Below are 142,210 nucleotides of genomic sequence, written 5' to 3'. Positions count from 1 at the left end.
TCAACTGCTACTCCTTAATATATTTTGCACATTGAATTGGAAAAAAATAATTGCTATAGCAGTCTTAAACATTGAGTGGGATTTGGCTGTGATCCAAAGACTGCTGTCCTTATAGAGAATTTGATCTGCTCAGTGTGAGCAGTTTGCTGTTAGCCAGAGCTATTTATGGCGAACACATGCTTTTGTATCTTGTCATAGTTATCCACAAATGGCAAAACTGGATTTGATTCTACTGGTATGCAAAACAGGCATGCTAGTAAGCAGTCAGTCATGGCTCAGAATTTAACCCCATAGCTCTGAAGAATTTTATCAAAAGCAGAAAATGAAAATAACCTTTTAAGAAAACTTTTTAATGTGTGGAAGTAATTTGAGCATAATTAGATTTTTTTTCCATATTTTTAAGTTATTTTTCAGGTGAAAGAGGTTAAATATTTAAGCTTTCCTTTTAAATTATATGAACGGCTTAGGATCTTTTGTGCTGAGCAATTTTATTTCAGGCTTTCAGCTGTCCCTGTGAGTTGTCCTGGACATTTCAATGGCTTTTTGGTAAGGCCAAACTCCAGTAAGCAAAGCATGAGAATACTAACATATACTAAATTATATGTGTAACATACTTGCACCGTGAAATTTTTCATTGAGGTATTTCCTCATTTTTCTGAAAAATAGACTATAAATTAGCTATGTAGTATCTTTTGTTTTTATAACTTGATTCCTCAACTTCCATATATGCCTTTTTAATTATATAATTTCCGAGATAAAATATGGCTTTATACTGTAATACTTTGATTTGTTAGATTGACAAATTAAAACTGATACATATAATTGATAGTTAAATTCATCTCTGAATTCTTTGTGCATAAAGCCAAAAGTAATGGTAAAAATTAATGGTTCGCATGTTATTTAAGCCAAATTTGGCATTTGAAATGATGATTTTACTTTACAATCATTTATAATGAAACAGTGTTCCAGTTAGCTTTAAAAGGTATACGGTGCTAATTAATAAAATATTGAGGACAATATTTTACTGCTAGCTTGCAAAAATTATAAGTGTTTAAAATAAAATATATGGAAATATATAAAGCTGTTGAGATGTGTTTACTTAAGCTTTGGAACATTAAAAATTTTTTAAATGGCAGATTAAAGAAACACCATTATATTTAGTCTGTTTTTCAGGATATTCATTGATATATTTTCTTATTTAGAGATAACAGTTATCTTTGAAAACTGAGTGTCATAGCATTTACTTTTAGCATTTTCAGACAAATGGGACCTTTTGGCATTTGTCCCACACCGGCTATCAGCTGTTGTTTTCCGTCATTATCTAAAATAGTGAGGCCAGCATCGTGTATTTAATGTGCTTTTTTAATAGGAAGAGAAACTTATTAGGTTTTAGTTTCTCTGAAATATATCCTTTATAGCAACTAATTTATGGAATCTAGCAGATGAGTTTTGGGAGAAAATTATTTAAAAAGTGTTGTTAAAAAATAATGTCAGCAATGGTAAGTCAGAAGGGTTGGGAACTGGGAACGCTTTTCATCAGGTTTGCCACTCTGAAAAAACAATTTTGTTCTATTCATAGTTTTGCTCTATTTTTGCTTGCAGATTTAATAGTTCAAGATCCAAAACAACATGAATATTTATTTTTCTGTAAATACTAAAGCTACTAGAAATGTGCTGGTAGGCTCCAGTGGATATTTTTAAAACAGCATGAGTTTAATAGATGTTTTGTGTCTCGTCTCGGTCAGTGGGTCTGAAGCTTCTCCTTTGCTATGGAGGATCCAAATAATTGGTTACTTTCTGTGTAGACTTAGGAGTCATCTCTTCATGTCCATTTCCTGTCATAAAGCAGTTGGACAGGTTAATCTTCCTGAGCCTCAGTTTCTTGATCTATAATATGGGAGTGATAATATTGATCTATGATGTCTGGTTTCTTAATATCAAATATGAAATGCTTTTTGAAGTTAACATTTTGTTTAAACCACTTATTCAGAACAAGTGTAGTTAAGTAAAGAACCATTTTAAAAATAAGGTTTATAGTAAGTCATTGAACCTCTTTGTTTTTGTTACTATTCCACTTAATCTCATAGTTTGTTTTAAGGACTAATTAGCTGCTATATAGAGTCTGGTTTCCAGAATGATGTATAAAGTATATATGTAGCTTTCACAGTTGTTGTTCATGGCTGCTTTTAATCTTCTTAGAGTAGTTTTCTTTTTCATGTCAGATGCTAGTTTTTTCCCCCAATAATTTTGAGGTAAAAATTAAAAGAGGAAATAAAGTTATAGAACTATTACTGCTTTAGAATACTGAAAGGCAGTTTTTTTTATTGTAAAAATTTATATGACATTAGCCAATTCAACCTTTTCAGGTTTACAATTTAGTGATAATAATTACATTAATCATTTTATGCAACCCTAACCAACAATCAGCCAAATTTTCACTTACCATAATCAGTGACTCACTGCTTCCTAACCAGCGACTCTCCCTTTCCTCTTTCTCCTGCCCCTGGTAACCACTTAACAAACTTTGGTCTGTATATATTTGCCTATTCTAGATACTTCCTGTTAAGTGACATCATACAATATGTCTTTTTGTGATTGACTTACTTCACTCAGCATAATGTTTTTAGGGTTCATGTTGTAACATCTGTCCGGACTTCATTTCTTTTTTATGGTTGAATAATATTTCATTGTATGTGTATACCACATTCTGTTTTTCCATTCATCTGTTGATGGTCATTTAGGTTATTTCCACCCTTTGGCTGTTGTGAATAGTGCTGCAGTGAACACTGGTGTACATGTGTCTGTCTGAGTTGGTGCTTTCAGGTCTCTTGGATATATACCTAGGAGTAAAATTGCTGGGTCATATGGTAGTTCTGTGTTGAACTTTTTGAGGAATTGCCAAACTCTGTTCCATAGCAGCTGAACCATTTTGCATTCCCATCCGTAGTGGATAAGGGTTCCAATTTCTCTATGTCCTTAAAAGCACTTTAAATCCATCTACTGTTAGGCTGTTTTAAACAGCTAATGGTATTTCTTTCCTACATATAAGAAAAGTTTGGGGAGGTTAAGGACCATCCCAAGATATTGAGTAGCAAAGCTGAACCCAGTCCAGTATACTTCACTCTGCATTTACATTGTAACATACAAGTGTTTTTTTTTTTTTTTTTTCTTTTTAAAAAGATGAAATAATCTGGTATTTTGAGTAGTACATACTAACTTACTCAGTATATTTTTAAAGTAACATCTTTAAAGAATATGTTTGAAAAACAGTTCTGGAATTTTTTCTAAGAAGGCCCATAGCCATAAAATTCTGAAATATTTTCAGATGTACAAAGATTTTCTTAGATGTTTCAGTAGTTTAAAATTATGGGATTGTGAAATGTTAGTTGTTGGAAAACAAGGATCATATAGATAGTTTTTTCAGGAAGCTGATACCTCTTAATCTTTTTCTAAAAACACACTTATTTTAACTGTATGGAGTACATAGTTCTCTTGCTCCCATCTGTCTTTCTAGAAAGTACTGCTGTATATTATAATGCTTATGTACTAGGACTTTAGTATCAGACTGCCCGGATTGTTCAGATACATACTGGCCTTTACCATTTACTAATTGAATGGTCTTAGGCAAATCACTTAACCTCTCAAAGCCTTAGTTACTTCAGCTATAAAATGGGGATAATTATACCCCATCTCATAGGATTGTGAGGATAAATGGGAGTACTTGTAATAGTTCCTGGCACATAGTAAGCACTCAGTAGGATGACCTTAAGATTTACAGTCCAAAGCAGGACACTTTTTGAGAGTGAAAGAAAGCTATTGATAATTATTCCAGGACAACAGGCTTAAGCTGGGACAATTCCAAACAAATCAGGAGGTGTGGTCACCCTATCAAGAAGTATAGGGTGTTATTAAAATGTAATACTTAAATAGGATGTACTGTATTGAAGATTCATGGCCATCTTTATTAACTTCAATTATAATGTGTTAGCATGATGACCGGAGCCCTGGGGGCACAGTGGTTAAGTGTTCAGCTGCTAACTGAAGTATATGATTGTTTCTAAGTTACCTCAGAAGGCTAACCTTCGAATGTTTATGCTTACTCAAAAATAAACCTCTTCCCTTGACTTTCGTATTGGGAAGCTGTCATGTTACATTTTGTTATCAGTGTGCTTTGCCTATAGGAAAAAAAAAAATGCTTGCCATCAAGTCGGTTCTGATTCATAGCGACGCTATAGGATAGAGTAGACCTGCCCCACGGGGTTTCCAAGGAGCAGTTGGTGGACTCGAACTGCTGACCTTTTGGTTAGCAGCCATAGCTCTTAACCACTACGTGTCTCCAGGGCTCCTATAGCACCTTAAAATGATTGCTTCTCGTTTGTGGATCTGGAAGACCAAGTTTGTTAGAAGTTGTATCTAAGAAAAGTAAGATAGCTGAGCAGTAGGTAAAGGGGGTGGGTGGATTGACTTGTGCCCCCCACCCCCAAAATGTGTGTCAACTTGGCTAGGCCATGATTCCCAGTGTTGTGTGATTGTCCACCATTTTGCCATCTGATATGATTTCCCTATGTGTTATAAATTCTACCTGTATGATGTTGAGGCAGTTAATGAGGCAGGACTCAATCTACAAGATTAGGTTGTGTCTTAAATCCATCGCTTTTGAGATATAAAAGAGAGAAGCAAGCAGAGTGGCGAGGGGGACCTCGTACCATCAAGAAAAAAGAGCCAGGAGAAGAGTGTGTCCTTTGGACCTGGGGTCCCTGCGGTGAGAAGCCTCTTGACCAAGGAAGATTGATGACAAGGACCTTCCTCCAGAGTTGACAGAGTAAGCCTTCTCGTGGAGCTGACACCCTGAATTTGGGCTTCTAGCCTTCTAGACTGAGAGAATAAATTTCTCTTTGTTAAAGCCATCCACTTGTATTTCTGTTATAGCAGCACTAGATAAGACAGAAGGCATTACCCTTTACCCAGTGAGAAGTCTAAAAGATTTAAGAAAACCATATCTGCCTTTGACTGTACCTGTGTCTTTAAAGGCACACATGGGTATTTGTTCCCATTATTAAGGAAAGAAAGGTTTATTCTTCACTGAACTTTTGTAGATAATTGAAACAAGTACATAATAGGATATGGGACAAGTGTTTGATGATAAAAGTAATTTTAAATACAAAATGCCAGTTGACTTTTTTAGTTTATTGAACATTTTTACCTGCACCCTATACATTGAAAACCCTGGTGGCGTAGTGGTTAAGAGTTCAGCTGCTAACCAAAAGGTAAGCAGCTCGAATCCACCAGGAACTCACTCCTTGGAAACCTATGGGGCAGTTCCACTCTGTCTTGCAGGGTTGCTATGAGTCAAATCGATCCCACGGCAGCGGGTCTTAACCATGTTGAGTAGAAAGTAGCTTTGCTTACTCTTCTCCTAGATAGATACTTTTCATGTACTCTGCTCACAGCTAACTTGATTATGCACATATATGCATGTACAACAGTTAAGCTGTTTATTTGGCATAAAAATTTGGAACAGGTTTTTGTTCAAATGAATGATCATTTTCCCACAGAAATGAAAAAGCACTTATGGTAACGGTATACTATTTTTTGGTAGCACTTTTTTTTCTTCCTCTTTTTATATATTCTCGAATAGTGGAATTTCAAGCATTTTCCTTGGGAGGTTGCTAGTTACTGAGTGAATCACAAAATTCCTGGGCATATGGCCCGAAGCCTCTTAATACATGTTCCTGTGAGCTGGTGGGACCTTTCTTTGATTAACTGCAAACTAAATCACCAGATGATAAAGGCAGTTCCCAAATTGGCATAATTAGACAATTTAATAAAAGGTAAAAGTGCCAGTGTTTTTCTAGAAGTCATAAAACTTTGCTGTACAACATAAAAAAATGAGTGAAAGAGATACAGACCATGAAATAAGTGAAAAAGTTTTATGTGAGGATGAAAGTAATGTTTATGTAAACCCTTTTGTGTATAAGATAGGAATAGTCGAAAGACAAGATTGAGAAAAAAATGACATTCCCCTTGCGAACCACTGCTTTATTGGCAGTTGTTATTAAGGAATGTGTAGAATTTTAAATTTATAGATTCCATTTTAAAAAGTCTTTTTTTATAAGGGGGAAGGGAATTAGTAGCGAACTTTTTTTTTATTGTTACCCATTTTCCTAATGTGAAATATATTTAGATTTAAAAATTCACCTAGGTTTTTTTTTAGGCTTAACTGATTTTGACGAGTAAAGGGAAATGAAAGTTCACAATTTGTAGTACTATTACATATTGAGTAGTGTGTATACTTTGAATAAGTGCAGCATTAGAACCAGATTTGTTCTTAGGAAGTTGATTTAGCAGGATTTTGCTCCTTATTTTTGTTATCTTTTTATCTACCTACTGAAGAAAAATACTTTACTATAGTATAGCAGTCCTTAAGAAATTACTTGGTGACTGAATTAGACTGATATTTGTGCCCTGGCTATAGAAAATGCTTTTAGAATTAATTGAAGTGTCATTGCCACTGCAACAAAAACGTTTCCTTCTCAGAGCTGGATGTTTATTTCCAGTTCTCTTAGCAAAATGAGAAAGGAATGAATATGATTCTAGGAAATGAGCCCCCAGGTTTAAAAAAAAAAAAAATTCTCATAGGAAAACCCTAAAAAATGGGCTAAGCTAATATGGTTGAGGATATGCAGAGTACCAAAACCCAATGCCGTCGAGTCACAGAGTAACTCTTAAGAAATGATTTATTTCAAAAATAATACATGTTGAGCGTGAAAACTCTGTGAGATACAGAAAAGAACAATTAAGAAAATTATGAAATAATTTCAAATGCTATAGACAAATTGTGCTAAACTATTAAGACTACTAGGGAAATTCCTGTGGTTACAGCTAGTTTTATCTGTATGTGCTGGTGTAGGGTGAAAGGGGAGACTTTATCCTTAAATACTATTCTTTATTATTTCTCCCCCCAGAAGGAGAACCCTAGTTGCAGAGGAACAGATCTGGATCTTGAAAAATGGGCTTTGCATCTGGATGTTTGCTACATGACTTAGCGCTGCCTACCATAAATACTTGAAGCCACACATTTTTTCTGTATTTCTTTTGCCACCTACTTTTGTTCCACTGGGATTTGATAATAGGCACCCCTTGCATAATTTTTACTATTCCCAAAGGAATTGTTTTATAAAATAAGCTTTTGATATGTTGGGACTCTACTTTCCTCCTAGGATTTGTATGACCATTTTTAATAGGTGCTAGTTCCTGGTGCACATTATAAATAACCTACCCACTAATCTACTTTGCACCCTGCTAAAATATTTAAGATAAAATATAATGTATATGTTTTGCACTGAACTGGAAGCACTCAATCTATATTTGATGAAAAAGTGATACCTACTAATTTCAGCTCAAATTATGCAGACCAAACATTGGCTAATTACCTCCCAGACACTTAGCTTTCATTTAACCTAATTTAGGAGAGTTTTCATTTTGTGTGCTATTAAGAGAGGGTCTGGTAATCCCCATGATTAAAAAAACATAAGATTTATGTTTGCTTTGGAGAAAGATCATCATGGACACCATGAATCATTCTGGAAAGATCCCATCTCTGTTTCCCAATTATTCAGATTATTAAGGCAAATTCAGTTCAACAAACATGAAGCACCCTTCTTGGTCTCAAGAAGATTACTGTTACATAAGCAAGCCAAACAAGCAATTACAATAGAGTGTGATAAGTATAATAGCATATTACAAGGTTTCAAAGAGAAGGTGATTGTCTTTGAACTTGAGATGGATTTTGAGAAGGCCTTGTAGAGGAGGTAGTGTTTGAGCTGGGTTGTGAAGGATGATAGAGTTCACCAGAAATGTATGAAAGGATGGTCCTGGAGAAAGGAGAGCCTGTGAAAAAGCCCTGCCAATAGTTCATTACAGCAGGTTAGTCAAGTGCGAAGTAATGTGATGGGAAAAGAGGGTATAAGCCAGATCATTGAGGGCAATGGATATGCCAAGAAGGTGGAACATGACAAGGAGCCAGTGCAGAGTTTTAAGCAGAGGAGTGGCGTGATATTTCTGAAACAAATCTGATCATTTTATTACCATGTGAAGGATGTATGGAAGGGGAAGAACTTGGAGGCAGTTAAAACAAAAAACTCATTTCCTTCAAGGCGGTTAACCCGTTGCCGTTGAGTCGACTCCAACTCATAGCGACGCTGAAAGACAGAGTAGAACTGCCTCATAGGGTTTCCAAGGCTATAAGTCTTTATGGAATAGGACTGCTACATCTTTCTCCCTTGGAGTGACAAGTGGGTTCAAACCATCAACCTTTCAGTGAGCAGCTGAGTGCTCAACCACTGTGCCACCAGGGCTCCTAGTTGAGACAGTTAGGAAGCCCAGATTAAGGCAATGGCAAGTGCATTTGAGATAGCTGTATTTGAGAGGTATGTAGGAGCAGTGACAGAACTTGATGATTAATTTCTTTAATCAAATGAAAAGGTACGAGGCTTTAATCATCTGGAAAATGTTATATTCTCGGTATTGTTGACATTTAAGGTCTTTTAAGCATCAGATTGGCTCAGAAAAGAAGACTAAACAGTAAATTTGTAAGTTCATAGAAAGAATATTAAGCACATTTTCAACGGAGGTAGCACTTAGCATAAAGTAAATGATTGGCTAAAAAGACAGGCCTGTATTTGCAATTTAGATTTACGAGCTTAAGTTGCAGCAATTTTTATGTAACAACATTGCAATAAATAAATTTTAAAACTACCATAGCGACACAGGGAATACAGGGTGGAGAGGAGTGTGCTATCTCATTAAGGGGAGAGCAGCTAGGAGTACATAACAAGGTGTGTGTAAGTTTTGTATGTGAGACTGACTTGATTTGTAAACTTAAAGTACAATAAATTAAAAACAAAAAACAACTACCATACAACCCGGGAATCCCAATACCAGAAGAAGGGAAGGCAGGAACACAAATAGAAATTTGTACACCAGTGTTCACTGCAGTGCTTTCCACAGTAGCCGGAAAGTGGAGACAACCAAAATGTCCATCAACAGATGAATGGATAAACAAAATGTGGTCTATACACACAATGGAATATTACTCAGCCATAAAGAGAAATGAAGTCCTGATGCGTGCCACAACACGGATGAACCTTGAAAACATGTAAGTTGATTGCAAAAGGACAAATAGTATATGATCCTGCTTACATGAAATAACCAAATATATGGAAACCAAAGATTATTAGTGGTTACCAGGGGCAGGAGAGAGGGGGACGGGGGTATTTTTGTTTAGGGGGCATTGAGGTTATGTTAATGGCAGTGGGATAATTTGGAAAAGGATAGCAAGAATGGTTGCATAACTTGAAGAATGTCATCAATGTCACTGAATTGTAGAAATTGTTGAATTGGTATATGCTTTGTTGTGTATATTTTCACCACATTAAAAAAAATACCATAGCTATGGCATCTTTGAAATGGAATATCCTGTAGTTTTAAAAATTATGTTCTATTTTCTAAACTCTTGCTTGTCACATAGGATTAGATACTTCTTGGCTATGGTTGAATGCTTGCATCAAAGATTTTAGAAATGACTTAATTTAGCATTATTATTATCACCTAATCTACTCATTAGAGAAAGCCTGGCCAACCCTTTGTAGTTGACAGAAAACAGAATATTGAATTGAATTAAAAGATTACTTTCAACTAAAGAAAATTTTAAATCGCTGTTCTTGTCAGGTGCCATTGAGTCAGTTCTGACTCATAGCGACCTTTTGTACCCCAGAACGAAACACTGCCTGGCCCTGCACCATCCTTACAATCGTTATGCTTGAGCCCTTGGTTGCAGCCACCGTGTCAATCCATCTCGTTGAGGGTCTTCGTCTCTTCCGCTGACCCTGTACTTTACCAAGCATGATGTCCTTCTCGAGGGACTGATCCCTTCTGACAACATGTCCAGAGTATGGAAGGCGCAGTCTCGCCATCCTTGCTTCTAAGGAGTATTATGGTTGTATTTCTTTCAAGACAGATTTGTTCGTTCTTTTGGCAGTCCGTGGTATACTCAGTATTCTTCACCAGCACCACAATTCAAAGGCATCAATTCTCCTTGCATCTTCCTTATTCACTGTCCAGCTTTCACATGCATATGATGCAATTGAAAATACCATGGCTTGGGTTAGGTGTACCTTAGTCTTCAAGGAGGCATCTTTGCTTTTCAATACTTTAAAGAGGTCTTTTGCAGCGTATTTGCCCAATGCAATGCGTCTTTTGATTTCTTGACTGCTGCTTGCATGGCTGTTGACTGTGGATCCAAGTAAAATGAAATCCTTGACAACTTCAATCTTTTCTCCGTTTATCATGAGGTGGCTTATTAGTCCCATTGTGAGGATTTTTGTTTTCTTTATGTTGAGGTGTAATCCAGACTGAAGGCTGTGGTCTTTAATCTTCATCAGTAAGTGCTTCAAGTCCTGTTCACTTTCAGCAAGCAAGGTTGTGCCATTTGCATGACCCAGGTTGTTAATGACTCTTCCAATCCTGATGCCCCATTTGTCTTCATTCTTCAGCATACAAATTGAATAGGTATGGTGAAAGGATACAACCCTGACGTACACTTTTCTGGACTTTAAACCACTCAGTATCCCCTTGTTCTGTCTGAACAACTCCCTCTTGATCTATATACAGTTTCCTCATGAGCAATATTAAGTGCTCTGGAATTCCCATTCTTCGCAATATTATCCATAATTTGTTATGATCCACACAGTTGAATGTCTTTGCATAGTCAATAAAACACAGGTAAACATCCTTCTGGTATTCTCTGCTTTCAGCCAGGATCCACCTGCCATCAGCAATGATATCCTTGGTTCCACGTCCTCTTCTGAATCCTGCCTGAATTTCTGGCAGTCCCCTGTCAATATACTGCTGCAGCCACTTTTGAACGATCTTCAGCAAAATTTTGCTTTTGTGTGATATTAATGATATTGTTTGATAATTTCCACATTTGGTTGGATCCTTTCTTGGAAATAGGCATAAATATTTGTTTTAGTCATCTAGTGTTCTGGGTTAGTGCTGCTATAACAAATACCACAAGTGGATGACTTTAACAAAGAGAAATTTATTCTCTTGCAGTCTAGTAGGCTACAAGTCCAAATTCAGAGTATCAGCTCCAGGTGAAGGCTTTCTCTGTCAGCTCTGGAGGAAGATTCCTTGTCATCAATCTTTCCCTGGTTGAGGAGCTCCTCAGTCACAGGGACCCCAGGTCCAAAGGATGTGCTCTGCCCCTGGTGCTGCTATCTTGGTGGTATGAGGTCTCCAACTCTCTGCTTGCTTCCCTTTTATCTCTTCAGAGATGAAAGGTGGTGCAGGCCACACCCCAGGAAAACTCTCTTTACATTGGGTCAGGGAGGAGGTGACCTGAGTAAGGCTGGTGTTAGGATCCCACGCTAATCCTTTTAACATAAAATTACAATCACAAAATGGAGGACAACCACACAATACAGGGAATCATGACCTAACGAATACACACATTTTTGGGGGGACATAATTAAATCCATGACAATATGGATCTCTTCTAGCTGGTTTGCCAGGTAGCTCTCTTCCAAATTTCTTGGCATAGACAAGTGAGCATTTCCAGTCTGCATCCATTTGTTGAAACATCTCAGTTGATACTCCGTCAATTCCTGGAGTCTTGTTTTTCACCAAGGCCTTCACTGCAGCTTGGACTTCTTCCTTCAGTACCATCGGTTCCTGATCATATACTACCTCTTGAAATGGTTGAACATCAACTAATTCTCTTTGGTATGACTCTATGTATTCCTTCCATCTTTTGATGCTTCCTGAATAGTTAATATTTTCCCTATAGAATCTTTCACTATTGCAACTCGAGCTTGAATTTTTCTTCAGTTCTTTCAGCTTGAGAAACACCAAGCGTGTTCTTCCCTTTTGGTTTTCTATCTCTAGCTCTTTGCACATGTCGTTATAATACTTTACTTTGTCTTCTCTAGCCGCCCTTTGAAATCTTCAGTTCTTTTACTTTGTCATTTCTTCCTTTTGCTTTAGCTGCTGGATGTTCGAGAGCAAATTTCAGAGTCTCCTCTAACATCCATCCTGGTCTTTTCTTTCTTTCCCGTCTTTTTAATGACCTCTTACTTCATGTATGATGTCCTTGATGTCATTCCACAGCTCATCTGGTCTTCGGTCATTAGTGTTCATGCATCAAATTTATTCTTGAGATGGTCTGTAAATTCAGGTGGGATATACTCAAGGTAGTACTTTGGCTCTCGTGAACTTGCTCTGATTTTCTTCACTTTCAACTTGAACTTGCATATGAGCAATTGATGGTCTGTTCCACAGTTGCCCCCTGGCCTTGTTCTAACTGATGATATTGAGCTTTTCTACAGAGGTAGTCGATTTGATTCCTGTGTATTCCATGTGGCAAGGTCTATGTGTGTAGTCGCCGTTTATGTTGAATCAGACAATCATATAGTTTACTATGCTGGGAATGACAACTTGAAGAGGAATGGCATCGTATTCATCATCGTCAAAAAGAACATTTCAAGATCGATCCTGAAGTGTGATGCTGTCAGTGATAGGTAATAGCCATACGCCTACAAGGAAGACCAGTTAATCCGGCTGTTATTCAAATTTATGCACCAACCACTAAGGCCAAAGATGAAGAAGTTGAAGATTTTTATCAGCTTCTGCAGTCTGAAATTGATACAACATGCAGTCAGGATGCATTGATAATTACTGGTGATTGGAATGTGAGTGTTGAAAACAAAGAAGGATTGGTAGTTGGAAAATACAGCCTTGTAAATCCTTACTAGTAAGTAAAAAAACCAAAAACCCAGTGCCGTCGAGTCAATTCCGACTCACAGCGACCCTATAGGACAGAGTAGAACTGCCCCATAGAGTTTCCAAGGAGCGCCTGGCCGATTCGAACTGCCTTTGGTTAGCAGCCGTAGCACTTAACCACTATGCCACCAGGGCTTCCTAGTAAATAAAAGGTATTTATAAATATACTGTCTAAAATTTGTTTCACAAGTACTATCCAGAATCAAAGGCTCCTCTTTTGTCATTAGTTTTTAATCTTGCTTTTTATGGTAAATATTTTCATCGTTCTGAAGGGCCTTACACTGATCTTTTATTGAGCGTCTATTTGTAGAACACTATTCTGGTCCTCCTGAGAAATAAACTTCTCAAGGACACTTTTAAAATCCACTTAGACAAAATAGACCTGTGAACTAGTAAGTGTTCAGTGATAAGAAACTGAATTAGCATTGAGGGAATGAAGATAAAAAAGAAAAGATTTCCTAGAAATGAGTTTTAAACAGCATTTAGAAAAAAAAAAAATCAAGGCATCTTTCCCATCAAATATAGAATTCTTTGCAATGAAATTCCAACAGACTATTTTGTCACTGAAAATACCTCCTTAATATCAAGAACAAAAAGGGGCTTTTTATCATCACCTCAATTAAATCATTTTGGAGAGACACAAGGGCCAAAGTAGATACTAGGCCCATGTTTCACGTGGCTAATTTTTATGGAGTCCTGCATTTCCATATATGTTCTTAAGCCTTTTTTTGTGCACTGGAACCCTTTGGGAGTCTGGTAAAGCATACACAATTCCCAGAATAATGTTTTATAATTAATATATTAAGGAAAGTATATATAGAATAATAAAAATTTGTGATACCATAATACGTATGCTTCTTTATTAACACATTGCATAACAATATCTAGTGGAGTCTAATAACTGCATGAGCTGGAATCAATTCAACAGCAATGGGTTTAATATGAAGTAGTGATGAATGTAAATAATAGTTTAAGATATATGTAACAGTGTAACATGACATGAATATGTCTGATTTCTATTAGTAACAAAGCCTTAAATAGGTATAAAAAAAAAATAGGTACTGCTAATGCTACTGTATTTGTATGTGCTAAGCTGGGTTCTCCAGAGAAGCAAAACCAGTGAAGCATGTATATGCATACACACACACACACACATATATATATGTATTTATAGGGAGAGAGATTTATCTCAAGGAAATGGCTCGCATGGTTGTAGAGCCTGGCAAGTCCCAAGTCCATAGATCAGATGTCAGGCTGCAGGCTTCTTCTGACTCATAACTGCAGGGGCTGATGAATCCAGGATAGGCAAGTAAGAAGACAGGCTGCTGGCTCACAGCTGTGGAGGCTGATGAATCCCAAGATCGGCTGGCAATATGGCAGGCTGATGGCTCATGCCCCAAGAATTGGAGGTTAGATGATGACAAGCCAGATGCAGGATCCAGAGCAAACTGGAAGAACTAAAGAAAAAACTCAAGCTGCAAGTTGCAGTATTGAAGGATTCTATGGGCAAAATATTGAACCATGCAGGAAACATCAAAAGAATATGGAAGGTATACACAAAGTCACCGTACCAAAAAGATTTGTTTGACATTCAACCATTTCAGGAGGTATCATATGATCAAGAACCAGTGGTACTGTAGGAAGAAGTCCAAGCTGCATTGAAGGCATTGGCGAAAAACAAGGCTCCAGGAAATTGACAGAACACCAATTGATAAGTTTCAACAAATGGAAACAGCGCTGGAAGTGCTAACTTATTTATGCCAAGAAATTTGGAAGATAGCTACCTGGCCAACCGAATGGAAGAGATCTATCCATATTTATGCCTATTCCCCAAAAAGATGGTCCAACAGAATGTGGAAATTATCAAACAATATCATTAATATCACACACAAGTAAAATTCTGCTACAGATCATTCAAAAGTGGCTGCAGCAGTACATCATCAGGGAGCTGCTAGAAATTCAAGCCAGATTCAGAAGAGGGTGTGGAACCAGGGATATCATTGCTGATGTCAGATGAATCCTGGCTTAAAGGAGAGAATACCAGGAAGATGTTTACCTGTGTTTTATTGACTATGCAAAGGCATTCGACTGTGTGGATCATAACAAATTATGGATAACATTTTGAAGAATGGGAATTCCAGAACACTTAATTGTGCTCATGAGGAACCTGTACATAGACCAAGAGGCACTTGTTCAGACAGAACAAGGGGATTCTGTGTGGTTTAAAATGAGGAAAAGTGTGCACCAGGGTTGTATTTTTCACCATACTTATTCAATTTGTATCCTGAGCAAATAATTTGAAAACCTGGACTATATGAAAAAGAATGCAGTATCAGGATTGGAGGAAGACTCATTAACAACATGCAATAGGCAGATGACACAACCTTCCTTTCAGAAAGCAAAGAGGACTTGAAGCACTTACTGATGAAGATCAAAGATCACAGCCTTCAGTATGGATTATACCTCAACATAAAGAAAGCAAAAATCTTCACAACTGGATCAATATCCAACATCATTATAAATGGAGAAAAGATTGAAGTTGTCAAGGATTTCATTTTACTGGATCCGTAATCAACACCCATGGAAGCAGCAGTCAAGAAAACAAAAGACGCGTTGCATTGGGTAAATCTGCTGCAAAAGACCTGTTTGAAGTGTTAAAAAACAAAGATGTCACTTCAAGGACTAGGGTGTGCCTGACCCAATTTTAAATTGCCTCATAGCATGTGAAAGCTGAACAATGAATAAGGGAGACAAAAGAACTGATGGCACTAAGCTATGATATTGGTGAAGAATATTGAATATACCATGGACTGCCAGAAGAACGAACAAACCCTTCTTGGAAGAAGCACAGCCAGAATGCACCTTTGAAGCGAGGATGATGAGACTTTGTCTCCCGTATTTTGGACATGTTATCAGAAAGGACCAGTCTCTGGAGAAGGACATCATGCTTGGTAAAGGAGAGGGTCAGTGAAAAAGAGGAAGACCCTCAATGAGATGGACTGACACAGAGGCTGCAACAATGGGCTCAAACATACCAACGATTGTGAGGATGGTACAAGACCAGGCAGTGTTTCATTCTGTTGTACATAGGGTCGCTACAACTCAGAACTGACTCGACGGCACTACCAACAGCAACAGTGCTACTGTGGTTTATTGCCTGCATTGACAATTGAAAAAAAAAAAAAACCAAACTCATTGCTGTCAAGCTGATTCCTACTCATAGCAACCCTATAGGACAGAGTAGAACTGCCTCATAGGGTTTCGAATAAGCACCTGATGAATTCAAACTGCTGACCTTTTGGTTAGCAGCGGTAGCTTTTAACTACTATGCCACCAGTGTTTCCATTGAAAAGGGAAAGAAGTGCTAAGTTTCAGTTAATGGTTAATTAAAATAAATACGAAATTTTTCATGGATCCCCTGAATTCTTTCCATGGATTCCTTGGGGTCCAATGTCCCAGGTTAAGAAACCTGTGGCTTAGCTATTACCTGAGAAGCCCCAGGAATTAAAGCAAAGAGCGAGTGAACAGGGCTCTGGACCCCTCACATCCATTTCAATCAAAGAAACTCTGCTTTTATTTTATGTATTAGAATTCCATATGAGATTTCATTTGGGTAACAACAACAAAAAAAAGTTTCTGGGGTTAAGTATTGTATAACTTTGAGAACAATTTGTATCAGTTTTCTAGGGCTGCCATAACTGGGTGGCTTAAAACAACATAAATTTATTCTCTCACAGTTCTGGAAACTAAAAGTTCGAAATCAAGGTATCAGGAGAGCCATGCGTCCTTGGAAAGCTCTAAGGAAGAATCCTTGTCTATTCCTAGTTTCTGGTGATTGCTGGCAATCTTTGGCTTTCCTTGGCTTGTAGCTGGATCACTCCAATTTCTGGCTCCATCTTCACATGGCCATCTTCCCTCTGTGTGTATCTGTGTCTATGTCCAAATCTCCCTCTCCTTATAAGGACACTAGTCATTGGATTTAAGGCCCACCCTAATCCAGTATGACCTCATTCTTACCTGATTGCACCTACAAAGATCCTATTTATGAATATGGTCACATTCATAGGTTCTAGGTAGACATGAATTTGGGGGGGACACTATTCAACCCAGTACATAGTTGCAAACGAATAAAGAATTTTTTTTCTTGCTTTTTTAACTTTAAACTGAGTTTTTTGGTAAATGTTGTAAGCAAATTTATAACCGTGGAAATAGGGTTTGGAAGTCAACCACATGTAACTGAAGCCATGGAGTGTCAATAAGATTGCCTCGCAAAAGTTAGTAAGTGTAACAAGAGAAGAGAAAAGGGCCAAAGAGTGGGCAGAGGAAGAGAAGCCTACAGAAGATAGGTACTGAGATGGGATTATCAGAGGTAGGAGGAAAACCAACAGTGTGATGACACAGAAACAAAGGCTGTCAAACGCTGCAGAAATGTAATGATAGGGATAGAAGAAAATTTGCTGGACTTGACCCTAAGGAGGTCAGTGACCTCTTCCTTTGGAGTTTTCAGCAGACTTGGGAGGGCAAATGCCAGAATTAAGGGCTTGAAGACTGAACAAGAGCCGGAAGTGGGGACAGTGAGTTTGGTGTAGACCAGAGCTTTTCAGACATCTGTGGTGAAGCATCAGTTTCTTTATTTCCAATCTGTCGTGGGCTGACAACATGATCCTACTGTGCATGACTAGTATGCAGCTGATGCCAGCTGTGATGTACCCTGAGAGTTGGACAAAAACCGAGCTGGTTTGTACTCTTCAACAAGACAAGTGGCTTTCAGCCACTGCTTGGGCTTGTCTTGGACATCATGGCCATGTCAAATCGCTATGAAAGTTCCTACATGCTTATTCTCAATTCTGTATAGTAGCAGAGGCATAGACAATTCTTTCAAGAAGCTTATCTGTTGAGGAAGAGAGAGAGTAGTCAGTACTTAAGGGGATCTGGTAGGGCTGAGGGGAGGTTTCTACCAATAAGATTTCTTGCGACTTTCTCCTCTATCTTCTAAAGTTACTCATGCTGCACAATCTCCAGCCCCTGAATTGGATCTCTTAAATCAAATAAACATAGTTAGAAAGCATTTAAATTAAAAGGTTGTTGAATGAATGAATGAACTTTCATGTGAACTGTGGAGGATCAAAGAGGTCCTGTGTCCCTAGATTTTACGGTAGAATACCCTGCCTTATTTAGTCTCTGGATATTTATGTGTCTGTAGTCAAGAAATTATAAGGAAGGCCCCTAATCTTTTCATGGTCTTTGAATGTACTAAAGTGTTGCCATCTCTTTTCAAAGACAACATTACTGATCTTTACTCAGTAGGATATGCTGTTTTTTTTTTTTTTAAATATTTTATTCTGTTTTTGGTGAAAATTTACACAGGAAATTAGGTTCTCATTTAACAATTTATATACATACTGTGGGTTTTGGGTTGGTTATACATATTGTTCAGTGACATTGGTTACATTCTTCACAATGTATCAGCACTCTCATTATTTCCATTTTGGTTGTACTATTTCCATTAATCTAGCTTCCCTGTCCCCCCTAGCCTTTTCATCTTTGGTCTAGGGTAAATGTCTGGATGATTATTTTGAGGAGCACAGTACTCACAGGTGATATTATTTATTTTACTGGCCAATCCATAATTTGGCTGAAAGGTAACCTCTGGGAGTGGTTTGAGTTCCAAGTTTAGTGTATCTCAGGGCAATAGTTTCCGGGGTTCATCTAGTCTCTACCTCTTTGGTAAATGTAGCCTTTTTTTTCTTTAGGTATTTGTGTTCTGTTCTACATTTTTCTCTCATTCTGTCTGGAATAGTCAGTAATAGTAGCCAGGTACCATCTAGTACTTCTGATTTCAGGGTAGGTGATGTTATCTTTTGTGTAGACTGTTGGTTCTGTAGACTAGTTTCTTCTTTGAGTCTTTGGTTTCCTTCTCTCTCTTTAGCTCCAGATGAGTAGAGACCAATAGTTGTATCTTAGATGGCCGCTTGTAAGCTTTTCAGACCCCAGATGCTACTCATCAAACTAGGAGGTAGAACATTGTCTTTATGGACTATATGAGACAAATTGCTACACTTCCTCACCAGACTATGATCCTAAGCCCTCAAACTCAGTAGACCAATCCCTTGAGGTGTTTGGCTGTCCTGGATATGTCCATGACTATGCCCCCTATGTGCTTTATTTTACACTTGAAAATATATGCAGCACACATAAACATGTATATAACATGAGTAGGACATGTGTTCTGAGTTTTTTTTTTCAAAAGTGATAATTATTTGCCTCTTGCTTTGCCTTCCCTTTGCTCTTCAAGGGCATGCATTAACAAAAGACTAGATAGGTTTGGGACCATGCCATGGCTACAAAAGAAAGAAAAATGAATTGACCTGCACAGAGCTCAAACATCAAGATGATATTTAGCATAAAAGGACTCTGATTATCGATAAGTTTCTTCATGGTCTTGTTTCTGTGTTGAACTGATTTTTAAACATCCCTCATATTTTCTCATCTAAAGCATCACTCCTAGCCCACTCAATGAAACTCACTCACATCTACCTTAAAAAATGAGAATTCTAATATAAAATGTGGGCAACATGAACAGGAACCAAAGAGAAGTGGACAATTTCGGTCATTCCTTTAGCAGACTCTTACTGAGTGCTTAGTGTGTGCTAGACACAGCACTGGTGCCATGTATGAAACTTCCCTCTAGGTAGGTGTGAAACTCAAGTCCAGTGGATAAAGCAGGCAGTCTTCCGTGTTTAAGTATTCAGCGAGGCTTTTTTCCTGCGGCAGCTGGAAGGCTTTTCACAGTGCATACCACTTATGGAGCTAAAGTACATCCTATATTACGTTGGGAGATTTTTAGCCCTAAGCAGACATTGTCTAATAGGTTTAATGAAGCAGGAAAATTCCATCTGTATATATGTGTGTGGTTGTGGGGGTGGGGTAGAAAGAGAGGTAATTAAATGAGAACTTTCAGTACTTTTTGAAAATAAGTAAGTAGTAGTTGAATTTATAGCTTCATCATTAAAAGTTACTATGGCTTTTTCCAAATCCTAGGGTAAGGAGGACCTTAACTCTTTTTTATTTTTTAACAGCAATATATATACAACAAAGCATACATTTCATCAACTTCAGTGTCATTGATTACATTCTTCAAGTTGTGCAACCATTCTCGCTATCTTTTTCCAAATTATCCCACCACCATTAACATACACTCAACGCATTTTAAGCAAAAACTTCCCCTTTCCCCCTCTCTCCTGCCCCTAGTAACTGTTACTTATGATTTCTATGTATTTCATATAAGTGATATCATATAGTACATTCCCTTTGGTAACTGACTTATTTAGCTCAGTATAATTTCCTCTAGGTTCATCCAATGTTGTGGCAGGCACCAGGACTTCATTCTTCTTTATGACTGAGTAATATTCCATGGTGTACTTATACCACATTTTTTTGGTCCATTCATTGGTTGATGGATATTTCAGTTGTCTCCACCTTTTGGCATTATGAATACCATTGCAATGAACATTGAAGACTGTCATGGATTGAATTGTGTCCCCCCAAAATATTTGTCAACTTGGTTAGACCATGATCCTGAGTATTGTGTGGTTGTCCTCCATTTTGTGATTTTCCTAAGTGATATAAATCATAATCTCTGCCTGTGGTTAAAGAGGGCTAGGGTGGGATGTAACACCCTCGCTCAGGTCACATCCCTGATCCAATGTGAAGGGAGTTTCCCTGGGGTGTGACCTGCACCACATTTTATCTTACAAGAGATAAAAGGAAGGGGAAATAAGCAGAGAGTGGGGACCTCATGCCACCAAGAAAGCAGTGCCGAGAGCAAAGTGCATCCTTTGGACCCAGGGTTCCGGGGCAGAGAAGTTCCCAGACCAAGAGAAGACTGATGACAAGGACCTTCCTCCAGAGCCGATAGAAAAAGTCTTTGCCTGAAGTTGACACCCTGAGGTTGGGCTTGTAGCCTACCAGACTGTGGGAGAATAAATTTCTCTTTGTTAAAGCCATTCGCTTGTGGTATTTCTGTTAATAGCAGCACTAGATGACTGAGACAAAGACCATAATTCTTCAGTCATAAGTCTGATTCTCTATATGATCCTTGGCAGCTTGGCATAAAATATATAATCTGTAGGAAAATTTGTTTCCACATTAGAGGTAGTGACTGTTGAATTCTGTGGCATGTATTTGTTCGATCACTCATTCATACATTTATTCATCCATTTAAAAATAATTTAGTAAGTTCTACGTACAGCATCCTCAACTGCCCTAAAGGAGCATGACCTAGAAGCGAATACATAGTATCCATAACACAAAATGGAAAGTGTTCAGTGTTATACTTTAGAGAGCACTTTATTAATTCCATTAACCTGACTGTAAATAGTCCAGGGTCATTCAGAAATAGGTGGCACATGAGTAGAAGAAAAGATCCACTGATTTCTCACAATGACTTATTGTGATCTTATATGTCAAGTGGTCAAGCTAGAGAAGTTTGCAGAGTATTAAATTAATAATGTCACTTTGGCATAAAAGGCTATATTCAAAGTAAAAGTATTTTTTTAAACATGTTGACTGCTCACATGCAGTTACAGAATCTTAAAGCACCTTCCATAAGTGTGTATTATATTACAAAAGATACCATGCACACGGGCAGGCAAAATTACATGGGAGAGCCTGGCTTTTGGGGCAAATGTGTCATTAGAATGTCTGCTCCTGCTGTATACTAGTTGCATGAACTTGTGCAAGTTACAAGCTTTTTCTGAGCCTCAGGGTTCTCATCTGTAAGATGGAGTAATACCTACTTTGTAGGATTATCAACAATAATAATAGCTAACATTTATCAAGTACTTACTATGGGCACTGAACGTGGACTCTCATTTTATCCCCCTACTACTGTTTCTCTGTTTACATATTAGAAAACCATGCCTTAGAGGTTAAGAAATTGCCCAAGATCACATGACTAAGAAAGTGGTAGAGACAGGATCCAAACTCAGGTAGTCTGACTCCAGAGTCATTCCCACAATGTGGCAGCATGCTTTCCCCTAAAGCACAATAAAAAAATAAAAGATTTTGTGTGGACTTATATTTTCATTTCTCTTGGGTATATACATGGGAGTGTAATTGCTGGGTCACATGGTAAATATGGAGCCCTGGTGGTGCAATGGTTAAGAGCTATGGCTTCTAATCAAAAGGTCGGCAGTTTAAATCCACCAGCGGCTCCTTAGAAACCCTATGGGGCAGTTCCACACTGTCCTATAAGGTTGCTATGAGTCAGAATCCACTCAATGGCAACTGGTTATGTTAACTACGTTTAACTTTTTGAGGAGATTCTTTCTTTTTAATTTTATTGTGGTAAAATATATATAATGAAATTTTGCCATTTTAACTATTTTTAAGTATACAATTCAGTGACATTAATTATATTTACCATGTTGTGCAATCATTACCACTATTTCCAAAGTTTTTTTTAATCACTTCAAACATAAAGTCAGTATCCATTAAGCAATAAATCCCCTCTCTCTCCTTAGCCCCTGATAACCACTGATAAACTTTTGTCTCTATGCATTTAGCTACTCTAAATTTTTCATATACATGATTATGCAATATTTGTCCTTTTGTATCTGACTTATTTCACTCAGCATAATGTTTTCAAGGCTCATCTATGTTGTAGCATGCATCAGAACTTCATTTTTCCTTATAACTGAATAATAGTCCATTTTGTCTATCCATTCATCCGTTGATGGACACTTGAGCTGTTTCTACCTTTTGGCTATTGTGAATAGTGCTGCAATGAACATTGGTGTACGTGTATCTGTTTGGGTTACTTCTTTCAAGCTTCTTGGGTGTGTACCTAGGAGTGGAATTGCTGAGTCATATGGTAATTCGAAGACCTGGTGGTGCAATGGTTAAGGGCTCAGCTGCTAACCGAAAGGTGGGTGATTTGAACCTACCAGTTGCTCTGTGGGAGAAAAGACCTGCTAATATGCTCCAAACCCACCAGCCACTCCGTGGGAGAAAAGACTTGGTGATCTGTTCCTGTAAAGATTACAGCCTAGGAAACCCTATGGGGCAGTTCTACTCTGTTATATGAGGTCACTATGAATTGGAATTGACTCCACAGCACAAAAAAACAACATGGTAATTTTATTTATTTATTTATTTATAATTGTGAACGTTTTCAAAGAAAAGTAAAAAAACAAGTACAGAGTAGAGTACTGGTATATCCTCCATCTAGATTGATCGTTACCATTTTGCCAGATATGTTTTCTCTCTTTCTTTCTCTGATTTCATTTGTTAAAGTCAGCCCTCTTAACCACTACTTTATGTTGATCCTCAATTAAATCAGAGAACATAGATAAAATAGTATAATGCCTGGCCATTAATAGCTATACATGTAAATTCCTTCCTTTCCTTTTCCCCCCAAATACTTAGAAATGTTATGTAGGATCTGGGGCTGCAAGCTGTACATCAAGAGATGTGAGATCTAAACAAAGTTTCGTGGACCTCACTTTCTGCAGTGGGTTCCCGGACCATGGTCATTGGAACTAGGTAGGTGGCCATGCAAACTGTGGTGACCCAGCTGTCCAACTTCTGGTTGATTTTACTATAAAGATGAAGAACAAACTGTCACAACTTTTTTTTTTTTTTTTAATGGTAGCAGGGACTTTGGCTCTTAAAATATGCAAACAAGCCTATTCTAAAGCAAAATAAGAAATCCCATACACTAATACGGGCTTTTTGATATCCCCAGACTTAGTGTGTGGAGAGAGACCTTGATGGTATGAGTGGTATGAGGAGGAGCTGTGAAAGAAAACTGAGGAAAGCTGAAGTTTTACCAAAAATGCCAACAGAAAGGGTCAGTTTCTTCCTAGACAGTGATCTAGAATGGGTGAAAAGTAGGATGGCACATGACCCTACCTACTATTGAGTTATTTAGAAGACTCAATCTTCATGTTGGGTCTTTGGGTGCTCCAGAATAATTTTCACCCCAGTGGAATTAGCATGCTTCCCAAGAAGCTATTGGATTTACTGGAGTGTTTATGAATTCCAGACCTACCAACCATGATTTTCAGCCAGCCAATCCTTAGCAGCCACTGCTTATTCAGAGATGATCCTCAGAGGTTTTCTCCCCCATTGCTCAGATAAATCCAGGGAGACTATGACGACTCTTGGTCTTGCAGACCCCCAGGTCTGCTGCCTGAATCCCACTGGGCCCAGGTCAGAGATTCTGAGCCCTGGCTATGCATCAGAGGGAGCTTAAAGCTTTGCAAAAAATACTGACTTGATCTCTTGTATTTGGATCCAGTCACCAGTGTTTCTAAAAGCTTAATAACTATGTAATATATGAATGTTCAGTAAATGCACAGCCAGAGTTGAGAACAACCAGAATTATTCAGTGTAGGTTTGTTTTCTACTTTTTACTTAACGTTGCATGCAAATATATGAATTGTATTTAGGCAAAAGATATACATGCAGAGAAAAAGGTTGAAAGACTATGTTACTGATAATTTCTTTGGTAGAAGGGATTTCAGGGGAATATTATTTTCTTCAGACTTTCCATATTTTCCAATTTTTAGATAATGAACATGTATGTTTTTATAATTAGGAGGCAGCTGTAATTAAGAACATAAACTTTAGTTTTAACTAAATCTAAGTTCCAATCCTAGTTCTGCTTTTGCTGCTTATTAGCTGAGTGACCCAGGCAAGTTACTTAACTTTCCCTAAGGCTCAGACAGAGCCCTGGTGGTACAGTGGTTAAGAGCTACAGCAAGCTACAGCTGCTAACCAAAAGATCGGGCAGTTTGAATCCACCAGTGCTCCCTGGAAACCCTACGGTGGCACTTCTACTCGGCCCTATACAGTCAATATGAGTCAGAATTGACTCGATGGCAATGGGTTTGGTTTTGGTTTAAGGCTCAGAATAGTAATACCTACCCACAACATTGTTCAAGAAACAAATGATATAATGCACCTAAACACTTAGCACATGTCTGGCATATCAGATCTTAAGAGTTCTTGTTACAGATTTTGATCTGATGAAAATATTACTGTAAGAAAAAATTTTTAAAGTTTTTTTCTTGGGAAAAAGAAAATAAAATCCATGATTAGTTTCAGTTATATTGTCAAAAAAAAAAAAAAAGCATTTAAAGTCATACTTAGAATGTTGTAAAAGTAAAGAACTAGTGGACCTGGAGGATCAGCAAGACAATTTAAGTTCAGGAAATTAATTCCTGAGTCACTTTCCAAAAAAAAGTCCCCTAAGCTTCTAAGTCAATTCGCATAATAAACTCTATTATGATAACATTCTGCATCCCACTTAGAAGTGTGGTGTCTGGGGTCTTAAATGCTAACAAGTGGCCATCTAAGATGCAACAATTGGACTCAACCCATCTGGATCAAAGGAGAATGAAGAACACCAAGGTCACACGATAACTATGAGCCCAAGAGACAGAAAGGGCCACATGAACCAGAGACTTACATCATCCTGAGACCAGAAGAACTAGATGGTGCCTGGCCACAACCGATGACTGCCCTGACAGGGAACACAACAGAGAACTCCTGAGGGAGCAGGAGAACGGTGGGATACAGACCCCAAATTCTCATAAAAAGACCAGACTTAATGGTCTGACTGAGACTAGAAGAATCCCGGCGGTCATGGTCCCCAAACCTTCTGTTGGCCCAGGACAGGAACCATTCCCGAAGACTACTCATCAGCCATGGAAGGGACTGGACAATGGGCTGGAGAGAGATGCTGATGAAGAGTGAGCTACTTGTATCAGGTGAACACTTGAGACTGTATTGGCATCTCCTGTCTGGAGGGGAGATGGGAGGGTAGAGAGGGTTAGAAACCGGCAAAACGGTCACAAAAGGAGAGACTGGGAGAAGGGAGCGGGCTGACTCATTAGGGGGAGAGTAAATGGGAGTATGTAGTAAGGTGTATATAAGCTTACATGTGACAGACTGACTTTATTTGTAAACTTTCACTTAAAGCACAATGAAAATTATTTAAAAAAAAAAAAAAGTCCCCTAAGGTTGTCACTTTAAAGACCGGTGAGAAAGCAAGCCCTGAACTGATTGACACTCACACTGAAGTGCAGCTGCTTCAGGAGTGCCCCTCAATAGCATTTAATACTGTGAATGGGAGCAGGAAATAATTTAGTCAAACTGTTTGACTCGACTTGTGTAAGAAAAGCAGTGGCCAGCGTTAGAATCTCAGATAACCCTCTACTTGATGGACACAGACTTAGAGGACCTCAACTTCTCCACAACAGCTCAGTTGCTAATTTTGTAAACCATCCAGGATTTTCATACCATGTTCCAGTCAGGGCAGTGAGGAGTCAGGAATCAATTATAAAATTTTCTCCAGTGGAAAGACCTGAGTTGAATCCCAGCTCCATCACTTACCAGCTTTGTGACTTCAATTAAAACTTAACCACTCCAGGCGTCTGGGATCTTCAATGCTAGCAAGCAGCCATCTGAGATACGTCAGTTGGTCTCAACCCACCTGGACCAAAGGAGAATGAAGAATACCAAAGATACAAGGTAATTATGAGCCCAGGAGACAGAAAGGGCCACATAAATCAGAGAATACATCAGCCTGAGGCCAGAAGAACTACACGGTGCCCGGCTACAACTGATGACTGCCCTGACAGGGAACATAAGAGAGAATCCCTGAAGGAGTAGGAGAGCAGTGGAATGCAGACCTCGAATTCTCATAAAAAGACCAGACTTAATGGTCTGACTGAGACTAGAAGGACCCCAGAGGTCATGGTCCTCAGACCTTCTATTAGCCCAAGACAGGAACTATTCCCAAAGCCAACTCTTCAGAGATTGGATTGGACTATAAGATAGAAAATGATACTAGTGAGGAGTGAGCTTCTTGGATCAAGTAGACACATGAGACTATGTGGGCATCTTCTGTCTGGAGGGGAAATGAGAAGGCCGAGGGGAACAGAAGCTGGCTGAATGGACACGGAAATAGAGGGTGGAGAGAAAGAGTGTGCTGTCCCATTAGGGGGAGAGCAATTAGGAGTATATAGTAAGATGTGTATAAATTTTTGTATGAGAGACTGACTTGATTTGTAAACTTTCACTTGAAGCACAAAAAAAAAAAAAAAAAACCCAATCTTAGTAGATACCTCCATACTCCCTGAAGGACCAAATTGCTGGGCTGAAGGCTATGGGGACCATGATCTCGGGAACATCTAGCTCAATTGGCATAATATAATTTATAAAGAAAAAGTTCTACATTCTACTTTGGTGAGTTGCGTCTCAGGTCTTAAAAGCCTATGAGCAGCCATCTAATATGCTCCACTGGTCTCATCCCTTTGAGAGCAAGGGAGAATGAAGAAAACTAAAGATACAAGGGAAAGATTAGTCCAAAGGACTAATGGACCACAACTACCACAGCCTCCACCAGACCGAGTCCAGTACAACCAGATGGTGCCCGGCTACCACTATCGACTGCTATGACAGGGATCACAATAGAGGGTCCCAGGCAGAGTTGGGGAAAAATGTAGAACAAAACTCTAACTCACGAAAAAAAGACCAGACATACTGGTCTGACAGAGACTGGAGAAACCCCAAGAGTATGGCCCCCCGGACAACCATTTAGCTCAGTTCTGAGGTTCACCCTTCAGCCAAAGTTTAGACAGGCCCATAAAACAAAACAAGACTAAAGGGGCACACCAGCCTAGGGGCAAGGACTAGAAGGCAGGAGGGGACAGGAAAGCTGGTAATAAGGAGCCCAAGGTTGAGAAGGGAGAGTGTTGACATGTTGTGGGGTTGTCAACCAATGTCATAAAACAATATGTTTACTAACTGTTTAATGAGATGCTAGTTCGTTTTGTAAACCTTCATCTAAAGTACAATAAAAAATAATTAACCACTTTTAGGTGTTGTTTTCTTATCTGTAAATGGGGATGATAATTCCTACCTCATCAAGAGGGTATACAGATGGGATGAGATGATGTATGTGATAGCCTAGAACAGAGCCTGACAGCTGGCAGGATCGATGTCTTATTTTCCCCTCTCAGGGCAGCCTACTTCAAGAGACAAAACCAAGCAAACCATGCCTATATCTGAGCATAGTTACTTCAGTGAGACCTGCCAGCCCACTTCCATCATGGGGTGTATGTCCAGTGAATAGAGCTCTGTAACGAGTGGTGGAGGCATTCAAAGATGGGACTGAGGCATCCCCTCCCTTCAGAAAGCAGCACTGCTAACCAGCCCTTCATCCATTGGAACAATTTAAACTGTTAATGGAAGTTTTAAATAGACAATGATCACATCTGCTTTCTTGAATGACTGTACCTCTGAAGTTTCTAAATATTAAACTTAAACCATAATGCTCACTGCATACACATAGACACACATAGGCCTTTAATCAGAAGAGTGGTTTTCTCCACCTGTCACAGTGTTTGCTTTTTGAAAAATTTCAAATATAGAGAATCGTTGCAAGCGGTACAACGAATACCCCTATACCATTCACTTAGATTTATCATTACATCTTGCCACATTTGCTTTCTCTGTCTCTCATTTCTTGCTGAACCATTTAAGAGTTAATTATAAACATTTTGACACTTTACTCCTAAATACTTCAGCGTGTATCTTCTAAGAACAAGGCCATTCCTCCTATATCATCATAAAATAATTCTCACTCAGGAAACTTATCATTAATATCATACAGGCCAAGAAAACCAAACCCATTGCCGTCGAGTTGATTCTGACTCATAGCAACCCTATAGTATTATCTAATATGCAGTACGTATTAAAATGTTCCTGATTGTCCAAGTAATAGTCATAGTTTTTTTAAAAAAAATCCAGGATCCAAAAAGAAAAGAACTACACGTTGCATTTAATTGTCATGTCTCTTCCAGTCACCTCTGAAATCCAGCCCTTCCACCTTACGAGCGAGAGCTTTTGTTCCCTTATTGATTTTTACTTACATACAACAGGTCTTATAACTAAATATAGGTCCCCAGCAATTTTTCATATTCATTTTTGATATATTTCCTTTTTTTTTTAAAAGGTGGCTTGTACTGAATATAATCCCACTGTTTTTCAGTTTTTAGCTTTAAACAAGATTTAAATAGAATAATAAATGTTAACATCATATACACAGTGACAGATCTGGGCAGGGAAGGGATGGAACATTCATCTTGGGGCACCTTCAATTCAAATGCTGTGAGAGGGCCAAGTCTGAACCCTGGGAGACTTCCAGGCCAGAGGAGAAGCAGCGGGGCTTGCTTGAGACCCAGCAGAACCAGGGGAGGGGGTGTCCTAGGACGTAAGGAAGGAGCAGAGGGTACAGGTAATGAGAAAGAAACAATGACTCTGAGCTGCTTATACTTTTAGCTCAAGATGCAAATTAGTTCTCAAAGACTGGGCCTGGAGAGGGGCCCTGGGGCCCAGAGCTCTGACAGCTGGAGTCAGATCAGATAACCTCCTGGAGGGGTAGGGTGGAGGGCAGACTGGAGGTGCAAAGCCCCAGGGCTCGGATCTCCTGAGGAAAGACTCCTTTAGGTAAAGAAACTGGAGCAGGCCCTGAGACCTGGGGCGGGGGGGGGGGGGGGGGGGGGCGGGGAGGTAAAAAAATCTAAGAATAATCATCAGGAAGAGAAGTTGCTGAGGAGACCATAAAGGGACAAGCCGAGGGACAAAAGCCAATTCATTTGGGATGACCAGGGAACAAGTGGAAAGAATCTGTGTCCTTGACAATACCCAGCAACTGAAGAGCAACTGAATTAGCCAACTCTGAAACTGCCCCACTTCTGGACTTCTTGTTACGTGAAATAATAAACTTCCTTACTATTGGGGAAAAAAAGCAAGAAGTAGCCTAAATCAATGAATTAAGAGACTCCTGAAAAAGAAAAAATTAACAGGATGCTTAAGAGCCATGAGAATGAAGTAAAAATATCAAATGGATGATCATAACATAGTCACAAAATGACTGCAGCAAATCCGCTGAAACTATTAAACAGATCTTAGACATATCATTACGTTTAAAAGTTTGTGAAAAACAAGCATATCAACCAGTAACCCAGTGATTAAAAGGATCAGAGAGAAAAGCAGGCAAAAGGAAAATTTGCTGTATAGGCCCTCAGTTTCTTAAGGAAAGACAAGACACATTTTATATGCATGTGTGTGTTGTTTGTGTATGTATATGTATGTTGTTAGGTGTCCTTGAGTTGATTCTGACTCATAGCAACCCTATGTGACAGAGTGGAACTGCCCCATGGTGGTTTCTATGCTATTATGTTTATGGGAACAGATTGCCAAGTCTTTTTCCCTCGGAGCTGCTGGGTAGTCTCTAACTGCGAACCTTTCAGTTAGCAGCCAAGTGTGGAACCATTGTACCACCAGGGCTCCTGTGTATATGTATACATACATATACACATGCATACACATAATCTGTGCATATATTGTATATATATACGTGAAAAAAAAACAAGAACATTGCCATCAAATCAATTCCAACTCATAGCAACCCTACAGAACAGAGTAGAACTGCCCCATAGGATTTCCAAGGAGCACCTGGTGGATTCGAACTGCTGACCTTTTGGTTAGCAGCCATAGCTCTTAACCACTACACCACCAGGGTTTCCATATATATCATTCACAGACACAATATGCCCCACTGAGGAAGCACTGAGGAATATGCGGACATTCCTGATTATTTCAGTTGTGTGAGCAAAGTAGGGTACCAACTGCTGAAGTTTCAAAAGAGGTTTGAGGTACTCTTGCCACCTAAAAAAGGGAGTTTTTGCCAGCATAACTGGAATAAGTGGAGATTTCACAACGTACCAGTTTTATTAAGGTTTCAAAGCAGCGTGAGTAAGAAGAGGGGGAAGTGTTGTGACATTGTTCCTACTGTTGTGCTTCTCTGTGGTACAGTCTCCTCACCAGACACTGAATCATCAGCGTGAGATGATTAAACCGTTATTCCCATCTAAGAAAGTCACCCCACAGACTTCAGTTCACCAGTACAAATCTTATTTTAGAGTTGTTCACAGGACCAGGAATGAATTTAACAGGCTCTAGTTTGCAAATGGAACCCTGAAATCCTTATTTCCTTCAATTTATTATCAAAATGGTCTGTGCTGGAGTTATGGAGAAGGAAAGGAAAGCATATTTCACCCTGAATAACTGTATAAATGAAACACCCGTGTTTCAGTTAGTGATCGGCTACTTCTTTCCTGTTCCTCAAATTCCCAAATTCTTCTTGGATAGTGGGGGAGGGGATTCCAACAGCTGCAAATTTCCAACATAGTATTCCCTAAATGGTGTCAAATGACTAAGAATGAAGTTTTGGTGGCTCTAGATGATTTATTCAGTCAGTCATAGTTCCGTTGGGGGAAACAACAAGAGGCTTTTGTTTGTGTTTCTGTGTGTAGGGCGTGAGGGACAAAGAGGAGAAAATAGCCATATAATAAAACCTTAGTCCTCTTTTTTTCCCACTCAAAAGAGGTCTTTATCTTCAAATTATTATAAATATAACATAAAAATAGAATATATACTATATTGTGGCTCTTTCTACATTGTTTTTTCATATTTTTCTGGAAGGTTCTGTTTCCTCCTTTAGTAAAAAAAAATGAGTAATGCACAAGTACATTCTACTCATAAGATATTCAAACAATTACAGAAGTATACAGATTAAAAAACCAAAGTCTCCCTTTCCTGTCTTTGCTAAAACTGCCCCTCCCCTTCCCAGCCCCTACAGAAAAGTTCAGTGTTTTCTTTTTAAAACCTCTATTACCTGGGTTTGGGGCAGTTTCATAACTACAGAAGGCATAATGCAAGCAATAGGCAAATTCCAAAATACAGAAAATAAAAAAGTAGGTATCACTGAAAATGAACCCAACGGTGTAGTGCAGTCCCAGAAAGTGGCACGGAAAATTATGGCAGAGTGTCTGAATACATACAGATCAGGGTTGCTGTTGTGTGCCATTGAGTCGATTCCGACTCATAGTGACCCTATATGACAGAGTAGAACTGTTTCATAAGGTTTCCAAGGAGTGGCTGGTGGACTTGAACCACTGACCTTTTGATTAGCAGCCTGAGCTCTTAACCACTATGCCACCAGGGCTCCAGATCAGGGTAGTTCCCCTGAAAAAAAAAGGCACAAGAGCCAAAAATATCTGGGTTTGTGTCTATCACTGCCTCTAGCTAGCTGGGTGTCTTTGGGCAATTTTAGTTTTTCCAGCCACAACATAGCCATGATAATAAAAAAAGCCAAACCTGATTCCGACTCATAGTGACCCTATAGGGCAGAGTAGAACTACCCCATAGAGTTTCCAAGGAGCGCCTGGTGGATTTGAACTGCCAACCTTTTGGTTAGCAGCCGTAGCTCTTAACCACTACACCACCAGGGTTTCCAGGCATGATAATAGCAGCATGAAATGAGACTATGTACACAAAGCACCTAGCAAGTGCTTTATGGGCAGCATACTAGGTCTTCAATAAATATTAGTTTTCTTCCCCCCTCCAAAGGAACTTTTCTGCATCTAAAGCTAGTAGTATCAGTTTACTCCTGGTGAACATTCTCGTCATGTCTGAATGTTTACAGGGAGAATGATTCATAAAAGGAGAAAAAGAACATGCATTGTTTTCTCCTGCCAGGCTGCTCAGAGCACGAGTGTGATTCAGAGCTGATCATTAAAGGCTGACGCAGAAACAGGTCTGCATTGCATTTGGGTTCAGGCAACAGTGCTTAGGATTGAGAGATTCTGACAATGGTGGGTATATTATCTCCTGAAATCCCATACCGCTAAGTGACTGATTCAAAGGACAAGTTGAATAATTGGGTACCCCGTTGCAAGAACACTGGATTCTTTTTAAATTATGTGTGTTGTATTTGTTAAAACGGCTATTTGGAAGTTCAGAAGATTCAGTGCAATGACTCATCCATTTTTGCCACAAAGAAAACTATTCTGCAATCATCCAACAGTCAAGCTCGTAATAAGGTGAAAGCATCTTGTGGGACCACCACCCATCTTTCTGTGTGTCATACTGTGGTGACTTGTGTGCTGTTATGATGTTGGAAGCTATGCCACCAGTATTTCAAATACCAGCAGGGTCACCGTGGTGGACTGGTTACAGCAGAGCTTCCAGACAAAGTCACACTGGGGAGAAAGGCCTGGTGATCTACTTCTAAAAATTAGCCAGTGAAGACCCTATGGGTCACAGAATATTGTTCGAGACTTTGACTCTCTTACTTTGGATAAGTCATCAGGAGAGACTGCTGAAGAAGAAAGCCATGTGTGATAAGGCGGAGGGCCAGCAAAAGCAAGGGAAACCCTCAGTGAGATGGATTGACAAATAGCCACAACAATGGACTCAAACATACTGACAATCATGAGATGACACAGGACCAGGCAACACTTCATTCTGTTATAAATAGGGTCACATGAGTCAGAGCCAACTCGATGGCACTAACAACAAATCACGTGGGAGGTAGAAGAATCAAGATGAAGGCAGAGACCAGTGACTTCTAGAGGGATCCGCTGCGTTTTCTGCAGTCTGTAAGGCCTCGAGTGCCCTCTACTGGTTACCTTCCAGAAGCCATGCAGCAAATTATTTCAGCAAACAAAAAACCAAACCCGTTGCCTGTTGAGTCGATTGATTCCGACTCATAGTGACCCTATAGGACAGAGTAGAACTGCCCCATTGAGTTTCCAAGCAGTGCGTGGTGGATTTGAACTGCCAACCTTTTGGTTAGCAGCTGTAGCACTTAACCACTATGCCACCAGGGCTTCCAATGATTTCACAGAGAACTCAAATTTTTGAAATAACACCATAGATAATAATACTTTGTCTCCCGTAATTATTACCCTATCAAGCGACCGTCTTCTAAAGACTTGTCGTCTGAAAGAGCAATGACCGTTTTTTGTGAGGAGGAGAGGTGTACAACTTGATTCCTTACATGTCTGTCCAAGATACCGTTCTAAATGTGATCAGTTATGTCTGTTGAATCCCAAGTTCTAAAGTAATCAGGATTTGAACAGAATAATTAAATAGAATAAAGTGAGCCCCCCAAAATATTTAAGTTTTACATTTTAAAAATACATCTTGTTGAAGGGTACACAGGACTTCTCTGTGCTAGTTTTGCAGCTTCCTATGTCTATAATTGTTTCAAAATAAAAACTTAAAAAAAAAAACTTATGACTTTATTTTGTGCCTTTAACTTGCTTAAATCTTTCTTTCAGCTTTTTATAACATAAATAAAAGAAAATGTCCCCTGAGGGAGCAGGAGAACAGTGGGATGCAGGCCTCAAATTCTCGTAATAAGACCAGACTTAATGGTCTGACTGAGACTGGAAGAACCCGGGAGGTCATGTTCCCAGACCTTCTGTTAGCCCAGGACTGGAACCATTCCCAAAGCCTACTCTTCAGACAGGGGATTGAACTGGGCTATAAGACAGAAAATTATACTGGTGAGGAGTGAGCTTCTTGGCTCATGTAGACATGTGAGATTATGTGGACAGCTCCTGTCTGGAGGGGAGATGAGAAGGCCGAGGGGGACAGCAGCTGGCTGAATGGACACAGGGAATACAAGGTGGAGAGAAGGAGTGTGCTGACTCATTAGGGGTAGAGCAATTAGGAGTACATAGCAAGGTGTGTATAACTTTTTGTATGAGATACTGATTTGATTTGTCAATAAAATAAGAACAAGAAAATGCCAAAGACAAACAGAAAATTTGAATCATTTGAAATTTGTATTTTGTATTATTTTTCCCCCTCTGCTTCTCTTTCTGGCGGCTAGTAGCCCTTCCTGCTAGTCCTCCAAAGATCTGCAAGAATCCACCAAGAACAAGTATCCACACTGGTCTACCATCACAGTTAACAGAGACTTCTACCGTGAAATACCTCAGTGTTTTTCATACACACGTTTTAACACCAGAATCTTTAATTTCTAATGAAATATCACCCAGAATCCATTTACATTTTCATCCATTCATTTTTTTATTCCACAGTTATCAAGCACCTATTAAGTGCTACATTCTGTCTATATACCATGAATATGTGTCACCTCTACCAGATAGGGTGTCCAAAATATGGTTTCATTCCTTTTAACATTAAAATTAAACAATTCTGAACCCCCCCCCCCACCCATCCAGGAGCATATCTCTTTTTTCCTCCCCAGAATTCCTCCCTGTAATAAACACATGAACCGGAGGGCAGACCCAGGCAGGGACTCAGTCCTCTTCTTGACTTGTCTACTGACCCCTGCCGGGAGTGCAGGAACTCAGATTTGGACTGGTTTCCATCCATTCCTCCTCCCACCTGTTGTAGGTTGAATTATATCCCCCAAAGATGTTTGTCAGCTTGAGTAGGTCATGATTCCCAGTATTGTGTGGCTGTCCACCATTTTGTGATCTGATGTAATTATCCTACGTGTTGTAAATCCTGAACTCTATGATGTTAATGAGGCAGGATTAGAAGCAGTTATGTTAATGAGGCAGGACTTAATCTACAGGATTAGGTTGTATCTTGAGTCAATCTCTTTTGAGATATAAAAGAGAGAAGTGAGTAGAGAGGAGAGGGACCTCCTACAACCACAAAAAAAGTGTCAGGAGTGGAACACGTCCTTTGGACCTGGGGTCCCTGTGCTGAGAAGCTCCTAGACCAGGGGAATATTGATGATGACGTTCCCCCAGAGCTGACACAGACAGAAACCCTTCCCCTGGACCTGGCACCCTGAATTTGGACTTCTAGCCTCCTAGAATGTGAGAGAATAAACTTCTGTTTGTCAAAGCCATCCACTTGTGGTATTTCTGTTTAAGCAGCACTAGGTAGCTAAGACACCACCCTACCCCCCATTTTCCTGGATTGTCCCACCACCACCACCACAGATACCTGCAGTGGGTCCTGAAGGATGTTCTGCCACTCTCCACCTCAGTGTTATCCACACAAAATGCAAAAAGTCCCAAACTGCTCTTTTGTAATATATATATACATATACATATTTGGTGAAAGCATACATCAATTCAACAATTTCTACATGTACAATTTGGTGACATTGATTACACTCTTCGAGTTGTACAATCATTCTCGCTATCCTTTTCCAAATAATCCCACCATGGTTGACATAAACTCACTGCCCCATGAGCTTCTCATCTAACCTTTCAAGCTGCTGTTGTCAATTTGATCACATATAGATAATTGTTTAAAAGAGTACAGTGCTCAAGCCAGACATTCTTTACCAATTAAGCTAAACTATTGCTTTTTTTTTGCTTAGGTTAAAGATGACTTCGGGGTTTCAAGTTTTAGGTTTAAAAATTATGTTAGGGCAATAGTTTTGGGGGTTTATCCAGGAAGTCTAGATTCCATGAAAATTTGAAATTCTGTTCCACTTTTTACCCTCTTTTGATCAGGATTCTTCTGGAGAATCTTTGATCAAAATGTTCAGTAATGGTAGCTGGGCATCATCCAGTTCTGGTCCAAACTGTTCTTTAAACACACACACATACATGACCCCACAACCCATCTCCCCCCTAGAGAACTGGCAGTTGGAATACCTAGTCTTGCATCCATGCCTCAGAAATCTCCAAAACAAAAGTCTGGGCTGTTTAGTTAAAACTACTGTTATCTTGTTACTGGCAGTTCCCAGGTTACAAATGAGATCCGACCCTAAGTCTGTCTTTAAGTCCAATTTGTGGGTAAGTCAGAACAGTTACATGCGGTTCTTATTTAGCATCAGTCAAATATTTGTCTTAGTATAGAGGACATATGTTACGTTTCTATGCATATAAAACACTTAAGAAACACTTCCAAACCGTGCAATGTTATCATGAGCATCACAAAGTATATGTGCCTTTGGTTTTATGAACCTTTGTATTTAACTCAAATTTTTAATACAGTAGGCTTTATAGCAGTCTGTTCTTAAGTATGAGTTATCCATTAGTCCTATATTTGTAACCCGAGGGCTGCCTGTATCTATAAAACAGATACCCACAGAGCCATCCTAGTTGAAGTAGCATTGGGGATCCACCTCTTCCCTCCTATCTTTTCTCAGCATTTCTCCCCCCCCACCAGGCTGGTGGGCAATAAGGTACCTCCATGAAACTGTAGGGTTTTATGGAATATAGACTGAAAGCCACTGGTCTACTTAAAAACCCTCATTTTGTAGATGAAAAAGAATGAGGCCCAGAGATGTAAACACTTGATCTGGGACTCAAACTGAGATTTCCTGGTTTCAAACCCTTTGTTCTTTCTGTCCATTGTGTTTTTCCTCTTTTATGTCAATGAAGGTTTATTGCCCTCTGTTCCATTCCCTCTGAGCCCAACCTTAGGTAGTTATACCTTGAAAAGCAATCTCATATACGAATTTATAATTGGATGGCTATGACTAATAATAGCTTGATAAATATCTTCTATCAAGGAGTATCTGTCAAGGGTCCCAGGGGGAAACAGATGGCACACTCAAATTAGGGTAATTCAAGGAGGGTTTAATAAAGAGACTATTTACACAAGTGCATGCAGTGTGTAGGGAGAGCACGAGGAATAGCTGTATAGGGCTATCACCACCCAGGCCTACCTGAAAGAATGATGGAAGGAAGCCGTTTATCCAGAGAGTCATGAAGAGTCTTACCTTGAGGGGAGCTGTGACCTTCAAAGAATCCAGCCAGCCCATGGCAACCACCACCACTGTCCTCCCTTCCTCTGTTCTCTGCCAACAGGAAGCCAAAGTATTGAACTAACCCACAAAGATCAGTCCCCTGGGATGCAGAGCAGGGTGAAGAAGGGTAAAGAGGGGATCTGAAGGGCAAATGGAATATATCCATTACAGAAGGGTATATATAATTTAGTAAAGGACTCCTGGAGTCAGAATGCATTGATAAAATGAGTTACCTAATGGTGGTACATCAGGTTCTATGGAAAAGCAAGGAGAAAGCTGTCTTTGGGAGGGAGTTTCCCAAGTGCCCTCAACTCATACCACACGCCTATACTGGGTGAGAGGGTATGTTACTGAGACCTGTGCTCTATATTTCTTGGACCTCACAACTTTACATTTAGGGATTTTTAAATTGAAGTGGCATAGTTTCCCAGGTCCACATGCGTAGCTGGCAAATCCTTCAGAGTATTGCCCATGCAAACGGGGAGAGCCATGCTGAGAGGAGTCGAAGCCATAATAGGGACTGGAGGCGTGCGTGGGTTCCGAGGCAAGAGTCTGGAGGCCTATGAGAAGAAGCACCAGTGGCCCAGAGGCTCATGAAAGACAAGACATGGTGAGATGTACAGATCAGCACAGGTCTGCAGAGAAAATGGGAGTGGAGAGTTAGGCAAGGTATAAGTCAAATGCCCCCTTTTTATGGCAATTCACAATGGTATCTTTGGTTCCAGCTTCCTATTCTGGTCCTGTTTCCCACCATTCTTGTGCCCCATACTTTAATCAGGGTGCTGTACAGCCCATTCTCAGCCCTCAGCTTCTTTCTCCCCTGTTTTTGATAACCTGTTTTATCAGCCTGTAATGTACTATCAGGACAACTCCATATGTTCATATTTTACTTATCTTTATAGAACTGAACTCAACTGCTTTCTCTTCCAGACCGCTTTTTCTGTTCTCCATAATGGAGCAGGTACCTTTAAGGAAAGGGTGGAAGAAATAGAGGATAATAATCAGCAGGCAATGAGAAGTAATAGGGTATCCTAAGTAATAGGGTGTCCTTTTGCACTGTGAAAGGACCATGAATATCCTTCTAGACTGCCACCCATTGTGTGAAAAGCAGCTGGAAGAAATGCTACATGGCCTGAGGCATGCTTTGGTCCATCATGGATATTGGATGTAGAGAAACATCACCTCAGAATTTTGTAGGGATTGTTCACAGCTTTCAGGTTCCAGTGTTGATGGTGAGGGGTTCTTCGCTACTTGGTTCCTGGTCCTTTGTATGTGACCTGTTTTTCCATTCTGGAAAATTTTAGGATTTTCTCTTTATCCTGGTGTTCTGAAATTTCATAACAATGCGCCTAGTAAGAGTCACTTTTCATTTATTATGTTAGATACTCAGTAGGTCCACATCCTTAGTTAGGTGTCACACCTTACTGGACCAGTGGCAGGAGTGGCTCTGAGGGGCACGGTTTGGATTCTGAAAAAAGAGGCAGAAAAAGCCAGATTGATGAGATCTAGCTTTTATCAAGGAACTTACAAACAGAGGTTGATGCCAAGATTCTAGTGATGGACAGCAAAGCACCCGCTGTCACCCAAGTAGAGGTCTATATACAATAGTAACAGGTGGATGTTTACACACCAAGTGCTTAGGTGCAAGGATACGTGCAGGGGAGCCAGGAAGAAAACATGTCTAATCTATGACAGATGGGGTTGTTTTTATACTAGTTAAATGGGTTCCAACTGACGTTACTGTGAAGTCAGGCATTTAGTGTGTTTTTTTCCTGGTCCAGGTCACTGCTCAGTAAGGTACTCTGGTTCTTTCCCACAGCTTTTCACGGACAGGATCCATCTGGTATTGTTCAGGGCCCTCTAATTAGGGAAATCTTGTCTCGTTTCCTAGAAAACAAATCTCATTTTTCTCTAGTTTCTCTATGTGGATCTAATATAAGTTGAATTCAGAACTTCTGATAAATGTTTCTTTAAAGTGAAAGTTGTTCCTGTTAGATTTCTTTAAAGTTAAAGAAAATTGTTATGGATTGAGTTGTGCCCCCCAAGATACCTGTCAATTTCGCAAGTGTCAGTGGAATGGGTCCAGATGCGCTGCTCAAAGCTGAGGGAGCAGGGCTGCCATGCCCAAGATGGAGAAGAACGGGGCCCGTTGGGGCCGAGGGGATGGAGTTGCCATTCAGATGGACTAGGAGAATGGGGCCGCCCAAATGTGAGGGAGCAGAGTTGCCATTCCAGTGGGCCTAGAAGGCGGAGCTTCCCAGGGCCAAGGGAACTCCACCCAGAATCCAGACAGCATGGCCAATACCCAGAGTCTGGAGGGCAGGGTCACTGCCTAAATAGTACCAGAAAACAAAAGATTATTTCCAAGCCTTGAGAGATGCTGCTTGGTGTAGCTTCTTCTCAATAAAGACAAACTGAGGTGAGAAGGGAGGAAGAGCATTTATTACAAGCACACAGGCAAGGGGCAAGGAGGTATATACCTCAAAATCGAGCTCTCTGAACAAAGGGAGGCAGAACTTTCTGTACCATCTCTCACGAAGAAGTACAAACATTAAATTACATCTTTTTCCTTTGGCATGTAGGCTAGTAAACTGGGTTTGACCGGCTTGAGCTATACCCAGAGCTTTGAGGACAATGGACAGGAGAGGGCAGGTTCTGCTTGGTCCCAGCAACTCCCAGTTGAGCCACACCCATTGCCATCACCTAAAGTTTTGTTTGCTAATGAACAGGAGGTAAAGAGTGACAGCTGTGTTGGCTATCACCTGTTGTCCTTCCTTTCCCTCCAATTTCTCCTATTTGCAATGGAAATGTCTACCTTGTGCCTGTTCCACAATTGTACTTTGGAAGCAGATAATTTGATTCTGGATTTCACAAAAGAAGAGGAATTTTGTCCCAGGAAATTTTGAACTTGGAGTCGATTTAAGATTTTTGCTACGATATGATGGGGTGAATGTGTTTTATATGTGGCAAGAGCATGAATTTTGGGGGGCCAAGGGTGGAACATTATAGATTGAATTGTGTCCCCCCAAAAAGGGTGTCAATTTGGCTAGGCCATGATTCCTAGTATTGTATGGCTGTCCACTATTTTGTGATCTGATGTGATTATCCTATGTGTTGTTAATCCTAACCTCTATGATGTTAATGAGTCAGGGTTAGAGGCAGTTATGTCAATGAGGCGGGACACAATCTATAGGATTAGGTTGAATCTTGAGTCAATCTTTTTTTTTTTTTTTTAATAATTTTTATTGTGCTTTAAGTGAAAGTTTACAAGTCAGTCTCTCACATATAAACTTATATACACCTTACTACATATTCCCATTTACTCTCCCCCTAATAAGTCAGCCTACTCCCTCCTTCCACTCTCTCCTTTCGTGACCATTTTGCCAGTTTCTAACTCCATCTACCCTCCCATCTCCCCTCCAGACAGGAGATGCCAACATAGTCTCAAGAGTCCACCTGGTACAAGTAGCTCACTCATCAGCATCTCTCTCCAACCCATTGTCCAGTCCAATCCATGTCTCTGATGAGTTGGCTTCAGGAATGGTTCCTGTCCTGGGCCAATAGAAGGTTTGGGGACCGTGACTGCTGGGGTCCTTCTAGTCTCAGTCAGACCATTAAGTCTGGTCTGTTTATGAGAATTTGGGGTCTGCATCCCACTGTTCTGCTCCCTCAGGGTTTCTCTGTTGTGTTCCCTGTCAGGGCAGTCATTGGTTGTGGCCGGGCACCATCTAGTTCTTCTGGTCTCAGGATGAGGTAGTCTCTAGTTCATGTAGCCCGTTCTGTCTCTTGGACTCATAATTACCTTGTGAGCTTGGTGTTCTTCATCCTCCTTTGATCCAGGTGTGTTGAGATTCATTGATGCATCTTAGATGGCCGCTTGCTAGCGTTTAAGACCCCAGATGCCACACTTCAAAGTGGGAAGCAGAATGTTTTCTTAATAGAATTTATTTTGCCAATTTACTTAGATGTCCCCTGAAGCCATAGTCCCCAAACCCCTGCCCCTGCTTTGCTGACCTTTGAAGCACTCAGTTTATTCAGGAAACTTCTTTGCTTTTGGTTTAGTCCGGTTGTGTTGACCTCCCCTGTATTGAGTGTTGTCCTTCCCTTCACCTAAAGTAGGTCTTATCTACTATCTAATCAGTAAATAACCCTCTCCCACCCTCCCTCCCTCCCCCCTCTCATAACCACAAAAGAATGTGCTCTTTCCAGTTTAAACTATTTCTCAAGATCTTACAATAGTGGTCTTATACAATATTTGTCCTTTTGCAACTGACTAATTTCACTCAGCATAATGCCTTCCAGGTTCCTCTATGTTATGAAATGTTTCACAGATTCATCACTGTTCTTTATCGATGCGTAGTATTCCACTGTGTGAATATACCATAATTTATTTACCCATTCATCCGTTGATGAACACCTTCGTTGCTTCCATCTTTTTGCTACTGTAAACAGTGCTGCAATAAACATGGGTGTGCATATATCTGTTCATGTAAAGGCTCTTATTTCTCTAGGATATATCCCGAGGAGTGGGATTGCTGGGTTGTACGGTAGTTTTATTTATAGCTTTTTAAGGAAACGCCAAATAGATTTCCAAAGTGGTTGTACCATTTCACATTCCCACCAGCAGCGTGCAAGTGTTCCAATCTCTCCACATCCTCTCCAACATGTATTAATTTTGTGTTTTTTGGATTAATGCCAGGCTCATTGGAGTGAGATGGAATCTTATTGTAGTTTTAATTTGCATTTCTCTAATGGCTAACGATTGAGAGCATTTCCTCATGTATCTGTTAGCCGCCTGCATGTCTTCTTTAGTGAAGTGCCTGTTCATATCCTTTGCCCAATTTTTAATTGGGTTGTTTGTCTTTTTGTGGTTGAGTTTTAGCAGAACCATGTAGATTTTAGAGATCTGGCGCTGGTTGGAGATGTTGTGGCTGAAAATTTTTTCCCAGTCTGTGGGTGGTCTTTTTACTCTTTTGGTGAAGTCTTTAGATGAGCATAGGTGTTTGATTTTTAGGAGCTCCCAGTTATCTGGTTTCTCTTTGTCATTTTTAGTAATGTTTTGTATTCTGTTTATGCCATGTATTAGCGCTCCTAGAGTTGTCCCTATTTTTTCTTCCATGATCTTTATCGTTTTAGGCTTTATGTTTAGATCTTTGATCCATTTGGAGTTAGTTTTTGTGCATGGTGTGAGGTATGGGTCCTGTTTTATTTTTTTGCAGATGGATATCCAGTTATGCCAGCACCATTTGTTAAAAAGACTATCTTTTCCCCAAGTAACTGACACTGGGCTTTTGTCAAATATTAGCTGCTCATATGTGGATGGATTTATATCTGAGTTCTCAATTCTGTTCCATTGATCTATGTGTCTGTTGTTGTACCAGTACCAGGCTGTTTTGACTACTGTGGCTGTATAATAGGTTCTAAAATCAGGTAGAGTGAGGCCTCCCACTTTGTTCTTCTTTTTAATAATGCTTTACTTATCCGGGGCTTCTTTCCCTTCCATATGAAGTTGGTGATTTTTTTTCTCCATCACATTAAAAAATGTAGTTGGAAAGAGAGAGTGGAGGGAGAGAGTGGGCTGTCTCATTAGGGAGAGAGTAATTGGGAGTATGTAGCAAGGTGTATTTAAGTTTTTATGTGAGAGACTAACTTAATTTGTAAACTTTCACTTAAAAAATTATTTAAAAAATGTAGTTGGAATTTGGATCGAAGGTGCATTGTAAATATAGATGGCTTTTGGTAGAATAGACATTTTTATTGTGTTAAGTCTTCCTATCCATGAGCAAGGTATGTTTTTCCACTTACATAGCTCCCTTTTAGTTTCTTGCAGTAGTACCTTGTAGTTTTCTTTGTATAGGTCTTTTACAACTTTGGTAAGATTTATTCCTAAGTATTTTATCTTCTTGGGGGCTACTGCGAATGGTATTGATTTGGTGATTTCCTGAGTCAATCTCTTTTGAGATATAAAAGAAAGAAGTAAGCAGAGAGGAGGGGACCTGCTACCACCAAGAAAGCAGAACCAGGAGCAGAGTGTGTCCTTCTCAGGTCCCTGTGCCGAGAAGCTCCTAGACCAGGGGAAGATTTGGTGACAAGGACCTTCCCCAGAGTTGACAGAGAAAGAATGTCAGCTGGTGCCCTGAATTTGAACTTCTAGCTTCCTAAACTGTGAAGGAATAAATTTCTCTTTGTTAAAGCCACCCACTTGTGTGGTATTTCTGTTATAGCAACAGTAGATAACTAAGACAAAAACTTAAAAAAAAAAAAAAGAACTTTAGGAGCCTGAGGTTACTGTTTTTTCTTAGCTTACTTCTTAATGAGCCTATGTTTAAGTTTAAAGTTAGTGAAAGTAAGTCGACTGACTCTTAAAAATCAGATTACATCACTGATGTCTTAAATGTATTGTTTAAAAAGTTTAAAAGACCATTTAAAACACAAACAACATTTTTAGTAATTCTTTAATATAAGTTAATAAATAAAGAGAAAAATATCTTAAAGAATAATAAAACATCTTAAAGAACAATCTCTTTAAAGAAAACACACACCCACCCATTCCCAAATTATGGGAAGACAGTTTTAGCTAGTACCTATTATAAAGCCACAAAATCCAACTAGATAAAAACAGGTTTATCTTGAAAAGGAATGAGACCTTCAAATGGAGATATATGAGCTGGATAGAAAAGTAAGATGAGAATTAGATTGAAATTTTTTTCAGAAAGTAGTCAGACCAGGGAAATTTATACATAGATTCTAGAAAAAAAAAGAACATGAAAATCATTTTAGTCCTTTCCTTTCCTGCCAGAGCCAATCAATTCACCCAATAGGGGCACTCCTATCTTCTATAAACATCTCTTGATCCATTTCTCTAACCTCCAGCCTACCTGCCACTCAATCTGTTTTGGTCCCTATCACATCTTACCTGTGTGCTGCAATAACGTTGCAGTCGCTTGCCTTTAGTCTCCCTGACTCCTACCTCTTTTATCCAACTTACACATTTCAGACAGAATTATTTCTAAAATACAAGTCTGACCATTTACTCCTCTGCTTAAAACTCTTCGATGATTTAACATGACCTCCATACTTTTTGTATTAGTAATAAATTATCCCAAAATTCAGAATCTTAAAATAGCAACAGTCATTTGTTATCTCTCACAGTTTCCATGGGTCAGGAATTTGGGGAGGACATGGCCAGGAAGTTCTTGTTTGGGGTTTCTGATGAAAATACAATCAGATTTTTGCTGTGGCTGCAGGCATCTGAAAGCTTGACTGGGGCTCAAGGATTCATATTCTAGATGATTCACTCATGCAACTGGCAAATTGGTGTTGGCTGTTGATTGGGTACCTCAGTTTGTCTCCACATGGGTCTTTCTACAAGGCTACTTTCCCCAGAGCAAGCAACCCAAGAGGCCAAACCAAATGCCTTTTATGACCTAGCCTTGGAAAGCCCACATAATCATTTCTCCTATATTCTATTGGTCACATATGCCAGCCCTGATGAATATGGTCATAATGTCAGCCCTAATTCAATGTGGGTGGAACTGCACTAGGACATGAATACCAGGAGGCAAGGATCACTGGGGCCATTTTGGAGACCTGCTATCACACACATCACGGGTTAAGTCAAATTTTCTTAAAGTGTCCTTCATGGCCATTCATACTTTGTCATCAGAATTAAGGGCCTGCTATATCTTAGAGGAAACCCTGGTGACTTAGTGCTTAGGAGCTATGCCAGCTAACCAAACAGTCATCAGTTCAAATCTACCAGGTGCTCCTTGGAAACCCTGTGGGGCAATTCTACTCTCATCTCCAAGTTTGCTATTTCAGAAGTAAAGAATAATTCTTAATGGATTCATTTGCTCAGGAGGCACAGAATTGGAGGTGAGGGCTCTATTCCAGTTAGCACATTTATTTAAATTGCCTTGGGGGAGCCAGGGTTGGTGCCACTTAAAACTAAAACATCCCTGTGGTTGGCTATATTAACAAATACAAAATTACTTATATAAAATTATCTATATGTCATCTATATAAAACAGAACATTTTACACTAAATAAATTTTTATATATATTAAGAGCAGCATAATATACTTAATATTTAAAGTTTAATATATTCAGTAACTTGAGTATAATATACTCAATGTCTAAATCCAAAATTCATTTTCTAAAATTAAATCTACCCAATATCACATCTGCTCTCTCTACTGCAAGATAATTTCAACACTCTTCTTTATTTCCTCCTATACTGACTATGCAAAGGCATTTGACTGTGTGGATCATAACAAATTATGGATAACATTACGAAGAATGGGAATCCCAGAACACTTAATTGTACTCATGAGGAACCTTTACATAGATCAAGGGGCAGTTGTTCAGACAGAACAAGGGGATACTGACTGGTTTAAAGTCAGGAAAGGTGTGCGTCAGGGTTGTGTTACTTCACCATACCTATTCAATCTGTATGCTGAGCAAATAGTACAAGAACCTAGACTATATGAAGAAGAAGGGGGCATCAGGATTGGAGGAGGACTGCGTTTTGCAGATGGCACAACTTTCCTTGCTGAAAGTGAAGAGGCCTTGAAGCACTTACTGATGAAGATTAAAGACCACAGCCTTCAGTCTGGATTGCATCTCAACATAAAGAAAACAAAAATCCTCACAACTGGACCAATGAGCAACATTGTGATAAATGGAGAAAAGATTGAAGTTGTCAAGGATTTCATTTTACTTGGATCCACAATCAACAGCCATGGAAGCAGCAGTCAAGAAATCAAAAGGCGCATTGCATTGGGTAAATCTGCTGCAAAGGACCTCTTGAAAGTGTTGAAGAGCAAAGATGTCACCTTGAAGACTAAGGTGCGCCTGACCCAAGCCATGGTATTTTCAATCGCATCATACGCATGTGAAAGCTGGACAATGAATAAGGAAGATTGAAGAAGAATTGACACCTTTGAATTGTGGTGTTGGCGAAGAATATTGAATATACCATGGACTGCCAAAAGAATGAACAAATCTGCCTTAGAAGAAGTACAACCAGAATGCTCCTTAGAAGCAAGGATGGGGACACTGTGTCTTACGTACTTTGGACATGTTGTCAGGAGGGATCAGTCCCTGGAGAAGGACAGCATGCTTGGCAGAGTACAGCGTCAGTGGAAAAGAGGAAGACCTTCAACAAGGTGGATTGACACAGCGTCTGGAACAATGAGCTCAAGCATAACAATGATTGTAAGGATGGCTCAGGACCGGGCAGTGTTTCGTTCTGTTGTGTATAGGGTCACCATGAGTCAGAATCGACTCGACGGCACCTAACAACAACAATATTGGCTCTTAACACAATTCTTAGCACAAAGTAGAGGGTCATTGAATATTTGCTGAAATTGAATTGAAAAGTACCAGCAATAAATAAACCCCCATTCTTCTCTTTGCAGTTCTCTCTGAATTTCTGCACAGTAGCGGACAGTATTACGTTCTAGGCACTTTCCTAAGCACCTTGCACATATTATCCCACTTAATCTTTATACCAACCTCTCATCCATTGTATAGTTGAGGAAACTGAGAGAGATTGGTCTCTATTATTCATATCCTGTCCAAAATCTTTGTATCTCCTAGTTTATGACATACAGAAACAGACTATTTAATTAACCTATATCTAATTTGGAAACCGTGGGGTAGTGGTTAAGATCTACGGCTGCTAACCAAAAGGTTGGCAGATCAAGTCCACCAGGTGCTCCTTGGAAACCGTATGGGGCAGTTCTACTCTGTCCTATAGGGTTGCTATGAGTCGGAACCGACTTGACGGCAATGGGTTTTTTTTGGTATACCTAATTTATACAGATTCTCTGGTTTCTATGTAAAAGATTATTGTGCATTTATTTAGCAACATTATTGAAATGACACTTTCTTCGGGATATAGACGAATATGCTGTACAAGACCCACACAGAAAGTGCTATACTTGCTACTTCTATATTTCCTACTTCTCAGACACACTTTTATTTTTCTCATTTTTAAAATTTTGAAATCAGGATGTAGGTTATAGTTGCTGCAAACATTTAAGGCACTGCCTTTTTTGTTTCTCCCAAATGCTGTCAATGCAATTTAGAATTGCAGAAATATATTATGTCAAAGGCATGCCCCATGTCTCTTGCTTCCCCGTGGTCTGTTAGAGAATGTGATGACTCCGGTAATATATATGCTTCATAAAGCTGGGCTGATATCCTGTTGTCTTCCAAGAATATACTGGCTTTCTGCCAAACATAAACACTTACAAAATATGTCTGCAGAGCTAAGCATTTTTTATTTCAAGAGCTTAAAGCACTTTAGAGACTGTAGTTTCTATTCTGTAGTGAATAGGGGTATAATATGCAATTGCTTACATGTGGAAGAAAAGAAGACCATTTATTTTCCTGGAAAAGGCCACTTTTCTTTTTATATAATAACTTAAGCATATTTACTTAAGGACTGTTATTATCTTTATCATCATTATCACCATGACCATCATTATGATATGCATATAGGAGAGAGAAAAAATCCAAAGCTAACTGCAGTGTTCCTTCCTGAAATAGAACTATTAAAGTTTAGAAGCACATTGTAAAATTAATTATGAAGATAAGGCCCTTTGAGAGTAACTTGGATAGCCTGGAGCCAGTAAAGAGCGAGCTAAACTGTTCTTCAGGAAATGAATGAAAATTTGAGCGGTTAAGGGCAAGTAAGCTAAGGAAGGGGGCTGAAACAGGGTTGGACACTGGAGCTGAAACCTGACCCAAACTTTGTGAATAGCGAGGCCTCCAAAGCAGGGATGCCTTTCTCTAAATGTCTACAAAGGCACCATATGGGCCAGTGACGAGGCTGAAAGAGGTCTGGCACAATGCTAAAAGGCCTGAATGGAAGAGGTATGGGATGATTTCTCTATAACAGAATGGATCAGGTTTTTTAAGTTCAGAAACGTTAAAATTCAATTTTACGTTGTTGGTCATGCTGTCCCAGGTTGTTATTCCCTCCATGTTTCTATTCCTTTAAAAATATATGCTCATGTACAGTAAGGTGCTTTGGCAAGAAGAAATTGAGGTAGTCTCCAGTGAGGAAACAAAGTGGGGAAAAGAGAGGAGAAACACTGAACAGTGGAATTGGAGAGTTGCTGGAAATAAGACCTCAGAACCAGAGGACACCAAGAAAAAGCTAAGCTCCAGAGTATGCCCAGAAACACTAGAGGTGGGTGTTTGAAGCAAATGTAATTTGAATTTAAGAGGACTTTGGGACATCATGCAGCTGACATTTGTACTATGCACATATAAATATCATTCAAAATCATTTCAGAAACTGAGACCTGAGAGGTATATTAACTTGCTCAGGGAAAATAGCGCACCTGTAATTGGAATGTGGCTCCTGGGGCTTCCGCTTTCTGATAGAGTAACAGGAATTGGATTTGCTCTCCTGCCTTAACTGAAAAACTAGACAAAATAACTGAACCAAGAGTTTTTAGACACTGGAAAATAGGCAGCACAGGAGAGTGATTTCTGGAGGAAAGCAAAAGAGATAAGTCCCACAACTGCCCCAGCAGAAACCCAGATCGAGCCCTGATGTCTCCATGAGTTGAGAAGACAGAATTTGAGAAGACCAATGTGGTTAGAATTGGCAGGGCAAAGTACCAGAGAGAGGGCTGCACAGAGTGAGACAGAGAGTGCCAAAGACCTTACAGGGTTCCCCTCAAGTCTTTAGCTGAGTACTGATCGGCACATGTATGTGAAGAAACTACCAAGGCTGGGGGAAGAACCATCAAAAAAAACTAGATAGATTGCTGAAGCTCACACATGACTGAGAATAGCTTACATCCTCAAAAACCAGAGTGGAGAAACCTAATACACAGGGCATCCGGTTGAGTCTTGAGAAGGATATTGCCTCAGTAATGGAATCAAACTAACCCTAAAGGCTGCACTGATCCTACCTGAAAAAAGCAGTTGTTAGCTGCCGTTGAATCAGCTTCCGATTCATGGTGACCCCATCCACAATGGAAAGAAACACTCCAGTCCTGCATCATCCCCGATTGGTTTGCGGATCAGATTGTTGTGATCTGTAGGGTTTTCACTGGCTGATTTTTGGGAATAGATACTATCAGGCCTTTCTTTCTAATCTGTCTTAGTCTGGAAGTTCTGCTGAAACGATCACACCAACACATAAGCCACCACTGATAGATGGGTGGTGACTGCATACGAGGTGCACTGGCTGAGAATCAAACCCAGGTCTCCTGTATGGAAGGTGAGAATTCTACCACTGAACCACCACTGCCCTGATACATTATTAATAGAGGAACAAAGATTAGAATGACTGTAGACTTCCCTTCAAAAACAATACAACCCAGAAGTTAACGGAGTAACATCTTTAAAGTAATAAAAGAAAAAAACCGTCGACCTAGAATCCCACAACCAGCAGCAATATCTTTTAAAAACAAAGGTAAAATACTTTTCCAGACATACAAAAAGTGATTTTCCACCAGAGCCTCCAGAAGGAACCATCCCTGCTGACGCTTTGACTTCAGCCAGTGAAACTGATTTCAGACTCGAAAGAAGTAAGTGTTGTGGTTAGGTGCTGTCTTAGTCATCTAGTGCGGCTGTAACAGAAATACCACAAGTGGATGGCTTTAACAAAAAGAAATGTATTTCAGAAGTCCAAATTCAGGGTGTCACCTCCAGAGGAAGGCTTTCTCTCTCTGTCAGCTCTGGAGAAAAGTCCTTGTCATCAATCTTCCCCTTGACTAGGAGCTTCTCTGAGCTGGAATCCCGAGTCCAAAGGATGCACTCTGCTCCCAGCACTGCTTTCTTGGTGGTATGAGGTCCCCAACTCTCTGCTTGCTTCCCGTTCCTTTTATCTCCTATAAGATAAAAGGTGGTACACGCCACACCCCAGGGAAACTCCCTTTACATTGGATCAGGGATGTGACCTGAGCAAGGGTGTTATATCCCACCCTAATCCTCTTTAACCACAGGCAGAGATTGTAACACAGGAAAATCACAAAATGGAGGACGACCACACAATACTGAGAATCATGGCCTAACCAAGTTCACACATATTTTGGGGGGACACAATTCAATCCGTCACAGGTGTTTTTGAGTCAATTTTGATTCATAGTGACCCCATGTGACAGAGTAGAACTGCCCCATAGAGTTTTTTAGGCTGTAATCTCTACAGGAGCAGATCCCCAGGTTGCTTTCTCATGGAGCCTCCGGGTGGTTTCAAACTGCTTAACCATTGTACCACGAGAACTCCCTTCCAGAAGCGTAGGAAGATAAATTTATGTTGTTTTAAACCACTGAGTTTATGGTAGTTTGTTACAGGATTAGGAAACTAACTCAATCACGTGGCGGGGGGGAGGGCCTTCAGTGGCACACATGTGTCTATTATTTTCACTTACATTCCATTGAATTCAGTCAAATGGCTACCATCTTAGGCTGGGTTCTCAGAGAAGCAAAATCAGCAAAGTATATATACACATATACACACACACACACATATGTATGTATAATAATATACATATACATATATTATACGTGTGTGTATATATATATATATATATATATATATGTACACACGTATACCAAAAACCAAACCAAATCCTTTGCTGTCGAGTCAATACTGACTCATAGTGACCCTATAGGACAGAGTAGAACTACCCCATAGGGCTTCCAAGGAGCAGTTGGGGGACCTTTTGGTTAGCTGCTGAGTTATTAACCACTGTGCCACCAGGACTCTCTCTCTCTATATATATATGTAGAGAGGGAGAGATAGAGATTTATCTCAAGGAAATGACTCACATGGTTGTAGAGGCTAGCAAGTCCCTAATCTGTGAGTCAAGCATCAGGCTAGAGGCTTCTCCTAATTCATGTAGCTGCAGGGGCTCATGAACCCAAGATCCACAGGCTGCTAGCTGTGAAAGCTGATGAATCCAAGATCAACAGGTAAGGTGGCAGTCTGCTGGCACAAGTCCCAAAAACTGGAGTTCAGATGCTGACCAGCTGAATGCAGGATCCAGAGCAGAGCAAAAGTCAGGGAACTTTGCCAGTAAGTTCACATATATGGGATGCAGGCCACACCCCCAAGGAAATGCCCTTTCAGTATTGGCTGCTCACAGCAGATCCCATCATGGAGGGGATCACATTATATCAGATCTCATCATGGAGGTGATTTACATTATTACGTGACTGTCAAGCTACATAACTGCCAAACCACTGAGAATCATAGCCCAGCCAAGTTGACACACAACTATAAGGGTCACAGCCACTCATCAGTAAGGGGACTAGAGAATGTTGTCTCCCTGTGTGACCAGGAGGAAAAAGAAAGAGGATTTGGTGAATATTTGTCCAGTATCCTCCACAGCCCCCCACGGAGAAGAGCACAGCACTCCTGAGCTCTCTACCCCACACCAAGCCTTTTTAATTGTTGCAGGCTTAGCCTCGCAGTGCATCCTGCAGCAGAGAATGGCAGTTTGCACCCGTTTTCCTGAGACCCTCCCATACCAAACTTATACAAGATCCTCATTGAGTTAAATGCAAGAGGGGGAAAGAAATATCACTAATAATTTAGAATATAATGTATGCCATCAATATGCCTCTGAAGTCAGTATACATATGTTCTTTGTGTTTTAGAAACTGCTAGGCTAAGAAAATTGTGTAAACAGGTACATCGGGGAAGTGACTGAAAAATGTGGTTGTAGGATATAAAAGAGTAAATAACTCAGTATATTTTCTGAATCCTAAAGCAGAAGGGAACTTCAGAGATCATTCAGCCCAACTCTGTTTCTGAGAAGGCCCAGACTGAAATCATACCAGGTGGGGTGAGGGTGAGTGGAGAGAGTGAGTTGGAGGGAAGTGAGGAAGAGTGGAGACAGGAAGAGGGGTGGAGGGGGGAGAGGAGGGGAGGGTGATCTGTTCTAATATCTCTATGCATGGATAAAGTTGTATAGGACCATTTCAAAGTTTTGTCTGAATTTTCCAGATATCTCCACATAGCTGAAATACTCGATACTGGTATTTGAAACCCTAGTGGCATAATGGTTAAGAGTTCAGTGGCTAATCAAAGACAGCCGTTCAAATCCACCAGGCACTCCTTGGAAACCCTATGAGGCAGTTCTACTTTGTCCTATAGGGTCACTATGAGTCAGAATTGATTCACAGCACAGGTTTGGTTTTTGGTTTTTCACCCATGGCAGACTTGCTGGCTCCCAGATCAGCTGTCTTTTGACTTTGAGGAAGGTGAGGGTTGGAGAAACTTCTAGGCCTCAATCATAGCCCAGAGAAAGCTAAGCTTTAAGACCTTCCTCTGCTGACTAGGCTGAACTGCCAGGTTAGAAAAATTTGGGGCAGCCCTCCAGACAACTCATCTCAGAGCTCTAAACTGGGGAACAGGGCGTGAACTCCCCTTGTCATCAGTGCTTCCTTCAATGTATCTGATGCCCCAATCCCAGCCAGACTCAAAATGTGAAGAGAGGAAATCAAGATCCTTGTGACTGTAAGCGCTTTACTCCTCTCTCACTCCTTCTTCCTACAACCTGTCAGGGCCGGAAGAAGCTGGTGCTACAGACTCCTTCCCCACTCCAGGCTCATAGCAAGGTTTTAGGGGCAGGCAGGAATATCTTCATTGTTTGTTTGGGGGTGGGGTCTATGTTCTAACTAGTCCACCAGCCAAATGTACTGCTAAAGACGGTTAAGTGCCTGCTCTTCCTTGCCCTGGGGCAGTAAACCTCTAGGCTAGGCCCAGAGATTGAAAGCTTGAGAACAAAATTTAGGGTAGCATTTAAATTCATTGTTTCAATGTTTACAAAAATAAGTCATATTTCACTAATAACCAGCAAGGCCAGGACTCAAATATAGTTCTGCCTGACTCAAGTCTTCCTGCTTGTAGAAGTCATTCTTTAACTTTTCTACTCAAGACTAGCCTGCTTTATAATATATTCCCGAATTTTTAAATTCCATTTCATTGCAATCCAATTCAAACTACTTGATGAGGATCCATTAAGGATTATTTACTATGCTACTGCTGTGGTGGACTTATTCCCTGCCCTCAAGGTGATTTAAATCCTTTGAGATTTCTACTAGCCCTGGTTTCCTGCATTATCCCAGCCTCGACTTTGAACTTTTCTCTTTTGTAAATGAACCTCCTTGAGTCATCTCAATTTGTATGTGACATCTGTTTCCTGTTAGACTGTTGACAGATCTATGTGACTCCAGCACTGGAATTCATATGGCAGACAGCTGAGTCCTGTTGTCCTTCCATAGTGGAGAGTTGTGGCAGCCCAGCCCAGGAGTTACATTTCCCAGACCCCCTTGTACCAGGAAGTGCCATGTGACTAAACGTGTGGAGCAGTGATGTTCCTGCTGCCAAGCCTGGCCCACAAAAGCTCCCTACTTGATCCTCAGTGCTCTCTCTGCCCCTGTCTGACAGCAACTGAGGCCCTAGGGGAGATGTTCTTAATAATTTTTGTGCCGTTCGTGCCTGAACCTCTTCCCAGAATAATGATTTTTAAGTAAATAAATTTACGAATATGTGTAAAAATGGCGTGAGGGTGGTGTCTGACCTCTTCTAACTTCACAAGGGGGAAGGAGAGTCAAAATCAACAGCCCAAGGCTGATTCCCAAGAAGCAGAGGTGAGATATGCCTCCTGTCCACCATCGTTACCAATTCTGACACCAATCATCCCTCCCGTGGCACTCTCTACTTTTCTGCTGAGTTTGATAATTCATTGCAGTGGCTACACAGAACTCACAGACCATACTCATGATTATGGAGTTTACTAGGGAAGTAATAGTTCAGTCTCAGGAACACTCAAGGGTACAGTTCTTCCATCCAGGACAGCCTCTTCCCAGCCCTGCTCGCAGGCACACCTCTCCCTGGCTCTCAGCCTCTGCCCAAAGGCACTCAGCTTTCTCTCTCTGTGGGCCAGGAAGCCTACCATGCCATCTCTTGCTGCCAGGTCTCTGTTGCCGTGTCTCCCTCTCTTTTTCTGTCTCCTGGTTTTAGGAGTTTCCAAGCACAGGGATCCCAGGTACAAAGGACGCTGGCTCTTCTTCCTTGGTGGTGGTGAGATTCTCTCTTTCCTGCCCCTGGGGTGCCCAGCAGGATGGCAAAACTGACCAATTCCTTTGGTTGGGCAAAATTACTGTATCACATCATCCCACCCAATGACTTGGGTGAGAGTTACAAGACCATGGCTAGAAAGGCCACACACAAAAGTGACCAATTGTACCCTTGTGCCAAAGATTAGACAGGCCCATAAAAGAAAACAAGACTAAAGGGGCATATCAGTCCAGCGGCAAGGACTAGAAGACATGAGGGCACAGGAAAGCTGGTAATAGGAAACCCAAGGTCGAGAAGGGGCGAGTGTTGACATGTCGTGGGGTTGGTAACCAATGTCGCAAAACAATATGTATACTAATTGTTTAATGAGAAGCTAGTTTGTTTTGTAAACCTTCATCTAAAGTACAATAATAAAATAGTATATATAAAAAGAAAGTGATCCATCATACCACAATACATGTACACACACACACACACACACATACATATATAAAACCAAAAAAACCAAACCCATTGATTGCCATTGAGCCGATTCCGACTTATAGCGACCCTGTAGGACAGAGCAGAACTGCCCCTAGAGTTTCCAAGGAGCATCTGGTGCAATAGAACTGACAATCTTTTGGTTAGCAGCCGTAGCACTTAACCATTACACCACCAGGGTTATACAAATAATTTTAGATTTATAGAAAAGCTGCAAAGAAAGTACAGAGAATTTTCATATACCCCTCCTTCAGTTTTGGTTTTCTTTATGTTATCATCCTACATTACTATAATACATTTGTCAAAATTAAGAAACCAACATAGGTACATTATTACTAACCAAACGCCGGACTTTATTCAGATTTCGCCAGCTTTTCCATTAATGTCCTTTCTCTGATCCAGGACCTAATAAATACCACATTGCATTCAGGTGTCATGTTTCCCCAGTCTCCTCTGGTCTATGACAATTTCTGTCTTTCCTTTTATTTCCATGATTTTGACAATTTTAAGGAATACTGGTAAAAAAAAAAAAAAAAATTTTTTTTTTATTATGTAGAATTCCAGAATAATGTTTTAAATGCATAAAATAGATTGTAAAGGAAACCAATCATACTGAAACATAAAACCAAAAAACCCAAACCTGTTCCCTCAAATTGATTCCGACTCATAGTGACTCTATAGGACAGAGTAGAACTGCCCTATATGGTTTCCAAGGAGCAGCGGGTGGATTCGAACTGCTGACCTTTTGGTCAGCAGCTGTAACTCTTAACCACTGTGCTACCAGGTCTCTCCATTGAAATACAGAAATTAAAAATTAAAAAAAATTTTTTGGTACAATAATATAAGTACTTTTTAATTAACACATTAAATAACTAGACCTATAGGTAGCAATAGGTCTAAAAAAGGTCCCTGGGTGGCAGAAACAGTTTGTGTTCAAGGTTCTAAGCCAGCCGGTAGTTCCTCAGAGGGAAGGCCCAGTGATCTGCTTCCATAAGATTACTGTCATTAAAAACCATATGGAGCCAGTTCTTCTCTGAAACACAGGGAATTGCCACACGTTGGAACAGACTCATCCGCAATGGATTTGTTTTTCCGGATTTAGTGATGTGTCTAATAATTACCTTAATTTTGAAATAGTGGCAAGTGTAAACATTATTTTGAGATTCCGCAACTATAATGTGAAAATATCTGTGATTTCTCCAAAAGTCATGGGTACTGATAATACTACTGTGGTTTATTACTTACAGTAAAAAGTAGAGAAAATAAAGATGCAAATTGTTTTTTCACATTGAAGTTCACGGATTCCCTGAATTCTGTGGCTTCTGTGGCTGTCTTAAAAGAGATGGCAGAGCCACAAGATGAGAAGTCTGCATGAAGCAGTGACTCTATTCTTAAACTCTCTTCCCTTGCTAAATTCATTTTGCATGAGCAAGAAATAAATCATCGAGGTTTTGGGTTTATCTATTGTAGCAGCTAGCATTATTTTAACTAATATGGCTCCTAATTATTAAAATTTATAGATAGGTTGACAGATAGATAGATAGGAGCCCTGGCGGCACAATGGTTAAGTGCTTGGCTACCAACAGAAAGGGTCAATGATTTGAACCCACCGAGCAGCCACAAAGGAGAAAGACCTGGTGATTTGCTTTCATAAAAATTACAGTTCTACTTTGTCACATGAGGTCCCTATGAGTTGAAAATCAACTCGATGGCATACAACAACATATATATATATATATATATACATACATAGCTAAGAGGAGTTTTTTTGTTTTTTTTTTTTACAAGAGGAGTACCTGAGTGCTGCAAAAGGTTAACGTGCTTAGCTACTAACCAAAAGGAGGTTCGAGTCCACCCAGAGGTGCCTTGGAAGAAAGACCTGGTGATCCTACTTCCGAAAAAATCAGCACCTGAAAACCCTGTAGAGCACAGTTCCCCTCTGACACACATGGGGTCACCATGAGTAGGAATGGGCAGCTGGTTTGTTTTTATGTGTGTGTGTGAGGGGGAAATCTTCAATTTACTTTCTGACCTTTCTCTTTAAAAAGATATATAAATTAATATCTGGCAGAGTACTTTGTAATAAATGCTTTAGGAAACACGTATAGAAAAAATCTGTTCAAAGACCCACGGAACTTCATTTTTTGAAAGGTGCAGTGCCTCATTTGGTGTTACCCATACCCATTACCATCGAGTTGGCTCTGACTCATGGCAACCCTATACGACAGAGTACAACTGCCCCATAGAATTTCCAGGGACAGGTAGGTGGATTCGAACTGCCAACCTTTTGGTTAGCAGCCAAGAGCTCAATTTAACTACCAAATTGAAAATTTTATCCAGAAGAATTCATCTGGTATTGAAAAATTATAAAAGCCATATGTCAGCATAGTGACTATAACTGCCATAATTAAGTTTAATTCTCTATTAATTCACCAAAAGAATAAAAGACCTAACTCTAAAGGTTAATATGATATGATTATGAGAAGATAAGAGATTTTTCAACTCCCGAATTCATTTTTCAGAAGATGAAAAAAACATAGTATTGATGACAGTACATTGTGAGTAGAGGGTGTATCTAAAAATTATTTGAAGTTGCTGAGTTTTTTTAGTTATCTTTTCCTGAGACATCTTGTGTCATCAAAATTCTTTAAGGCAAAGACTTCAAAAAATATTCTGGATTCCAAAATACAGGCAAAGGTGGAAGTGAGAAAGCTTCAAAGAGAAAGAGAGAAAAGACAGAGGAGGAGGAAAGAGGAGAAAAACCTAGAGAAGTACCATAATGTCTTATTTGGTGGAAGTGTATTTTTTATTCCGAAGGCAGAAACTGAACTAGAGAGACAATGGGTTAGGTGCTGCATAGCCAATAATCCTGTAAAATCTTTCAAAATCGTTTTTTTCTATCATTTTAAAAAACACAGCTCCATCCAATGTTGTACAATAAGTATGTTTCTGAAAATCTGACTGTAAGTGGAATTTTAGGAAACTAAATATTTTAGATGTTTAAAAGTTTGCTACTTTTTTTTTTTGTTTAAATCGTAATGATCTTTGGGTGGAATTCTTTGACAAGTAATAGAGGGCAGGGTTCTTAGTTGTCCCCATTGTACCCAGACTGCAAATAGTCATTACACCAGATATTTTATTTCAAATAACTGTTCTAAACATTTGTTGTTGCTTTTTATGTAGGGCCTGAATACTAAAGTGGGATAATGGAATATGATAAAAGATGAAAGAAAACAGATCTAACACACAGCCAGATTTTTCTTCTCCTAAAGCACTTAACATTTAACCTCTGGGGGACCGAGTTGTTGAGGGACCTTGAATTTTACCTCTTATATTAATTTTACTGACCACTTATGATTGTCATGTTTTAGGCAGTTTCTCTTCCATATTTTCCCCAGGCTCTTTGACTTGAGCTTCCACTGAAGTTCTGTGACGGAGGAAGGGAGTTATCAAATCATTAATATAAAAATGCAATTTAGAAATAATTTAAAATAATATATGTGCTGCTATTGTTCTAGGCATGGAGCCCTGGTGGTGCAGTGGTTAAGAGCTATGGCTGCTAACCAAAATGTTGCCAGTTTGAATCCACCAGCCTCTCCTTGGAAACCCTATGGGGCAGTTCAACTCTGTCCTGTAGGGTTGCTATGATTGGCAATAGGTTTGGCTTTTGTTTTTGTTTTTTTATTGTTCTAGGCATGGAGCAAAATTAAACTGTCTTTTACATCTCTCCTTTTAAGAACTCATGTTAAAAACAGAACAAAAACAACCAAAAATCACGTTAGATATATCTGTTCAATAATCTTTGGCTTCCTATATTCTTCCAAATAGAATTAGATATACTGACTTAGTCAATAAATCCACATGTACTACAGAGGTCTGATTTCTGCAGAGATTACATCACTTCAACTCTTCAGCCCCAGTCATCACAGTCAAAATCAACTGGTTCACTAGTTTGTTCACCAGCGCAAATTCTCAAGTCTGAATCCCAAGGAAATGGGAATTGATTGCTTCTTCAAGAATAGTTTTCCATTTCAAAGAATGGGAATTCCAGAACACTTAATTTTGCTCATGAGGAACGTGTACATAGATCAAGAGGCAGTCATTTGAACAGAATAATGGGATACTGCGTGGTTTAAAGTCAGGAAAGGTGTGAGTCAGGGTTGTATCCTTTCACCATACTTATTAAATCTGTGTGCTGAGCAAATAATCTGACAAACTGGACTATATGAAGAAAACGGAGCATCAGTATTGGAGGAAGACTCATTAACAACCTGCATTATGCAGATGACACAACCCTGCTTGCTGAAAGTGAAGAGGACTTGAAGCACTTACTGATGAAGATCAAAGACCATAGCCTTCAGTATGGATTACACCTCAACATAAAAAAAAAATCCTCACAACTGGATCAATAAGCAACATCATGATAATTGGGAAAAAGATTGACATTGTCAAGGATTTCATTTTACCTGGATCCACAATCAACACCATGGAAGGAGCAGTCAAGAAATCAAAAGGCAAAGGGGACATCTAGGTTGGTTGGCATTACACAGTAAATCAAGAAAACATTCTTCATACCTCTTTGGTGAGTGGTATCTGGGGTCTTAAAAACTAGCAAGAGGCCATCTAAGATGCATCAGTTGGTCTCAACCCACATGGAGCAAAGGAGAAGGAAGAACACCAAAGACATTTGGAAAATATGAGCCCAAGAGAAAGAAATGGCCACATAAACCAGAGACTCCATCAGACTGAGATCAGAGGAACTAGATGGTGCCCGGCCCGGCTACCATCAAAGACTGCTTAGACAGGGAACACAACAGAGAATCCCTGGTGGATCAGACGAAAAGTGGGATACAGACCTCAAATTCTAGTGAAAAGATCAGACTTAATGGTCTGACTGAGGTCACGGCCCCTAGACTCCCTCTTAGCCCCAAACTAAAACCATTCTCGAAGCCAACTCTTCAGACAAAGATTAGACTGGACTATAAGACATAAAATGATACTGCTGAGGACTGTGCTTCTTAGCTCAAGTAGACCCATGAGACTATGAGGGCAGCTCCTGTCTGAAGGCGAGATAAGAAGGCAGAGGGGAACAGGAGCTGGTTGAGTGGACACAGGAAATACAGGGTGGAGAGAAGGAGTGTGCTGTCACATTGTAGGAAGAGCAACTAGGGTCACATAACAGTGTGTGTATAAGTTTTTGTATGAAAAACTGACTTGACTTGTAAACTTTCACTTAAAGCACAATTAAAAAAAATAGTTTTCATCTCTGCTAGATAATAGATAAGTGGTGACTTTGCTGAAAGGTAAGACAGCACAGAGTACTGGGGAAGCCAGCATAACTTGACGAAGGCAAAATCATAGACGCTCCATAGACACATCCAAACTCCTCAAGGGTCTGAATTAATGGGTTGAGGGTTGTGGAGACCATGGTCTTGGGGAACATCTAGTTCTACTGGCATAACATAATTTATAAAGAAAATGTTCTACATTCTACTTTGGTGAGTAATGTCTGGGGTCTTAAAAGCTTGTGAGTGGCCATCTAAGATACTCCACTGGTGTCACCCCATCTAGAGCATGGGAGAAAGAAGAAAACCAAAGACACACGACAAAGATTGATCCAAAGGATTAATGGACCAAAACCACCACAGCCTCCACCAGACTGAGTCCAGTATAACTAGATGGTGCTGGCTGCCACCACCAACTATTCTTACAGAGATTACAATAGAGGGTGCCAGATAGAGCTGGAAAAAAATGTAGAACAAAATTCTAACTCACAAAAAAAGACCAGCCTTACTGGTCTGACAGAGATTAGAGAAACCCCAAGAGTATGGCCCCCAGACACCCTTTTAGTTCAGTTTTGAAGTCATTCCTGAGGTTCACCCTTCAGCCAAAGACTACAGGCCCATAAAACAAAACCAGACTAAATGGGTGCACCAGCCCAGAGGCAAGGACAAGAAGGCAGGAATGGACAGGAAAGCTGGTAATGGGGCACCTAAGGTGGAGAAGGGGAGAGTGTTGACATGTCATGGGTTGGCAACCAATGTCACAAAACAATACGTGTTTTAATTGTTTAATGAGAAGCTGGTTTGTTCTGTAAACCTTCATCTAAAGTACAATTAAAAAAAAAAAAAACAACTATTTTTAAAAAAGAATAGTTTTCATGTCTAGAATACTAGCCGTTCTGCCCTCATTCTGCTGGGACATGACTTTTATTTTCGACCATCCAGATATGGTGCCTGGGTTGCTTGCTTATTTATTTATTTAAATAAAGTATGATTTGCTTCTATTTTTTTAACTCCTAAGTTCCTGGGGGAAACCTTGGTGGCATAATGGTTGGGTGCCACGGCTGCTAACCTAAAGGTCAGCAGTTCAAACCCACCAGGTACTTCTTGGAAAGCCTATGGGACAGTTCTACTCCGTCCTATAGGGTAGCTATGAGTCAGAAATGACTCAACGACGATTTTTTTTTTTGGAAAATTCCTGGGGACAGGATCAAGGACCAATGAGTTTAACAAATCCTTATTGTTGTTATTCATCTGATTCGATCCATTAACCAGTCAATAACTTCCAATTCAAAGAGTTACTAGAAAAAAAAAATATTAGTAGGTATTTATGTAATCTTGGGATAGACAAGATCTTTCTTGCCATTATCACTAATAAGAAACCTGAAAGAGAAGATTGATGTATCTAACTACATTCAACTGAAAAACTTGTGCATGTCAAAAACATCATATACTAAAATTAAATGGCAAAGTTAATTTTAAGATATATTTTCATCATACCTTAAAAAGGGCTTTTAACTCATGAAAAAGTTTATACACAGAAAGAAACAATCTTTCATGGCTACTAGGGAGAGGAGAGGTGGGGAAGGAAAAGTACTAACTAGATAATAGATAAGCAGCAACTTTCATGAGAGATAAGACAGCACACAATTCTGTGGAAGTCAGCACATCTTGACCAAGGCAAGGTCATGGAAGCTTCATAGACACACCCAAACTCCCTGAGGGACCAAATTACTGAGTTGAGGGCTAGGGACCATGGTCTTCTGGTACATCTAGCTCAACTGACATAACATCCTTTATAAAGAAAATGTTCTACATCCTACCTCGATGAGTAGCCTCTGGGGTCTTAAGAGATTGTGGGTGACCATCTGAGATACTCCACTGGTGTCACCCTGTCTGGAGCAAGAGGGAATGAAGAAAACCAAAGACAGGAGTGAAAGATTAGTTCAAAGGATTAATGGACCACAACTATCACAGTCTCCACCAGACTGAATCCAAGAAAACTAGATAGTGCTGGGCTACCACCACTGACTGCTCTGACAGAGATCACAGTACAGGGTCCAGACAGAGCTGGAGAAAAATGTAGCACAATATTCTAACTCACAAAAAAAGACCAGACTTACTGGTCTGACAGAGACTGGAGTATGGCCTCCAGACACCCTTTTAACTCAGTACTCAAGTCACTCTTGAAGTTCACCCTTCAGGCAAAGATTAGATAGGCCTGTAAAACAAAAGGAGACTAAATGGGCACACCAACCCAGAGGCAAGGACAAGAAAGCAGGAGTGGACAGGAAAGTTGGTAACGGGGAACCCAAGGCAAGAAGGGGAGAGTGTTGACATGTCATGGGGTTGGCAACCAATGTCACAAAACAATATGTGTATTAATATGTTCTGTAAGCCTTCATCTAAAGTACAATTTAAAAAAGTAGGTTGGAAAAATAAATAAATAAATTACAATAAAAACAAAAAAAGGGCTTTTATCCTTAATATATAAAAAGCTTTTACAAAGCAATAGTAAAACTATAGGCCAAAAACAGAAATAGATAATTCACAACAAAAGAAATGCAAATATTCACTTAAAAAATTCATAGGTCTTTAAAGAAATACATATTAAAACAACGAGATTTCATCTTTAACTTTTAAATAAATTATTCAATGAATTTTTTTTAATATCTCCTATGTGGACGGCACTGTATTGGGTATGGGGAAAGTGGACACTTCATACAATGTTGGTGGGGATGTAAATTAGTATAACATTTTTAGAGAACAATTTGGGAATAGGTGGTTACCTTTTGACCTACTAATCATACATCTCAAAAATAATCAAGGATGTTTCCAAAGATTTAATTACTTGGATGAGCTTTGAACTATTTTTTTTACTATAACAAACCAAACTATAAACAATGTCAATTTCAAACAATAGCTATTGGTTATATACATTATGATATATCTAGCTGATAGAATATTATAGCTATTAAAACTCATGCTGAAGAATAGAATTAGACTTCGTAATATATATATACATAAAAGAATATCATCTTGATTACGTCAATAATAATTTATGAAGCATATGCATGGGAAAACATTTAAATGGACATATGCCAAAATACGAACAGTAATTATCTCCAAGTAGTGGGTTATTAAGGAACCCAGTGGTGCAGTGGTTAAAGCCCTCAGCTGTTAACCAAAAGGTTAGCAATTTGAACCCACCAGCCGCTCCTTGGAGAAAGATGTGGCAGTCTGCTTTCATAAAGATTAAACCAAACCCACTGCTGTCCAGTGAATTCCAACTTTGGAAACCCTATAGGGCAGTTCTACTCTGTCCTAATAGAGTTGCTATGAGCCAGAATTCACTTGATTGAAATGAGTTTGTTTTTTGGGGTTTTAGTGGATTATTAGTGATGCATTTCGGCAGAGCTTCCACTGCACATCGCAGATTTGGGCTGTATCACAGACTGTGCTTTGTTTGGCTGATTGCTATAGTCACATGACCCGTTATCCTTAAAAGTGTCCCTTTGGTATATGTGATAAACACTGTTGGTTTTCCATCCCACATCTATTCCCACCCCCTCCTCCTTAACTCCAACGTTTTTCAGGTGCTCACATTCTTCTAAGAAGTCATGTGGTTTGGGGAGGCTAGCCTCAGTCTTAGCCCCAGCTTCGGGGGTGAATCCTGGTTGGTCTAAGGCTTTGACTCTAAGTTAATCATGATAACCCCAGTCCACTTGTCAGTGATGTTTGGGGCTGGATATGTGACCCAGCTCTATCTGACGAGATATGAGAAGTCACCTGTGGAAGGGGAGTGGGATTCTGAGCAAGGTTTTTTCTTCTGCTGAATGTTATGTCAGGATGTGAAACCCAAAACTGCTGAAGCCATCATGGACCATGAGGAAAACCAGTCTTAGAATGACATTGTCACTGATGATGGCAGAGTGGGAAGTTGGAAGGCATTTGGGTTCTTGATGATACCATTAAGGCGCTGATCGCACTATGCCCAAAGCCACCATAATTCTTGACTTTTTGTTATGTGAGATAATAACTTTCCTTACTGCTCATGTTTATTCAAATTGATGTTTTCTATTACTTGCAGCTAAAGGCTACCTAACTGATACAGTATATTCTGAAAAAAAAAAATAAAATGGAGTTCAGCACTATTCCTGTAGAGAATTTTGTTGTAGTATATCTTCAAAGGAGATGGAGGGAAGAATTAGGAGCCAAAACGTATCCAAAGCAAAAAAAAAAAAAAGGAATCTCCTAGAATTTGAAGAAATGAGGAATTGATAAAAGTGCATTTTGGTGAAACCTTCTTTGATCAGACCATGATAAAAGGAGTTAAACATCTTTCTTCTAGATCTAATTATTCCACTTCGGATTTTTAAAGTTTTCCTTCAAGAAAACAGTTGAATTTTGCTTTCCAAAGAATGTTCAAAGAAAATACAGTTTGACTTTTAGAACTTAAAAGTAACTTTATTTTCTAAAATTTTACTCTTTTCTCTAAAATCTTCTAATACATTTTGTGTGTGTGGACTTAATTTTTACCCAGTATTTGGCTGAACAATACATGGGGAAAAACATGAAGGTTCAAAGTGAGGTTAGCATTTACAAAGTGATTTCTAGGGAGTGTTCTTGTCCATTGTTATTTCCGTGAATACTTGTATTCTAAGAGTAACACAATTAGCCTATCATGCAAGGTCCTAATTTTGTTCGAATAGTGTTGTTGAAATATTCTATTTGTTTTTGGAGCATAATATTAGGAAACTATTTGCAGTTATTATATTTTACTTCCATTTAGCTTAGATTGTGATTCAACATACTTTGTGAAATTTGTATGGAAGTAGATAATTTTACAGAAATCTATCAAAACAAGAAGAAAAATTGATTATGTGGTTAAAAGTACCTGAGGAGTGGTTCAGCTTTAATATCTTCTTGGTTTCTTTTTAAGTAGTAAAAAAATTCTGTTATGTAAGCTTATCTCATTTCTTTCTTTTGAAATTCCTTAACATCTATAACCAGCTTTTTAATAGCTGTTCCAAATTACTGATAATTTCTTTTTTATCTTTCACAAATATGGTTCAATGGATCGATTTTATATGGCCTTTCTCACCATGGTTTCGTAATTCCCACCCAAGTGATTGGGTGGGACTATGCAAATAAGGTAATGTGGCCCACCAAGGGGACTGGCCAGTTTTGCCACCCCACTAGGCTTAAAATGACCCGTCTCAGAGGCGGTAAGGGAGGATCTCACCACTACCAAGAAAGAAAAACCAGGAGTGGACAATGCCCCAAGGAACCAGGGATTCCTGCACTGAGAAGCTCCTGGAATTGAGAGAGATAGCTGTAACACTGAAGATGGCTAGAAGTGGCAGCAGAGGCAGGAGACTGGCAGAAGATGGAAGAGGATGGTGCAGTGGGCTTCCTGGCTCATGGAACAAGAAAGCTGAGCACCTTCGGGCAAGAGGTGTGCTGGTTGAAGTGGGGTACCTTCAGACACTTGTTGGAGCTAGGTTTGCCAACCCACAGAGCTAGAGCTGAGTGCCTTTGGGCTGAGGCCTACTGGTGGAATGGGGTGCCTCTGTGGACTTATTAGCAGAGCTAAAATAGCTTTGTAACACTTGCCCAAGCAGGGCAGAGGCCAGGCTGTGGGGCCGAGGGCCAGTGAGAGACCTGCCTGTGGGCATGGCTGAGAGTAGCTTGTCCTGATTGAATAACTGTATCCTGAGCATTCCTGAACTTGAACTGTAACCTGTTACTTTCCTAATAAACCCCATAACTGTAAGTATGGTCTGTGAGTTCTGTGTGGCCATTCCAACGAATTGTTGAACTCAGCAGCGAAGTAGAGAGTGCCATGGGAAGGATGAATGGTGTCAGAATTGGTAAGATGGTGGAGAGAGGAAGTATGTCTGACCTCTGCCTCAATAGCAATCAGCCTTGGGCTGTTGATCTTGATTCTCCTTCCCCATTGCGAAGTTAGAGGAGGTCAGATGCCCCTGCCACGCCATTTTTACACAAAATATAACTTGAGACCTTTGCTTAGAAAGGAAGGCTGAGGTATTAATTAAAAATTTTATTGTTTCAAGGTTGGTTTCTCTACTCATGTGAGCTTTCAGCTCTTGACTGTACCTGCAGTAATTATGTCTTTGCTGATAATTTTAGTTGAATTGCTGGTATTTTAAATCCTGTCATTTTTTTCCCCATAGGACTAGTGATATTAAAGGTTTTGCATTTGGGAATTTAAATGTTTCTGTACAGTGTCTCTGGACTTGGTTTAACTGTTGAAGTTTTAAATTCCTGGTTAATGATCACAGGCATTTGAGATGGTCTTATGTGGCACTTCTCAACCTTTGTCCATAAGGACACACCTGACTCTCCTATCAGTTGTACACAAATCCTCGTCACTAATTATACCTCTATTCCTCACTCTCCTCCTGGGAAGTGGAGCTTTACAGGCACTACCTTCAATGCAAAAACAAACCATTAGTAGGAAATACTGGCATTTTGTACTAGCAACAAATTACAAGAACATTTCTCCTGAAACTTCATCACACTACGCTGTACCACATGGTACCTAAGGACTTCCTGTGAAAAGCATTACTTAGTAGTTACTATAATGCACTAGAAACAAGAAGCCAACAAACAAACAAGTATACAAAGCATCCCCCACCTTCCCCACACCATACACACAGAAAACTAATCCTTGTTGAGACAGTAACTTAACCTTCCTATGTCTCAGTTCTCCTTACGTACAAAATGAAAGCTATAAGAAGTTCTCACGAAAATATCAGCAAGTTTAACACTGTTGTTTTGAGAGCTTCATTCAATAAGATAGGATGAGAGGCCTGGCAAAGTACATAGGGATTCAAATGTGGAGGGCCTGGAATCCGGCTGAGGAGTTGGACCTGTATGTAATGGAGGCTTGTAAAGGTTATTAGACAGGGAAGTAGCATAATCATATGCCACTAGCAGTGTGTAGAATGGAGAACAGACATATGGGAAAAAAGAAAACCAGTTATAAGAGTATTGCAAAGGTCCATGTAAGAGATGCTGAGAGTAATTGCTGTGGAAGTGGGAAAATTGGGACTAATTCAAGAGATAATGCAGATAACCAATTGTAGACGAAACAGGATTTGGTTACTGAATGGGTAGGTGTGATGAGTGAGGGAGAGGAAGAATTTGAATAGGAATCTGAGGTTTCTGGTTTGAGCATCTGAAGATGTTGGTGCCATTAACTAATGGAAGCACAGGGATTGTACGTGTGTGTAGGAGGTGGGGTGGGGCAGGGATTAGGGAATGATTTTGTTTTGTTTTTGAGGTGCCTTTAGACACCCGTGTGGACTCCAGTTGCACAGTTAGAGCAGGTCTGGGGAGATTTCTTTGTGTAAAGGTAAGGAATACCCGTGCGATGTGAACAGCTCACTTTACAGTGCCCCTAACCTGAGGTAGTTATTACTTCACCAACAGTAAAAGCTTGATTATAGTCCCTGACTGCTGACTGTGTGAAGGCCCTTGGTTTCCGCACCTTCCAGAGGCGAAATGCTATTAATTGTGATTAATTATTGTGTGGCACAATACAAAGATTAGACGATTTATTGTGGAGGGCACCTGCTTGGTTTTCACTGCGGCCCTCAGGGCAAGGGAACTGGACAACTCCCGGGGTGGCCCTTAGCCCTTCCCGGTCAAGGCCAAACAGCCGCAAGCTGCCCCCAGACATGTGGATCTGGGCCTTAAGGCCCTCCCTGGTTTGGATGCTGTCTTGGGCAGAGGGCCCTGGCGTCCTTGGCCTTCCCGGCTCTTGGACCCTGGCCTCCTGCCCCGAGGCGGGGCGGGGCCGCTCGGAGGCCACGCCCCCTCCACTGGCCCCGCCCCGCCCGCAGCCGCCGGCTCCCTCAGGCCCGCGTTGCGGTACGCGCCTGCGCTGGCCCTCGCCTCCGAGCAGCCATGATGGTGGGTGTTCTCAGCTGTGCCGAACCCCGGGTGCGCGTTGGGGGCGGCGGGCGCGGGGCGGATGCGGATACCGCGCTGGCCTGGCACTAATGTCTCCCTTTGTGTCTTCCCCACCTCCCCCTCTCCCCTGGCGTGCCGGGCACCACCGACCTGCAGGAAGGCCTGGACGACGGCCCCGACTTCCTCTCCGAGGAGGACCGCGGAGTAAGTTCTGTCTCCTGTGGCTTGTGGGATCCTTCCTCCCCTGCCTCGGCGCTCGGGCGTGGTACGGAGAGGAGTCCCCGGCCGCGCGGCACCGCTTCGCAGCCACCCTCCTTTCGGCTTCCTCTTCGCAGCCGCGCGCCCCGCCCTCCTGCAGCCCTCCTCCCCTGGGGCCACTGCGTTCCGATTTCCCGGGAGCACGGCCTCTTCCCCGTACCCCGGCTCAGTCCAGACCCTCCTGACCCACCTACCCCGGCCCGGAGTGCAGGTGTGGAAGTGGAGGTGGGACCTGGAGCTGGAACGCCCCCACCCCGCCGCTTTGGGCCGGTGAAAACCCGTGCTCAGACCTTTCTGGTTGCATCCTCAGTTTTCTCCTCATGTGAATGGACCTCTCGAACCCACTCCCGCCCACCCTTCTCTCCCTCTAAAACGCATTTAGTGCAGGCTTAGTCTAAATTACCCTTTTTCCAAAGATTTTTACAGTCGCCGAATCTTAACTCTTGTTCAGTATCCTACGAGATTTTGCAAAATGTTTGTAGTCCCCGTACGAAAAATACATCTTTTGCAGGATTCCCTTGGCGTTTTGAGGCGAGTTGCATTTTACTTCAGAAGGGGCCTTCAGGGCTCCGATTTCTCCCTCCTACCTTCCCCCTCCCCCCATTGCCTTGGCTGAAGGGTAGTAATCTGTGTAGTGCCTTGTACAAGTGAGCACTTGAAAAATATTGATATATGATAATTGCGGCTCAGCAGGGTACCATGATTTCCTTCACATTTAACAGCGTGCACTTTAAGTTTCCATTTTGCTTTCACTAGCCTGTCTTAGATACTGTGAGGCACTTGTGCCTTTTTTTTTGTAGGCGGTAAAATTCTCTGGATATTATGTTGTTTTTAATAAGAGATGTATGATAAGAGATGAGGTTGTTAGTATTAACTGATGACCTTTATAGGACTTTCAGATGGTAAGAAAGATGCATAGGGTCTGCACAATTAACAGTGATTTTTCTAAAGATAAGACGAATGGCCTCCTTACTTAAATAAATTTGTCGTATTTTTGTGGTCTACCAGGAAATGCCAACATGATTTGTTTTCTTGTAAAATCTGACTAATGTGCAGTAAAAGTAGTAAGTTTTTGCATATTTATGTTGATGTTGTGAAAAATAGAGCAAGCCTTTCTCATGAAGATGTGTGTTCATGTCTTGATGCCTTTGGTAAGATTTCCTTGGATAGAATCAGAAGGACTTCAGTAATGTGTCCAGAAACTTTTTTCATATGTTACAAACTTAAATGGAGAGGAAGACAAACAGCATGCCTGACCAGGAAGTTCTTGTAGAATCTTGTAGATGAAACTTTTAATGTAAACATGGGAAAAAACAATTACCATGACTGAGAAAACTTTTAGAATATTGTGACTATGTACATATGTCCAGTTCTTCCTTATTTTTGTCCAGTGGGATAGGGTGAATCATAATAATAATTATAGCCAGGCATGGTGCTCAGCACTGTATAAGCATTGTTTCGTTGTATCTTCTGTCATCATCCCAGTGAAGCTGTTAGTAGCCTCCTTTTACAGATGAGAAATCTGAACCTCAGAAAAGCTAATAAGTAAGTAGTCTGAGGTCACATAGCCTGTGAGTGGGAGAGCTGCACTTTGAACTATGTTTCTCAGGCATCCAAGACAGTGAATGTGTTTCTCTAAGTGTTGCCTTGAAACGCTTGCATCAGAATTATCTGGGGTGTTTGTAAAACAAAAACAAAACAACATGCATGAAAAGTGCATGTTTCTGGGTCCTACACCCTACTAAATCAGAATCTCTTGGGATGGGGAGAAGACAGATAGTCTACTTCTTAAACAGGCAGTCAAGAAGATTCTGTTGCACAACATTATCCTATTTCCCGGTTTCAGGAATATCTGGACTGTTTAAATTTCCTTATTGTGTTTGTCCTGATAGAAATAGATTAACATAATTAGAACTTCTAGGCATTGTACTTTTAGTTTAGATCCTCTTGTTCAGTCTTTTAAGAAAGAGTTTTGATAGAGGAAAGGCACATATTTGATATGAATTGCAGTGAGGACATCATGGATTCAAAAATAATAATACAGGCATTTTGTACAAAGCAGCAAGTAAGCAAAATTAGTATTTTTAAATAAAAATTTTAATGGCATTAAATTCGCATCACAATACTTGGATCAGAACAGAATCAGAGTTGGTTTCACTTAGAGCCTTTAGAAAATATTTTGCGAGAAACTAAAAAAGGCTTTAAGAACATACAATGTTGAAAATATTGGCCACTTTTTAAAATCTCTTCAGCCATACCTGCGCATAGTAGGATCCCCTCCCCCCAATGAAGGACAGTAATATATTATTTAGTAAACAAATGTGTCCTTTGAGCCGGACACATTTTGTCTGATGTGCTTGTTGAACCAAGAGCATTACATACCAGAGCGATGGCATAATTCTGTTTTAGCTTTTGATTTGAATTCTATGTAATATGTTTATTGTTTCTAAAAATTACTTTAGGTGGAGTTTTTGTGTACCTCTCCTGGACTCCTAGCTTTGTTCTTCCTTCTGTGTTCCTTATCTTAATTAACGGCATCATTTTCCAGTTGCCCAAGGCAAGATACCTCTGAATCATATCCTTCTTCTCCACATCAAAAAAGCCACTGAAGCCAGTTAATTTCACCTCTGAAATGTTGATCATAATTACCTCATCTTTCACTTGCATAGCCCCAGTTAAGATCCTGTTACTTCTTTTCCCAGATTATAGCTAATACTAGTCACGGGTCTCTGTATCTTCAGTCTTTCTGCTCTCCAATCCAGTCATGACATCACACCTAGTTACCTAACTAAAATGATCGAATCATATAGCATAGTGCTACTAGCACCACTAGTCAAAAGGACTTATTTGGACGCCATTCTTTTTGGAATAAGGTCCAGATTCCTTAGGCTAGCATTCAGCATAACACATTTTCCAGCTGGCTTCATTTCTCAGTATATTCTCCCTCAAACTCTCAGACATACTCTCGTCTACTTGTCATTACCCAAGCACCTCTACTTCTTAGTGATGTCTGCTTTGTGCACACTGTTTCAGCATTGTGGAATGCTTTTTTCTCTCACCTGTTCTTTCACTTGAAATGTGACTTATCATTCAAGACTTGTTCCAGATGTTTGCATTTTCCAATGTATCTACATAGCATTAGCTTGAACACGTGCCACATTTATTGATAGTTATTCCAGATAAAAATGTGACATACATTTTGTTGGCTGTGAATAAGACAAAGTCCCTGCCCTGAGGCCCTCATCATGTAGTGAGGGAGACAGAGTTACAGTCCCTTGTGATAAATGCCCTGGGAGTACAGAGGAGGGAGTGTTTAACTTTGAGGGAAAGAAGATTTATGAAGAAATAACAACAGCTACACACTTAGGTAGCATTTACTTTGCGCCAGGGATTTTCCATATTCTCAATTCTCACATCCCTGTGAGGTAGCTGCTGATACTGTTAGAACTTTGGAAAGGAAAACAGCTTCAGAGAGATTTAATAATTTGCCCAAGGTCATACAACCAGCACTAGCTAGATTTGAACAGACAGGCTGGCTTTAGGTTCTGGGCTCTGTACCACAATGTTACCACCTCAATGAACTAGGCCTTAAACATTGATCAGAAGTTTTGTAGGCTCTCAGGGAAGAAGGGAGGGTTTGCCTGCAGAGAGGATATAGCATGTGTAGGTAATTTGCTTGGAGCACGTGTTCTTACTGGGAGCTGAGATTGCAAAGGTAGGTATGAGTAGTACAAATAGAGTGTAAAGTGCATAATGATAAAGACACCAGGCAATGGGCAGCCCTGAGGGATTTTAAGCTGGGAAGGATGAAAATAGCATTTCAGGAAGCTGAAAAACCAGTTAAAAACCTATTGCAACAGTCCAGATGAGAAATGATGAGGCTGGAACCAAGGTACTGGAAATAGGAATGAAGGAAGGGGGCATAGCAGAGATATTTGGAAGATAGCATTGACCAAGCTTAGTAACCAAATAAGGAGCCCTGGTGGCACAGTGATAAAGTGCTTGCTGCTAACTGAAAGGTTGACGGTTTGAACCCACCAGCCGCTCTGCAGGGGAAAGATGTGGCAGTCTGCTTCTCTAAAGATTACAGCCTTGCAAACCCTGTGGGGAAGTTCTGCTGTGTCCTGGAGGGTTACTGAGTTGGAATTGACTTGACGGCAACAGGTATGGGTAGTGACCAAATACAGTAAAACCTGCAAAAGCCAGAAGAAACCTGTCAGAGAAGAAAAACCCAAATATTTTCCACTAAAATGAGTAATAAAAAAGGTGGTGAGACTGCACCATGTCAAAGGTGGAAAACTTGCGAGATCTGGAAAAACAAGGCAGCCCCCTGGCCTTCCCACTCCCAGATTTCACTGTAGCACACGGGCTGGGCAAAGGGGAGGAAAACATGAAGAAGATAGGAGGGAGGAGCAGGTTTAGAGGATAAGATAATGAGTTTGGTTTCAGGTACGTTTAAAGTACCTATTTGGGTATGAGGCATCTAACTGAACCCCCCAAACCAGAATGTAAGATCTGTAAGGCCCCACCCTCCAAAAAACTAGAAAGTAAGATGTGTAAGGGTGAGGATTGTGTCTCTTCACTGCTCTGACTCTAGCATCTAGGACAGTGCTTGGCACATTGAAGCTGCTCACTTAATTGTTTAATGAGTAAATACAGTAAATTCAGGTGGATATGTCTAGTTGGTAGTTTGAAATCTGCTTGTAAACTTGGAGCAGGTCTGAGTTGGAGATACAAATTTAGGAATTATTAATCAAGAGTGGCTGAGATTGCCAAGACTAGATAGCACCCGGGGAAACCAGCATTTAAGGACCAAGGAGTAAAAGAGGACTAATTGACAAGACTGAGATGGGAATGAGAGAAGAGAGTTTTAAGGAGGGAGTGGTTAGAATGATTGTCAAAGCAAAATACTGCAATGAGTCCAAAACAAACCTGTTGGCGAGTCTACTCCGACACATGGGTACCCTGTAGGACAGAGCAGAACTACCCCGTGAGGTTTCCAAGGAGCGGCTGGTCAATTCAAACCGCTGACCTTTTGGTTAGCAGCCGAGCTCTTAACCACTTTGTCATCGGGGCTCTGCAGTGAGTCAAGAAAACTGAAAAGTGTCACTGGATTTGGAAATTAAGTCATTATTATAAGAAGGTTTTGTGAGACCATTTTACATTGCCAACAACAATTCATTAGGGTTCCAATTTCTCTACCTTCACATTAGCACTTGTTAGTTTCCCGTATTCTGATAATATCCATCCTGGTGGGCGTGAGGCGGTATCTCTCTTGTTTTGATTTGCATTTCCCTAATGACCTTGACTGAAAGCTTTTTTTAACTTACCACTAAGAAAGAAAAATGTTGCCAGTTATACTATAATTTGCTATCAATTGAAAGACATCCCTATCTCAAATACATTAAAATGTGAAAAAATATGCATCTAGAAATGATGAGATATGATAGCATAGCAACTTTCAGCATTCCGTACTGATGTAGAAAGTTATTTCATTATGTATTTTAGTTATTAGAAGCAGGACTTTTAAAAATCTTGCGCGTGAGGCAGATCTTATTGTCAAACAGATAATCCCTTTTCCATAGGCTCAGGAAATGGGAAAGAATTATGTGGGGTGTAACGTGTGTAGGAACTGACTATAGGAAAATGCAATATCAGAATGAACACTTTAGCTGATTTTTTGAGCTTATTATGACACACAAATAAATCAAAATTGTGCCATTGGCATTTTGCTGTGACCTCATTTGTAATTAATACATATGTTCCAGAGATGAATTCTGGAACTCAGGTGTTAAAAGAATGAAGGAAGATATGGTAGATTGAATTACTAGTTGTTAAGGCAGTATATGAATGAATAACATGCTTTAATAAAGCAAACAAGAGGATTTACAGGAGAGTTAGAAACTAAAGAAATAGAGGCGTGTTAAAGGAGCAGAGGGGACTTTCTGGGGATGATGGAAATGTTCCGTATCTTGATTATGCTGGCGGGTATTTAAAAAAACAAAGCTAAACCCACTGCCGAGTCGATTCCTAGTCTGAGCGACTCTAGGACAGGGTAGAACTGCCTCATAGGGTTTCCAAGGCTATAATCTTTAATGGAAGTAGACTGCCACATCTTTCACCCTTGGAGCAGCTCGTAGGTTCGAACTGCTGACGTTTCAGTCAGGAGACGAGCACTTAACCTCTGCGCCACCAGGGCTCCTATGGTAGTGGTTATAAACCAAAAAACAAAACGCTGTTGCCATCAAGTCAATTCTGACTCATAGTGACCCTACAGAACAGAGTAGAACTGCCCCATAGGGTTTCCGAGGAGCAACTGGTGGATTCAAACTGCCAATCTTTTGATTAGCAGCCAAGCTGTTAACTACTGAACAACCAAGGCTCCGTGGTGGTGGTTATACCAAACCAAAAACCTGTTGCCGTTGAGTTGATTCCGACTCATAGGTGCTGGTTGTTGTAGGAGTGTATATATGATAAAACTATGTTTTATTGTACGAAAATTATGCCTTAAGATGGAATACAAGACTGAAAGTGTTAAGTGTTAATACAAAAATAATATTAGGCCAATAATAGAAATTGATGAGCGTTTATTATATGATTTGTAGATTGGGGCAACATTTCCAACTAGAGAGTCAAAAATGTTCCAAAGAAGGAAAATCTTTCACAGCTTCTTATTCGCCAGTTTATTACTAGTGATTATATATTGCTGTGAAAATAGGTCTAGAGTAGTGTTTATATAATAACTTATTGACACGCAACATTTTCTTGAACAATTCAGATGATTGACCTTAAACGTATTTTCTTGTCTGACCTTTGGACTTTCTGAGAGCACGCAGATAATTCTTTAAAACAGCGCTATGCCCAAGGCAGACATTCTTTACTAATTAAGCTGAACTATTGTTTGACTTAAAGATGACTTTCAGGAAACCAGTTTTCTCAAGATTTAAGGTTCAAAGATTATCTCAGGGTGATAGTCTGCATGTGTCATTTCAACCCTTAAAAACTCCATTCCTCAAATTTAATCTAGGGATATTTTATATCCATAAAAGTAACAATAAAAAGCCAAGTATTGTACTGTCAAAAGGGGGGGGGGTGTGTTTGGTATATGAATAAGGAAATGGAAGGAAAAGAAATATTTTAATAATTTGAAGTAATTTTAATTGGAGGAATAAATTAAAAAATACACAATGTAGAAATTATTGAAAGGTATGTTTCCAAACTGGTAGAGCAGTGGTTAAAAAAAAATTCTGAAAACATGAACATATAGATATGGAATCTAGCAAAAACAGTTTATGTAATTCTTAAAAAGAAACTACTAGCAGTTGAGATGACATTTTGATAGGAAGTAAAGGCAAGGAAAACTTTGAAAATCCAGGCTCGTGTTCCCGAAAGCAGATTTTAAGGCCCTTCTTGAAGATTCTCTTTGTTTTTTGTGGTTTTGTTTTTGATTTTCTTTTATTTTTTTGGATTATGACAAAGTATATCTAATAAAAAGTGTGCCATCTAAACCATTTTTAAGTGTACAGTTCAGTTGCATTAAATATGTTTGCCATGTTGTGCTACCAGTCACCACTATCAGTTTCCAAAAGTTTTATTTATGTCACCCCAAACAGAAACTCAGCAGCCCTTCAGCAATAATTCCCATTCCTTCCTCTCCCCAGCCCCTGGTAACCACTAATATACCTTTGTCTCTATGCATTTGCCTAATCTAGTTCGAATCCACCAGGCACTCCTTGAAAGCACTACGGGGCAGTTCTACTCTGTCCTGTAGGGTCGCAATGAATCTATTCTCTGTCATATATATAGGGTCGCTGCATTAGAGGTCAGCAGTTTGAATCCGCCAGGCACTCCTTGGAAACTCTACGGGGCAGTTCTACTCTGCCCTATAGGGTCGCTAGGAGTCGGAATCGACTCGATGGTAGTGGGTTTTTCTTTTTTTGCTTATGAATTGGTTTGGTTAGTGGGTGTGAGGTGGTATCTCTCTGTAGTTTTCATTTGCATTTCCCTGATGACCTTAAGCATCCTTTCGTGTTCTTACTGGCCATTTGTGTATCTTTGCAGAAATGTCTATTCAAGTGAAGATGGTGTTTTGGAGATTTTAACAGGCAACCAGATTGCTTCTTTTCAGTTGTGCTTGGGAAGTGCTAGACTAGGCAATGAAAACATAAAGAATGAAGAAATAATCATGTCTAAAATCTATATGATAAATGTATTAATTTCCTGTGGCTTTTGTAAACTTGGCAGCTTGAAACAACAGAAATTTATTCTCTCTCAATTCTGGAGATCAGGGATTAGGATGTGGCTATCTTCTGGTCATGATTCAACCTACTGCAATAAACATCTTAAAGGTGGCCTGAATGTGAGTTAAGAGAAGAAAAAAAGACACATTTCTCAAACTAGAATTGACATAACCGGTTCTAGAAGGGGTAGGAAAGACAGTAGAAGACCTGATAAGACTTAATAGCCAAACCCATTGCCATCCAATCAATTCTGATTCATAGCAACCCCATAGGACAGAGTAGAACTGCCTGCAAAGGGTTTCTGAAGAGCGGCTGGTGGAATTGAACTGTTGACCTTTTTGGTTAGCAACCATACCGCTTAACCACTACACCAACTTAATAGAAGCAAGGTAGGGGGGAAAAACCCACTCCTCACTTATCAACATGGTTAGATTCCAAAGACCAGCCTTAAGTGAAACACGAGCGATTTTCCGCCCCAGCTGCTGGATGGCGGTGGCCGCTCTGTACCTGTGGTGGTTATGGGCCCGTCCCGGCTCTGCTCATCAGAATCTGAATCCATGCGGCAAGCTGCTGGCCGGGCTTCCTCAGCCTCCTTGCATCCCAGTACAGGCTCCAAGGTGCGCCTGCTCTGAAGCGGGGTGGCCTTGGCCAGGGACAGCTCTATAGAGGTGAGCACTGTCCACCACCCGCTCCTGGTGCGCACCAGCAGGTGGCTGTGTGTGAGGCAAGCTGGGACAGAGAATGGGGTGCGCAGGGAGGAGCTAGAGCATCAGGCACACAGTGAGTTCAAGACTGAGGTTAAAAACCCTAGGGAATGCCCAGCTCCTCCCTCCAGCCCCTGGACAAACTGCCTGCGGGGCCGATACTGGGCAAAATAGTGGGATAGTTGATCTTTTACTATTGTGGTAAATTCAAAAATAGTGGGATGGTTGATCTTTTACTATTGTGGTAAATTCAAAATGTCCGATAACAAGATAGTTGATAAGTTTCCAACATTGCAGAGGCAACAAGATGAATTGAAAATGAAAAACAAAAGCTAACATGTAACTCAGGGCTTTGAATTTCATTTCTTTTATCAGATAATTGGCTACCTGCAGCATTTAGTGGAAACTCTGGTGGTATAGTGGTTAAGAGCTATGGCTGCTAACCAGGAGGTCGGCAATTCGAATCCACCAGGCGCTGTAAGGGGCAGTTCTGCTCTGTCCTGTAGGGTCACTATGAGGTGGAATCGACTCAGTGGCAACGGGTTTGGGTTTTTTTTTTTTTTTTTTTTGGTTTTACAGCATTGAGTACAATAACAATTTCTTTAAACATAATTTAGTTTTAAATGTTTTTATGTTTAAATTTGTAGTATGAATTTTTAAAATATTACTGATTAAAATTAATATAAACTTTATTAAAGTTATCAAAACTTTTACTAAAGGCCATCATAAATAGTATCACAGCAATTCAAGCTGATTGCTTTCTTCTGTGAATCTTGAATTTTATGTAATGATGTTCATTTCTAAAACTTTATATAGACCCAATCATGCAAAGATGGAGTGAATATAAATTGCTCTTTTTTTGTTACTACTACTGTTTGACAATTCCATTTAGTGAGAAACTTCACAAAAATTAATCTTTGAATAAATAAAAGATTTTTGTTTAAAAAGTAAGCTTTCTGCTTACTTGTTCCCTATTTATAAAAGTAATACATGCATATCGTGGAAAATTGGGATAATACAGGAATGTATGAAAAAGAAAATCCACTGCTGTTCGTATTTTAATGTCTTTTCTATGAGCTTTTTTTGGTACGCGTTTTAAAAAATATATTTGAGATCATAGCATGTCTTAGGGTTCTCTAGAGAAGCAGAACCCGTGATATATCTATATATAGAGATTGGCAGATCAATTTACTTCAAGGAATTGGCTCTTGTGACTGGGGGGGCTAGCAAGTCCAAATGCATAGGTCAGGCTCTACAGGCTGCAAACTGCTGCAGACTTGAGTTCCAAAAATGTCTTTTAATAGTCTGAAGGCTGAACACACACCCTAGGAAACATTGCATTTTGCTGTTAAGGTCTTCAGCTGATTGTTTGAGATCCTCCCACACCATGGAATGTAATCAATTTGCTTTACTTGAGGCCAGCTGATTTAATCACACCTTACATATTACAACAGCAACTAGATCAGTGTTTGGCCAGACAACTGGGCACCATAGCCTAGCCAATTCGATGCATGAAATTAACCCTCACATAGAATGTAAATAATTTTGCCTCCAGCATTTTTTAACTTACATTGTAATTGAAAGACTTGACTAGATGAGATTCCTAAATCTTGGGTTTTCAGCTAGGGTATTTGAAACTGTCTAGGTAATTAGACTTTCAATATTTTATATCCTTGCAGCCAGCTGTAAGTCTCCAAATTACCCAAACATGTTAAGAGATTTATTGTTTAGAGGGGAAGAAGAAAGGATGAAATTTAAGGATTAGAAGTACAGTTATGATAAAAATTATAAGTGGAAAAAGTCTTCTCGTAGATAAGTAAATGGAAGCACCAAATAGAGTATATATTCAATTCTTAAAATACATTGTAGTTTATAGAGTAAAATGTGAAATTAAATCATATCATAGGAGTTATTTGTTGAGTATTTACTATATGTTAACATTGTTACTAGAACTTTACATATATGTAATATGTTCAGTGATATTTAATAATTTTATTTTGTATTTCTGATTTAAAATAAGCAATAGAGTTCAAATTACTTGCTAATATTCCTTTTTTTCTTGTTCTTAAAGGTAGACATGCTCCTTAGTTTTAGAACACTTGAATTGTAGTTAACTACCTTCTTAGAAAATAATTTACTTTTTGGTTTAAACTATAATGAATCATGGTTAGCTAAATGACTCATACAAAGCAAATATAATTGAATGATGTAGATTATCTTAATATTGATTAATATAGAATATCAATATTGAATGATGTAGAATCATCTTAATAGCCTTACCTAAAGCACACAAAATATGTGTGTAGATTAAAAGAACATAAGTCGTTTTTTAGATCTAAGATTCTTTTTGTTTTGTTTTGTTTTTTATATTGCCTGGGAGAAGAATGAAATTATATAAAAGTACAGAGGGAATTTTCATTAAGGTATTACTGGGTTTTCTTTTTCTAGCTTAAAGCAATAAATGTAGATCTTCAAAGTGATGCTGCCCTGCAGGTGGACATTTCTGATGCTCTTAGTGAGAGGGATAAAGTAAAATTCACTGTTCACACAAAGGTAAATGTGATTTTGTGTTTTGGATTATTTTTGCCATTTATTGTGCTAACATTTATTGACTTGAACTTTGGTTTTGAACATAATTAGAAACAGACTATATTTTAGTTTATAGTTCACTGTTATTTTTAACAAAAAAAGTGTTGGAAAAATGTACTTTTTAAAGATAAACATTTTAAGAATTAATCATAGAACCTAGACATAAGGCAAATTTAATTTTCTCCATATTTTTATTAGTATTTTTTACCATTCTTATAATTTTCAGTTTTGTTGTCCTCGTTCAATTAATCCAATTACTGTTTCACAGATTCTTCTTTTTAGATTTCAGTTCTCAGGTAGATTTTTAGGTTGCACATCTAGTTTCCTTTGCTCAGATACTCGAGTTTGATATTATTAGGATAATTTAAAACAATGGTAGCAGTACAGTATAATAAGGGCCTGTCACTTGTTTTCCCAAAGATCTCAAGATAATTTTTTTTTTCAGGGTTTGCGTAATAGAATTTAAAGACAATTGTATTCTTTCATATAAAGACTAATTTTTAAAAATAAAAGTATAAAATGTTTATTAAAGCTTTAGTGTAATTTTGATTTTTATTCAAGAGAATCTTTTATGTTTGCAGAGTTCATTGCCAAATTTTAAACAAAATGAGTTTTCTGTTGTTCGACAACATGAGGAATTTATCTGGCTTCACGATTCCTTCGTTGAAAATGAAGACTATGCGGGTTACATTGTAAGTATCGAAGTTCCATTTTAATTCCACTTTCTAGATGCTTTTTAGATACTTTATTATGTATTGAAATCTTGTTTAGCGTTTTTAGTGAACTGATGTAATTTTATTTAACTGCCAATTGCAAATCATTATTGGCTACCACCTTTTATCCTGAGTTGTGTTGTTTGGGAATATGGGGATATGTTATGCTCCCTTATTTAAACTTAAATTCTCAGAATTGAAATGGGCTTGTCCTAGGAATTAAGGGAAAATTAGGAACCATACTGGTTTTGAACCCATAGGTGGACAGATATTTAGAGTTGGAAGCCTACTTAGAGATTGTCTAATCTAAGCATGCACCAGATATTGTAGATAGATGGCTGTCCTGCCTCAGCTGTTGACCACACTTGAATTCCTGAAACTTGGTTTCATTTGATTTCCTTGAAATCATCCTGACCTGATTCCGTCTTCATCCGTGTAGCCACTCTTTTTCTGTCATTTGTTTCTTTTTCTTTCTACAGCTCAGATTTTGGTGTACCACTGGCAGTATATTCTTCTGGTTCTTTTTCCACCTTCCTGTCTGATGCCACTTTTTTACTACCTTCTCCCTCGGTAGACTAAATGCTCTTCAGACTAAGACCATATCTTATTTATCTTTGTATTCACAGTGCTCGGAGTTGTGCCTGGCACATAGTAGGTACTCAGTAAATGTATGCTGAACTATACTGATGGTTTCTTCCCTATTCCTTTCTTTATTACAACCCTTTCCTTGTAATCATTCTTATTTTGACTTTTCCCCTACTTACCTTTTTTCCTTCCTCTTTACTTTCCATCGTTTTCCCCTTAACAAGCCTTACTTGTAGGCCCTTCCTCCTAAGATAAATCTTTTTCTTACATCCTTTCCTTGAATGATACATGTCTTCTAGATCTTACATTTTTATTTAAGTGCTTACTTATTCTCGTACAGTGACTAATGACGTTAGTCATTAATCTGTGTCTTGTTCTCTTCTTTTTAAGGCAGGTCTTTCTTCTGGTACACTCCTCCAATGCAGGACCCTTTTCAGCACCCCTTGCTGATATTCATTAATTGGCTATTCATTAATTTAAATTAATGAATTAAGTATTCATTAATTTTAAAAAATGCACAAAGCATAAAGCTACTATGAATTCATTGAATTTTAAAAATACATCTGTATTTAATCATAACACATACTGTTAAAAAATGGTGCACATATATGGTAGACACACTCATTCAGTCTGTAATCAGAGCTTAGTACACATACGCATTTGAGTACTCTAGGTTGTCACACAGATTGAAGATTGGGAATTATTGTTGTAATACCAGAAAGTAGTGCCGTGTTTGTTAATTGGTGTAAAGGACCTCAAGGATCTTAATAATTTTTAGGATTAGTTAAATTCTCTAGGATGATATTGGATATTTCTGGTGTCCAGTTGATCCAGATAACCTTTAGCTGTTCCAGGCATAGTCTTTTATGATGGCAGTAGTACAGCTGCTACAAGAAAGGAAGTAATAATGATCTGGCTCTGTTACAGATCCCGCCGGCACCACCAAGACCTGATTTTGATGCTTCAAGAGAAAAACTACAGAAGCTCGGAGAAGGAGAAGGGTCAATGACAAAGGAAGAATTCACAAAGATGAAACAGGAACTTGAAGCGTATGTCATTTGTTGTTGCTTTAATTGTGCTTGTTTAATGCCTTTTTTTTATTTCGGTATGTGTGTGCCCTCTGATAATCACATCCTTTTAATCATTTCATTGTAATGACCCTTTTGGGAAGATGCAGGTTTAAGCCACACAACCATGTTAATGATCATGATCAGGGCCTACAGGAAAATTATAGGATAATTGTCTGCACTGTAAAATTTCTTTATATTAATATTTAAATAGACTCTGAAATTTGAGAACAAGACGATTCAAGAGTTTACAAAAAGTTGTAGAAAGGGAAACATGACTTTTAAAAGCAGAATGTAAGTTTATTTGTTCTTTATTTACAAGGCCTTAGTCATTACCAACCAGCTTCTCTTTGTTCACTATGTGCATACTACTAAAACTTCTGTTCCTTGTGGAAGTGTGCACTGAGGAACTCTTTGCATATATTCTGTTTTCTTAAAAAAGAAGTGTGTGCACATGCCTGTGTGCATGTCTGCGTGTATGTGTGTGCGTGTGTAAATCTCCCCCTCCTTTTTTCTTTGCTTCTGGCTTCTGGCCATATGGGAAAAAAATAGAAACAAAGTGACTAGAGAATAGTTAAAAATGTTTTTCATTAACATTTCATTAACATAGTTTTATATGTACTAGAAGTGTATTACATCCATGAAAAAAATTGAGATAATTTCGATTTCATTTTTAGAGTATTTGCTGAAAATACAGAATCTCCCTTTTATTAAAGATTTGAAGTAATTTCGGATTTGCTGTATATTGTTTTTCTGTATCTTGAGAATTGTACAAGGAAATAATTTTCCTTGCGTTCGCATCATCTCCATCTTTCTTTCTCTGGTCATTTTTCCACTTCATGCATTTCCTTTTCTCCTCTTCCACTTAGTTTCAGTTTCAAATGCATATTCACACTGCTACTAGACTCTTCTTCAGAATGCTAGACTTTCTTGAAAAGATAAATTAGCAAAGTAGATCTTCTTTGTCAAAGTCTAAGGTGACAGATATTTTAAGAATTCTGTCAGCTACGAGTGCCAGCAGTGATCTGATAGCAGACAGGTATATGCTTATAGTTTATAAGACTGAAACTGGAAATTAGCAGAGCACATTAATATTGAAGAATCCGTGATTTTCCAGTGGCCCTGATCATGATTCTTTTGTGGTCTGGTTAGGGGTTGGATAACAGAGAACCTTGGGTTTATTCTACTGCTACCTCCATCCTCTGCATCCTTCTTTTTTGTCTTCACTGAATGACTACCCTCACAGAGATCAAACTTCTCCCAACATTGGTCCTGCTGGTTTGCTGGTATGTAAAACTTATCCTCCTTGCACGTAGTTGAAGCAAGAATATTGGGCCTTTTCCTTGAGTTTTTTTTTTTTCAAACTGATACGTATTACTGTATAATCACTGATTGACTGATGATATTAAAATATTTTAAACACAGTTCTTCAATGTAATGGCAAAAATCAAACTCTCCAAGGTGTGTTTCTTGTGTGTTTGGGTCATTAGAGGAAAATAATGATTAATTCTGGAAATATGATTCCTGTGGTTTTGGTTTTGATATTTTTTGTGCTAAAGTATTTAAAAGCAGTAATTATCTAGAAATTTAGTCATTAAGGTTGTATCACATCGTTTGTAGTGTACTTTTCTCTGGATCTGAAAACAAACCTCCCTATAGTTACCTTTAACATCAGCTTGCATAGTAAGAAAGGTTGATAAAACTTAAAAATATTAACATTGAAATGTAATAAATGCTATTAACTAGCATGAAATCTTTTCAGAGCTGGATATTATGTATTTTATTAACAGTTCAGCTAAAACCTTTGTTTACATAAATTATATCTTTGTATTTTTAATTTCACATCTGGAATAATACAGAAAGTAATTTGCTGAAAAATAATTTGCAGATGATTTTCTAGTTGGCGATGGTTTTTACCTTCAATTTTGTGTATTGTTTCTAGTGAATATTTGGCAATATTCAAGAAGACAGTTGCAATGCATGAAGTGTTCCTATGTCGTGTGGCAGCACATCCTATTTTGAGAAAAGATTTAAATTTCCATGTCTTCTTGGAATATAATCAAGACGTGAGTATTGAATTGATTAAAGCAGTAATCAGTGTTTATTTTTAGAGTTGTTGAAAAAGTCGGGGAGTAGTTGAAAAAGGCTTGAGGCCTTTCCTCGAATGCTCAATTGTTTTTGAAGGCAGTTTAAAGTGACACTTTTTCAATAGTAATGCAGTAGTTCAGTAGAACGTGAGTAGATTAATTAAATAAATGATGTTGTATTATGTTACTGCATGGGACATTGTTTTTCATCCTGAATTGTGAACTTCTTAAGAAATAGGAGGAGCAGAATTGATGTTTCTTAAATTTGAGTTTGAGTTTAAAGTCTTCTGAAGCTTTGTAGAGAATTTCAGGAGTTAAAGAATTCCAGATTACTTTTGGGCAAATCATTGACACTTGATGGGTTTAACTGACCATCTGCAGTGCTGATTGCTCCTAATTTTCCTCCCTCCCTCCCTACCTGAAAAGTCTGTTACAGTTCGAAAAGAAAGATTGGTTGAGGTAGTTGTTAAAGATTTCTTCATTCATTCTGGAAGCAAGACATTTTTTTTTGGTATATGGCTGATTCAGATTTTGGGACTTGGGTGACAAGAGTAACTCAGTTTTAGAGGTTGTTTGCTCATAAATAAACATTAAGGTCAAAGAGTTTTGTATATATGAATTTCCCTTCTGATTTGGTTTTAGTAGATATGACAGTAAAATATCCTGTCTAACACTAGAGAAAATTAATCGTTAAAGAGAATGTGAAGCAACTCAGCATCAAAGAAATATTAGCACCTTAAGCATGGGAACGTATACTTTCATAAGTATAAATCTGATTTGTGGCATTGACATGTGGTGGTTTATAACTGGGAATTGTAAACAATGCTGGCTGTATTATGAATTATAAGCAGCTGAAAAATAATTCATGAGTAGGCTGCTAAAGAACACATGGAAAGAATCGCCACTTAGCTACATTACTTTTTTAGATTTAGAAATAAATTTTTTCTGGACTTTATTTACAGCCTGGGCTGAACCCTGAGTACTAATTTGGTAGAGCAGCATAGGTGTGAAGTGAGTCATGGTGGTTATCAGTGCTGGACCACTCCTACAAAGTTAACTCCCCTCTCCAGGTACTCTGTCCATTGCTGCAGCACTTAGCACTCTCTGAAATCATACATCTGTGTTTTTTAGCATTTGTTCACATATTCGTTATCTTGCCCACTAAATGTAAGCTCTGTGAGGGCACCACTGAATCCCCACTATTTTAGAATTGGTCTGGCGATTGAAAAGTAAAACAAGTATGTGTTGAATTAATACATAAAAGATTATTAAATGTTTAGGTCAGCTTTATAAATTGTTTTTGTTAGGATTCCACCCAGTTGATTCTGACTCATAGTGACCCTGTGTATAACAGAACGAAACACTGCCCAGTGCTGTGCCATCTTCACAATTGTTGCAGTGTTTGAGACCATTGTTGCAGCCATGATGTTAGTCCAAAAGGTCTTCCTTTTTTTCACTGACCGAGTACTTTACCAAGCATGATGTCCTTCTCCAGGGACTGGTCCCTCTTGATAACATGTCCAAATTGTATGAGACAAAGTATCACCATCCTCACTTCTAAGAAGCATTCTGTCTGTACTTGTTCCAAGGCAAATTTGTTCATTCTTCTTGCAGTCTGTGGTATGTTCAGTGTTCTTTGCCAATACCAGATTTCAAAGGTATCAATCCTTCTTGGATCTTTCTTTATTCATTGTTCAACTTTCACATGCATATGAGGCGATTGAAAACGCAATGGCTTGGGTCAGACCCACAGCAGTCATCAAGGTGACATACTTGCTTTTTAACACTTCAAGAGGTCTTTTGCAGCAGATTTGCCCAATCCAATATGTGGTTTGATTTCTCGACTGCTGCCTCTGTGGGCGTTGATTGTGGATCCAAGAAAAATGAAATCCGTGATAGCTTCAGTATTTTCTCCGTTTATCATGATGTTGCTTATTGGTCCAGTTGTGAGGATTTTTGTTTTCTTTATGTTGAGGTATAATCCATACTGAAGGCTGTGATCTTTGATCTTAACCTGTAAGTGCTTCAAGTCCTCTTCACTTTCCGAAAGGAAGATTGTATCATCTGCCTATTGCAGGTTGTTAATGAGTCTTCCTCCAATCCTGATGCTGCGTTCTTTTTTGTATAGTCCGGCTCCTGGGGTTATTTGCTCAGCATACAGATTGAGTAATATAGTGAAAGGCTGCAACCCTGAGCCACACCTTTCCTGATTTTAAACCATGCAGTATCACCTTGTTCTGTTCAAATGACTGCCTCTTGGTTTATGTACAGGTTCCACATAAGCACAATTAAGTGCTCTGGAATTCCTTTTCTTCCCAGTATTATCCATAATTTGTGATGATCCACATAATTCAATGACTTTGCATAGTCAGTAAAACACAGGTAAACATCCTTCTGGTATTCTCAGCTTTCAGCCAAGATCCATCTGACATCAGCAATGATATTCCTTATTCCATGTTCTCTTCTGAATCCTGCTTGAATTTCTGGCAGTTCTCTGTTGATGTACTGCTGCAACCATTTTTGAATTATTTTCAGGAGAATTTGACTTGTGTGTGATACTAATGATATTATCAATAATTTCCACATTCTGTTGGATCACCTTTCTTTGGAATGGGGACAAATATGGATCTCTTCCAGTTGTTTGGCCAGGTAGCTGTCTCCCAAATTTCTTGGCATAGATGAGCGAGCACTTCCAGCATTGCATCCATTTTTTGAAACATCTCAATTAGTATTCCAACAATTCCTGGAGCCTTGTTTTTTTGCCAATGCCTTCAGTGCAGCTTGGACTTCTTCCTTCAGCACCATCTGTTCTTGATCATGTGCTACCTCCTGAAATGTCTGAATGTCAACCAATTCCTTTTGGTACAGTGACTGTGTATTTTTTCCATCTTCTTTTGATGCTTTCCACGTTGTTCAGTTTTTTGTCCATAGAATCTTTCAAAATTGCAACTCGAGGCTTTAATTTTTTCTTCAGCTCTTTCAGCTTGAGAAATGCCAAGCATGTTCTTCCCTTTTAGTTTTCTCACTCCAGGTGTTTGTTTGCACATTTCATTATAATACTTTGTCTTCTCAAGCAGCCCTTTTAAATCTTCTGTTCAGCTCTTTTTTGTTATTTCTTCCGTTTGCTTTAAGTACTCTACATTCAAGAACAAGTTTTAGAGTCTCTTCTGACATCCACTTTGGTCTTTTCTTTCTTTCTTGGCTTTTTAGTGACCTTTTGCCTTCTTCATGGATGGTGTCCTTGATGTTATCACATAACTCGTCTGGTCTTGGTCATTAGTGTTTAATGCATCAGATATGTTTTGGAGATGGTCTATAAATTCAAATGGGATGTACTCAAGGTTGTCTTTTCGTTCTCATAGACTTGTTTTAATTTTCTTCAGCTACAACTTGAACTTGCATATGATCAATTGATGATTGTTCTGCAGTCGGCCCCTGGCCTTGTTCTGACTGATATAGAGCTTTTCCATCATCCTTTTCCACAGAGGTAGTCGATTTGATTCCTGTGTGTTCCATCTGGTGGGGTCCACATGTATAGTGGCCACTTATGTTGTTGACAAAAGGTATTTCCAATGAATAGGTTGTTGGTCTTGCAAAATTGTATTATGCAATCTCTGGCATCATTTCTGTTACCAAGGCCATATTTTTCAACTACTGATCCGTCTTCGTTTCCAACTTTTGCATTCCAAACGCTAGTAATTATCAATGTGTCTTGATTGCGTGTTTGATCAATTTCAGACTCCAGAATTTGGTAAAAATCTTCAGATTCTTCATCTTTGGCTTTAGTGGTAGGTACGTAAATTTGAATAATAGTAATATTAACTAGTCTTCTTGTAGGCGTATGGATATTATTTATCACTGACACCATGTACTTCAAGATAGATCTTGAAATATTCTTTTCGATGATGAATGCGATGTCGTTTCTCTTCAATTTGGCATTCCCAGCATAGTAGGCCCTATGATCATCCGATTCAAAATGGCTTATAACAGTCCATTTCAGCTCACTAATGCCCAGGATATTGATCTTCAGGCATTCCATTTCATTTTTGACGACTCCCCTTTTTCCTAGATTCATACTTCTACATTCCATATTCCACTTACTAATAGATATTTACAGCTGTTTCTTCCCATTTATAAGTCGAGCCACATCAGCAGATGAAGGTCCTGAAAGCTTTACTCTATCCACGTCATTGAGGAGGCAGCTCTTTCCCAGTGGTATTTTGAGTGCCTTGCGACCTGAGGGGCTCATCTTCTGGCACTCTACCAGACAGTGTTCCACTGCTATTCATAAGGTTTTCACTGGCCAGTTTTTTCAGAAGTAGATTGCCAGATCCTTCTTCCCAGCCTCTCTTAGCCCTGCAGCTCTGCTGAAACCTGTCCATCATGGGTGACCCTTCTAGCATTTGAAATACCGGTGGCATCCTTTTTTTTTAGCTTTATAAATAGCTTTTAAAAAACCTTAGGATTTCATAAATTTTCTTCTGCCAAAGTTGGTTTATTTATTTTTCTTTCTCAAACAGTAACATATGTTTAGTAGAGATAAAAGTAATGATGTATTCTGGTAATCCTTTTAGTATCAGTGACTAGTATATTGGAGAAAGCCTAAAAAGTATGGACTGGAAAGTATTTTGCAAGTATTTTTAAATTAATATTGTTAACAGGTTGTAGAAGATTATATGGTCAAAATTAAAAATATTTTTCAACCTTGTTTCTGATGCTTTTTTTTTTTTTAATTTTTAGTCTTTATCAGTTCAGTGGTACTAGAAAAGAAATTTGTACGTGCTAATCTGTTATCTAAGTTTCTGGAGGACTGGGGGGACTGATGAGCTGTAGCAGTGGGGGTAGGGTGTCTTTAAGCCTACAAAGGCCATGAGGCATGTGGGAGGCACGGAGGAGCTTGTTCTAGTGCTTAGTTGTATGAGAAAACGTCACTGCCGTAAGGAGTGATTGCCTTTAGTAATGCTTTACTGACTGTGGCTGTGTATTTTCTCCGTTCTCTGTGTATGTTCTCTGTTCTCTGTGTATTTTCTGAGTATCTGAGTTTCAGACTCTCAGGCCTATTTAACTACCCAACTTCCAGCCAATTCTTGCTACCTCCATCAATGGCTATATCCAGGACCTTGTCATCTCCTTGACTGCTTTACCTTCGCATTCTTAAACCCTAGTTTAAGGCTGTAAGCACAGCCTTTTGTCCTTACAGTTTTCCTCTTCTTTATTCCCATCTTACCTGTTCTTTGACTCACTGGTACATCTACACCCTTTTAGCAGTTCTTCTGTCTTTCCTTTTTTATACCACCTAGCCTAGAGTCCCTGCTCTATCATTTATAGCAAGCTATGTCTGTAGATGGCTTTCTCCCATTTTCCATAAAAGCTAATTTTAACTTGCAGCAGTTCACTTGATCAGATATTGACCTTGCTCACAGGAAGTGGGAGGCAATCAGAAATCAAATCCCTGAGCTTCCTGTATTCCCTGTAATCTTCAGCCACTTTGGCAGTCAAACTTGTTTACTAACCCTTATTTTTTTATTTTTTGGTGCATTCCTTAGAATTTCCTATATATAAAATTGTCATCTGCAAATAGGGATAATTACATCTTCCTTTTCAATCTTGATGCCTTTTATTTCTTTTTTCTTACCTAATTGCCCTGGCTAGAACTCCAGTGCAGTGTTAAATAAAAATGGCAAGAGTGGATATCCTTATCTTGTTTCTCGTCTTAGGGGGAAAGCTTTCAGTCTTCCACCATTAAGTATGATGTTACCAATACCAGTTGCTGTCAAGTTGATTCCGACTCTTGGCCCCCCTATGTTCATGGCAACACTGTGTGTCAGAGTAGAACTGTGCTCAGTAGGGTTTTGAGTGGCTTATTTTTCGGAACTTGATTGCCAGGCCTTTCTTCCAAGGTACTTCTGGATAGACTGGAACTTCCAACCTTTCAGTTAGCAGTCAAGCACGTTAACCATTTGCACCACCCAGGGACTCAAGTTAATGATATTAATTGTAGGTATTTTGTAGATGTCCTTTACCAGGTTGAGAAAGTTTCCTTCTATTCCCAGTTAAAATCTTGTTATAAAAAATGTATTAGATTTTGTCAAATGATTTTTCTGCACCTATTGAGGTGATTATGTTTTTTTTTCCCATTATTTATATAGTATTACATTGTACCTTTCCATTTTTACTAAGTTGTCTTTCTAGCTATGTTAGATCCCACGTACTTCAGGCCTTTGTGATCTCTTCTGATTTTTAACCTCTCCCACTATTCCTATAGCCTGTAAACATTATGTCGCTCCTATCTTAATAAAATCCTACTTTGGCTTTACTTCACCGTTGGCTACTTGCCAGTTTTTCTCCTCTTCTTCATATCTAAGCAGAAACTTAAGAAAAAGCTTAGTCTTCATTCATTTCCATTTCCTTCCTGCTTGTTTTCCGTTCAACTTGAAATCTGGATTCTTCCCCCAACCCTTTACTGAAACTATTTGCACAAAATCATCATTTTTTAAACTTCTTCTAACTCCAAAGGACACTTTCCGATTATTTTGTTTGATTTACTTTGGTATTTGGTACATTGATCTCTATTTCCTTTTGAAATTTTTTCTTTGGCTTTTGTGACACCATTCCTTCCAAGTTTTCCTTTTAATTCTCTGGCTACTTCTCAGTGTCTTCATGGGCTTTTTCCCCCATTTACCCATTCATTTAAATTTGGTTCTTTCCAGGGTCCCTCATTGAGTTAGCCAGAAGACTAGAATTTTCTCTAGACTTCTATAAATTCTCCCTACATGATCTCATCTACTCTCATGGCTTTAAATAGGCTAATATGCTGTTGACTTACAAGTCCATGTTGCTCCTGAGTCCCAGCCCTATATATTAAACAGCCTACTGAAAAGCTCCATTTAGATGCCCCCTTAGCATCCTAGACTCATTTTACCCTCAGTTGAATTCTTATCCAAACCCATGCCTCCTTTTATATTCTCGTCTCGAAGAAGGTACTGCTATCTACCCAGTTCCTTAAAGTCTGAAAATTACCCATGACTCCTCCCATTTCGCATTCCTTTTAGGAGTCACCAAATCCTGTCTGTTTTACTCCCTTTCTATTTTAGGTATATATCCATTTTTTTTCTGTTGTTGGAACTAAAGATTAGTTCTAGTTTTGATAATTCTTACCTGAGTTATTGAAGCAGCCACCTAACTGATCATTTACCCTCCAATCTTATCTTTCTCTTTGCCTAAGTCTGTACTGAGTTCCTCCTGGGTGCTCCTCCTAGTACCCTACACATGCCTCTATAGTTATCACACTGTGTTTAATCATATGCTTGCCTCTCTATATCTTCCTCCATTCCATAAATTGTAAAGAGTAGGGACTACTTCCTTATCATCTTTGTGTTCCCAGCATGTAGTGCACTATATGACTTTAATGGACATTCAGTAATGGTTTGTTGGAAGGGCATTCGTGGTTCAGTGGCAGCATTCTCCCCTTCCATGCAGAAGACCTGGGTTTGATTCCTGACCAGTGCACCACATGCACAGCCACCACCCATCTGTCTACAGAGGCCTGGGTATTGCCGTGATGCTGAACTGGTTTCAGCAGAGCTGCTAGACTAAGATGGACTAAGAAGAAAGGCCTGGTGATCTATTTCTAAAGTCAGCCAATGAAAACCCTGTGAATCACAACAGTTTGATTTGCAGCAGATCATGGGGGTGGCGCAGGATCAGGCAGTGTTTTGTTCCATTGTGCGTGGGGTCACCATGAGTCAGGTGCTGACTTGATGACAGTTAACAATTACAACAGTGATTTGTTGAGTGAGTGAATTAATTAGTTAATTAACACTAAGAATGTGGTTTTTTTTAAAAAAAAAAAAGGAAGCAGGATTTGTTGGTTTGTTGGGAGGACTAAAGATAGAGCAATAAATTCTGAGTTTAGAGGGTTAATTTGGATGTTTAAACCTGAGTAGAATTTTTTGTGAAGAGGAGAGATACTGTTTCAGGTACAGAGGAAACTAGAAGTTCAGGGCTGCTTCGGAGAACCTTTCGGCATAGAGTATAGGGTTCTATGGGGGTAGAGTGGTGGGTGGAAAGGTAAATTGAACCAGATTGTTGAAAATATTGAATACCTTACCGAGAAAATTGGCTTTCATCCTCTGAGAATTATGAAACCCTGTAATGTTTTTAGCAAGGAAGAGATACTCAAAATTTGTTACCACTGTCCCAGTTAGCAGAATGGATTGGAATGAGGAGATGAAGGATATTAACTCGTAGTCCAATGTGGTAGTCTAGGCAAGAGCCGATGAGTGCTATTACTTGGATAGTGGGAGTGGTACAGGACAAATTTCAGATATTTGCTGTGGTAGAATTTGAGCTTTTAGAGAAAGGAAGATGTAGATGATTTCAAGTTTTTAATGAGATACCATTACTGAATACTTTGATCAAAGATTCTAAAGCAGAATCTTGATCAAAAGGGGGAAACTGCAGAATGGAATTTCAAATTCTCATGGAGTCCAGACGTTCTAGAGCCGTGGAGGTTGGACGAACCCCCAAAACTGTTGTCCTGAGATTATCTTTAAACCTTAAACCAAAAATAGTCCCTGAAGTCTTCTTAAAGTCAAGCAGTAGTTTAGCTTAACTAGTAAATGATGTCTGCCTTGAGCATTTTGCTCTTATGAGCATTATGGCATCAAACTGACAACAGCAAACCGGAAGATTAAATAGAAAACTTAGGGGGTTATGAGTTTATGTTAATGGTGGAGGAACAAGTCAGAAAAGGAGGGTGGGAGTGGTTATGCAACTTGAAGAATGTAATCTGTGTCAATGAATTGTATGTGTAGAAAGTGTTGAATTGGTGTATGTTCTGCTGTGTCTATTCTCAATAACAAAAATAAACTCAATTATTGTAAAAAATCTCTGACGAAATTTCCACTTTATTAAGTATAAAAATGGATTCTTTTGAGACGCCATTTTGATATCAAAGAATAGAGGTGGCATTATTTTCCATTTGTAATCTGAAAATAGAAGCTAACAAATTATCTTTTTCAGTTGAGTGTGCGAGGAAAAAATAAAAAAGAGAAACTCGAAGATTTCTTTAAAAACATGGTTAAATCAGCAGATGGTGTAATTGTTTCTGGAGTAAAGGTAAGAATTCATTTTATTAATAGAGTTATGGTTTGAGAATTTACTTCTTTTAAGAAGGAGAGAGATTGAGATTTCAGATGTGCAAAAGTTTATACTAGGGTAGAAGAGAAGTTTGGGCAGTAGAATCCTTAAACTGGGAAACCAGGGCCCCTCCCCAGGGCTCTTCTACTCTTTAGAGGACTCCCATCTCCAAGGGCTGACAAATCTGCAGGTCCAAGGGGATGTGCCCGTCTGGAGCCCACACCCGTTTCTCTTATCCAGACCTTGCTCCAGGTATCTAGAACCCCATATTTCTCTGCTCAGATCCACGCTCTCTTCCATGTCCTCTATGGGCTTCTTCCCTGGGTTCGTCCTCCAGAAGGTACACTGTGTCACTAATGTGTGCTGCGTGTGTGGTCAAGGGGTGTTTGGGGGGTGCTGGGCAGAGGGGAGGCACAGGAGAGAAGATCAGTGTGCTGGGTGAAATGTCCATCCATGTGCACACAAAGCCCCTCTGGATGCGAGACAGAGCTGTAAGGTGGGGCGAGAAGAGGAAGAAGGCATGTGTTTTATAAATATATCCACAATAAAACTTGGGTGGAGATTATTATTTATTTGATTTATACTCTCATTTTTCAAAGACAGGTCAGTTGATATTTTGACAGTGCTTGAACTTTGGCTGATTTCCAATAAGGATTAAGCATTTTTCTTAGCCATAAATGTAGAACACTGCCAGTTATGATTTTGGTAATTTTATTTGTAGAGTAGTAGCTAACATTGTTTGAACATTTACAACATGCTAATTTTCTTACTTAATCTTCACTACAACCTTCCAAGTTAAGTAGTATACGTATCCCTGTTTTTACAGTGAAGAAGACTGGTGTGTATGAATTACAGATTTTAAATGACGTTTTGTTGGTACTAACTTTTGCTTAGTGAGGTATTGGTGGTTCAGCGGTAGTATTCTCGCCTTAAGTGTTGGAGACATGGGTTCGATTCCAGGTCAGTCTACCTCATGCATGGCCACCACGTCTGTTACTGGTAGGTTGTATGATGGCCATGATGCTGAACAGTTTTCAGCAGAACTTTCAGACTAAGATGGACAAGGAAGAAAGGCCAATCAATCTACTCCTGAAAATCAGCCCGTGAAAACCCAATGGGATCATAACAGTCTGATCCACAGCCAATCATGGGGATGGCACAGGACCTGGCAGCATTTTGTTAATTGTGCATGGGGTCACCATGAGCAGAGGAGTGACTCAACAGGAACCAACAACTTTTGCATCTTGTGTTCTGTTGATGTGGGTTTCAAGTTACATCATATCATCTGACACTGTTTTAATAGTTGCTAGTTCAGAAGAGAGGGAAAGTACTGTTAATAATTTTTATTTTTAATGCACACCTGGCTTTATTTTGTTCTGTTGTCCATAGGGCCGCTGTGAGTTGCAACCGACTCGATGGTACTCAGCAACAACAGTTTTGTTTCAAGCCCTGGTAATGCAGTGGTTAAGTGCTCAGCTGCTAACCGAAAGGTGGCAGTTTGAACCCACCAGCGGCTCTGTGAGAGAAAAGACTTGGCGATCTATTCCCATAAAGATTACAGCCTAGGAAATCTTATGGGGCAGTTCTAATCTGTCCTGTAGGGTCCCTGTGTGTCTGAATTGATTCACCAGCACCCAAGAACAACAACAAGCTTTGTTTAAAAAAGGATTGAAGGCAATGGTTGACCAGATAATTTGGCCAGATTTCCTGGCATAGTCAGAGAGGGCCCTAGTGACTAAGGTCAGGCAGTCTTCTGCAATGGCCCATAGAATAAAAGTAGATTGTTATTTTATTTGTTTCTAGCAGAATTTTTTCCTTTGTACTCAAAAATGATCACTCGCACTGGCAATACTGTATTTGTTATAGAGGCAGAGCACGATTAGGAACATACCTAAGAGCATAACATGTAAACGAACCATATGGGGAACCTAAGCCTTAAACTACAAAACCATAGAATATTTCTTACTCAATAGATAGTGCATGTCTATTAAAGTCTTAACTTGCTGGTGAAATAAATACATCTGCTTTTTAGAGAAAGCTGTGCTATTTTACTGATGATCTTTTATATTTATAATAACATGAAGTAATTTATGTATTTCACTAAAGCAAATAAATGAAGAAGATTCATATTTTCTTTTGATCCTATAGGATGTAGATGATTTCTTTGAGCATGAACGAACATTCCTTTTAGAATATCATAACCGAGTTAAGGATGCATCTGCTAAATCTGATAGGATGACAAGATCACACAAAAGTAAGATATTTCTTTGTGGCTAAACCTTAAAAATTTTTCATGGAATAATTATAAAGTTGATAATTTATTTACAGTTCGTTAAAGTCTTGATATAGAACGATGGTTCTCAAACTGTGATCTTTGACTTGACCCCAAGGCCTTTTAGGGAATCTTTGAGGCCCAAACTATTTCCATAATAATATTATGATGTTTTTTGCCTTTTTTACCATACAGATGATGGTACAAAAGAAATGGTAGATAAGACTGTTGGTCTCTTATTGCACGTCAAGACAGTGGCACCAAATTGTGCTTGTAGTTATGGTATTCTTTTCTAGTGTGCACTCAAAATTAAAAGAGTGTATTTCGTTTAAAGATGTCCTTGATGAAGCAGTAAAAATTATGACTTACAGTAAATCTCCACCCTTGAGTACGCATCTTTTTCTGTTCTGAGTGATGAAATGGGAGGTATGTATAAAGCACTTTTGCTGCATATTGAAGTATCATGCTTCACTCTGGGAGACATTTTTGTGATTGTTCCAGTTGTGACTGACCTAGCCGCTTTTTTCGTAGAACATTGTTTTCACCTGAAGGAACAGCTGACAAACTATAATTATTGGGATTTAAATATTTGGTAGACATTTTCTCAAAAATGAAATAAGTGAGCCTATTTTTTTTATAAGTTCAAGGAAAATAGCTGACAGTCTTTGTTGCTAATGATAAAATTCAAGCTTTCAAGCAATAATTAGAATTTTGGAAAACTTCTGTTACCATGAGTTTGCTTCCCAATAATTAAAGACCTTTCTTATGAGATTGATGATGATATTAATGAGTGTGATGTTTTTGAAATTATATAGTGAAATGTGTCAACATTTGGAAGATATGCATCATTCATTGAAGTAATGTTCTCTAAACGACCAGTGCATAATGTTACAAAATCATGTATGTAAATGACCCCTTCAAAGTGCAAGACAGAACAATGGGTTTTTTTTTAACAGTTTTATTGTGATATAATTGATACCAGTAAGCTGCACATATTCAAAGTATACATTCTGATAAGTTTTTACAACTGTATCCAAAACTCATTGCTGTCCAGTCGATTCTGACTGATAGTGACCCTATAGGACAGAGTAGAACTGCCCTGTAGGGTTTCCAAGGCTGTAATCTTTACAGAAACAGACTGCCACAGCATTCTCCTGCAGAGCGGCTGGTAGGTTCAAACTGCCGACCTTTTGGTTAGCAGCTGAACATTTAACCACAGCACCACCAAGGCTCCTCCTACAAATACTATACACCTGTGAAATTATTATTGCCACAATCAAGATAATGACCATATTCATCACCTCTAAAATTCTTTGTGGCCCTTTATATTCCTTCCGTCCCTCCCCTGTCCCCAGGTAACCATTGATCTGCTTCCTGTCACTATAGGTGCGTTTGCATTTTCTAGAATTTCATATAAATAGGACCATACAGTATGTATTCTTTATTGTCTGACTTTTTCACTCAACAAAACTATTTTGAAATTCATCTATGTCGTTGGGTATATCCATGGTTAATTCTCTTTTATTTCAGAGTGGTATTCCACTGTCTAGATTATCACAGTTGTTTATCCATTCATCTGTTGATGGGTTGTATCTAGTTTTGGGCTGTTACACATAAAGCTGACATGAACCATCCGTGTACAAGACTTGGTTGTTGTTAGTTGCCATCAAGTCGATTCCGACTCATGGCGACCTCATGTATGCAGAGTAGAACTGCTCCATAGGTTTTCCAAGGTAGTGATTTTTTGGAAGCACACTGCCAGGCCTGTCTTTCAAGGTGTCTCTGGATGAGTTTGAACCACCAAACTGTCAAATAGCAGTCAAGTGCTTAAATGTTAAAAGGGACTCCTGGGTATATATAGATGTACGTATAGTGAGATGCTTTTATTTCTCTTGATAAATACCTAGCAGTAGAATGACCGGGTCACGTGGTAAGGATATGTTTACATTTTTGAGAAACTGCCAAACTTTCTTCCAAAGTGGTTGTACCATTTTACATTCCCACCAGCAGTGCACGAGAGTTGTAGTTGCTTTACATCCCTGTAGATAAGAATAGCTGTCTTTTTAATTTTAGCTTTTAGCCATTCTTATGGGTCTGTAGTGGTATCTCATTGTCATTTTAATTTGCATTCTGCTAATGACTAATGATGTTGAGCATCATTTCCTTTGCTTTGTTGTCATTTATAGATCTTTGGTAAGGTGTTCATTCTAATCTTTTGTTCATTTTTCTTTATTGGGATTTGTTTGTTTTTTAATTGCATTTAGGTCAGAGGTCAGCAAATGTTTTTGTAAAGAGCCGGATAGTAAATGTTCTATGCTTGAAAGACCATATGATCTCTGTTACAACTACTCATCTCTGTCCTTAGAGCACAAAAACATTGTGTGCCCGTTTAGTCAATTCTGACTCATAGCAACCCTGTAGGACAGAGTAGAATTGCCACCCAGGGCTTCCTAGGTATAATCTATAAGGCAGCAGATTGCCAGGACATTTCTTCTGCAGAGTGAACTGCTGGCCTTCCAGTTAGCAGCAGAGTGCTTAACCATTGCATCACCAGGGCTCCATAGACAATATGTAAAGGCATGGGCATAGCTGTGTTCCAGTAAAACTTATTTATGGTGGGCTGGAATTGACTAGCACAATAAAACTATATGGCAACCCCTAGTTAATTCTGGATACAGGTCCTTCATCAGAGATGTGATTTGCAAATACATTTTTCTCCATGGGTGGCTTGTCTTTCCATTCTGTCAAAAAGCAATTTTTAATTTTGTCTAATTTATTTTAAAAAATTGTATGCATCATGGTTTTAATGTTGTATCTAAGAAATTTTTGCCGTAACTAAAGGTCACAAAGCGTTTTCTTCTAGAAATTTTATAGCTTTAGGTTTAAAAATTAGGTCTGTGATCCATTTTAAGTTGATTTTTTTCTATAGGGCGTGAAGTATGGATTGAAATTCACTTTTTCGCATGTGCGTATCCAATTGTTCCAGCACCACTGGTTAAAAATAAGTTTGTTTCTCCGCTTAATGACCGTGGCACGTTTGTCAAAAATCAACTGATGATACATTCATGGATTTACTTCTGGATTCTTTTTCCTGTTCTATTGATCTTTTAGGCCTGTTCCATTGAAATACAATAGTATTGGTATTTATGTCAATTGGATAGTATTTACACCAATACCACACTGTCTTGATTATCATAACTGTATATTAAGTCTTGAAATCAGATGGTATATATAAGCCCACCGACTTTGTTCTTATCTTTATCAATGTTATTTTGGTCACTCTAGGTGCTTTACATTTTTATATGAATTTTTTAATCAGCTTGTCACTTTCTTCAAAAGCACCTGCTGAGATTTTGATGGGAATTGTGTAGAATCTATAGGTCAGTTTGGGGAGAATTGATATCTTAACAGTATTGGTGTGTCGCCACATTTAGTTAGGTCTTCTTTAATTTCTCTTGGCAATGTTTTGTAGTTGCCAGCATACAGGTCTTGTACATCTTTAATCAGATTTATCCCTAATTATATCTTGGTTTTTTTGATGCTGTTGTAAATAGTGTGTTTTTTACATTTCGATTTCCAGTTATTCTTTGCTAATATGTAGAGGTACAGTGTATTTTTGAATGTAACTCTTAATGTATTGCAACCTTGCTAAATAAACTCATTTATTAGTTCTAGTAACTATTTTGTAGATTCCTTAGTATTTTCTACATAGATAATTATGTCCTCTCTCAATAAAGACAGTTACAGTTCTTCCTTTCCAGTTTAAATGCCATTTGTTTCTTTTTCTTGCCCCACTGCACTAGCAGCTAGACCCCACCTAGTACAATATTGAACGAAAGTGGTGAGGGTAGACATCCTTACCTTCTTTCTTATCTTGTGGGGAAAGCATTCAGTCTTAAGGTTAATTATGCTATTAGGTGTAGGTTTTTCCTAAATGCCTTTTAACAGGTTGAGAAAATTCTCTTAAATTCCTAGTTTTCTGAGAGTTTTTTTTTTTTTTTGTAAATCAGGAGCAAATGTTTGAATTGCAGCAAATTAAATGCAGAACCAGATATAAGAATTCAGCAATCTTCTGTTACCCAGACACTAAACAGATTTGCAGAAGTTTGTCATTCTGCTCGCTAATTAAAAAAAAAAATTATGTATATAGTTATTTTTCATTTTAAAATGCTTTTTATATTAATATATAATTTTAGTACTGCTATTTTTAATGAATTAATATTTTAAAATTTTCTCAGTTTTACTTTTTTTTTAATAATTTTTATTCTGCTTTAAGTGAAAGTTTACAAATCAAGTCAGTCTCTCACATAAAAACCCATACACACCTTGCTACACACTCCCAATTACTCCCCTAATGAAACAGCCTGCTCTCTCCGTCCACTCTCTCTTTTCGTGTCCTTTTCGGCAGCTGCTAACCTCCTCCACCCTCTCATCTCCCCTCCAGGCAGGAGATGCCAACATAGTCCCAAGTGTCCACCTGATCCAAGAAGTTCACTCCTCACCAGCATCCCTCTCCAACCCATTGTCCAGTCCAATCCAAATGTCTGAAGAGTTGCATTCGGGAATGGTTCCTGTCGTGGGGCAACAGAAGGTCTGGGGGCCATGACCACCAGGGTCCTTCCAGTCTCAGTCAGACCATTAAATCTGGTCTTATGAGAATTTGGGGTCTGCATCCCACTGCTCTCCTGCTTCCTCAGGGGTTCTCTGTTGTGTTCCCTGTCAGGGCAGCCATCGGTTGTAGCCAGGGACCATCTAGTTCTTCTGGTCTCAGGATGATGTATTCGCCGGTTCACGTGGCCCTTTCTGTCTCTTGGGCTTGTAATCACCTGTGTCCTTGGTGTTCTTCGTTCCCCTTTGATCCAGGTGGGTCGAGACCAGTTGATGCATCTTAGATGGCTGCTTGCTAGCATTTAAGACTCCAGACACCACTCATCAAAATCGGATGTAGAATGTTTTCTTAATAGCTTTTATTATGCCAATTGACTTAGATGTCCCCTGAAACCATGGTCCCCAGACCCCTGCCCCTGCTATGCTGGGCTTCGAAGCATTCAGTTTATTCAGGAAACTTCTTTGCTTTTGGTTTAGTCCAACTGTGCTGACCTCCTCTGTATCGTGTACTGTTTTTCCCTTCACCTAAAGTAGTTCTTATCTACTATCTAATTAGTAATAACCCCTCTCCTACCCTCCCTCCCTCCCCCCTCTCATAACCACAAAAGAATGTTTTCTTCTCAGTTTAAACTATTTCTCAAGTTCTTATAATAGTGGTCTTATACGATATTTGTCCTTTGGCAACTGACTAATTTCACCCAGCATAATGCCTTCCAGGTTCCTCCATGTTATGAAATGTTTCACAGATTCCTCACTGTACTTTATCGATGCATAGTATTCCATTGTGTGAATATACCTTAATTTATTTATCCATTCATCCGTTGATGGGCACCTTGTTGCTTCTGTGTTTTTGCTATTGTAAACAGTGCTGCAGTAAACATGGGTGTGCATGTATCTGTTTATGTAAAGGCTCTTATTTTGGAAGGATATATTCCAAGGAGTGGGATTTCTGGATCGTATGGTAGTTCTATTTCTAACTTTTTAAAGAAGCACCAAATCGATTTCCAAAGTGGTTGTACCATTTGACATTCCTACCAGCAGTGTAGAAGTGTTCCAATCTCTCCACAGCCTCTCCAACATTTATTATTTTGTGTTTTTTGCATTAATGCCAGCCTCGTTGGAGCGAGATGAAATCTCATTGTAGTTTTGATCTGCATTTCTCTAATGGCTAATGATCGTGAATGTTTCCTCATATATCTGTTAGCTACCTGAATGTCTTCTTTAGTGAAGTGTCTGTTCATATCTTTTGCCCATTTTTTAATTGGGTTATTTGTCTTTTTGCAGGTGAGTTTTTGCAGTACCATGTAGATTTTAGAGATCAGGCGCTGATCAGAAATGTCATAGCTAAAAACTTCTTCCCAGTCTGTAGGTAGTCTTTTTACTCTTTTGGTGAAGTCTTTGGATGAGCATAAGTGTTTGATTTTTAGGAGCTCCCAGTTATCTAGTTTTTCTTCTACATTCTTTATAATGTTTTCTATACTGTTTATGCCATGTATTAGGGCTCCTAACGTTGTCCCTATTTTTTCTTCCATGATCTTTATCGTTTTAGATTTTATATTTAGGTCTTTGATCCATTTTGAGTTAGTTTTTGTGCATGGAGTGAGGTATGGGCCTTGTGTCATTTTTTTTGCAGGTGGATATCCAGTTATGCCAGCACCATTTGTTAAAAAGAGTGTCTTTTCCCCATTTAACGGTTTTGGGGCCTTTGTCAAATATCAGCTGCTCATATGTGGATGGATTTATGTCTGGATTCTCAATTCTGTTCCATTGGTCCATGTATCTGTTGTTGTACCAGTACCAGGCTGTTTTGACTACTGTGGCGGTATAATAGGTTCTAAAATCAGGTAAAGTAAGGCCTCCCACTTTGTTCTTCTTTTTCGGTAATGCCTTATTTATCCGAGGCCTCTTTCCCTTCCATATGAAATTGGTGATTTGTTTCTCTATCTCATTAAAGAATGTCCTTGGGATTTGGATCGGACTTGCATTAAATGTATTAGATCACTTTTGGTAGAATAGACATTTTTATAATGTTAAGTCTTCCTGTCCACGAGCAAGGTATGTTCTTCCACTTGCGTAAGTCTCTTGGTTTCTTGCAGAAGTGTACTGTAGTTTTCTTTGTATAAGTCTTTTACATCTCTGGTAAGATTTATTCCTAAGTATTTTATCTTCTTGGGGGCTACTGTAAATGTCATTGATTTGGTGATTTCCTCTTCGACGTTCTTTTTGTTGGTATAGAGAAATCCAACTGATTTTTGTATGTTTATCTTGTATCCCGATACTCTGCTGAACTCTTCTGATACTCTGCTGAACTCTTCCATTAGTTTCAGTAGTTTTCTGGAGGATTCCTTAGGGTTTTTTGTGTATAAGATCACGTCATCTACAATTAGAGATACTTTGACTTCTTCCTTGCCAATCTGGATGCCCTTTCTTTATCTAGCCTCATTGCTCTGGCTAGGACTTCCAGCACAATGTTGAATAAGAGTGGTGATAACGGGCATCCTTGTCTGGTTCCCGATCTCAATGGGAGTGTTTTCAGGCTCTCTCCATTTGGGGTGATGTTGGCTTTGTATAAATGCCCTTTATTATGCTGAGAAATTTTCCTTCTATTCCTATTTTGCTGAGAGTTTTTATCATGAATGAATATTTAACCTTGTCAGATGCCTTTTCTGCATCAATTGATAAAATCATGTGATTCTTGTCTTTTGTTTTATTTATGTGGTGGATTACATTAATTGTTTTTCTAATGTTGAACCATCTCTGCATACCTGGTATGAATCCCATTTTGTCATGGTGAATTATTTTTTTGATATGTTGTTAGATTCTATTGCTTAGAATTTTGTTGAGGATTTTTGCGTCTACATTCGTGAGGGATATAGGTCTATAATTTTCTTTTCTTGTGGTGTCTTTACCTGGTTTTGGTATCAGGGATATGGTGGCTTCATAGAATGAGTTTGGTAGTATTCTATCCTTTTCTATGCTCTGAAATACCTTTAGTAGTAGTGGTGTTAACTTTTCTGAAAGTTTGGTAGAACTCTGCAGTGAAGCCATCTGGACCAGGGCTTTTTTTTGTTGGTAGTTTTTTGATTACCTTTTCAATCTCTTCTTTTGTTATGTGTCTATTTAGTTGTTCTACTGCTGTTTGTGTTAGTTTAGGTGGGTAGTGTGTTTCTAGGAATTCATCCATTTCTTCTAGGTTTTGAAATTTGAGTATAATTTTTCGTAGTAATCTGATATGATTCTTTTAATTTCAGTTGGGTCTGTTGTAATATCGCCCATCTCATTTCTTGTTTGGGTTACTTGCTTCCTCTCCTGTTTTTCTTTTGTCAGGCCAATGGTTTATCAGTTTTGTTGAGTTTTTCAAAAAACCAGCTTTTGGTCTTGTTAATTCTTTCAATTGTTTTTCTGTTTTCTATTTCATTTAGTTCAGCTCTTATTTTTATTATTTGTTTTCTTCAGGTGCCTGTGGGTTTCTTTTATTGCCCTCTATTTGTTCAAGTTGTAAGGATAATTCTTTGATTTGGGCCCTTTCTTCTTTTTGGATGTGTGTGTTTATTGATATAAATTGGCCTCTGAGCACCACTTTTGCTGTGTCCCAAAGGTTCTGATAGGAAGTGTTTTCCTTCTCATTGGATTCTCTGAATTTTTTTATTCCCTCCTTAATGTCTTCTATAATCAGTCTTTTTTGAGCAGGGTATTATTCAGTTTCCAAGTGTTTGATTTCTTTTCCCTGCTTTTCCTGTTACTGATTTCCACTTTTATGGCCTTCTGGTCAGAGAAGATGCTTTGTAATATTTCAGTGTTTTAGATTCTGCTAAGGCTTGCTTTATGACCTAATATGTGGTCTATTCTAGAGAGTGTTGCATGTGCACTAGAAAAGAAAGTATAGTTGGTTGCTGTTGGGTGGAGCGTTGTGTATATGTCTACGAGGTCAAGTTCGTTGATTGTGGCATTTAGATCTTCCGTGTCTTTATTGAGATTCTTTCTGGATGTCCTGTCCTTCACTAAAAGTGGTGTGTTGAAGTCTCCTGCTATTATTGTGGAGCTGTCTATCTCACTTTTCGATGCTGATAGAGTTTATGTATCTTGCAGCCCTGTCATTGGGTGCATAAATATTTAATATGGTTATATCTTCTTGGTGTAATCATTATATAGTGTCCTTCCTTATCCTTTCTGATGGATTTAACTTTAAAGTCTATTTTGTCAGAAATTAATATTGCCACTCCTGGTCTTTTATGATTGTTGTTTTTTTCCATCCTTTGAGTTTTAGTTTGTTTGTGACTCTAAGCGTAAGGTGTGTCTCTTGTAGGCAGCATATAGACGGATCTTGTTTTTTAATCCATTCTGCCACTCTGTCTCTTTATTGGTACATTTAGTCCATTTACATTCTAGGTGATTATGGATAGGTATGAATTTAGTGCTATCATTTTGATGTCTTTGTGTGTTGACAGTTTCTTTTTCCCACTTGATTTTATGTGCTGAATAAATTTTCTTTATATATTGTCCTTTCCTCATATTTGTTTTTGTCGATTTGTTTCTGCTGAGTCTGTATTTTTCCCTTGTATTTTATTTTGATGATTAGGATAGTTTGTCTCCTTTGTGGTTACCTTATTATTTACCCCTATTTTTCTAAATTTAAAACTAATGTTTATTTCTTTGTATTACTGTATCTTCCTTTCCATATGGAAGATGTATGATTACATTTCTTAGTTCCTCTTTATTATTTTAGTGTCGTCTTCTTTTATATAATAACATCACCGTTACCCTGTGTTGGGCTTTTTTTTTTTTTTTTAATCTTGCTTTTTTTTTTTGGATTTTCCTGTCCTGGTTGACTTCTGGTTGCTCTGCCCAGTGTTCTAGTCTTGGGTTGATACCTGATATTATTGATTTTCTAACCAAAGAACTCCCTTTAGCATTTCTTGTAGTTCTGGTTTGGTTTTTACGAATTCCCTCAACTTGTGTTTATCTGGAAATTTCTTAATTTCACCTTCATATTTAAGAGACAGCTTTGCTGGATATATGATTCTTGGCAGGCAGTTTTTTCCTTCAATTTTTAAAATAGGTCATTCCATTGCCTTCTTGCCTGCATGGTTTCTGCCGAGTAGTCCGAGCTTATTCTTATTGGCTCTCCTTTGTAGGTGACTTTTCTTTTATCCTTCGCTGCTCTTATAATTATCTCTTTATCTTTGGTTTTCGGAAGCTTGATTATAATGTGTCTTGGTGACTTTCTTTTAAGATCTGCCTTATGTGGAGTTCGATGAGCATCTTGGATAGATACCTTCTCATCTTTCACAATATCAGGGAAGTTTTCTGTGAACAAATCCTCAACAATTTTCTCTGTATTTTCTGTTAGCCCTCCCTGTTCTGGTACTCCAGTCACTCGTAGGTTATTTCTCTTGATAGAGTCCTACATGATTCTTAAGGTTTCTTCATTTTTTTTAATTCTTTTATCTGATTTTTCTTCAAATATATTAGTGCCAAGTGATTTGTCTTCGAGTTCATAAATTTTAGCTTCTACTTGCTCAATTCTGCTCCTCTGACTTTCTATTGGGTTGTCTAATTCTGTAATTTTATTGTTAATCTTCTGAATTTCTGATTGCTGTCTGTGGATTTTTCCAACTTGTTAAACTTTTCATTATGTTCCTGAATAATTTCTTCAGTTACTTTATCTGTGTGTTCCTTGGCTTGTTTTGCATATTGCCTCATTTCCTTCCTGATGTCTTGAAGGGTTCTGTATATTAAACTTTTGTATTCTGCATCTGGTAATTCCAGGAATGCGCTTTGATCTAAAAGATCCCTGTATTCTTTGTTTTGAGAGCCTGTTGAGGTGATCATTGCCTGTTTCTTTATGTGACTTGATAGTGACTGTTTTCTCTGAGCCATCTATAAGTTATTGTATTAGTTCATGCTTGCTTACTGTGTCGTAGCTGCTTGCTTTGTTTTGTTTTGGTATACCCTTATGGGTTGCTTGAGTGAGCTAGCTTGATTATTTTTGCCTTACGCATATCAGTCTAGGAGTCCATCCAGTTTTCTTGTATGAATTCAGCTCAGGTTTCCATGTAGCTGATATCAACTGTGTGGTACAGGCTCTGTCCTCCAGTCTTAGAGGGGCGGGGTGATTGGCGTGTATACCGGTATCTGATTACAGAAGGGGGTCATGCTCTGAACAAGGCAGGGGGCTGAGAACCAACCCCCAAGTGTCTCTGAGGAAAATGCATCTGTGTTCCCTAGAGCATGCTGGTGGGTGGGTTCTGCAGAGGGACCATGGGCACTCAAAGTTTTTGTTGTAAGGACTGGGAAGTACCAGTTTTCTTTGGGCCCCTGTCGCAGGTGGCTGGGTGACCTGAGTGGAGCTACCAGTCCTTAGGTCCCTGTTGTGGGTAGGTGAGGATCTTGTTTAATAGGCAAAGCAATGTCAAACGTCAAACACCCACCTCCACCGCACAGCTGAAATGGTTGGAGTTTGCCAACAAGGGCCTATTGTCCCGAAATAGGCCCACACAGGTCCATGCAGAAGGGAAAGGTGCTCAAGGTCCACAGACGGTTTATGCCTGGACAGGAGCCACTTCTGTCCTGAGCTCCCCCAGTTAATGGAGCTAGCAAATTATCTTTTCCCCCCAGTTGCAAATTTTTTCCTTCCCCATGGTTGGGAGGATGGCTCCAGGTGCTCACCAGGGTCTATCTCAGGCCCAGGGATTCAGCCGCTGAACCCGGCTTGGGGTGGGGGGGGGCATGGTAAAGTATACACAAGTACTTAGCTTTTGCCGAGAGCACGCTGTTCTCCTCAGGTTCCGGAGGTGTGAGTGGGCTGTGTGGCTGGCTGCTTCTCCCTAAGGAAACAGTGGCTGAATGCTAGTACCAGCCTGCTGCCACCGCCGCTGCCACGCCGGGAATGGTGCCTGAGGGCTCCCCGCGATTCAGGCCCGGTAACTCCTCTCCACTTCTGAACAGCCTCTTCCTCCCCCTGCCCCTCAGATCGTTGTCTAAGCTTGCCTTTGACACTCAGTGCACCCAGCTTGTCACAAATATACTCGTTTCACTTGTTTTTTTGGGTCTTTGTTGTAAAGAGGGCTCAACGGAAGCGTGTTTATTCCCCAATCTTGGCTCCGCCCCCTCAGTGTTACTTTTTAATACTATGAGTATTGATAGATAAAACCCACCTAAACAAAAAGCTCTTTAGGGTCCTCAGCGGTTTTTAAGAATGTAAAGGGGCATACGACCAAAAAGCTTGAGAATCTCTGATATGAAAACAAGTCAGTAGGTACTGTACTAGAAGTATTAAGCTCCATTTTGTGGTATGGTTACGTGCCGTAATAGAAAGGAATTAAAGAAGCCTTTGGGCAGGTAACTTCTGTTTTTTGTGTCATCTTTGGGAAGGGTTAAGAACTATTTTTACGTTTTGTATCTTAGTGATTTGTAGATTTTTTTTAATGTAATAGTTTATACCTGTCTGTTCTACCATCAAGAAATATAGGGTAAAAATGTGAGAAACTTGGATTCCTCCTGAATTCATTACTGATTTGCTTTAGAGCCTTGGGCAAGTCACATAATTGGTCTTGTATTATTTTTCTTGTTTAGAAAATGACACTGAGGATAAAATATCTCATACATTTAATCCTCTGTTGAGAAAAACTTAGTAAATATGACATGATACATACTAGTGTTGATTGTAATATTAGGAATTGTGCAGTGAAGTGCCCTTAAGTTTCAATTTGGTTTAAAATGGAGTCCTCCTATATGTCTTTTTTTTGTAGAAAGATAAATCTTTTGTGTGTACTTTAGATGAGCGTTTACAGCTCAAGTTAATTTCTCATGCAAAAATTTATACACATACTGTTTTGTGACATTAGTTGCAATCCGCACAGTGTGACAGCACACTCCACCTTTCTACCCCGGGTTCCCTGTATCCATTCGATCAGTTCCTGTCCCTTCCTACCTTCTCATCTTGCCTCCAGACAGGAGCCTCCCATTTGGTCTTGTGTATCTGATTGAACTTAGAAACACATTCCTACCGTGTATTTGTTTTTGTTTTATAGTCCTGTTCTAATCTTTGAAGAGTGGGCTTTGGGAATGGTTTCAGTTCTGGGTTAACAGAGTAGAGTGTTCAGGGGCCATAGTTTCAGGAGTTCCTCCAGTCTCTGTCAAACCACTGAGTCTGGACTTTTTATGTGAATTTGAGTTCTGCTCCATACTTTTTTTCCTGTTCTTTCTGGGACTCTCTGTTGTGTTCCCTCTCAGGGTGGTCAAATAAAGATTTTTTTTTAATAATATTTTATTTACTTATTTATTAATTTTTTAATTGTACTTTAGGTAAAGGTTTACAGAACAAACTAGCTTCTCATTAAACAGTTAGTACACATGTTGTTTTGTGACATTGGTTACCAACCCCATGAAATGTCAACACTCTCCCTTCTTGACCTTGGGCTCCCTATTACCAGCTTTCCTGTCACCTCCTGCCTTCTAGTCCTTGCCACTTTTAGTCTTTTTTTTATGGACCTGTCTAATCTTTGGCTGAAGGGAGAACCTCAGGAGTGACTTCATTACTGAGCTAAAAGGGTGTCTGGGGACCATACTCTGGAGGTTTCTCCAGTCTCTGTCAGGCCAGTAAGTCTGGCCTATTTTTTGTGTATTACTTAATTTCTTAAAAACATTTTAGTTATAAAATTGTTATGTTATTAGCAAGCCTGCTATTTGCCAGTCATTGTGTTAGGCATGGTGTGATTTCAAAATGAAGGAAATAAAGTCTTTGTCTTTAAGGAATTAATAATTTTGCAGGGGAGATAAACAGGAAGACCAGAAAATTAAAATAACCTTGTAATAAATCCTATGACAGTGTGTATTTTTATGCAATGGGAACAGAGACTACGAAGGTAGAGAACCATCTGTTAAGAACACTGAAGAAAATATTAGTGATTCTTATTCTATTGGCCAAATGCAATGCTGCTTTAAGAAAGGTGATAGTAAACCTATTTTAAACCTATTTTACAAAACAAAAATTATAAAGTAGAAACTATTTTTTCATAATAAAGGAACTTACCCTGGATTACAAAAAACTAAGCTTTTCAGCGTTGCTCTGAGTTCTCTCATGTAAAATCAGAGCAGTCTGTGTATTTTCCATAATCACATAATGATGTAACAGCTAAAGAAGATTATTTTATAAAGCCAGATATTAGAATCCAGGAATTCCTTGTGCTAAAAAGTAACTTCTGGGTCAATTTAAACATAAAATATTAATGTGTTCCACGTTAAACATAAAAATCATTTTGATTCCTGGTTTTGAATCAGTTGCAACCTTCAGGTGACTTTTAAGTATTACTAGTTTTTTGATTAAACTCTTAGGCTAAGATGATAGTGAAGAGTTACATATAGAAGTTACCTTTCAGAGTCTGAAGTTTGTACTCAGAGTTTCTCTGTACAAGATTCAGAATGGATCTGCTTTGGGTAACAATAAGTAATAGAGTCACTAAGTGTCAGCCTTATCGGTTAAATGTAATTTTGTGCAACTTAAGTGTAATATAAGAAGTACTGTTTTATTAGGGAATAAATAAAAATATTACTAGTGTAAGTGGGAATTTGGATACAAAGTAGATGTGTCTTGGATTTCATTAATTAATAATATCAAACATTTATATAGCATTGTATGCTTGTGATGTGTTGGCACATAATAACATTAACTTATTTAATTCTCTAAATAAGTAAATATGAAGTGGGTGCCATTATTATCACCATTTCCAGAGGAAGAAGCTGAGGCACAGCAAGGTTAAGTAATATACCTTAGCTAAGTCATAAAGCTGGTTAAATTGGGAAGCCAGAATTGGACCCCAGGCACTCTGGTTCCAGGTCCATGCTCTTACCATTGCTCTATACTATTCTTTTTCTGAAACTACTAGAAGCATCCATTATAGTCTCCTCTTAACAAGTATGTTGTCCTGTGAAGTGAACCCTACGCTCACATGGTGTGCTGAACTTCTGTGTTTTGCCTCCTCGCACCTACAGGCAACGGTGCCACCGTTCATCTAGCTTCCCAAGCTCCATAATTGCTCCCGGTACCTCAGGTCTACTGTTCCTAAAACCCACGTATTATACCTCTCTGTTCCCACTTTTTTGCTGTCTTGATCCTGACCTTTAGTATTTGTGACCAGATTATTGCAGTAGTTTCCTGGTTGGTCACTATGCCTTCTGTGTCTCTTCACTTCTAATCTTTGCTCCAGGCGGTAGAGGTTTTTTTGTTTTGTTGATTATGACACTACTGTGATTGAAAAGGAGCCCTGATGAGGCAGTGGGTAAAGCGATCGACTGCTAACCAAAAGGTCAGCAGTTCAAAACCACCAGTGGCTCTGTGGGAGAAGAACATGGCAGTCTGCTTTTTAAAATATTTATAGCCTTAGAAACTCTGTGGGGTTGCTGTGAGTCAAAATCAATCTGGTGGTAGTGGGTTTTTATTTTTGATATGATTGAAAAATGTTTATTAATACGTATTACCACAAGACCAAATCCAAATATCCTGGCTTACAAGACCCTTCTTTCTGAAGATGGTTCCAATTTATTTTTCCATCTCTGACTCCATCCACTACTCTATAGTCCCACAGTCCCAGGAGGCTCTCTGAATATATTACATTCTTAACGTACTCTTGGCCTTTACCCATGTTCCTTTTCCAAGTTGTTCTCCCTTCTACTTTGCTTGGTAAAGATTGACTCATTCTACAAGCCACAACTCATTTCATAGCTTCTGTAGATCTTTCCCTGACTTAATCAGATGGAATCATCTCTTCTCCCTGCTCTGAAAGCAGTATCTACTTCTAGTATAATATTTATCATATTGAATTATAGTTGTTTGTATCATTTTCCTTCACATATTACACATTGTTGTTTGGCAGGTAGGTGCTCATTAAGTGTTTTTGATTCAGTGATTAAATATATTAAATCTTTAAAACTTTTCTCCGTAGATGCTGCAGATGATTACAATAGAATTGGTTCTTCATTATATGCTTTAGGAACTCAGGATTCTACAGATATATGCAAGTAAGAATTTTGATTAAAAGCATTAAATGAGAAAATTTCTGTTGGCGGTCTGGGAACACGTAATACTTCTGACTTAGGTCGGCATTTTGCAATGATTTTGTCCAAAAAACACATTGATAATAAGGAGCTTTGTCATAAACGTGGGTTGGTGTCCTTTTTTTCCCTTCCCTTTTCTCTCCTGTATGTTTAAATCTGAGGAATAAAATAAATTTTAATATATAATTTTGCAGTGTTTCATATGATGAAAATGGTCTGATTTGAGTGCGTGAAAAGAGAGAATTTATATCATAGGTTTTGAAAATTTATCATAAATAAGCAATGCTCATTTGTAATTAGAATATATATGTATGTATTTTATTGGAAGCCAAATTGACTTTTAAAGTAAAACTAGGCTAGAGGTTTACACTTCTGAAGAGGCTGACTGTTGTAGATTTTACAGTAAAGTGAGTATTAAGCAGTCCTAGGGCGCGACTGGGTAGGGAAAGTGTTAAGCATGTTAGTGTAGAAAAGCTCTCTGGAAGTTTGCTTACACAGCTGCCCTTTATTTACTTTATGCTAGTTTTTCATTTTAATTTTAATGTAGTCGTAGTTAAGTTGATTTTAGTTGCTCATGTAGTATTGTTTAAACCCAACTCTTCCTTAGAAAATATTTCAAATTTATTTAAAAATGTTTTTTAAGTGGGAAAGCTGTTTTCATACTCCGTGCCTTTCTTCAAACCACATCCTTGAACTTTCCTCTAGTATATCCTCTAGGTAGAAATTTAAGATCCAAGCTTTTGAGCAAAGCACGGTACCATCGCTCACACTAATTACCATACTGCCTTCCCAAATAGTTCATAGTCTTTGATACGAAGATAAAACTCAGTCTTGTCATGTGTTAGCTAACCTGTCAAAGCAGGTTCTTTTCAAGAAAGGAAAGTTCATAAACTTGTATTTTTGCTTTCAATTATAATACCCTTTATAATTACATATTTTACAGATTATCCCTTAAGAGTTAGCATTAGGATTTTTTAATTGGTGCCAGCATTTGGCATATAGGGTATTTAGTTAAAGTGAATTCTGAGGTAGAAATTGGTTATTCGGTAGTTAATATGTTTTTTTTTCCCCCCAAAACAAAGCAGGTCTTTGGAAATGTTAGTATCTGTTGGTAAAAGTTCTTGAAGGGTCTGATAACTATCAGATACTTAAAGAACTGCTCCAACTTCAGTGTTTTCCTTTTAAACAAACCTTTTGTTTCTGAATGTGATTGTTCTGTGCTTCTATAATTATTTTGAAGGTATAGGCTTTATTTAGTATTATACGGCATATTAGTAAAGAATACCAAGATAAATTTTAACATAGGGCTTAATCTGCCATCTTGAAGCAAAATGGGCAGATTTTATGTAATGACAGATTTCATGTAGTCTGTTACATGGATGGAAGTACAAAGAGATTTTTATTGAACTAAGTGAAGTCTGTAGCTAACAAGAGCATTAAATGTTACCGTAATGAGATCAGAATGTTAATTATTAATGTGGTTTAGAGACATGTTCTCTGAACATTTGAAATTAAAAATTATTTCAAAAGTAGCTTCTGATGAAAATATTTTTCCCTTCTAGGTTTTTCCTCAAAGTTTCAGAATTGTTTGATAAAACAAGAGTAAGTACCACTCATTAACATTTAGGAATCTAAATCTCTGTGTGTGGTATTATTTAACTTGTTACATTTGTGTCTCACTTTTTTGAGGAACGTGGGTTAAACTTAGGAGGAAGGGAGAGATTTGGATTCAGTTGAGAGTTTTTCAAGAAATTCCGTTTTTGTTATGGCCTTTTGGTATTTGGTATATGTAAGAGTTTATATCCTCGATCATCAAACATATCCATTTGGAGACTGAGTTTACTTTTATGAAGAATGATCCTCTTCTGGGTTTTTTTTTTTAAAACTAGGAGAAAATCATAGGTTCATTATAACTTTGCCAAAATTGTTTTGCTTTTGATCCTCCATGACACAGTGTTCTAAAATAAGTTGTATAACTGTGAGTCTGGTGTACAACTGCAGAAAGGTTGTACTCATAGTAGTCATTATTTAATATGGACATAGTCTTGATTTTCAGGAACCAGCCCCAGATACAGTAATATTGAACATTTTCATCAGTTGATTGAATAGTGAAAGTGTTTATCAGATGTTTAATGGTACTTGGCTGAGACTGGTGGAGCCTAGTCCAGTGTAGAATTCCAAATCCAGCATGACCTTGCCAGTTGTGAGTGATGTGTAATAAAAGGAAGAAGTCCTTAAAAACATAGGTGTAATACTGGAGACAATATAGTCCGTCATTCTGCTTTTGATATCAGTGAGTGTTTTCTACGAAGATACAGTTGTTTTCCTGTGCATTTACATGAAAAGAATAGGTACCTAAAAACCACTGCTGTGGTTAAATTTTCCTGTGTAACTTTCTGTGCTTCCTTCCCCTCCTCTCCAGAGGTAACCAGTGTTTTGAATTTGGTGTTTATCATCCCCATGCCCTTTTTATACTCTGGTTACATATGTATGTATTCCCAAATGAAGCATTGTGTTATTTGATTTATTTTCAAACTTTATATAAAGTATATCATAGCCTTTAAAAAAAAAAAAAGAATATGGACTGTCACAAAATAACCTTGTTTCAGTTCAGGTTCCTCTGAGACGCAGACATCAAAATGGGATCAGGTGTGCAAGAGATTTATCGGAGGAAACACCTTTGTAAAGAGAAAGAGTAGCAGTAGGCAGGGAGAGCCTTTAGACCTCGATGCAGGCTTGATACCTGGTGGTGGGGCAGGGGAGAGGAATGTGTAGGAAAAGTCTTAGGCTGCAGCAGAGCTCTAAGAAAGTTTCAGCGAGGCCAGTGGGGAGTCCCTAAGCCAGGGTTGCTCGTTAGAGGAGTCCCACATCAGGTAAGAATAGGCTGGCATGTAGTACTACCTCCAGAGCTGTCATTGGTTGGGTGCAGCCTGCCGTGGGGAATGGAAGTTGGAGCATAAACTTGTCATGAACACGGTTGTGGATCCAGAGGGATTGTATTTGAGGATATCAATCAACCATGCTCCTTGCAGCAGTTTATCTTAAAAGAGATCTGGGTGACTCGTTTCCATGACCAAGTCCTTATTTCCTTTAGTGTTTGCGTGTTGTTCTGGTTATTATTGCTGCATAACAAAGCATCCCAAAATCAGTAGCATAAAATAACCATTTCATTATGCTAATGAATTCTTTAGGTCAGGAATTCAGAAAGGATATAGCAGAGATGGCTTGCCTCTGCTCCATGTCTGGAGCCTCAGCTGGGAAGATACAGAGGCGGAGGCCTGGAATCATCTGAAGACTCTTTCACTCCTATGTGTGAGATTGACACTAGGGCTGTCGGCTAGAACACCTTCATGTTGCCTCTCTGTGGAGCTGCTTAAGCTTCTTCACAACATGGTGACTAAGTTCCAAGAGCGAGCAGCCCAAGAGACAGGAAGTAGAGGCTGCTAGTTTCTTAAGGCCATGGCCTGGAAACTAGCACAGCACCACTTCTGCCATATTGGTCAAGCAGTCTTAGAGTCAGGATCCAAGGGGAGAGGACACAGACCCTACTTCTCAATGGAAGGAGAGGAGCCATATTTTAAAACAGCCACACCTTTCTAGCATGTTATCGATTGATTTATCTAAGTTAATTTTGAACAGGTGTGTCTATACTCTTATTTATTTGGTTATGAAGTTTCCTAAGTTTATTTCTCTGTACCAAACTAAACCTACTGTTGTTGAGTTGATTCTAACTCATAGCGACCCCATAGGGTTTCCAGGTCTGTAAATCTCTATGGAAGCAGACTGCCACATTTTTCTCCCGTGGAGCCGCTGGTGGTTTCAAACCACTGACCATCGGTTAGCAGTCCATCACGTTAACCACTGCACCACCAGGGCTCCTTAAAGTAGTAGTTTTAAGGTGCTTCAGGTTTTTTCTAACTTTTTATTGAAATATGCATATAGGAAAGAGCACGTATCAGAAGTGTATATAGCCCAGTGAATCTTTCCATATTAACATACCTGTGTAATCAACACCCAGACCAAGAAATAAAATATTACCAGGAATCCAGACGATGCACATGAACACGCACACGCGCACATACCCCATAGCTGCCTTCTAAGTCTCTATCTCCTACAAGGTAACCACTATCCTAACTTCTAATAGCAGATAATAGTTTTGCTTGCTTTTATACTTTATGTAAATGCACTATGCAGTACATATCCTTTTAATTGGGCTTCATTTACTCAACGTTATATCCATAAGAGTCATCCGCAAAGAGTTCCTTCATTCTCTTTGCTGTATAGTATTCCATTGTAAGAATATACCTAAGTTTATTTTATCTGTTCTACTTTTGGTAGTCATTTGGACAGTTTCTAGTTTGGAGCTCTTTCCAAATAATGCTGCCAAGAACATTCTTGTATATCTTCTGCTGATCATTAAGTGTACATTTCTGTTGTGTGTATGTAACTGTAGGTTTGGTTTGGTTTTTGGTATGTAACTAGTAACTAGGCAGGAAATTGGTGAGTCGGAGGGTATCTGTATGAAAAGCTTAAGTAGGTTCTGCCAAACTGTCTCCCAGAGTAATTATATCAGTTTACACTCCCGCCAGAATGAACGTGAGGTTCAGGTTGCTGCACAAGCTTCCTTTTTTTTTAATTTTAGCCATTCAGGTGGGTGTTTAGTTTAGTTTTTTTTTTTTTTTTTTAACTTTTTATTTCAGTGATAATTTTAGACTTACAGAAAAGTTGCAAGAATATAACAAAGAATTCCTGTACACACTTCACCCAGATTTCCTGAATGCTAACATTGCCCCACATCGCTTAAACTTCTTTTACCCCAAATTTTTCAAATAGTCCATTTTTACTCTGTTCTGTGCATTCTCTTTTTAAAAATAAGAATTATTTTTAATATTACCAGTACTTAACCAGACCTAATAAGACTAACAGTGGTTTCCCTTAATGCCATAAAATATCCAGTATACAGATTTCCCCAGTTGTCTCATAAATGGCTTTTTACAGTGGAGTTTGTTTGAGTCAGGATCCCAGCAAGGTCTACATACTGCCTTTACTTGATATGACGCATCCTTCTTTATCCTTTCTCTCTCCAAATTGAAGAGTTCTCGTTTTTTGTTCTGACGTGACTGCTTCCCATTCCATCCAGCTCAAAATTACCACATCTGTTTATTATCCTTTATGTCTTCAAGCACATTTTTTAATGCTTTGACTAGGTTTTCTAGTTGTCCTCAGCAGGAGGATTGGTTTGAATTACCTAAACTACCATTGCCAGCCTTTATTACTTTAAAATACATATAATTCTATGTGTAGTATCAGTTGCCATTGAAATGAAGAGAGAAAATATGAATGAAGGTGAAAGGTGATATTGAAACTCATTTATAATCAAAAACTTCAATCGAATAGTCCTTACCTAAATTCACTAATCTCATGTGATTTCATCTGTTTTCCTTTTATTTTTTGTCAGAGTTGCAAAGAAAAGTAATGGGATAGTAAGAAGGAAAAGGGGAGGAAACCTAGATAAAATAGGAAGGATATTATAGTTATGTATGATTTTTACCTTTTTTACAATATTAATGAGAACTCTGAGAGAAGAAGTATTCACTGATATCCAATTTTTTGTTTTCCTTTTTCAGAAAATAGAAGCACGAGTGTCTGCTGATGAAGACCTCAAACTTTCTGATCTTTTGAAATATTACTTAAGAGAATCTCAAGCTGCTAAGGTAACTTCATTGTTCACTGTATTTTTAAATGAGCTTTTTTATAAAGAGCCGTCTCTTAGAGATGGATCGACTTAAGATTGTTACAGATGATTTATTGCCTTTTTTTTTTTTTTAGTTTTATTGTGGTAAAAATGTAAGAAAACATTTGTCAATTCAGCATTTTGAGATTTTTTTTCTACTTGCTCCCAACATTTTAATATGAAAAACTTCGAACTTAAAAGAAGTTTACAGTGAATACCAGTATACTAGATTCTCCTAGTATCATTTTACAGTACTTGCTTATTGTATAGCTATCCATTCATTCATCATCATTTTTTGCTGCATCTCAAAGTAAATTATAAACACTACTACACTTTCCTTTAAATACTTCAGTATGCATACCATTAACCAGAGTCCACGATTTCTTTAGTTTTTACTTCTGATGTAAATTTACATACACTGAAATGAAAAATTCTTGAGTCTACAGTTGCTGAAAATTGGCAAATACATACACATGTATAACGCAGTCCTCTGTGAATTTATAGAATATTTGCATGACAACAGAAAGTTTCATCATGCTCATTCCTTGTCAGTCCTTTTCCCATTCTCCAGAGACAATGATTTTAATATTTTTTTAACCAGAAGTTTTTTTTTAACGTGTTCTAAAATTTCATAAAATGGAATCATGCTACTTATATCTTGCTTCTTTCACTCCTAATGTCTCTCAGATTTATCCATGTTATTGCATGTATCAAGAGTTTATATTGATTTCATGTTCGTATTCTGTTATATGAATATATCACAGTTTGTGCGTCCATTCTTCTATTGATGGACACATGGACAATTTAAAGTTTTTGACTTATGAATAAAATTGCTATGAAAATTTTTTCATAAGCCCTCTTGTGAACACATGATTTCATTTCTCTTAGGTAAATACCTAGGAGTAATTCATGTGTCATAGTTTATGCATATGTATAGTGTTACAAGAAACTACCAGAACTTTTTCCAGAGTAGCTGTACCATATTACAGGCTTCTTAAGTATCCAGTCAAGGATACAGAGGCAGTAAAAAAACCTAGAGAACTCACTGCCATGTCTCTTCGAGTCCTGACTTCTCTCTAACCAGTTTGCCTTCTTTTCTCCTCTCTCAGGAGTTTTCTTATGTTCAGTTTATGTATAATGCCCAGAACTTTTGGGTGGAATAGGGAGAAATGTGTCTGTTTCATCTTGTTTAGAATCAGAAGTTAGTTTAATTTTATTTTTTTTATTAGTTAGTTTAATTTTATTTTTTTATTTTTGTAAATATATATATAATACATTCGTCAACTCAACATTTTTTACATGTACAATTCAGTGACACCAATTACATTAATCATGTTGTGCAACCATCACCAGTATCCATTGCCAAGTTTTCCATCACCATTAACAGATGCTTCCTAAACAATGATTCCCCTTTTCTCCCTCCCTCCTGCCCCTGGTAACCACTAGTAAACTTTGGTCTCTGTACATTTGCCTGGTAAAGATATTTCATATAGGTGGGATCATACAATATTTGTTCTTTTGTGATTAACTTGACTTCACTCATTATAATGTTTTCAAGGCTCATCCATGTTGTAGCATGTATCAGGACTGAGTAACATTCCATTGCATATATTTTATTTTTAGGCAATTCAAACGTCCTTTTAAAAGGCTGTCTATGTCTAAGACTAAAAACTCTTAGAAGTACAAAAATTTAAAAAAAATAAAAGCATCTTAAAAACACTGAAAACTTTTGTGGCTCAGATAGTCCAAATTGTTAATTTATGAATTGAGATATTGTATAGAAGAGTTCCATCCAATTAGTGATGCATTGGAATGCAGTTCTTTTATTTCTTATCAAATTGTCAAAAAACCTTTGCAAATAGTGTCTACAGAAGAAAACACAGATATAAGTTGCTGGGACCTTGGATAGGCAAAGTTAGATATGCCACCAAAAACAAACGCAACCAAAGAAAAACAATAAATTGAACGTCATCAAAATTAGAAACTTCTCTGTGTCAGTGTGGAAAGACAACCCACAGAATGGGAGAAAATATTTGCAAATCATAAATCTGGTAAGGGACTAATATCCACATCTAGAATATATGAAAAACTCTTACAACTCAATAAAAAGACAAATAACTCAATTTAAAATAGGCAAAGGATTTAGCAAGGGATTTGAATAGACATTTCTCCAAAGACTTAGAAATGATCAGTAAACACATGAAAAGATGTTTGACATCATTAGCCATCACAGAACACAGAAATGCAGCTCAGAACCACAGTTATATACCATTTCACATCCACTGTGAGTGGATTTAATCAAAAATTACTATAATACTGTAACTTACAATCATATGACAATATAAAACTATAAAAATAACAACTACATAATTACTATTAGAATAAATGTTGGCGAAGATGTAGAGAAATTTGGTAGGAATATAAGATGGTGCAGCACTTTGGAAAACAGTCTGGCAGTTCCTCAGAAGATTAGAGGTATCATCTGATCCAGCATTCCACTCCTAGGTGTATACCCAAAAACTTGTACATGAATGCTCATAGCACCATTATTCATAATAGCCAAAAAATGAAAACAACCCAAATGACCATCAGTGGTGAATAGATAAATAAAATGAGGTATATTCATACTATGAATTTCAGTAATGAAAAGGAATAAAATACTGATTTATGCTACAACATGAATAAATTGAAAACATGCTGAATGAATTATTAAATGGGAACTTAATTTGCTGTGTAAACTTTCACCAAAAACAATACAGTATCATTAAAAAAAAATTAAAACATGTCTAAATTTTTTTAAATACCCAATTAAGAACATTCTTATATTTGTGGTGAACAAGACTGGGCCTAAAAGATTTGGTTATCAGTAGTAAAAAATACCATCGTGTCGCAAACCTGCACCAGTTATGGTGGTTCAACACCTAATTTAAGTCTGTAACGGTCTAATAACCACGTCCTGCTGCTTAACTGGAGTCCTGCCTTTGGTGTCTGTACTGAACAACCCTGCTCTAGTTCTGTAAGACCTGTTTGTCAATAGTCTTTTTAAAAAGAGCATCATGCTTTTTTTTTTTTTAAACGAATGCATCATAATCCAACAACCTTGATGATTGTTTAGTTATTAATACAGGTCCAGCACAGTAAGCTAAACATAGTTCACTACACAGATAGCTTCCTGCCTCTGTGTGCTCAACCGTTGGGTCTCCAGTGCTCTTATCAGCCGCCGGAAGGAAGGTTCTCTGCTCAGCTCAGCTTTTGTGAAATAATTTTTACCAGCTTTGCCTGCCTGACCAAAAAGACATGTTTGAAATTGATCCAATAAACCCATTTCTAAAATGGCAAAAAAAAAAAAATGCTGAATGAAAGAAGCCACATAGTACGATTCCATCTTTATGAAATATCCAAAATAGGCAAATCTGTAGAGACAGAAAACATTACTGGCTGTCTAGGGCTGTAGGGCAGTTGTTGGGGTGGGGGGCAGCAGCGCATGGCGAGGTCGAGAACAACTGCTAATGAGGTGATGAAAGTGATGTTTGAAAATTGTGATGGTTGCACAACTCTAAATACTAAAAATCATTGAATTGTATATTTTAAATGGGTGAATTGTGTGGTATGTGAATTATATCAATAAAGCCGTTATTAAAAAGAATTTGGACAGTGGCACATAGTATTCAGTGTGTTAACTCTAATTATGACAGTGGTGATGATGATGGTTGAGCGTAACTACTAGAAACATGGGGTGTATGATTGTGAAGCATTCTGTTTTATAGGATCTCCTGTATCGAAGATCTAGGTCTCTAGTGGATTATGAAAATGCTAATAAAGCACTGGATAAAGCAAGAGCAAAAAATAAAGATGTTCTGCAGGCTGAAACTTCCCAACAATTATGTTGCCAGAAATTTGAAAAAATATCTGAGTCCGCAAAACAAGGTACTGTTACATTAACCATCATTCACAAGATGTTTTAGATGGTTAAATACATTAAATAGTTAATCTTAATTTTTTTTGTTGACAGAACTTATAGATTTTAAGACAAGAAGAGTTGCTGCGTTCAGAAAAAATTTAGTGGAATTGGCAGAGTTAGAACTGAAGCATGCGAAGGTAGTGTCATGTTAAAGACTTAATAACTTAAGTGCCTTTTATTTAGAAATGAGTTGGGAAATGGATAATAATCCTTTAATGACAGTTATCTTCTACAAGGATTCTGTAAAAACTGTTCCTGAATTGGAATTATGTTTTCTGAGATAATTTGGTTACTTCAGAATCGTTTGTTCTAGTGAACAATTATTCTTCTTCAAGTCTTTTTTACAGTGTTTACTTCTAATTCAGCTCCTCCTTATAGCTATTATAAAGCTTGGCCTAAACAAGAAAAGTCTTCCTTAGTAGAAACATCATTTGAAAATTTATTTAGCATTTGCCATCTTCTCTCGGGTGGGGGCGGGGGCTGACAATTAAAAATGTATTAATTCCTAAAACTAAATAAGTATGAAAGAAAATTAAATTAAAAAAAGAATTGTTCTAGGTGAAAGCTTACATAGCAAATTAGGTCCCCATTTAACAATTTTTATACCGATTTTCCCGTGACATTGGTTACAGTTTTTACAATGTGTCAGCATTCTCAGTATTTCCATTCTGTTTGTTCTGTTTTCATGTATATTCCATTTATCTAGCTTCTTTGTCCCCTCCTTACCGTCTTTTCTTTGCTTCTGGATAAATGTTGTCCTCTGGTCTCATATAATTGATTGTTTAAGGGAGCACATTCCTCACGGGTGATATTGTTTAATCTATTAATTGGCTGAAAGGCGACCTTTCGGAGTGTCTTCAGTTCCAAGTTAAAAGGGTATCTTGGGGCAATAGTCTCAGAGGTTCCTCTAGTCTCTATCAACCCAGTAGGTCTGGTCATTTTTTTAAGAATTTAAGTTTTTCTTTTGTGTCTCTTCTGTCGTGTCCTTGGTCAGAAGGTGAGTAGTGGTAGCTGGGCACCGTCTAGTTCTTCTGGATTCAGGCTAGAAGAGGCCGTAGTTTGTCTGGACTATTATTCTGTGGATTAGTTAGTTCTTTGAGTCTTTGGTTGCCTTCATTCTCTTTTGCTGTCGGTGGGGAGAAACCGGTAGTTGTATCTTAGGTGGCTTCTCACAAGCTTTTAAGACCCCAGATGCTACTCACCAAACTGAGCTGAATAACATTATCTTTATGAATTATGTTATGCCAGTTGACTGAGTTGTCCCATGAGACTGCTTCCAAGCCCTTTGACCCAGTAAACCAATCCTTTGAGGTATTTGGATATGTCTAGGAGGACACCGTAACTGTGCCACCTGTGTGCTTTATTATATAAATACATATGCAGCACACCCAAACGTGTATATACTTCCGTCTACAAATACACCTGTTACATGCATGTGCATGTACTCATATATACCTTCCTGTGCACATATAGTATACATATCTACCTTTGCAACCACACACGTATTTTTTAGTTATCATTGTTATTGCAGAATTGTATATGTTAAAGCATTTACTGTAATTGTCCTTTTTATTCTTGTGTACTTCTCAGTGTCTTCATTTACCTTGGTCAGGTTGTGCTGACTTCTCTTAAATCAACTTTTAAATGACATTTTGTGTAAATTTATAGCACCTGTACTTCTAGACTTGCTAAAGCTTAAAACTGCACTAAGATTTTTGGGATACTCTCTGGGGTCCCTGGTTGGTGCAAACAATTAAGTGCGCAACTACTAGCTGAAAGGTTGGTGATTCGAACCTACCCAGAGGTGCCTTAGAAGACAGTCCTGGAGATCTGATTTCAAAAGGTCACAGCCTTGCAAACCCTATGGAACAGTTCTCTGCACACATGGGTTCTCTGTGAGTCAGAATCGACTCAACAGCAGCTAACAGTAACAATGTATGACCACAAAGGTACTTCTGAGTTTGACCTATTTGTCAAAGTTTTGTCATCTGCAAAAACAAAAATCAGTTTAATTCCTTTTTTATAAATACTTTATATTTTTTATGTATCTTCTCTAGGTTAGACATCCTTAAGACTAAATATTTTTTGTCCCATCCATCCACCCACCTCAGCAAGGTTTTTGTTTGTTAACCTGTCATTGCGCTTTTAAAAATGTTACACTCAGAACTGGAAACATTTTGCCAGATTATTGTACACATTCCCCCTTACAGCATTTTTTGTACATACAAGGTAGTTTTGATTTTTTTTTAAACTGTCATATTGCACTGGCTTGGTTGGCCTATAATCACATTTTTTTCCTTATAAGTCAATTCTTGAACTTCCAACTATAGTTATATGTTTAATTTTTGAAAATTGTACTTGCAGACTTTGATTTTATGTCCCTTAAATTTTAGCGTGCCATTTTTTGCCCGTTGTATTAAGATCTTTTTGAAACTATACAATTTGATTTTATAGTATTTGATTATCATAGTATCATATAGTAGTTGATTATAGTATTTGATTTCATAGTTATTCCTCCTAAAAAAACTAAAAGGTGATGGATATTTGTAATTTATATGAACTTGCCTTTTATGTCTTCATCTAGGCTTTTATTAAAAAAAAAAAACTACACAGGACCATAGGAGTGAACATTTTGCCAATTTACTTGTAAATACACAAAAATATATAATCCAAAAAAGGCTGATTTTTTGGTCTCTTTTCCTTTGCTTATATATTAATTGGTATCAATTTCTTAATTAATATTCTTTGGTTATAGTTAATCAGATGGTTATGAATTCACCTAACCATACTGTCGTCAACCAGTGTTTCTTCATTTTACCCATGAGAAGGATATTAAGAAGTATCAAATTCCTTGTTAAAGTCAAGATAAATGTTATGGGATTTCCTTACCTAATAACCCTATGAAAAGAAAATGTTCTGATGTACTTGGTATAATGTATTCTCACTGAGCCTGCGTTAGTTTCTAATGTTCACTGATGAATTTTACAATAGATCAAACAGTTGCTGTTAAGTAGACCCCGACTCATGGTGACCCCTTGAGGGTCAGAGTAGAACTGTGTTCCACAGGGTTTTCTGTGCTTGTTGTTAGGAAGTGGATTGCTAGGCCTTTCTTCCGAGGGGCCTCTGGATGAATGCAGACTTCCAACCTTTCAGTTAGCAGCTGAGCACGTTAACCATTTGCACAACCCAGGGACTCCTGCTCTAGATCAGGAATGGCAAGCTATAGGCTATACGTTTTTGTACAGTCCACTAGCCAGGAATGGTGTTCACATTTTTAAATGTTTGGAAAAAAAGGAAAAGAAGAATATTGCATAACATATGACAATTACATGAAATTCAAATTTAAGTATCTGTAAATTAAATTTTATTGGAACACAGCCATACTGCTTTGTTTATGTATTGTCTGTGGCTGCTTTCGCACTGCTACAGTAGGTTCGAATAGTTGGGATAGAGACCATATGTCTCACAAAGCCTAAAATATTTACTTTTTAGCCCTTTACAGAAAACATTTTGCTGACACTTGTTACAGGTTGATGTCAGCCTCTGATTTCCAGATCTTACACTTTCTCAAATCCTCTCTGAAAATGAGTTCTCTGTGTTAAGATTTCTGGTATCTCTTTTATTCCACTGGTTCTCAACTGGAGCTGATTTTGCCCCTTCGCAGATAATATCCGGAGACATTTGTGGTTGTTACAACTGGGGGCTGGGGTTATTACTGATAATCTCATAGATAGAGGCTAGGGAGGCTGCTGAACATCCTACAACACACAGGACAGCCCCCGCAACAAAGAATTATCCAGACCAAAATGTCCTTGGTGCCGAGGTTGCGAAACTCTTCTGACTCTGTGATTTCTTAAATCTGAACCAAGTCCCATTTGCTCCCAGAATCCACATAAATTGTTTCAAAAAGGATAGGTAATAAATTCACAGAAAGATGGTTTGAAACTACTTTGGGTTTTATTGACTGTATTGGGATATATCTTGCCACATAATTGAAATCTGATTGTAACAGAAAACCATGTAGTTAGATCACTTTTGTGTTCTTGAAAATAGTTTCAGATTCCTTATTAATGCAGTACAAAATGTATGAGAAAGGCAATAAAAAAGAAATATGATGACCCTGACTACCGAGGGTGTGAAGGGAGTACCGTTGTGCCCAGCTGGTCAAGTATGGAGTGGTGCCCACCCTTTTGGAGGGCAGCATGGCCATGTGTCAGAGGGCACAGTGTGTGTCCTGTGACTCAGCTGTCCCAGTTGAGGAATATGCCTTTACCTTCAAGAAGATAATTTCACAAATATAAAGAGACCTGGGCTCAAAGTCATTTGTCACAGCTCTATTGTTATACTGGCAAAAAACTGATAGTAACCTATATTAATTTTTTTAAATTTTAACATAATTTCAGACACATTAAATTCCAGACATTCAGCAAAGTTGCAAGAGAAGTTCCTGGATACTGTTCACCCTAATTCCCCAAATGTGTCTCTTTTTTTTTTTCTTTCTCACTCCTTCACTCACTCCTTGCTCCCTATCCCCTCTCTGTACACACACACAAACACCTATATACACCTATTTTTTTCCTTGAATCATTTAAGAGTATGTTTCAGACATGATGTCCCTTCACCCATAAATACTTCAGTGTGAATTTCCAAAAACCAAAGAATTCTCTTACATAACTATAATTATAAAAATCAGGAAATTAATATTGAAACAGTTCTATTATCTAATCCACAGACCTTACTCACGTTTCACCAGTTGTCTCAGTAAATGTCCTTTATAATAAAAGGAAATCCAAGATAGTATGTTGTATTCCGTGCACATGCCTTACTAGAATAACTAATCAGGAAAAGTTCCTAAGTCTTTGTATTTCATAACATTGACATTTTTTTAAGAGTGCAGGCCTGTTTATAAAACGTCCCTCAACTTGGGTTTGTCCTGTGTTTCTTAATGATTGGATTCAGGTTATGCCTTTTGGCAGGGGCACCACAGAAGTAATCTTGGTGCATCATCTCAGGAGGCACACATTGTCCGTCATTTGCCTTACTGGCAAGGTTAACTTTGACTCTTTAGTTAAATTAATGTCTCCCAGGTTTCTCAGTGACAAAGTTACTATTTTACACTTCGGAATTAAGAAGTACTCTGTGGGGAGATGCTTTGTGAGTGTACATACCCCATTACTCAACCAGTGCTGCCCAAATAGATCTTTGTCCAACAAAACTACGGAAATGTTTATCATCAGCACTGCCCAGTACAGCACCCTCTAGCCACTTGTGGATATCGAGTACTTGAAATGTGACTAGTGCAACTGAGGGGCTGGGTCTTTAATGTTATTTCATTTTGATTAATGGAAATTTAAAATTTAAATACCTACACAGGGCTAATGGCTACAGTATTATGAGTGCAACCCCATACCAGTGGTTCTTGCCTGAAGCAATTACAATGGTCACCAAATTGTGATTTTCTAATTTTATCATTCCATTTGCATCTTAGTCGATAGCCTCACTTTGAAGAATAGCGTTCCTTTCTCCCATTTAAATAACCTAAATATATTTAAATTTGTTTTTGCACATTCTCTAAAATTTGAATGCAAGGTCACATGTTTTACAAATTGGTGCTAAGGTATGAATTTTATAGAACACTTTCCTATGTAATCTTACTCTTTATTGTGATAAAAACATTTGCTAATTCAGCATTTTTCTAATTGTACAATTCAGTTAAATTCATCACCACTATCCGTTTCTAAATTCTTCCACCACCATTAACAGAAACTTAGTGCCTCCTAATCTAAATTCGCCCTTTCCTCCTCTGTCCCACCCCTGGTAACCACTAATCAACTTTAGTCTCTATATGTTTGCCTCCTTCATGTAAGTGAGGTCATACAATATTTGTCCTTTTGTGACTAACTTACTTCACTTAGCATGTTATCAAGATGCATCCATGTCGTAGCATGTATCAGGACTTCGTTTCTTTCTGGCTGAGTAGTATCCCATTGTATGTATAGACCACATTTTGTTTATCCGTTCATCTGTTGATGGACATTCAGGTTGTTTCCACCTCTTGGCTATTGTGAATAGTGCGGCAATGAACATTAGTGTACATGTGTCTGTCTGCATTCCTGCTTTCAATTCTTTTGAGTATAGACCTAGGATGGTGCTTGCTGGTAATTTGGTAGTTCTGTTTAACTTTTTGTGTAATCTTATTCTTTTTTATAAAATCTGCTATAAATGTATGCTAATGTATATTTGAATGGCTAAAAAAATGATAAAAGACTATCAACAGTCATAAAACGTTCAGTCATGTAACTTGAATGTAAAGGACGTATTTTTTTTTTTTTCTATTGTACTTGCGGTAAAGGTTTACAGAACAAACTAGCTTCTCGTTAAGCAATTAGTACATACATTGTTTTGTGACACTGGTTGCCAACCCCATGGACATGTCAACATTCTCCCCTTCTTGACCTTGGGTTCCCCATTACCAGCTTTCCTGTGTCCTCGTGCCTTCTCCTCCTTGCCCCTGGGCTGGTGTGCCCCTTTAGTCTCATTTTGTTTTATGGGCCTGTCTAATCTTTGGCTGAAGGGTGAGCCTCAGGAGTGGCTTCATTACTGAGCTAAAGAAGGGAGTCCGGGGGCCATACTCTCAGGGTTTTTCCAGTCTCAAAGGGCATATCTTATCTCCCACTAGAATAGCCTGAATAATCCACATTTATACTGGTCTAGATAGAAATTTATCTACTGAAGAAAATCTAATGTCATAGGAAATATCGTACATGAAACAAACCGTGCAGTTTTATGTCTTTGAACCTGTATTTATATATAATGTTTCCAAAATTCTGATATTTTAACTTGAAGTTATGTGATTTCTAATGCTGTTTGTATATTTTCAGTAAAACTCTTCCAAGCTGTTTGGCCTAAACAGATGACTAATGTGTGTCCGCCTCCTTTCCAGGGTAACCTACAGTTGCTGCAGAACTGCCTGGCAGTGTTAAATGGAGACACATAAGCCACACTCCACCTTGCTGTCAAAAGGGCTGCCTTCCTTCCAGTTTTATTTTTGTTTTCTTAATGATGTTAGGCATTTACTGCTCAGTGGAAACAAGAAAGAAAACGGCTGACAAAGTGCATATACTCTCCTTTTCTCTGATCAGTGGAGCGGTGCGTCCATGGGTGACCCCAGCTGTGTGGGGTGGCCCCGTACTCCTGCACCCTAGTGTTCCTGGGACAGCTGTCAACCATTGTGCGCTTCTATTCAAAAGCCCAAAGTGCAGTCTTTTTTAAGTAGCCTCTATAACTGTGTTTGTTTTATAAATAGTATTCCTTGTGGCTGCCAATCTTATTTACCTTTAATGTCTGAAGTTTAACCCTATCAAAATACATTGTTCAAAAGAGATGAAGATTGCCATTACCTTCTTTTGAATTTTGTTAAAAAACATTGTGTACCACCTTTAGTTCATCCATGTATCCTGGGAAAGCATCTTAATCAGACTTATTTTTAATTAATGAGCATTTCTTAGAAGTTTTGGGGACAGACTTTATGTAATCTTTGTAAGTATGATTTCTGAAGAAAAGCAAATGCATCAGTATATGTTTGCCTTAAACTTGTAGACTAAACCAATTACTGTAAAATAAACAGTGATAACAGTGGTAGTTTTTAACTCTGTGGTCATTGTATCACTCTAAAATTTGGAGTAGCTGTAATAAATCTACTCCTGTATTATGCTTTACAGTGTAGGTCTCGGTGATTTTTTCTTATTTCTTTTAAAATAGCATATTGAACCAAGTTCACCAATCCCTTTACACAACAGTGACCTGCTCCTTCATGTGCTTTTAGCACTTCATAGGAGGTGGAATTGGTCAAAGGTAAGTTAGAGATAGCTATTTCCGAAATACAGGAGCAGAGAGTAGTCTATTATGGCTTCCTGGATTCCGTCCTTAGCTCAGTCAATTAACCATGCGATATATGCCATCAAGCCATTTGATAATTATCATTCCAGTGTACAGATTGGTATGTAGAGGGAAATAGGTCTGCTATAGGGAATAGCACTTGCCTGTGGAAAAAAATAGAATGGGATAAAAAGTGGTATATAAAGAGGATAGTAATTGTTAGTAGTTACATTACAGATACTATTGGCCTTTCTAATGTGAATCAACATTGTGTCATTCCTAGTTTAAAGTTACACTGAGTGGTTGGATTTTCCCACTGTCTTTTTCTAACTTTTCTCCCATTAGGAAACCACAGGGATTAGGGCTGGTCAGCCTTCGGGTGGATTCCTAGTTTGTTTACATTTTCCCAAACCACCCCTGAAGAATGCGTGGTTTCTGCCTCATCACCAGTCGTGATGATTCCTGCCTTTCTCAGCATGTTCTCTTGCCTCACTCATGTGCTGGTTAATATTTTCGTCTCTGACATGTTCCCTGATACCATTTGAACTGTTGATTTTTCTGTTGTCAGCTGAGAGATCTGTGCGTTTTGTCCTCCATGTAACCTCCTCTGGTAAAAATACACCTGTGTGATGTCCACCAGGTGAGCGTGGACCCAGAGCCCTAGCTTCTGAATTCAGGTCCAGCCCGCTCACCGGCTGCCCTTGTGGCCTCAGGCATGTTTGCTTCACCTCCACAGTTTCTCTTAAGGACATACTGACCTACCTCACAGGGGTGTTGTGAGGATTAATAAATGTTGGTACAGTGCTTTGGAAATGTGAAGATGCTGTGTAAATGCTAAGAAATAGCAAGTACGGAGCAAAAAGCCTACAGTGTTTCACATACCCACCAGCTAATGTATTTCTACAAGGTGGTCTTTTCAGGGAAGGGGTTAGAGTGGAGGATGGTATTGTGCATCCCTTAGCCCCAGGTTTACACTTTAGAGTGCTTGTTTTGGGGGTGGGAGTAGACTGGAAGCAGGGGTCTGCATATTAGAGTGTTGGGGGGTTGCTCAGTAAATATATGTAACAGCTGGCAACTACATTTCCCAAGAGATTTCTCACTAACAAAACCTACAAATAAAGTAAGGGTTATGTGCATACTTAGCAAAGACTATACTTTGTGCCTTCAGAATTACTGAAACTGTTACTCCATAGCTAACTGCTATTCTCTGATAAGAATGGCTTGCCCTGGATTTATTGCTGTTGAACTGAACTGAAGCATTCATTAAACGTTTTTTGACCCTCTTGTGCCTGGATGAGTGAGGAAACCCTGGTGACGTAATGGTTAAAGAGTTACAGCTGCTAACCAAAAGGTCAGCAGTTCATACACCAGGCCCTCCATGGGAACTACAGGGCAGTTCTACTCTGTCTAATAGGCTCTCTAAGAGACGGAATTGACTCCAGGGCAAGGGGTTTGGTTTTTTTTTTTTTTTGGTCGCGTGCCTGGGTGGAGCAAGAAGACACCTAGTGGCAGAGACGAAGCCCTGCACAGTTACTCTGGAGTTAAGTATTCCAAGATGGTCTTCTGGGAGCCCATTACCTTGTTGAAGGTATTAAATGACAGATTCTTGAGTCCAGTTATATAAGAAAATGTTAAAAGATTTCATTTGGTAGTAACCCAAATTGCAACAAGGAAGCCTGACACTCAAGAGGAGATGCTAAGAGCTCTGAGGCTTTGGGGAAGTTAGTTGGGGAAAAAAGGAATCTGGAAAGTTATTTAAGCAAAGGTGGGTCCTTTCAAAGAGATGGTAAGTTTGTAGTTGGGTCACGTGTCCTTTCTTCCTAATAGGTGCAAGAGTTCTTGGCTCTACTCTGAAGTTTCAAGAGAATGTCAGTTTGGAAAATACCAGTGAAGGGTTTTAGGTGGAAGGACCTGGGGCTAGTCTAAACTGGATGTGGTCATTTCTGGTTGTCAGAGGTCTAGGACTTCCCTCCGGTGGTGGTTTATGTCCTGAGGGACAGAAGGAAGAGAAGCATCCCAGGCAAAAAGAATGGTGTGGGGGGTGGAAAGAGGGGTGGGAACCTGGGGACTTCACCTGGTGGATTTTTGCAGTGAGGGTGGAGAATGGCTGCAGATGAAACTGCAAAAGGTGGATCAGGCTTGTAGGTCAGTGTGGTTCAAAGCCTGGGTGGGATGTCTGTACCTAGTTGGGAAAAGCTCATACAACATTCTTACTGTTTTGTAGTAAAACAGAAGTTGAGATTCATGTTTTTGGTAAAACCATGCAGAAAGAAAGATTGGAGAAGGGGCATGGGTGGCTTAAAAGAAGGTACTGCTGTAGGGAACTAGGGGGCCATTCAAGCCTTAAAATGGAGTGAAATCCTGCTTGGGTGTTACACTTTTCCTAGGTAGAGATTGGAACGTGTCCACTTCTACTCACACATTTTTGTTGTTGTTGAAGTGATAACAAATGTAAAAATAGGGGAGGCCTGTTTGTATTAGGTGGTTCAGTGGTTAAGAGCTATGGCTGCAAACCAAAAGGTTGGCAGTTCGAATTCACTACCCACTCCTTGAAAACCCTATGGGGCAGTTCTACTCTGTCCTGTAGAGTGGCTATGAGTCAAAATCAGCTCCACCGCAATGGGTTTGGGTTGGTTGGTTGGTTTTTGCGGGGGTAGGGGGGTGTCTGTATTAGGTAGGCTATAACCTTGGCTACAGGTAACTAAAACAATGAGCAGATTAGACAGGACCTCTTTTTCTCACCTTCCCGTAATTTTGGAGGTAGCATTTGGAGCTAGTGCAGCTGTTCACCAGTGGTGTTCACCAGGCAGGGTATAAGTTCTCCTGGCACCACTTACCCCAGGGTACTACAAGTCTCAGGTCTGACTTCCAAATTGGGGAAAAGGTTTTCTTGTAAAAGAGGTTTGGCCTTTTTATTTGCCAAGAGATGCCCTCACACTTGCATCCATGTCCTTCTGGCTGCACGGGGTGCACGTTGGTAGTTATTAAAAAAAAAAAGCAATTGGACTCTCGGTAGAGAATGAATAGCCTACTATATTTTGTCAGTGCTGGGAAGACCAATGGTACTTTCAGAACTCTTACAACTTAAACTGCAAAATGAATTGACCAAAGATTCAGGCTTACTGTAAAACAACTAAAAAAATACGTTTAGTCTTAAGTTAAAATTTAATAAAGCCAGGGGAAAACGCGAACGCAGTCCCCAACTACCACACATTATGCAGTCGAGTTTCCCACATTTGGGGAAATCGCAGGGGTCAGCACATCCGGAGTGCAATGGATAAGCCTCGCTCTGGGAAAACCACCTTCGTGATCACGGTATCTTCCCTGCCAGGTAAATATGAGTTCCTGTAGCCGGCTCCACTCACACCCTCGCAGGCCTCACGCTCTTTACACACGGTCACTTTCCTCACGCGCCCACCGCACGCTCGTTTCCTCAGCCTCCTTTCCTCCAACCTCAGAAATCGGAAGAGTAACCTGGAACAACTGGATCTCGCCAACAGCGGGACGTGGGAGCCCAGGCGGAGGACCAGCGGGCTCTGCGTGCTGTGCTCATCTGCATACGCCCCGCCCTGATTGTGACGTTCCCAGCGTGCACTTCGTTCCCTCTGGGGACGCTAGGAATACTGAGACCCTCAGGAGACTTCTGTTTTTCTAGTTAAAATGAACATTATTTTGCAGCTTGTAGTTTGAAGTTAGGTTCAATGATTTGATTTTCTCATTGCCTTTTTCTAACCTTTTCCCATTTGGAAGCGGCAGTAATTCGGGCTGGTCGGTCCACGGTGAATTGCTAGTTTGTGTACATTTTCACTGGCTGCCCTTGTGGCCTGGGTTGACCTCCACCCGAGGTTCTCTGGGTGTGACACATTGACCATGTTGCCAAGTGAATAAGGTAAAGTGCACTAGAGTGTATTGTAGTATGCTACCCTTTGGCTAAGAAAGATAATAAGAAAATACACGTCGCCTTGCAGAAGGACGGATAAACCAGAAATTGATGAAATTACCTACAGGGGTGAGTGTGAACAAACTGGAAGGAGAGAGTGCCACTTTTCTGAGTGGACCTTTTATGTAATTGTGACTTTTGGAACTCAATCTTTTACATATTTTTTTAAATGGGGGGGAAAAGACAACTTCAATGTAAACATAACCGTACCTCAGATGAATAATATCACCACACTGACATAGAAAATAGTAGCTGACATAACTTTTGAACACAGTATATTTGAACACTGTATCTTCAGTCTAAAGACAAAAACAACTGCAAAGTCTGAACAGTTCCATAGTGTTTTTTCACAGTTGGGTGATTGTCGTAATCCTATGATAATGCTCTGTGCATTGTACGATTGAGCTAATGAGTAAATAGATGTTGGGAGCCGAGGTTCTCACTGTAGGAAGGAGATACAAATATGGTATGGGGGAGGGCAAGGAGAAACCATGTGGTGTTAGATTAGAAATTGGAATTAGAGCTATCAGTATGGGCTCATTATTTTTAATAGATATGTGTCTACTGAAAGGATTCAGAAGCAAAGACACACTAGTAGCAATGAACACACTTAACACACGGTATGATCTTGGTTTTTAAAGGCCATTTCCTGCTAAAAGGAACAAAGGTTCTATGGGGAAATGGCTGATTTCAGGGTGACAGGGAAGGTATAAGATAAGCCTGGAACCTCTTGTGTCAGCAAATAAGGTAGTGTCCCAAAAATTAGATGGACATGTCAGCAGAACACAAGAGCCAAGTTGAAGGGCTTTCGTGGCCCCAATCTGGGAAATTTTAAACATCTGAATAAGTGAAAAGTAATAAGCAAACAGCTAATTAAAAAAAAAGACTATAAATCCATATTGATGATACATAGGGGAGGAGAGAAAGTTCTTCCTGAAAATAGAATGCCAACTAATAAATACAGAATGAATGCTAAAATTAGAAAATCAACATTTTGCAATGGTCATAATTATTAGTAGCATCAATAGCTGCTAAAAACTGTTGTGTACATATTCCCCAATTACTCTACACACAGTTATTACAATGGGCAAAGGTCCCTGGTTGGCACAGACAGTTTGCACTCAGCTACTAACTGGAAAGGTTGACAGTTTTGAATCTGTCCAGTGCTGTGGAAGAAAGGCATGGCAATCTGTGTCCCTAAAGATTACAGCCAAGGAGACCCTATGGAGCTCAGTTCTAGTTTGTAACACATGGGATCACCATGAGTGGGAATCGACTCCATGGCAAATGGTTTGGTTTTTGGTTTGTACAAAGGGCAAATGTGGTGGACAGTTCCATTGGTAGGTGGTTGCAGCACTGGCCCCATTACCCATGTGCTCCTGCAATACTGTTGCATATTGATTGTGGACTTGGCTGCGTGACTAGTCTTATGGATTGAGTTGTGTCCCCCCGAAAATATGTGTTGAAATCCCAACCCCTATACCTGTGGATGTAATCCCATTTGGGAGTAGGGTTTTCTTTGTTATGTTAATGAGACGCTGTCAGTGTAGGGTGTGTCTTTATCACTTTTGGGATATAAAAAGAGCAGATTAGGCACAGAAGCAAGCAGGCACAAATGGGGGAAAAAATGATGCCACTTAGAGAGAGCCAAGGAACCAAGGAACACCAGGGCTAGGGAAGAAGCTAAGACAAGGATTTTCCCCTAGAGTGGACAGAGAGAACCTTCCCCTAAAACTGATGCCCTGAATTTAGACTTCTAGCCTCCTAAACTGTGAGAAAATAAGTTTTTGTTCATTAAAGCCACTCAATTGTGATATTCTGTTACAGCAGCACCAAGAAACTAAGACAATTAGCTTTGACTAAGGGAACATTAGCAAATGTGATGCAAGCAGAAGATTGAAAAGCACTTGCTCTTTGGGGCTTCCTCTTGCTTGCTGCTCCAAGATCACCATGAGAAGCAGCCCAGGCTAGCCAAATGAAGGACGAAACCACAGGAGCAAAGATGAGCCACTTCAGCTAGGGCCCTCTAGACTGACCAGGCCCCAGCTGAGCCCAGATGGAATTTCTGACCCAAAGAATTATGAGCAAATAAGAACGGCCTTTAAGTCACTAAGTTTTGTGGTGGTTTGTTATGGAACAATGGATAACTGATACACTACTTTCATCAAGTGATCAATGTTACCACCACCAATGCTTGGAGAAATTGACATCGTATGCCTCCCCACATGATGCCCTGAGAATGACACCAGCTATATAGTATTTGTGTCAAAAATGCATCCCTGGGTGCAATCATGAGGAAACACAGGACCACTCTGAATCAAGGGACACTCTACTTAATAACTGGCCTGTAGTTTTCAAAAATACCTACAGCGTGAAATTCAAAGGACTTGGGGACTACTTCAGATTAAAGTAGATTTAAGGAGACATGGCAACTGAATGCAACATGTGATTTTGAATTTTCCTTTGTCATAAAGGACATTATTGAGACAATTGGTGAAAAAGTGAATAGTGTCTGTGGAGTAATAATACTGAATCAACGTCATTTTCTTGATTTTGATCATTTACACTGGAATTATGTAAGAGAATCCCTTAGGAAATATTCACTTGTTAAGCAAAAATTTTTTTCATTACAATGCTTCTTTTTAAATTGTACTTTAGATGAAGGTTTATAGAACAATCTAGCTTCTCATTAAACAATTAGTGTACATACTGTATTGTGACATTGGTTACCAACCCTGGCATGCCAGCACTCTCCCTTCTCCACCTTGGGCTCCCCATTACCAGCTTTCCTGTCCCCTCCTGCCTTCTAGTCCTTGCTCCTAGGCCGGTGTGCCCTTTTATTCTCATTTTGTTTTACAGGCCTGTCTAATCTTTGGATGAAGGATGAACCTCAGGAGTGTCTTCAGTACTCAGCTAAAAAGGTGTCCGGAGGCCATACTCTTGGGATTTCTCCAGCTTTTGCCAGACCAGTAAGTCTGGTCTTTTTTTGTGAGTTTGAATTTTGTTCCACATTTTTCTCCAGCTCTGTCCAGGACTTTCTATTTTGATCCCTGTCAGAGCAGATGACGATGGTAGCCAGGCACAACCTAGTTGCATTGGACTCAATCTGGTGGAGTCTGTGGTAGTTGTGGTCCATTAGTTCTTTGCAGTGATCTTTCCCTTGTGTCTTTGGTTTTCTTCATTCTCCCTTGCTCCTGAGGGGGTGAGACCAGTGGAGTATCTTAGATGGTGTTCGCAAGCTTTTAAGACCTGTCTTAGTTAACTAGTGTTGCTATAACAGAAATAACACAAGTGGATGGCTTTAACAGATAGAAGTTTATTTCTTCTAGTAGGGGATACTGATTGGTTTAAAGTCAGGAAAGGTGTGTGTCAGGGTTGTATTCTTTCACCATACCTATTCAATCTATATGCTGAGTAAATAATACGAGAAGCCATTAGGGGGAGAGTAATTGGGAGTGTGTAGCAAGGTGTATATGGGTTTTTGTGTGAGAGACTGACTTGATTTGTAAACTTTCACTTAAAGTGCAATAAAAATTATTTAAAAAAAAAAAGAATGATGAGGCAAGGAAATTAAAAATAATAATAATACGAGAACCTGGACTATATGAAGAAGAACGGGGCATCAGAATTAGAGGAAGACTCATTAACAACCTGCGTTATGCAGATGACACAACTTTGCTTGCTGAAAGTGAAGAGGACTTGAAGCACCTACTAATGAAGATCAAAGACCATAGCCTTCACTATGGATTGAGTCTCAACATAAAGAAAACAGAATTCTCACAACTGGACCAATGAGTAACATCATGATAAATGGAGAAAAGATTGAAGTTGTCAAGGATTTCATTTTACTTGAATCCGCAATCAACAGCCATGGAAGCAGCAGTCAAGAAATCAAAAGACGCATTGCATTGGGTAAATCTGCTGCTGCAAAGGACCTCTTTAAAGTGCTGAAGAGCAAAGATGTCACCTTGAAGACTAAGGTGCGCCTGACCCAAGCCATGGTATTTTCAGTCGCATTATATGCATGTGAAAGCTGGACAGTGAATAAGGAAGACCGAAGAAGAGTTGACGCCTTTGAACTGTGGTGTTGGCGAAGAATATTGAATATACCATGGACTGCCAAAAGAACGAACAAATCTGTCTTAGAAGAAGTACAACCAGAATGCTCCTTAGAAGCAAGGATGGCAAGACTGTGTTTTACGTACTTTGGACATGTCAGGAAGGATCAGTCCCTGGAGAAGGACATCATGCTTGCCAGAGTACAGGGTGAGCGGAAAAGAGGAAGACCCTCAATGAGGTGGATTGACACAGTGGCTGCAACAATGAGCTCAAGCATAACGATTGTAAGGATGGCTCAGGACCGGGCAGTGTTTCGTTCTTTTGTGCATAGGGTCGCTATGAGTCGGAGCTGACTCAACAGTACCTAACAACAAACAACAACAGTAGGCTAGAAGTCCAAATTCAGGGCATCGGCTCCAGGGGAAGTCCTTCTCTCTGTTGGCGCTGCTCCCTGGCGCTGCCTTCCTGGTGGTATGAGTTCCCTTCACTCTCTGCTCGCTTCTCTTTCCTTTTATCTCTTCTAAGATAAAAGGTGGTGCAGGCCACATCCCAGGGAAACTCTCTTTACGTTGGATCAGGGATGCGACCTGAGCAAGGCTGTTACATCCCACCCTAATCCTCTTTAATATAATCTAATCTTGCCTCATATACCACAGGCGGAGATTAGGAATTACAACACATAGGAAGATTTTATCAGTCACACAATGGGGGACAGCCACACAATACTGGGAATCATGGACCAGCCAAATTGATACACATATTTTGGGGGGGCACATTGAATCCATGACAAGACCCCAGACATTACTCTCCAAAGTAGAATGTAGAACATTTTCTTTGTAAACTATGTTATGTCATTTGAGCTAGATGTTCCCCGAGACCATGGTCCCCATAGCCCTCAGCCCGTAACTTGGTCCCTCAGGGAGTTTGAATGTGTCTATGGAGCTTCCATGACCTTGCCTTGGACAAGTTGTGCTGGTTTCCCCAGTGTTGTGTACTATGTTACCCTTCACCAATGTTACCGTTTATCTTTATTGTTTTTCCATCCTCACCCTTCACCTCCCTTATAGCCATTAAAGATTGTTTTCTTTTTGTGTGTAAACCTTTTCATGGGTTTTTATAGTAGTGGGCTTATACAATATCTGTCCTTTTGTGATTGACTTAGTTCACTCAGCATAATGCCCTCCAGATTCATCCATGTTGTGAGATGCTTCCGAAGATTTATCATTGTTCCTTATTGTTGCATAGCACCCCATTGTGTATATGTACCATAGTTTCTTTACCCATTCATCTGTTGATGGGCATCTGAATTGTTTCCATCTTTTTGTAAGGCAAATTTCCATCTAAAATGATGCTGCAGCACATTTCCTAGGGTTGAGTTAGAAAATAATATTGGAATCATTATTCCCTGTCCTTGAGCATAGAGAATATGACTCAGCTGGAGTTGGGCTCACAAGCGCACACAGGGACTCACTAGGACACATCAACTGGGCCCTGAGCCAAAGACAATAGAATAATCTTGGAAAATATCTTCTAGGGAATCCTTCATATAAACCAGAACACAAAAGACTTTCCACTCTTACCTTTTTCTGTTAGCATTTAGTGAATAGAAATTTGTCGGACCAATGAAGACCCTCCTGACAGTCGTTACCGAAACCTGTACCAATGATCATTAAAAAAAAAAAAACCAAACCCGTTGCTGTCAAGTCACTTCCGACTCATAGCGACCCTATAGGACAGGGTAGAACTGCCCCATAGAGTTTCCAAGGAGTGCCTGGCGGATTTGAACTGCCGACCTTTAGGTTAGTAGCCATAGCACTTAACCACTATACCACCAGGGTTTCCCCAATAATCATTAAGAAAGATAATTCAAAATGTAGAATGACAGTTTCTAGCCAATCTGTGAAAAAGTGAAGCTTTCAATGGTTTTGCCCATTTGTGATGTTAATATATACTGACAACTCTAACATTCCTTGGACTCAGGCAGACATGGCTGTGGCAGCATGCTTGTCCATTTTCCCATTCTTGCTTATTTTGTAATATTTCCTTGGACTGGCGAAGACATGGCTCTAGCAACATGCTTGTCTGCTTCCCATTGTTGTCTTTTTGAATACATGCTGAGTAAAACTTTCTTTTTGCTTTATTAAACTTTGTGATGTTTTTCCCCCTACAACAGGGTTTTTGCATAGATAGAACCTATGGGTCGGTCTGGTGCCTGGATGAAAGAAAAAGGGGCATGCTGGGGATGTCACAATCAGGGCAGGGCGTATGCAGATGAGCACAGCACGCAGAGCCCGCTGGTTCTCCTCAGCCTGGGCTCCCACGTCCTGCTGTTGGCGAGATCCAGTTGTTCCAGGTTACTTTTCCGATTTCTGAGGTTGGAGGAAAGGAGGCTGAGGAAACGAGCGTGCGGTGGGCGCGTGAGGAAAGTGACCGTGTGTAAAGAGCGTGAGGCCTGCGAGGGTGTGAGTGGAGCCGGCTACAGGAACTCATACTTACCTGGCAGGGGAGATACCATGATCACAAAGGTGGTTTTCCCAGGGCGAGGCTTATCCATTGCACTCCGGATGTGCTGACCCCTGCGATTTCCCCAAATGTGGGAAACTCGACTGCATAATTTGTGGTAGTGGGGGACTGCGTTTGCGCTTTCCCCTGATTTTGTGTTTAAAAGAAAAGTTAGTTCTTTTAAAGTTTTTAAGTTAATGAAGGCAATGTTTTTTCATATCGTGTACATAGGTTTTTTTTTTTTTTTTTTTTTTACATAGATTGGCAGCAAATTTGCCATTCTTGATGTTATTGTGGTAACAGACAGGAGTTTCAGTCTCTCTTTGCTTTGAGGACCGTGAGAAAGGTGCAGCACTGGGTAGTGTTTGACCTTGTTGTACATCGGTTGGCTATGAGGTAGAACCTACACAAGGGCACCTAGCAACAACAGTACTGTGTGTAACTTAACAAGAAGCATCGTTGCTGTTCGGTGCTGTTCGGTGCTGTGGAGTGGATTTCTACTCATATCGACCCCATGTGACAGGGTAGAGTTTCCCCATAAGGTTTTCTAGACTGTAAATTTTGGGTAATCTTTAAGGGAGCTGATGGACAGGTCTCTGTCTCCTGGATCCTCTAGGTTCCAACTGTGAGTGTTTAACCGTTTTGCCAACAGGGTTCCTTACTGCTCTGTTTTACTTGATGGAATTCAAAACTATAAGGAAAACTGTAAACCATTCCCTTTGCCGCCTAAATATTTACACTTGCTACTTCTGGCCCAATAAAAAGCTGGTTTCATGGCTTATGCTGTATTCCAGTATTGTTGGAGATTCTGTTTGGTACCTTTGGGAAGGCTTCTTGCGTTGATTGGCTGAACTAGGATAGACTTGAAAATTTTCAAGAAACGGGGTGCATACGTTAAGCCCCCTCCAAAGACTCAGCAGCCTTCCTTCTCAACATGCACCCTACCTATACATTTTTCCTTTTTTTTTTTCCTCCATAGTACTTAGCACCACCTAACACCTTGCTAGAAGCCCTGGTGGCGTAGTGGTTAAGTGCTAGGGCTGCTAACCAAGAGGTCGGCAGTTCAGACCCATCAGACGCTCCTTGGAAACTCTATGGGGAGTTCTACTCTGACCTGTGGGTCACTATGAGTTGGAATCGACTCAATGGCAACGGTTTTTTTTTTGTTGTTGTTGTTAACACCTTGCTACTCAAAATCTCATCCTTGACCAGCATCACCTGGGAGCTTGTTAGGAGTGCAGAATATCCAGTACCCCACTTGGCAAGATCTACTGAATCAGAATCTGCAGTTTAGCGTGATCCCCGATTGCTTCTGTGCACATTAAAGTTTGAGGAGCACTGACCTAACATACTATATTTTAGACTAGATTCTCTAGAGAAGCAAAACGTATTGCTACAGAATTATAGAAACCTTTATTAAGCAAAAAATATCGAAATGTGAAGCTGTTGTTTCCCAACATATCCTCCGCTAGGTCTATACACTTCTGAAGGCGATGTTTCCATCTCTCTAACCCTTTCCCCAAAGAATTCTACTTTCTTTGATTTACACCACATCAAAATGGCAGTTTTGGCATCCTCTAGGGACTCAAATTGTGTTCCTTTTAAATGTTCTTTGAATTTTGGGAAGTCTGAAGGGGCAAGACCAGGGCTGTAAGGTGGATGGGGTAAAGTTTCCCACTGAAATTCTTGTAGGATGGCCCTTGCTACCCTTGAAGAATGAGCAGATGCACTGTCACGATGGAAAACACTTCCTTGCTGCAATTTTACTGGCCTTTTCCCACCAACTCAGTTTTCAGTTTTCTTAAAACTTATTCATAATAAGCCCCCGTGATTGTCCTGTGTCCTTCGTGAAAATTTATCAAGATTACCCCTCTGGAATCCCAAAAAACAGTCGCCATAACCATCTGAGCTGCCTTCTCTCTCTTGGCTCATCTTTCAGGTTTTTCCTGCCTTCCTTAAAACATGGGATCCATCTAAAAACGGTTGTTTTATGTGAGACAGCATTCTCATAAACTTGTTGCAAAGTTTCAATGATTTGGGAAGATGTCCACTTGAGGTTGGTTAAAAATTTGATATTAGCCCTGACTCAAAATCCTTTTTTTCCCTAACACAAAAAGTATCCTTCTCTTTGAAGGCACCCTAACCAGACTAAGACAAGCATATTACTGAGAGAACTTGTCTGCAGCCATCTACTGATTGCAGAGGCATGTTTAAAAACGGTTTGTTTGGAACAAATCCATGCATGTATGAACTTGAACCTTAGCAGCAATATTTTTTTACTGTCATATATAGATAGATATATATATAAAAAATATAGAGATTTATATCAAGAAAATGGCTCATTCGGTTGTAGAGGCTGGAAAGTCCCAAGTTCTTGGGTCAGACATCAGGCTGTAGGCTTCTCCTAACTCACGTAACTGCAGGGGTTAATGAACCCAAGATTGGCAAGTAGGATGGCAGGCTGTTGGCTCAAGTCCCAAGTACCGGAGGTCAGATGTTCAGGAGCAGAATGTAGGATCCAGAGCAGAGCAAAAGCCAGCAAGCTTTGCCAGGAAGTCCGTATATATTGGATGCAGGCCACACCCTCAAGGAAGCTCTTTTT

General features: G+C 39.1%; 1 protein-coding gene and 2 non-coding genes across 4 annotated transcripts; 2 read left to right on the top strand and 1 right to left on the bottom strand.

The window, feature by feature from the left end:
• The first annotated feature begins 68,147 nt into the window (after positions 1-68,147).
• SNX6 (sorting nexin 6) lies at positions 68,148-130,218 on the top strand. 2 transcript variants are annotated; one of them, XM_049899237.1, is made up of 14 exons: positions 68,148-68,215; positions 68,372-68,419; positions 79,866-79,970; positions 80,588-80,698; positions 82,232-82,353; positions 84,314-84,437; positions 93,483-93,578; positions 95,748-95,853; positions 111,423-111,498; positions 113,097-113,136; positions 117,162-117,248; positions 121,036-121,195; positions 121,281-121,366; positions 128,173-130,217. In XM_049899237.1, exons 1-14 carry the CDS (start codon positions 68,210-68,212, stop codon positions 128,224-128,226), a joined length of 1,221 nt encoding a protein of 406 aa, XP_049755194.1. In that variant the 5' UTR covers positions 68,148-68,209; the 3' UTR covers positions 128,227-130,217. The 2 variants fall into 2 exon arrangements, with proteins under 2 accessions (XP_049755194.1, XP_049755192.1); XM_049899235.1 differs by having other exon boundaries at positions 68,161-68,245; positions 128,173-130,218.
• A 2,064-nt stretch (positions 130,219-132,282) lies between these two features.
• LOC126084879 (U1 spliceosomal RNA) lies at positions 132,283-132,446 on the bottom strand. The gene has a single exon (XR_007519113.1). It is a non-coding gene; the product is annotated as a U1 spliceosomal RNA (small nuclear RNA).
• Positions 132,447-139,594: 7,148 nt separating this feature from the next.
• On the top strand, positions 139,595-139,758 carry LOC126084877 (U1 spliceosomal RNA). The gene has a single exon (XR_007519111.1). It is a non-coding gene; the product is annotated as a U1 spliceosomal RNA (small nuclear RNA).
• The last annotated feature ends 2,452 nt before the right edge of the window (positions 139,759-142,210 follow it).

Source organism: Elephas maximus, chromosome 10 (genome assembly GCF_024166365.1).
Source record: "Elephas maximus indicus isolate mEleMax1 chromosome 10, mEleMax1 primary haplotype, whole genome shotgun sequence".
Classification (NCBI taxonomy): domain Eukaryota; kingdom Metazoa; phylum Chordata; class Mammalia; order Proboscidea; family Elephantidae; genus Elephas; species Elephas maximus.
The sequence above is the reverse complement of the archived record's forward strand: the minus strand, read 5'-3'. Positions and strand labels throughout refer to the sequence as shown.

Bases quoted from the DNA above. Each gene is read 5' to 3' on its own strand.
- SNX6 (XM_049899235.1), top strand. From the start codon at position 68,210: ATGATGGTGGGTGTTCTCAGCTGTGCCGAACCCCGG. The intron at 79,971-80,587 runs GTAAATGTGATT...TTATGTTTGCAG, and splicing joins AATTCACTGTTCACACAAAG to AGTTCATTGCCAAATTTTAA. The intron at 84,438-93,482 runs GTGAGTATTGAA...TATCTTTTTCAG, and splicing joins TCTTGGAATATAATCAAGAC to TTGAGTGTGCGAGGAAAAAA.